The following is a 144179-nucleotide window of genomic DNA, read 5'->3' on the forward strand; positions in this document are numbered from 1 at the left end:
TCTTCTTAATTATTTCTTAGAATTCATCTTGAAGACGTCTGGCCCTGGCCTTTTGTTTTTGGAGAGCTTTTTGATTACTGATTCAATTAGTTTGCTGGTTATTTTTCTATTCAAATTTTCTATTTCTTCCTGTTTCGGTTTTGGTAGTTTACATGTTTCTAGGAATGTATTTATTTCTTCCTGGTTGTCCGATTTGTTGACATATAGTTTTTCATAATCTCTGATAATTATTCGTATTTCTATGGTGTTGGTTGGTACTTATCTTCTGTTCATTTGTGATTTTTTTTGACTGGGTCTTTCTCTTCTCTTTGATAAGTCTGAGTAGATGTTTATCAATTTTATTATTTTTTTCAAAGAACCAACTTCTGGTTCCATTGATCTGTTCTATCATGGCTTTAGTTTTTATATCATTTATTTCTGCTCCAATCTTTATTACTTCCTTCCTTCTTCTGGCTTTAGGTTTTATTTATTGTTCTTTTTCAAGCTCCTTTAGGTACAAGGTTAGGTTGTGTATTTGAGATTTTTCTTGCTTCTTGAGGTAGACCTGTATTGCTATCTACTCCCCTCTTAGGACTGCTTTTGCTACATTCCAACATTTTGCATCATCGTGTTTTCATTTGTTTCCATGTATTTTTAAAATTTCTTCTTAGATTTCTTCATGGAATCATTCTTTTTTTAGTAGCATGTTGTTTCACCTCTATGTTTGTGGTCTTTCCATTCTTTTTCTTGTGGTTGACTTCTAGTTTCACAGTGTTATGGTCAGAAAATATGCATGGTATGATATCAATATTTTTATATTTGTTGAGACATGTTTAATGACCTAATATGTGATCTATTCTGGAGAATGTCCAATGTTCACTTGAAAAGAATGTGTATTCTGCTGTTTTAGGTCAAAATGTTCTGAATATATATCTGTTAATATTTATGTACTTTCGTGTTGGGTTCATAAATATTTACAATTGTTAGATCTTTTGTTGGATTGTCCCCTTTATTATGGTATAGTGCCAACTTTTTGTCTCTTGATACAGACTTTGTTTAAAATCCAGTTCGTCCACTATAAGTATCACTACTCTGGCTCCCTTTTGACATCTATTTGTGTGATAAATATTTCTCCATCTCGTCACATTCAATCTCCAGGTGTATTTCAGTCTAAAATGATTCTATTTTAGGCAGCATGTAGGTGAGTCTTGTTGTTTTTGTTTTTATCCATTCTGACATTTCTCTTTTTTTAAAAAATATTTTAATTATTTTTAAGACGGAGAGAGACAGAGCATGAGTGGGGATGGGGCAGAGAGAGAGGGAGACACAGAACCTGAAGCAGGCTCCAGGCTCCGAGCTGTCAGCACAGACCCCGACGCGGGGCTTGAACTCACAAACTGTGAGATCATGACCTGAGCTGAAATCGGACACTCAACCAACTGAGCCACCCAGGCACCCCTGACATTTATCTTTTGACTGGAGTGTTTAGTCCATTTACAGTCAAGTTAATTATTGATAGATAGATATTTAGTGCCATTTTATTGCTTGTCTTGTCATTGTTACTGGAGATTTTCTCTTACCCTCTCTTGTATTTGTCTCTTTTCATCTCCCTTTTCCACTTAGAGTCTCCTTTAATATTTCTTGCAGGGCTGTCTTATCTTTTGGCATCAAGTTTTTATTTAAATTCCAGTTAGTTAACATATAGTGTAATATTGGTTTTAGGAGTAGAATTTAGTGATTCATCATTTACATATAATACCCACTGCTCATCACAAGTGTCCTTTTTAATACCCATTACCTATTTGACAAATCCCGCACCCACCTCCCCTCTATCAACCCTCGGTTTGTTCTCTATAGTTGAGGCTCTTGTGGTTTGCATCCCTCTTTTTTTCCCCTTCCCCTATGTTCATCCGTTTTTTCCCCCCAAAGTTTATTTTTATTGGGGCGCCTGGGTGGCTTAGTCAGTTAAGCGCAACTTTGGCTTAGGTCATGATCTCACAGTTAGTGGGTTCAAGCCCCACAATGGGCTCTGTGCTGATAGCATGGAACCTGGAGCCTGCTTCATGTTCTGTGTCTCCTCACTCTCTGCCCCTCCCCCACTCATACTCTTTCTCTCTCAAAAATAAAACAAAACATTAAAAAATTTTAAAGTTTATTTTTATCTATTTTGAGAGAGAGATAGAGAGTGAGCAAGGGAAGGGCAGAGAGAGAGAGAGTCAGAGTACAGAGCCTGACTGGGGGCTCAAACTCACAAACTGTGAGCTCATGACCTGAGCTGAAATCAAGAGTCAGACACTTAACTGACTGAGCTACCCCAGACTCCCATTTGTTTTGTTTCTTAAAAACCACAAATGAGTGAATTCATATGGCATTTGTCTTTCTCAGACTGACTTATTTCACTTAGTATAATGCACTCTCTAGCTCCATCCATGTCATTGAAAATGGCAAGGTTTCATTCTTTTTGATGGCTGAGTAATATTCCAGTGTGTGTGTGTGTGTGTGTGTGTGTGTGTGTGTGTGTGTACATATCACATCTTCTTTATCCATCTATCAGTTGATGGCCATTTGGTTCTTGCAGGGCTGTTTTAGGGGTCACAAACACCTTTAATTTTTGTCTGCCTGGGAAACTCTTTATGTCTCCCTCTATTCTGAATGATACCCTTGTTGGATAGAGTATTCTTGGCTATAAATTTTTCCCATTCAGCACTTTGAACATATCATGTCATTCCCTTTTGACTTGCCAAGTTTCTGTTGAGAAGTCTCCAGCTAGCCTTATCAGTTTTTCTTTGTAAGTTAAGGACTTTTGCTACTTTAAAGATGTTTTCTTTCTTTTTTTTTTTTTTGTTAAAATTTTTTTAATGTTTTTAGTTTGGACACAGAGAGAGACAGAGCATGAACAGGGGAGGGTCAGAGAGAGGGCGACACAGAATCTGAAACAGGCTCCAGGCTCTGAGCTGTCAGCACAGAGCCCAACGCGGGGCTGGAACTCACAGAATGTGAGATCATGACCTCGGCCGAAGTCGGACGCTCAACCGACTGAGCCACCCAGGCGCCCCTAAAGATGTTTTCTTAAGATCATTATGTTTTGCAAATTTAATTACTATTTGTCTTGTTGTTGGCCTGCTTTTGTTGATTTTGATGGGGGTTCTCTGTGTCTTTTAGATCTGGATATCTATTTCCTTCTTCAGATTAGGGAAGTTTTCAGCTATTATTTCTTCAAATAAATTTTCTGCCCCCTTTCTCTCTCTTCTTCTGGCATTCCTATAACATGAATGTTATTACATTCGATGGAGTCACTGAGTTCCCTAAATCTATTCTTGTGTTGCATAAATCTTTCTCTCTTGTGTTCAACTTCATTAATTTCCATTCTTGTGTCTTGTCACTAATTTGTTCCCCTGCTTCTTTTAACTTGTTGTTCATTGCATCAAGCCTGCACTCTTCATCTCTGATTCATTCTTTTTTAATCCTTTTATCTCAGTGATAAGACCTCCCTGATGTTTTCTATTCTTTTCTCAATCCCAGTGAGTATCCTTATGATTGTTTAATTCTCCATCAGGCATGTTACTTATATCTGTTTCACTTAGATCTCTGACCATGGTCTTATCCTTTTATAAATTCCTCCATGTTGGTATTTTGTACAAGTCTCTGCCTTCTTCTCTGTGGTAGGAAAGCCAACTATGTTTCCTGATTCTGAAAGTAATGGCCTTATGAAGAGGAGGTTATATAGTACCCCAGGCCTGGCATTTCAGGGAGTGTCTCTTGTGTGTTTTGGGTGTGCTCTGCTCTTGTGCTTTGGATACTCAATCCTTTAGGCCGGTCATCTGCAGAAGTTCTCTTTCCTTGCAGAGGGCTGTGTTTGGTCCCTGGCCATATGTGGTGAGTTTTAACTAAGTGTTAAACTAAGAGTTAAACTAAATGGTCCTCTTTAAATGAGACCTGATACCACTTCCACTAGAACTGAGGCCAAGCAGAGCACTATGGCCAAGAGACGTGGTGTGGGCAGAGGTTTGTGCTGGTATTCTGGCGGAGAGGCCCAGTGTGCTGGGACTGAGGCATGATTGACTGAGAAAGGCAGTCACACCAGAGTGGAGGGTGGGGGTGGAGTTTGCTGTAGGCAAATTTGGCAGCCAGTGTCCATGCTGTGCTGCTTCCAACAGGTGGCTCTGTGTTTATGCTGAGGGGTTGGGGAGGGAAATGGAGCCAGCCAGCTTTTTTTTTTCCTCGAGAGGTGTCTCCATGGACACTACCTCTTAGATACATGCTCCAAGAAGAGCGAATAGTCTCCCCATTCTGTGCCCAAGTGTTTTTCTGATTGCTGTTTCCACACTGTTTGCTCCTGAGTTATTTGCCTGCATTCTCTCCAGAGCAGGTCTATCTTCAGGCTGTATTCCAGCTAAGCCCTCTCACCTTTAAAACTCCAGGCTTTAAGCTCCACTGGTTATAAGAACTCATGAAATTCAGCTCCTCTTGGTTTCTAAGTCAATGGCTTTGGGGAAATGCTCTCCTTGTGCCTTCCCCTGTGTGTTCCCCCCTGCCTCTCTCTCTCACTTTACTCTGTGACCATGTCCCCCTCCCTTCTGCAGCCCCAAGATCCATTTCTCCCTTGAACCAGGTCTCCACAATTCCTATCTTCTTTGATGTGGCTTCTTCTCTCCCTTTAATTGTGGAGTTTCTCTGTCCTCAGGTTGATTTCTGCGATATTGAGAATGATTTGATAGTTACCTATTTGTGTCCATGGATGGTGGCAAACCTAGGGTCTCTTTAATCCACCACCATCTTCCCCAAGTCTCTCTCATATGGTTTTATTTTTAACTTTTGTGAAGAAACTCTATACTCTTTTTTTACATTGGTACACCAAATTACATTTCCACCAACAGTGCACAAGGGTTCTCTTTTCTCTACATCCTTGCCAGCACTTGTTATTTCTTGTTTGTTGTTGTTGTTGTTGTTGTTGGTAATAGCCATTCTAACAGGTATGAGCTGATAGCTAATAGTAGTTTTGATCCTCGTTTTCACTGGACCTCAACCTCACACTGCAGGAACATGACCTTGAAGGGTTTGAGAGGGAAGGAAAAAAGGATAAAGAATTAGACGAGGGATGTACAGAGCAAGGAGAGGATTGAGGATCAGGAACTAATGATCCAGCACCCACAAGACCTGAACTTTAGTGGTTACTGAGAAAACAGGTAAGGGAGGCATGTTAGTATTGACTCTGAGCATATGGAAAGGTTAGGAGGCTAGTTAGTCCCCATGCTCTGTTTCTCTGGAAGCTTCTAGGATAGATGCCTCTCCAGCTTCTGGCATTTGTAGTGGTAAAATACCATGAAGAGTGTGTGCTCCCTTAATCTATTCCTGAGTAGAAGCAAAGCTGTGTATTGTCACACAACACAAATGTGAAAAACAGAGTATCTTTTTAAAAAATGTAACATAATTGTAATTCTCTGATATTTTCTTAAGGGGAGAAGTTTCTTCCATTCTTTGCCATGAAATTGACTTATATTAGGAAAGAATAATAATATGTGTATAGTACTAAGGATCCTTCTGTACTACATTTACATCCGTGGATGTCCTTGTTACCTTTCACAATCCTGCAGCCCTCACCATTTCGCCCTCTCCAGGCTTTCTCAGGACTCTATGGCTGCCTCGTTTTCCTGACAGACCTATCCATGGATCCAGGCAAGGACTTTCAAACCAGACCCACCTGTGTAATTCTAACCTGAGGCACCAGAACCAGATAATGCTGTGCCTGTGCAGAAGCCTGTCTGAGAAGCCACTAGGCCTGAAATAGACTTTCCTGTTCCCTCACAATGTCATTCAAGATTAGGCTTTCCAGAGGAAAGGCATTTGCATCTTACAGCACTGCCCAAGGGATCCATTCTAGACACTGACTTCTGCTCAGAAATGCAGGTGTTAACAGTTCTCTTTCATTTAGAAAATACTCAGCAAATGCCAATTATATGTCAACCAGGCACTATTTTGGGCAATGAGGACTTATATATTTCCATTAAATTAAAAAAAAAACATGACAAGGTTCCAGCCTACTTGAATAATACAGACAGACAGTAAACCACTTAAAAACAAACACTTAGTATAATGCCAAGGATTGATAAGGATATGATCTAAAACAAAGCCAGGTGACATGATTAATAGGGATGAGAATTTGTAATTTTAGCATTGTTGGTTTACAAGCTCCTCTGGAACTTCCCAGGTGTAATTGGAAACTGGCCCCCATGTGTGGTGGGCAGGGAGAGACTTGCCCAGCCTACTCAAGATTGGTAATTGACAGGCTTAATAAGCAAAGGAACTTACATATGAGGCTAGTTTAGGGTGACTGAAAAATGAAGAGATCTCAGCACCCACCCACCAAATCTTAAAAGTTTATGTAAAGGGCCTGACTGGGTTCAGTCACATTTACCTTCCAGATGGTCTCAATACCACATTATCTCAAGGTTATGTATGTCTTTGGGACAGCCTCTGGGAGCAGAGAAGGCAAGTGAAATGCATATTCCAAGGAGAGGGACTGAGGGTAAATAGTCTTCAGTTGCTGGGCTCCATCTCACATGTGAGCTGGCAGTCACATCTTCTCCATGACCTCCCCAATAATACATCCTTCATGACAAACTATTACAATCTCATATGCCCTGAGAAGTCAGCAACGTGTTTCATTAGCATGGAGGTGGCTCTTTTGGCAGCTGGGTGCATCAGAGGCAGATGACACAGCAATAGCACAGGCTCATGTAAGAGAAAACACAGATTAAGACAATGATTTCCCATATCAGTGAGAATTTATCCACCTAAATGCCCATGATATGAACCATTGATTTATTAAGTCGTCTAGACTGGGAGTCACATCACTCAGGTTGTTCACTTGTGTTCTTGTGTCAATTAATAAGATTATACATTAGTAGAGTCACCAGGTATGAAACAACAGCATTCTTTTTGGATAATGGCACAGATGCCTTCTTGCAAAGCAGTAATAATGCCCAAGACCATCTTATTTTGGAGGACCACTTTTAATAAAGACATTTCAGTGTTCAGTAAGAACAGGCTTTGTTGACTATTATTTAAAGTTTGCTGGACAAAGTTAGTAAGGCATTTATGTGTGCTATAATATACTCCAGGCCAATGGAGGGGAAAAAGACAGTGGCCAAATAACTATTACCAGTGGTAAACATAACATACCCACATAGCATTTAGGAGAGCAAAGTTGGCAGTTTTAGGAACTTAACGTGTTTGTACATACCATACACTTTGTCCAGTGGAGGCAGAGTTGTCAGGCATAAAGAGACAGACTGTCAGTAGGATATGCCAGACTAAAACTCTTTTTTCCTTCCCTCTTTCAATGGTACATGTTCCATTCCATGTATAGTGCATTTCACCAGATCCAGCTTGCAGCAGGACAATGCAATCCAACAAATATAAATATTTGTTAAATTAAAAAAAAAACTGTCCTAGATATAACAAAACCTTAAAAACTAGTGATGTTAGTTGGTTTTGCAACTGAATTTGACATGCCTTGACAAAAGGAGTTATTATATCTCATAATCACATAACTTGTTTTACTTTAAGACATCCATCACACTTGTCTACAGTATAAATGTTTATGGGTACTTGCCTTCTTTTTCTTTTTGTGTGAATGTGTGAAGTGACTAAAACACAAGTGACTATTTGGTGACACTGCCTTGATTAAAGTAGCAACAGTTTTATCCACCATTGCTTTTGAACCATCAGTGCAAATGTCAACACATTGGAAAAAACAAATCACCTTCATATTATTCATATTTATACTCATATTATGGGTTCCCTGTAAGAGGGTCAGTGATCCCCAGAGTCCCAGGGAACATGCTTTCAGAATATTTGCTCCAGATTTATGTGACATAAGTAAACCACTATTTAATACACAGTTAGTTTGGAGGCGCCTGTGTGGCTCAGTCAGTTAAGCGTTCGACTTTGCAGGTCATGATCTCATGGCTGTGAGTTCAAGCCTGTGCTGACAGCTCAGAGCCTGGAGCCTGCTTCATATTCTGGGTCTCCGTCTCTCTCTGCCCCTCCCCCGCTCATGCTGTCTCTCTCTGTCTCTCAAAAATAAACATAAAAAAAGACGCAGTTAGTTTGGTTTAAAACACAAGATAATTTGTATCTCTAGTTTTCAAACCATCTTGTGCAAGTTTGCCAAAAGGCAGCAATTAGAGATATTCTTTTTCTGAAAATACTTTTCTCTTTTTTATAGCTTTATTGAGATGTAACGGAAAAATAAAAATTGTATATATTTAAGGTGTACAATGTGATGTTTTGATATACATATACATTGTGAAATGATTATCCCAATAAAGCTAGTTAACATATCCCTTACCTCACATAGTTAACACTGTGTGTGTGTGTTTGCATGTGTGTGTGTATGTGGGGGATAAGAACAATTAAGATCTCTTTTAGCAAATTTCAAGTACACAATACAGTATTATTAACTATAATCACCATGCTATAGAGTAGATCTCCAGAACTTTATCCTTTGCATAACTAAAATTTGAGACTCTTGAATTTATAGTAACTTACTTCAAATTCTGAGACAGAATAGGCAGGGGAAGTTAAGAAACAATTCTTTTTTTTTTTAGTGGTTTAGATGTTTATTGTTGATTTCAGTTAAAGGCTAGAAATGACTGCAATACCCAACATTAAAGTTCTGCTAATACAGAACTTGCATATATAGACCAGAGTAAACAATACCATAACACAGAACACTATCTTTTTTAGAGGATACTATTTGCTATTAAGGAAAAAATGAAGTCAACATATACACGAAAGTGGAATAATTCTCAGGAATTATTATTCTCAAGTGAAGAAGCCATGATAGAGAGCCATTATTTGATACTGTTTACTTTTCTTTTTGCTATATTTGTATATAATATTTCCTTTTAAATCATGCCCCATATTCTCATATCTTTGTGCTCTACTCAAAAGTAGGATAGCATGTCCTTCTCAGACAGTTCTGCTTAGAAATCAGCACATGCTCTTTTGTACCTCCCCTCCCTTGTTCCACAGTGTTGCAAGCACAGTGAATATTTGGTTCATAACTGTGGACAGTAGGAAGAACACCAGCTTTGGAGTCAGTTCAGACCTGTGTCTGCTGCATTGCTGAAATCTTGGGCAAGTAAGTTACTCATTTTTCTGAATATGAATTTTCTCAACTGGCATATGGCAACAAAAATATGTCTATATCTATCTATTACGATGACTAAAGGAGCTAAAGCACATAAGCACTCAGCACAATGCTAGGTGCATAATAAGTGCTTCATAAGTGACAGTTTTTATTAATTTAGTACAATGTTTAAGGGACTTGTTTAGATTTTATAAGCTCTTCTTTTCCAACTCTCCTTGAGCTGTATCACCCCAGCCTTCCCTGGTAAGCTTCTCTGTAAAGTTAAGTAATTTTGCCTTTCCTGGTTCTTTTAAGCACTTTTTAAAGCAAAATTACCTATTTTACACTCAGTGCTTTAAAGAAGAATGCTCTCTGTCCTCTTGATTTCAAAAGAGAGTTTACCCTTTCTTTAGATTATTCTGCATGTTTATGGTTAAATGTATCACTGTGCATTTTAAGTTGAATATTACATATTATATAGGAGGCTGTCTAGCAAAACAGTTACAATTTAAAACAGATCAATAGTGTGGAATGAAAGCCAAAACCCGGGATAATGTCTCTATTAGACTCTCTTTTGATCTAAATTATATTGAAGGAATATAGTCTTATAAAGTAATTTTTAACAGATTTTTATTTCTTCATTTTCAGGTCTTTCAGCCTGGTATGGCAGAAAAACCATTGTGTATGTCCACACAAATACCCCATGATGAAGATACAGTTGAGTATATCTTTCAAATAGAACTTCCAATTTTGTACTTTAACAAGATTGGGTAATTTCAAAATATTGATTCAGTAAAATGATATAGACATAGGTCATAAAGATTCGTGTTTGTTATGCTTGCACATGAATTAAATTTTACATTGATTGGAGTTAAATACCAATATTGGTTTAAATAACTGTTCCCTGTTTCTTGAGTTTGCAGACCTTTTTGGTAGTATTCTTCTTTAACACCAAAGAATAACAAACTTCCCATTAGATGGGAAGAATAGCACTATTTTGATGCATGTGTTTGTGGAAATTTATGTGCTGATAATAAATAACTTTTAAGTGAAGTTATTTTAGGAAGTGGTTGGGTGGCTGTTTATTTCTTTGCTCAGTGGGAGATTGAAACAAATTATATTTTAAGATGAGCCTCTGTACTAGGGACAACTTACAATAATTCACATACAAATTTACACTAAAAAAGAGAGTAGTATGCCTGAATGAGTGAAAAGTGAGTTTTAGAATTCCTTTTGAGCAGAATGTCAAATATATATGTGAACATTGATCTATGTTAAATAGTGCTCATTTATGTCTTAGTACCTAATGGCTCTCTTCTTGGTATTTTCTCTTCCTCCAAACATGCATATCCAAACTACCATATTTTTTCTCTTTTCCTTCTCACTGTTACTCCTCTGAAGAGAATGGTTTATTCAATATTTGTTTTTCTATCTGTCACATGCTTAAAATCACACTTGATCCACCTTTCATCTTCACTGCTTTTTAAACTACTGTCAAAGTCATGTCTCAGAAACGAAACCACTGACTTATGTCCATGCCATAATATCTTTGGCCCCTCTTTTGCATTAAATCATGGTGAACATTCCTTTGTTTACATGATATTAAAATAATAAAATTTTAGAATTAGAAGGGATCCCAAAGGCCAATTAGTCACACTTTAAGCTAAGGTAGAAATGCTCCGTACACACCCTTTAGCAAGTAACCTTCCAACTTTTTTTAACCATTTTACAATTGGCAACTTAGTTTGTTCCCTCATCATGCTCAAACAATAAGAAAGAGAAAACACTCCTCTCAACCTAGTTTTTCACCAGCAGTAACTAATCTTTGGACAAGTTTTCATATCAGCACACAGATCAACCTTATTCTTTTTAATAGCTCTGTACTTTTGCTATTATAAATGTACTTTTTTTCAATAGCCAGCCCCTCTATGTAGTGGTAAGGTAACTTCTGGGCTTTTTTTTTTTTTCTGTTTCTCTTTCTTCCTCCTCCTTATTTTTTCTTCTTTTTCTTCTTCACAATTCTGTATAATGCTGCATTGAGTATCCTCCTACATACTTTTTCATGTATATGTTTCATGTATTTTGTTAGAAATGAAATTATTGGATCAGAAAGTATATGCAATTTAAAATTTGATAGTAATTAGCAAATCACTCTATAAAGATATTATGTCAATTTATGCTACAACCATCAATATGTGAGGATGTCTATCTTTTTTTTTTTTTTTTTAATCTCTCTCCTGTATTGGAATTCAAGGCTTAAGTAGACTCATTTAATTGTTTTTTTATTGAAGTGTAATTAACATATTGTTTTATATTAGTTTCAGACATACAATATAATTAAACAATTCAATACATTACTCAGCGCTCATAATAATTAATGAACTCTTAGTCCCTTTTTATCTATTTCATTCATTCTCCCACCTTCCTGTTTTCTGGTAACCACCAGTTTCTTCTTTGTATTTAAGAGTCTGTTTTTTTGTGTGTCTTTTTTTCTTTATGTTTTTTGTTTGTTAAATTCCAAATATAAGTGAAATCATATGATATATATGTCTTTCTCTAAGTGACTCATGTCAGTTAGCGTTATACACTTTAGGTCCATCCATGTTGTTGCAAATGGCAGGTTCTTATTCTTTTTTATGGCCAAGTAATATTCTATTGTGTATATATGCCACATCTTTTTTTACACCAAGTTTTTATTTAAATTCCAGTTAGTTGACATACAGTGTAATATCAGTTTCAGGTGTAAAATTTAGTGATTCAACACTTACATACAACACTCAGTGCTCATCACAGTAAGTGTCTTCCTTAATCCCCATCACTTATTTACCACATCACCCTTCCCACCTCCCCTCTGGTAACCATCAATTTGTTCTCTATAGTTAAGAGTCTGTTTTTCTATTTGCCTCTCTTTCCCCCACTATGTTCATTTGTTTTGTTTCTTAAATTCCACATATGAGTGAAATCATATGGTGTTTGTCTTTGACTGACTTATTTCACCTAGCACAATACTCTTTTGCTCCATTCATGTTATTGCAAATGGAAAGATTTCATTGTTGCTATTGCTGAGTAATATTCCATTATATATATATATGTATGTATATATGTATATACATGTATGTATATATGTATGTATATATATATATATATGTATATATATATACATACATATATATGGCCAATTCTTCTGTATACATTCGTAGTCAATGGGCATTAGGACTCTTTCCATAATTTGGTGATTGTTGATAATTCTGCTATAAACATCAGGGTGCATGTATCCTTTTGAATTAGTATTTTTGTATCCTTTGAGTAAAGACCCAAGAGTGCAATTGCTGGATAATTGAGTAGTTCTATTTTTAAACCTCCATACCATTTTCCAAAATGTCTGCACAAATTTGCATTTCTGTCAAGAGTGCAAGAGGGTTCCTCTTTCTCTGCATTCTTTACCAACATCTGTTGTTTCCTGAGTAGTTAATTTTAGCCATTATGACAGGTGTGAGGTGGTATCTCATTGTGGTTTTGATTTGTATTTCCCTGATGTTGAGCAATGTTGAGCATCTTTTCATGTGTCTGTTAGCCATCTGGATGTCTTCTTTGGAAAAATGTCTATTCATGTCTTCTACCCATTTCTTAACTGGATTATTTGTTTTTTATATGTTGAGTCCCAATAATTTATTCTTGATTTTGTTTCTCTTGCCTCAGGAGACATATCTAGAAAGAAGTTGCTATAGCTAATGTCAAAGAGGTTATTGCGTATGTTATTCTCTATCTCACATTTAGGTCTTTCCTATCTCACATTTAAGTCTTTAATCCATTTTGAATTTATTTTTGTATATAGTGTAAAGAAGTGGTCCAGTTCCTTTCTTTTGCATGTTGCTGAACAGTTTTCCTAACACCATTTGTTGAAGAGACAGTCTTCTTTCCATTGGATATTCTTTCCTACTTTGTTGAATATTAATTCACCACATAGTTGTGGGCTTATTTCTGGGTTTTCTATTCTGTTCCATTTATCTATGTATATATTTTTGTGCCAGTATCATAGTATTTTGGTGACTACAGCTTTGTAATATAACTTGAAGTCCAGAATTGTGATGGCTCCAGCTTTGCTTTTCTGTTTCAAGGTTGCTTTGGTTATTTTTAGTCCTTGTTCATTCCATACAGGTTTTAGGATAGTTTTTTTCTGGTTCAATGAAAAAATGCTATTGTTATTTTGATAAGGATTGCAATAAGTGTGTAGATTGCTTTGGGTAGTATGGACATTTAAACAATATTTGTTCTTTTGATTCAGGTCATAGAATGTCTTTCTATTTCTTTGTGTCATCTTCAGTTTCCTTCATCAGTGTTTTATAACTTTGAGGGTACGGGTCTTTCACCTCTTGGGTTAGGTTTATTCCTAGATATCTTATTATTTTAGGTGAAATTGTAAATGAGACCAATTCCTTAATTTCTCTTTCTGCTGCTTCCTTATTGGTGTATAGAAATACAACATATTTCTGCATGTTGATTTTATATCCTGAGACTTTATTGAATTCATGTGTTCTAGACGCTTTTGGTCAAATTTTTTGGGTTTTCTATATGGAGTATTATGTCATCTGCATATAGTGAAAGTTTGCTTTCTTCCTTGCTGATTTGGATGTCTTTTATTTCTTTTTGTTGCCTGATTGCTGAGGCTAAGATTGCCGTACTATATTAAGTAGTAATAGTGAGAGACAACATGCCTGTCTTGTTCCTGACCATAGAGGAAAAGCTCTCAGTTTTTCCTCACTGAGGATTATATTAGCTGTGAGTCTTTTGTATATGGCCTTTATGATGTTGAGGTATGTTCCATCTATCCTTACTTTGCTGAGGGTTTTTATCAAGAATGGTTGCTGTATTTTGTCAAATGCTTTTTCTGCATCCATTGAGATTATATGGTTCTTACCCTTTCTTTTCTTAGTGTGATATATATAGTTGATTGATTTGTGAATATTGAACCACGCTTGTAGTAGCCAGGAATAAATCCCACTTGATCATGGTGAATGATTTTTTTTTAATGTACTGTTGGATTCGATTTGCTAGTATTTTATTGAGAATTTTTGCACCCATATTCATCAGTTATACTGTCCTGTAGTTCTTTTTTTAGTGGAGTCTTTATCTGGTTTTGGTACCAGGCTAATACTGGCTTCAGAGAATGAGTTTGGGGTTTTCCTGCCACTTCTATTTTTTGGAATAGTTTGAGAAGAATAGATATTAACTCTTCTTTAATTGTTTGGTAGAATTCACCTGTGATGTCATCTGGCCCTAGACTTTTGTTTGTTGGGAGATGTTTTATTACTGATATAATTTCTCTTATGGTTATTGGTCTGTCGAAGTTTTCCTTTTACCTGTTTCAGTTTTGGTAGCTTATATACTTCTAGGAATTTATCCATTTCTTCCAGTTTGTCCAATTTGTTGGCGTATAGTTTTTCATAATATTGTCCAATAATTGTATTTCTGTGGTGTTGGCTATTATTTCTCCTCTTTCATTTGTGATTTTATTTATCTGGGTCTTTTTTATTTTGTAAGTCTGGCTAGGGGTTTATCAATTTTATTAATTTTTTCAAAGAACCAGCTCCTGGTTTCATTGATCTGTTCTATTGTGGGTTTTTTGTTGTCTTTTAGTTTCTATGTCATTTATTTCTTCTCTAATTTTTGTTATTTCCCTTCTTCTGCTGGCTGCAGGCTTCATTTGTTGTTCTTTGTTGAGCTCCATTAAGTGTAAGACTAGATTGTTTATTTGAGATTTTTCTGGCTTGTTTAGGTGGGCCTGTATTACTATCTACTTCCCTATTAGGATCACTTTGCCACATCCAAAAGGTTTTAAACCGTTCTGTTTTCATTTTCATTTGTTTCCATGTATTTCCTTATTCTTTTATTTCCTGTGCGAACCATTCATGGTTTAGTTGAATGTTGTTTAACCTCCATGTGTTCAAGCTCTTTCCAGACTTTTTCTCATGGTTTTACTTCAAGTTTGATAGTGTTATGGTCAGAAAATATGCATGATATGATCTCAATATTTTTGTCCTTCTTGAGGCCTGATTTTTGACCTAGTATGTGATTTATTCAGGAGAATCTCCCATGTAGACTAAAAAGAATCTTTATTCTGTTATTTTAGATTAGCATGTTCTGAATATATCTGTGAAGTCCATCTGGTCCAGTGTGTCATTCAAAGCCATTGTTTCCTTGTTGATTTTCTGTTTGGATGCTCTCTCCATTGATATAAATGGGATGTTAAAATCCCCTAATATTATGGTATTATTATCAATGAGTACTTTTATATTTGTTGTTAGCTTTTAAAATATATTTTGGTGTTTCATGTTGGGTGCATAAGTATTTATAATTGTTAGACCTTGTTGGATTGTCCCCCTTATTATAGCATAGTGCCCTTTTTGGTCTCTTACTACTGACTTTTTTTTTTGAAGTCCATTTTTCGTGTATTAGTATGACAACTCCACCTTTCTTTTCATGTCCATTGCATGTCAATATTTCTCAATCCCCTCACGTTCAATCTGCAGGTGTCTTCAGGTCTAAAATGAGTCTCATAGGCAGCATATAAGTGGGTATTGTTTTTTAAAATCCATTCTGACACCCTATGGCTTTTGATTGGAGTGTTAAGTCCATTTATATTCAAAGTAATTACTGATAGATATATTCAGTGCCACATCATTACTTGTTTTGTCATTGTTTCTGGAGATTTTTCCTGATCTTTTCTTGTCTTTGCCACCTTTGGTCTCTTCTTTCTTTGCCACTTTTGGTCTTTCCACTCAAAGAATCCCCTTTAATATTTTTTTCAGGGTTGTTTAGTGGTCAGTAATTCCTTTGGTTTTTGTCTGTCTGGGAAACTCTATTTTTCCTTCTATTCTGAATGATAGCCATGCTGGAAAATATTCTTGACTGCAGTTTTTCCCCATTCAGCACTTTGAATATATCATGCCACTCCCATTTGGTTTGTCAAGTTTCTATTGAGAAATCTCCAGCTAGCCTTATGGGTTTTCCCTTGTAAGTTAAGGACTTCTTTAGTCTTGCTGCTTTAAAGATGTTTTCTTTCACTCTACTTTGCAAATGTAATTACAATATATCTTGCTGTTGGCTTGTTTTTGTTGATTTAAAATTTTTTTTAAATGTTTGTTTATTTTTGAAAGCCAGAAAGAGAGACAGAGTGTGAGTGGGGGAAGGGCAAAAGGAGATGGAGACACAGAATCTCAAGCAGGCTCCAGGCTCTGAGCTGTCAGTACAGATCTCAATGCAGGGCTTGAACTCACAAACTGTGAGATCATGACCTGAGCTGAAGTTGGATGCTTAACTGACTGAGCCACTCAGAGGCCCCACTTTTGTTGATTTTGATGGGAGTTCTCTGTGCCTCCTGGATCTGGATGTCTGTTTCCTTCCTCAAATTAGGGAAGTTTTCAACTACTATTTCTTCAAATAAATGTTTTGCCCCCTTTTCTCTGTCTTCTTCTTGTGGGACTCTTGTCATACAAATGTTATTACCTTTGATGCAGTCATTGAGTTCCTTAAGTCTATCTCATGTTGCATAATTCTTTCTTATTTTGTTTAGCTTCTTTAATTTCTCTTACTTTGTCTTCTATCACTAATTCATTCCTCTGCTTCTTCCACTCTGCTATTCATTGCATCAAGCCTGTTTCCAATCTCATTTATTGCACTATTCATCTCTGATTGATTCTTTTTGAACTCTTTTATATCTGTGGTAATGGTCTCACTGATCTCTTCTTTTCTTTAAAAATTTTTTTTTAATGTTTATTTATTTTTGATAGAGAGAGAGACAGAGCATGAGCGGGGAATGGGCAGAGAGAGAGGGAGACAGAATCTGAAGTAGGCTCCAGGCTGCGCTGTCAGCACAGAGCCCAACGTGGGGCTTGAGCCCACAGACCGCGAGATCATGTCCTGAGCTAAAGTCGGATGCTCAACCGACTGAGCCACCCAGGCGCTCCTCTCTTCTTTTCTTTTAAAATATTCATTTTATTTTTATTTTTTTGAGGTTTTTTTTTTTGAAATAGACAGACAGAGAGAGAGAGAGGGAGAAAGAGAGAGAGAGAATCCTAAGCAGGCTCCATACTGTCAGCACAGAGCCTGATGCAGAGCTTGAACTCATGAACCATGAGATCATGACCTGAGCCAAAATCAAGAGTCAGACAATTAGTTGAGTGAGCCACCAAGGTGCTCTTCTTCTATTCTTTTTTTAAACCCAGAGAATATACTTATTATTTTTGCTTTAAATTCTCCATCAGACATGTTACTTATATCTGCCTTTCTCAGATCTCTGGTTGTGACCTTATCTTGTTGTTTCATTTGGGATGAATTCCTCTGTCATGGCATTTTGTCTAAGTCTCTGCCTTCTTCTGTATGTTACAAGCCTGTATGTTTCCTGCTCCCTAGAGTAATAGCTTATGAAGAAGAGGTCATAAATGTCCAGGGCCTGTCACTTTAGGAAGTGTCTCTGGTGTGTGCTGCATGCACTGCTATTTGCTCTATTCTTCATACCATGCGTCTGCAGGCTCTCCTTGCCTGCAGTGGGCAATGTTGGGTCCCTGGCCAGAATGTGGAGTTTTAACTAGGTATGGCCTTATCTGTTTGTTGAATGAGACCTGATACTACTGAAGCCCTGCAGATCTTCCTGGTCAGGAGACATGGTGTGGCCAGGTGTTTATGCTGGTCTTTCCTCTGGGAAAGGGGCCTGCTGTGCTGGTACTGAGGTAAGCTTGACTGAGAAGGGCAGTTGTGCCAGAGTGTAGGGGTGTGGGATTTGGTGCAGGCAGGTTAGGCAGCCAGTCTTGGTACTGCCTGCTTACTGCAGGTGTGTCTATGTTTATATGAGGGTTGAAGGAGAGAACTGACATAAGCTGTCTCCTTTGTTCCTGTAGAGGTGACTCCTTGAATGCTGCCTCTCAGGGAAGCACTCCAAGAAAAGCAAATAATCTCCTCTCCATGTTTGACCCAGGCATTTTTGAGATGTCTATGTCCAGACTCTCTGCTTCTGGATTATTGCTTACCTTTTATCCGGGAGCAGCACAGTGCCCTCTGGGATCTCTCCCAGCCAAGCCTGCTGACTTCTAAAACCCCAGGCTAGGGGTGCCTGGGTGGCTCAGTCGGTTAAGCAGCCGACTGGCTCAGGTCATGATTTCGCGGTCCATGAGTTCGAGCCCCACATCGGGGTCTGTGCTGACAGCTCAGAGCCTGGAGCCTGTTTCAGATTCTGTGTCTTCTTCTCTCTGACCCTCCCCCATTCATGCTCTGTCTCTCTCTGTCTCAAAAATAAATAAACGTTAAAAAAATTAAAAAAAAAAAAACTCCAGGCTTTAGGGACACGGTGTGGGCAAAGGCTTGTGGTAGTCTTCTTGGGGAGGAGCCAACTTCACTGGGACTGAGACAAGTTTGACTGAGAAGGGCAGTTGCACCAGAGCACAGAGGGTGAAACTTGGTATAAGCAAGTTAGGCAGCCAGTGTCAGTGCTGTGCTATTTCCAGCAGGTGGCTCTGTGTATATGCTGAGGGACTGCAGAGGGAAATAGCACCAGTGGCTCCTTTGTCCCCAGAGAGTCAACTCTGAATGCTGACTCTCAGAGATGCACTCCATGAGCAGCAAATAATCTCCCCCACTGTGTGCCCCAGGCATTCTTCATAGTACTGATCCCATGCCTTCTGCTTCCCCATTCCCCTCACCATCTCCTCCCCCCACCCCCCAGTTGTTTGCCTGCCTTATCTCTAGGAATAAATCAGTGCCTTCAGGGCTCAATCCTAGCAAAACCTGTGGACCTTTAAAACTCATCTTTAAATCCTGCTGGTTGTAAGAACTCACAAAAAATCAACCCCTCTTGTTTTTCCTGCCAATGGCTTTAGGGGAAATGTTCTCCTTGTGTGTTCTTTCCCTTGTGTGCTCACTCTCTCTTGCTTTTTCCTGTGAACACAGCTGCTTCCTCTCTGCAGCACCCATTTCTCCACTAAACCATGTCTCCACACTTTCTACATTCTTTGATGTGGCTTCTTTCTCTCCCTTTAGTTATGGAGCCTGTTCTGCCAGTCTTCAGGTTGATTTCTGGATTATTTAGAATGATTTGATAGCTATCTAATTGTGTTCAAGGGATGAGACAAGCCTAGGGTCCTCCTACTTTGCTGCCATCTTCTCCATTATTTTGTCTTCTGTGTCACTAATTCATTCCTCTGCTTCTTCCACCCTACTGTTCATTGCATCAGGACTGTTTCTAACGTCGTTCATTGTATTCTTTATCTCTGACTGATTCATTTTAAGTCTTTTATATCTGTGGTAAGGGTGTCTGATGTCTTCCATTCTTTTCTCAAGCCCTGATAGTATTCTTATGATGGTTGCTTTAAATTTTCCATCAGACATGTTACTTATATCTGTTTCACTGGCCATGGCCTTATCTTGTTCTTTCATTTGTGATCAATCACTCCATCTTTGCATTTTGTTTATGTCTCTGCCTTCTCTCTGTTAGAAAAGCCAGCTATGTCTCTATTCTGAAATAATGGCCTTATGAAGAAGAGATCATGTAACATCCCCAGCCTGTCATTTCAGTAAGTGTCTGGATGTGTGCTGCATGCACTCTGCTATTGTGTTTTGGCTACTCTATCCTTCAGGCCAGTCATCTGCAGAGGTTCTCCTTGTCTGCTGTGGGCATTGTTTGGTCCCTGGCCTAAATGTTGTGAGTTTTAATTAGGTGTGTTCTGGTCTGCTTATGAAATGAGACCTGACACTACTTCCACCAGAACTAAGTGCCCATAAAATTCTCTGGTCAGGAGACATGATGTGGACAGGGGTTTGTGCTTGCCTTCTAAGGGAGGGGTCCACCCCATTGTGCTTGAGGCGAGCTTGAATGAGAAGGGCAGTCCGATCAGAGTGCAGGGAGTGGGCTTTGTGCAAGCAAGTTAGTGTGGGCACTGCACTGCTTCCGCAGGTGGCTCTTTGTTTATGCTGAGGGACAGGGGACTGAAATGGTGCCAGGTAGCTCTTATGTTCCCACAGAGGCATCTGTGAATGCCTCTTTGGTATGTGCTCAGAGAAGAGCAAATACTTTCCCCACTATGTGCCCAGGCATTCTTTGGAGTGCTGTTTTCATGGGATCTGCCCCTGGGTTGTTTGCCTGCCTTATATCCAAGAGCAGAAAAATGCCCTTGGGGCTCTCTCCCAGACAAGCCAGCTCACCTTTAAAACTCCAGGCTTTAAGCACCATTGGTTGCAAGAACTCATGAAATTCAGCCCCTCTAGTTTTCCAAACCAATGACTTTTGTAAAATATTCTCCTTGGGTGTTCCCCTCTGTGCTCCTCTCTTTCTCACCCTTCTCTGTGATGCTGGCTCCCTCCTTTCTGAAGCACCCATAATCTTTTTCTCCCCTATACCACTTCTCTGCACCTCATACCTTCTTTGATGTGGCCTCTTCTCTCCCTTCATTGTGGAGTTTGTTCTGTCTGTCTTCAGATTGATTTCTGGAGTATTTAGGATGATTTTATAGTTATCTATTTGTGTTCAAGAGACAAGATGAGGCTAGGGTCCTCCTACTCTGCTGCCATCTTCCTCTCCCTCCTACAGATTTACTATTTTTAAAATTGAAAGCAAAAACTATGTGTCTGGACAAGACTTACTTGCTCACAAATTTACTTAATTCAAATCTTGTCTGAGTTATGATAATCAAATGATAATTCTAATTTCTTAAACCTATTATTAAAATTATTTTTTCAAATGATATTACTAATTTTAATTAATTGTTTTATTTTTGTGTTTTTAAGCAAAGAGGAGATAGTGTCCGTTGCTTAACAACGCTTGGTCATTTTGGTTTTGAATGTTTGCCTCATCAGTTGGTAAACCAATCTATTCAACAAGGATTTTCTTTTAATATTCTCTGTGTGGGTAAGTACCTGATTCCTCATCTGAATTAGTACTTAATTTTCTCAAATGCTTACTTCAACTTACCTAAGTAGTGTAACACTGGTGCTGCTAATTCAAGACCATGTCCTTCTATCTGTATTTGTTCCCATCATGTTAGTCACATTACTTAGATTTTTTATACAAATAAATTTTTATTTGTTTTTGAGAGAGAGAGAGAGACAGAGTGGGGGGGGGGGGGACAGAGAGAGATGGAGAGAGAATCTCAAGCAGGCTCCACACTGTCAGTACAGAGGGCAATGTGGGGCTAGAGTCCATGAATCATGAGATCATGACCTGAGCTGAAACCAAAAGTTGGACGCTTAACTGACTGAGCCACCCAGGCACCCCTAGACTTTTATTTTCTTTGGATGTTTCAGTGCTCTTCAAAATCTGATATGTTTTCGTGTATATTTTTTCTATATTATATTAATGACTGAGAGAGTCAAGAGAAACATGTATACCTCATTTTTATTCAAAAGATTTTTTAAATGCATTTTTTATATATATTTATTTATTTTTGAAAGAGAGAGAGTGCACACACATAAGCAGGGGAAGGGGCAGAGAGAGAAGGAGACAGAAGCTGAAGCAGCTACAGGCTCTGAGCTGTCAGCATAGATCCCAATGCGGGGTTTGAACCCATGGGCTGTGAGATCATGACCTGAACTGACGTTGGACGCTCAACCAACTGAGCCATTCAGGAGCCCCTAAACATGTATACTTTAAAGGACATTATAGTCATTGATGTATTTGGGTTAAGCGTTACTTCTTCTTAGCCATTTTATGCCCCTAGATAATGTATCTATGTTTATTACAGGGGAAACTGGAATTGGAAAATCAACACTCATCGACACATTATTCAATACTAATTTGAAAGACAAAAAATCCTCACATTTTTACTCAAATGTTGGACTTAAAATTCAGACATATGAACTTCAGGAAAGTAATGTTCAATTGAAATTAACTGTTGTGAAAACAGTGGGATACGGTGATCAAATAAACAAAGAAGCCAGGTTAGTGTTTTCTTATTTTAATTACAAAAGATTTTATTCTTTAAAGGAATTTACCTTCTTTACTGACATTTCCTCTGGCTATATCACTCCCATCTGCCTCCACCTTTATATAGCCTTCTCTGCTCTCCTTATGTCTCTTTTAAGGACATTTGTTGTTTGAACTAAGATGTATCCAGGAAATCCAGGATGATCTTGTTTATACAAACACTCTTTTTTTCCCAATAAGATTAAATTTACTGGTTTTATAGATTAGGATGCAGACATATCCATCTGATTCTCACCATTGAATCCTTCATATAAGGGTATATCCTTATATATCTATATCAATATCGATATAGATATCCTATATATAAGGTTGATTTCTATAAATTTTTCAAATAGATTTTCCCCATATATTTACTTGTTGGATATTCTCATTTTTAAAATCACTTACCCAAGTTATAAGTAAATTTATTTCTGTAAAAATTTAAACGATCCAGATGAAATGAAAACCCACTTAGCCAAATGTAAGTACTTAGAGCCTTTTCTTTTTCCAAAAATAGCCACTATTGTAAGTTTAGTAACTTACAATAACTCAGACCTTATGTTGAATTTTTATAATAATTAAAATACATTTGAAATAATACAGAACAAGTTTCCTTAAACTATATTATGTATAATATAAAAACGCATAAAACATTTATGAACAGGTTAATAGATAATTCTGAAACATCCTATGTAATCACCTTTCATTCAAATTGTGGTCTGATTCCCATGGGCCTTAGACATTTCCCTTTCTTATAAAATTTTTTTTAATGTTTATTTATTTTTGACAGAGAGAGATAGAGAGACAGCATGAGCGGGGGAGGAGAAGAGAGAGAGGGACACACAGAATCTGAAGCAGGCTCCAGGCTCTGAGCTGTCAGCACAGAGCCCAATGCAGGGCTCAAACTCACAGACCGTGAGATCATGACCTGAGCTGAAGTCGGACACTCAACCGACTGAGCCATCCAGGTGCCCCAAGACATTTCCCTTTCTTGATCACAACCCCTCACCAAACTCATAGAAGAGTATAAAATGTTTGCCAATGGTTGGGGAGAAGGAGGAATTAAGAGTTCTTGTTCAATGGACATAACGTTTTAATCATGCAAGATGAGATCTGCTGTACAACAGAAGGTTTAACAGTATATGTAATAGTACTTTATATTACATTCAAAAACTTGTTATGAGAGTAGATATCCATTAAGCGATCTTACTGCAATTAAAAAAAAGCTATAGGAATGCCACAGGAGTTTTACTTAGAGGGAAATTTAAAAAAATTTTTTAATGTTTTTTTTTGAGAGAGAGAGAGAGAGAGAGAGAGAGAGAGTGAGTGAGTGGGGGAAGGGCAGAGAGAGGAAGACACAGAAACTGAAGCAGGCTCCAGGCTCTGAGCTGTCAGCACAGAGCCCGATGTGGGGCTCGAACCCACGAACCATGAGATCATGGCCTGAGCCAAAGTCGGATGCTCAACCGACTGAGCCACCTAGGGAAATTAATAGCATAAGATACTTATGTTAGAAAAAATGACAATCTCAAGTATTATAAATTTCAATGTTAAGAAACTAGCCAAATAAGAACAAATTTACCCTAAAGCAAGAAAAAGAAAGGAAAAATCATACTACAGCAGAAATTGATGAAAACAGAAAAAATGTCAGAAAATCAGTAAATTGAAAACTTTTAACTAGACTGAGCAAGAAAAATAAATGAGAAGCCAAATATCACCAACATCAGGAACAAAAAAGAAGACATTATTACTGATTTCACAAATATTAGGGGAGAGAGGGAAGATGGCTGCGTAGGAGGACGCTGGGCTCACCGCGCGTCCTGCCGATCACTTAGATTCCACCTACACCTGCCTAAAGAACTCAGAAAACCGCCAGAGGATTAGCAGAACGGAGTCTCCGGAGCCAAGCGCCGACGAGAGGCCCACGGAGGAGGGTAGGAAGGGCGGCGAGGCGGTGCGCGCTCCACGGACTGGCGGGAGGGAGCCGGGGCGGAGGGGCCGCTCGCCGGCCAAGCGGAGCCCCGAGTCTGGCTGGCCAAAGCGGAGGGGCCGGACGGACTGTGTTCCGACAGCAAGCGCGACTTAGCGTCTGGGAGGTCAGAAGTTAACAGCTCTGCTCGGAAAGCGGGAAGCCTGGGGGACAAAGGGAGGGAGAGCTGCTGAGCCCCCGGACGACAGAGCTCAGTTTGGTGGGGAACAAAGGCGCTCGCCAGCGCCATCTCCCCCGCACATCCCCCAGCCAAAATCCCAAAGGGAACCGGTCCCTGCCAGGGAACTTGCTCGCTCCGCGCAAACACCCAACGCTGTGCTTCTGCGGAGCCACCCCTCCGGCAGCGGGTCTGACTCCCTCCCGCTGCCACAGGGCCCCTCCTGAAGTGGATCACCTAAGGAGAAGCGAGCTAAGCCTGCCCCTCCTGCCCCCGTGCACCTTGCCTACCCACCCCAGCTCATACGCCGGATCCCCAGCACCACAAGCCTGGCAGTGTGCAAGTAGCCCAGACGGGCCACGCCACCCCACGGTGAATCCCGCCCCTAGGAGAGGGGAAGAGAAGGCACACACCAGTCTGACTGGGGCCCCAGTGGTGGGCTGGGGGCAGACATCAGGTCTGACTGCGGCCCCGCCCACCAACTCCAGTTATACACCACAGCACAGGGGAAGTGCCCTGCAGGTCCGCACCACTCCAGGGACTATCCAAAATGACCAAACGGAAGAATGCCCCTCAGAAGAATCTCCAGGAAATAACAGCTAATGAACTGATCAAAAAGGATTTAAATAATATAACGGAAAGTGAATTTAGAATAATAGTCATAAAATTAATCGCTGGGCTTGAAAACAGTATACAGGACAGCAGAGAATCTCTTGCTACAGAGATCAAGGGACTAAGGAACAGTCACGAGGAGCTGAAAAGCGCTTTAAATGAAATGCAAAACAAATATTAAAAAGATAAGAATACAACAAACAATTCAATGCCCATAAAGTTAACAATTTAGAGGTTGGCCATGGGCTTTTCATATATAGCTTTTATTGTGTTGACATAAATTCTTTTCTACATAGTTTCAAGAGTTTTGCTATTTTTTAAATGATGAAAAGGTGTTAAATTACATCAAGTATCTGTTCTGCAACTATTGAAATAGTTATGTAATTTTTCTTTTTCAATCAATGTGGTGTTTATAAATCAACTTACTTATATTGAATAATCCTTGCATTCTGAGGATAAATCCCACCTACTCATTGTGTATGATCCTTTTAATTTGCTTTTGTATTCACGTTGCTAAGTATTTTGTTGAAGATTTTGCATCTGTGTTTATTAGGGATATTTATCTGTAATTTTTTTTTATATCAGGATAATTCTGGCCTTCAAAACAGTTGGAAATTTTCCCTTTAATCCTCTTGGAAGATTTTAAGTATTGGTGTCAATTCTTCTTTAAGTGTTTATTAGAATTCAATACTGAAGCCTGAGTTTTCTGTGTTGGTAAATTTTTGATTACTTATTTAACCTCCTTATTTGTACAAGAATACCTGATTTTACTAGAGTTACCTTATTGTGCTTGTCAGATATATTTCTTTTTATGTATTTTTTTTACAAATTGAAAGTTTATTGCAGCTCTGTGTAAAACAAGTCTATCAGCCTGGCTTTTCCAAGAGCATTTGATGACTTTGTGTCTCTGTGTCACATTTGGTAACTTTGCAATATTTAAAAATTTTTCATGATTATATATTGTTATGATCAGAGATCTCTGATGTTACTTTGTAATTGTTTTGGGGTGCTATGAGCTGTGTCCACAAAAGACAGGAAATTTAATTTGTAGATGTTGGGTTTTTAAGTTTTTATTTTAATTCTAGTTAGTTAACATACAGTATTATATTAGTTTGAGGTGTACAATATTATGATTCCACACTTCCAAACAACACCCAGTTTTTTTTCCCTTTGTTTGTTTTGTTTCTTAAATTCTACATATGAGTGAAATCATATGGTATTTGTCTTTCTCTGTCTTATTTCACTTAGCATTATACTCCCTAGCTCCCTCTATCTTATCGAAAATGGCAAGATTTCATTATTTTTATGCTGAATAATATTCCATATATAATATTCCATATATAATACATAATATTCCACATATCATATATAATATTCCATATATAATACATAATAAATATATAATATATTCCATACATTATATGGAATTACATATATATTTTTTATTCAGCATAAAAATATATGAGTGCGTATATGAATAATATATATAAAATATATATGCCTCTTCTTTATCCATCAGTCTATGGACATTTGGGCTACTTCCATATCTTGGCTATTGTAAACAATGCTGCTATAATTATAGGGGTACATATAGCTCCTTGAATTAGTGTTTTTGTATTCTTTGCTTAAATACCCAGTAGTGCAAATGCTGGATCTTAGGCTAGTTCTATTTTTAACTTTTTGACAAACAAAACTTCATATTGTTTTCCAGAGTGGCTGCCTCAGTTTGCATTTGCACCAACAGTGCATGAGTGTTCTTTTACTCTACATCTTTGCCAACACCTGTTGTTTCTTGTGTTGTTAATTTTAGCCTTTCTGACAGGTGTGAGGTGATACCGCATTGTAGTTTTGATTTGCATTTCCCTGATGGTAAGTGATGATGAACATCTTTTCATGTGTCTGTTGACCATCTGGATGTCTTCTTTGAAGAAATGTCTATGTCTTCTTCCCATTTTTAATTTTTAAAAAATGTTTATTTAGTTTTGAAAGAGAGAGACAGAGTGTGAGCAGGTGAGGGCCAGAGAGAGAGAGGGAGACACAGAATCCAAAGTAGGCTCCAGGCTCTGACCTGTCAGAACAGAGCCTGATGCAAGCCTCGAACCTACAAACTGTGAGATCATGACCTGAGCTGAAGTCAGACGCTTAACCTACTGAGCCACCCAGGTGCCCCACCCCTTCTGCCCATTTTAAAATTAGATTATTTGTTTTTTGGATGTTGCATTTTATAAGTTCTTTATACAGTTTGGATACTAACCCTTTATCACATATGTAATTTGCAACTATCTTCTCCCATTCCACAGGTTGCCTTTTAGTTTTGTTGTCTGTTTCCTTTGGTGGGCAGAAGCTTTTTATTCTCATGTAGTTGCAATGGTTTATTTTTTATTTTGTTTCCCTTGCCTCAGGGGGCTTACTGAAAAAAAGGTTGCTGCAGCTGATGTCAAAGAGGTTACTTCCTGTGTTCACGTCTATGATTTTTATTGTTTTAGGACTCGAATTTAAGTCTTTAATCCATTTTAAATTTGTTTTTATGTATGGTGTAAGAAAATGGTCCAGTTTCTTTCTCTTTCGTGTAGCTGAGCCATTTTCCCAATACCATTTGTTGAAGGGACTGTCCTTTTCCCATCAGATATTCTTTCCTGCTTTGTCAAAGATTAATTGACTATATAGATGTGGGTTTATTACTGGGTTTTCTATTCTGTTCTATTGATCTATATATCTATATTTGTACCAGTACCATATTGTTTTGATTACTACAGCTTTGTAATATAACTTGAAATGTGGAGTTGTGATGCCTCCAGCTTTTCTTTCTCTTTTTATGTTTATTTATTTATTTTGAGAGAGAGAGTGAGTGAGTGAGAGAGAGAGCACGTATACAGAAGTGGGTGAGGGGCAGAGAGAGAGGGAGAGAGAGACTCCCAAGTAGGCTCTGTGCTGTCAGCTCACAGCCTGATGCAGGGCTCAATCCCATGACCATGAGATCATGACCTGATCTGAACTCAAGAGTCAGATGCTTCACTGACTGAGCCACCCAAGTGGCCCTGCTTTTCTTTTTCAAGATTGCTTTGGGAATTTGGGGTCTTTTATGGTTCCATATAAAATTTAGAATTGTTTGTTTTAGTTCTGTGAAAAATGCTGTTGGTATTTTTTTAGGGATTTAGTTAAATGTGTAACTTGCTTTGGGTAGTATAGACATTTAGCAATATTTGTTCTTTTGATCCATGAGCATGACATATCTTTCCATTTCTTGGTGTCATCTTCAATTTCTTTCATCAGTGTAAATAGTTTTCAGAATACAGGTCTTTCACCTCTTTGTTTAGGTCTCTTACTAGCTATCTTATTGTGTTTGGTGCAATTGTACGTGGGATTGAGTCCTTAGTTTCTCTTTCTGTTCTGTAATGATAGCTTCATTGGGGCTATCTAGAAATGCAACAGATTTATGTATTGACTTTGTATTCTGCAACTTTACTAAATTCATTTATCAGTTTGTGCAGTTTTTTAATGGAGTCTTATGAGTTTTCTATATACCATCATGTTATCTTCCAATACTGAAAGTTTTACTTCTTCCTAATTTGTATGCCTTTTATTTCTTTTTGTTGTCTAATTGCTATGGTTAAGACTTCTAGTACTATGTTGAAAAAAGTTTGGGGATGGACATCTTTGTATTTTTCCTGTCCTTAGAGGATAACCTCTCCATTTTTAAATATCGCCTTTGATATTCACTGTGGGTTTTCCATATAAGGCCTTTACTATGTTGAGGTAAGCTTCCTCCAAACCTGCTTTGTTGAGGGTTTTTATCATGAATGGATGTTGTACTTTGTCAGATGGTTTTTCTTTGTCTATTGAAGTGATCATATGGTTCTTATCCTTTGTCCTATTTATGTGATGTATCACATTCTTTGATTTGTGAATATTGGATCACCCTTGCAACCCAGGTATAAATCCCACTTGATCATGGTGAATGATTTTTTAATGTATTGTTGAATTCTTTCTGCTAATATTTTGTTGAGAATTTTTGTAGCCTTATTCATCAGGGATATTTCCCTGTAGTTATTTTTTTTTTTAAAGGAAAACAACTTTTTTATTGAAGCATAGTTGAAACACAATGTTACATTAGTGTCAGGTGCACAACATAGTGATTTGACAAGTTTATACATTATGCTAGAGAAAAACAACTTTTGGGGTAAAAGAGAATCCCCATAAGACTAATAGATTTTTCAGCACAAAATTTGCAGGTCAGAGGAAAGTGGAATGACATATTCAAAATACTGAAAAAAACTCCTAACCAAGAATATATTCTGAATTGAAGGAGAGAGAAACAGTTTTCCAGGCAAGAAAAGCTGGAGTTTATCAGCACTAAACCAGCCTTACAGGAAGTATTAATGGGATTTTTTTTAAGTTGAAAAGAAAGGGTGTTAACTAACAACAAGAAAACACGTGAAAGAATAAATCTCACTAGAAAGGTGAATATATAGTAAATGTAGATTATTCACTTTTTAACATTTATTTTATTGTTTAAATTAATTAATTAATTTTTAAATTTATATCCAAGTTAGTTAGCATATAGTAAAATAATAATTTCAGAAGTAGATTCCTTAATGCTCCTTACCCATTTAGCCTATCCCCCCCTCACACAACCCCTCCAGAAACCCCCTATTTTGGCCCCTTCCTGTTTTTATATTATTTTTGCTTCACTTCCCTTATGTTCATCTGTTTTGTGTCTCAAATTACTTATATGAGGGAAGTCATATGATATTTGTCTTTCTCTGACTAATTTCACTTAGCATAATATCCTCTAATTCCATCCATGTAGTTGCAAATGGCAAGGTTTCATTCTTTTTGATTGCCAAGTAATACTCCATTGTCTGTGTGTGTGTGTGTGTGTGTGTGTGTGTGTGTGTGTATGTGTGTGTGTATCTATCTATCTATCTATCTATCTATCTATCTATCTATCTATCTTCTTTATCCATTCATCCGTCCATGGACATTTGGGCTCTTTCCATACTTTGGCTATTGTCGATGGTGCTGCTATAAACATTGGGGTGCATGTGCCCCTTCGAAACATCACATCTGTATCCCTTGGATAAATACCTAGTAGTGCAGTTGCTCGGTCATAGAGTAGTTCTATTTTTAACTATTTGAGGAACCTCCATACTGTTTTCCTGAGTGGCTGCACCAGCTTGCATTCCCACCAGCAATGCAAAAGAGATCCTCTTTCTCTGCATCCTCGCCAACATCTGTTGTTGCCTGAGTTGTTAATGTTAGCCATTCTGACAGGTGTGAGGTGGTATCTCATTGTGGTTTTGATTTGTATTTCTCTGATAATGAGTGATGTTGAGCATCTTTTCATGTGTTAGCTGGTCATCTGGATGTCTTCTTTGGAGAAGTGTCTATTTATGTCTTTTACCCATTTCTTCTCTGGATTATTTGAATTTTTTGAGTGCTGAGTTTGTAAGTTCTTTATAGATTTTTGGATACTAACCCTTTACCTGATATGTCATTTGATAATATCTTCTCCCGTTCTGTTGGTTGCGTTTTAGGTTTGCTGATGGTTTCCTTTGCTGTGCAAAAGCTTTTTATTTTGATGAGGTCCCAGTAGTTCAGTTTTCCTTTTCTTTCCCTAGCCTCTGGAGACATGCTGAGTAAGAAGTTGCTGTGACCAAGGTTAAAGAGGTTTTTGCCTGCTTTTCCCTCGAGGATTTTGATGGCTTTCTCTCTTACGTTTAGGTCTTTCATCCATTTTGAATTTATTTTTATGTAGGATGTAAGAAAGTGGTCCAGATTTATTTTTCTGTATGTTGCTGTCCAGTTTACCCAGCACCACTTGCTGAAGAGACTGTCTTTATCCCAATGGATATTCTATCCTGCTTTGTCAAAGATTAGTTGGCCATACGTTTGTGGGTCCATTTCTGGGTTCTGTATTCTGTTCCATTGATCTGAGTGTCTGTTCTTGTATCAGTACCATACTGTCTTGACGATTACAGCTTTGTAATACATCTTCAAGTCCTGGAGTGTGATGCCTCCAGCTTCGGTTTTATTTTTCAAGATTGCTTTGGCTATCCAGGGTCTATTCTGGTTCCATACAAATTTTAGGATTGTTTGCTCTAACTCTGTGAAGAATGCTGGTGTTATTTTGATAGATATTGCATTGACTATGTAGATTGCTTTGGGTAGTATCAACATTTTAACAACGTTTATTCTCCCTATCCAGGAGCATGGAATCTTTTTCCATTTTTTTGTGTCTTCTTCAATTTCTTTCATAAGCTTTCTATAGTTTTCAGTGCATAGATTTTTCATCTCTTTGGTTAGGTTTATTCCTAGGTATTTTATGGTTTTGATGCAATTGTTAATGGGATAGATTCCTTGATTTCTCTGTTGCTTCATTGTTGGTGTATAGGAATGCAACCGATTTCTGTGCATTGATTTTATATCCTGCAATTTTGCTGAATTCGTGGATCAGTTCAAGCAGTTTTTGGTGGAATCTTTTGGGTTTTCCATATAGAGTAGCATGTCATCTGTTAAGAGTGAAAATTTGGCTTCCTCCTGGCTGATCTGGATGCCTTTAATTCCTTTGTGTTGTCTGATTGCTGAGACTAAGACTTCCAATATTATGTTGAATAACAGTGGTAAGAGTGGACATCCCTGTCTTGTTCCTGACCCTTAGGGGAAAGCTGTCAGTTTTTCCCCATTAGGATGATATTAGCCATGGATCTTTCATACATGGCTTTTATGATCTTGAGGTATGATACTTCTATCCCTATTTTCTTGAGGGTTTTTTTATCAAGAAAGAATGCTATATTTTGTCAAATGCTTTATCTGGATATATTGAAAGGATCATGTGCTTCTTGTCCTTTTTTTTAAAATTGATGTGATGTATCATATTTATTGTTTTGTGGATATTGAACCAGCCCTGCATCCCATGTATAAACCCCACTTGGTCGTGGTGAATAATTCTTTTAATGTATTGTTGGATCCGGTTGGCTAGTATCTTGTTGAGGATTTTTGCATCCATGTTCATCAGGGAAATTGGTCTGTAGTTGTCCTTTTTAATGGGGGCTCTGTCTGGTTTTGGAATGAATGTAATTCTGGCTTCATAGAATGAGTTTGGAAGATTTCCTTTCATTTCTATTTTTTTGGAACAGCTTCAAAAGAATAGGTGTTAATTCTTCTTTAAATGTTTGGTAGAATTCCCCTGGAAAGCCATTCTGTCCTGCACTCTTCTTTGTTGGGAGATTTTTGAATATTATTTTGATTTCTTTGCTGGTTATGGGTCTGTTCAAATTTTCTCTTTCTTCTTGTTTTAGTTTTGGTAGGAATTTGTCCATTTCTTCCAGATTGCCCATTTTATTGGTGTATAATTGCTGATAATATTATCTTATTATTGTTTGTATTTCTGCAGAGTTGGTTGTGATCTCTTTCATTCTTGATTTTATTTATTTGGGTCTTTTCCTTCTCATTTTTTTGGGGTTGAACTGGCTAGGGGGTTATCAGTTGTGTTAATTCTTTCAAAGAACCAGCTCCTGGTTTTATTTATCTGTTCTATTGTTGTTGTTTTTTTTTAGTTTGTTTCTTTGGTTTTGATAGCATTGATTTATGTTCTAATCTTTTTTTTCTTGTCTTCTGCTGGTTTTAGGTTTTATTTGCTGTTCTTTTTCCAGCTCTTCTGGTGTAAGGTTAGGTTATGTATCTGAGACCTTTCTTCCTTCTTTAGGAAGGCCTGGATTGCTATATACTTCCCTCTTATGACAGCCATTGCTACATCCCAGAGGTTTGAGGCTGTGGTGTTATCATTTTCATTGGCTTCCATGTACTTTTTAATTCCCTCTTTGACTTCTTGGTTAGCCCATTCATTCTTTAGTAGGATGTTCTTTAGTCTCCAAGTATTTGCTATCTTCCCAAATTTTTTCCTGTGGGTGATTTCAAGTTTCATAGCATTGTGGTCTGAAAATATGCACGGTATGATCTTGATCTCTTTGTACTTGTTGAGGGCTGCTTTGTCTCCCAGTATGTGACCTATTCTGGAGAATGTTCCATGTGCACTGGAGAATAATTTGTATTTCACTGCTGTAGGATGAAATGTTCTGTATATATCTGTTAAGTCCATCTGGTTCAGTGTGTCATTCAAAGCCAAACAATGTCATTCATTGTTTCCTTGTTGATTTTCTGTTTAGATGATCTGTCCATTGCTGTAAGTGTGGTGTGAAGTCCCCTACGATTATGGTATTATTATCAATGAGTTTCTTTATGTTTGTGAATAATTGATTTATATATTTGGATGCTTTCACATTTGGAGCATAAATGTTTACAATTGATAGGTCTTCTTGGTGGATAGACCCATTAATTATGATATAATGCCCTTCTTCATCTCATGTTACAATCTTTTTTTTAAACGTTTATTTATTTTTGAGACAGAGAGAGACAGAGCATGAATGGGGGAGGGGAAGAGAGAGAAGGAGACACAGAATCTGAAACAGGCTCCAGGCTCTGAGCCATCAGCCCAGAGCCCGACGTGGGGCTCGAACTCACAGACCGCGAGATCGTGACCTGAGCTGAAGGCAGACACTTAACCGACTGAGCCACCCAGGCGCCCCTCATGTTACAGTCTTTGTTTTAAAATCTAGATTGCCTGATATAAGTATGGCCACTCCAGATTTCTTTTGTTGACCATTAGCATGATAGATGGTTCTCCATCCCCTTATTTTCAATCTGAAGCTGTTTTTAGGTCTAACATGGGTATCTTGTAAACAGCATATAGATGGATATTGTTTTCTTATCCATTCTGTTACCCTATGTCTTTTGATTGGAGCATTGAGTCCATTGACATTTAGAGTGAGTACTGAAAGATATGAATTTATACCATTATTTTGCCTGTAGAGTTGATGTTCCTGGTGGTATTCTCTGGTCATTTCTAGTATTTGCTGCTTTTGGTAATTTTTTTTTCATTTTTTTCTCCCCTCTGAGAGTCCCCCTTAAAATTTCTGGCCAGGCTGGTTTAATGGTCACAAACTCTAATTTTTGTTTGTCTGGGAAAATTTTTATCTCTCCTTCTATTTTGAATGACAGCCTTGCTGGATAAAGAATTCTTGGCTGCATGTTTTTCTGATTTAGCACATCGAATATATACTGCCACTCCTTTCTGGCCTGCCAAGTTTCTGTGGATAGGTCTGCTGCAAACCTGATATGTCTTCCCTTGTAGGTTAAGGACTTTTTTTCCCTTGCTGCTTTCATGATTCTCTCCTTGCCTGAGTATTTTGTGAATTTGACTATGACATGCCTTGTTGATGGTCAGTTTTTGTTGAATCTAATGGGAGTTCTCTGTGCTTCCTGGATTTTCATGTGTATGTCTTTCCCCAAGTTAAAAAGTTTTCTGCTATGATTTGCTCATGTAAACCTTCTACCCCTATTTCTCTCTCTTCATCTTCTGGAGCCCTTATGAGTCTGATGTTACTCATTTTTAATGAGTCACTGAGATCTCTAATTCTTATTTCGTTCTCATTTGCATTAGTCTCCCTCTTTTTTTCTGTTTCAGTATTCTCCATAAGTTTGTCCTCTGTATTGCTGATTCGTTCCTTTGTTTCATCCATCCTTGCCACTGTGGTGTCCATTCGAGATTACAGCTCAGTTATAGCAGTATAATTTTATTTTCATCCTGACTAGATTTTACTTCTTTTTTTTTCCACAGAAAGGGATTCTAGTCTGTTTTAAACCCCAGATAGTATTTTTATTATCGTGATTCTAAACTCTGTTTCAGACATCTTGCTTGCATGTGTGTTGATGAAGTCCCTGGCTGTCGTTTATTCCTGTTCTTTCTTTTGGGGTAAATTTCTTCCTTTCATCATTTTGAAGGAAAAAAGGAATTAATAAATTAAAAAAATTAAAATTAAAATTAAAAAATTAAAAACAACACAAAGAAATCAAATAAAGGATGATAGATCCTACGTATGTTTTGGTCTTGTTGAAAAATACTTGATAGATCAGAGAAAAAAGGGGAAAAAAAAAGAAAAGAAAAAAGAGGACAAAAAAGGAAATAGGTTGAAATTTTGAAAAAATGGATACAATAAAATAAATAAAGTGAAATGATGGAAGTAAAATAGAATTTAAAAAATTTACAAAAAGGTAAAAAATATAGTAGGAAAAAATTAAAAGTCTTTTTAAAAATATGGAAAATAAAAATAGTGTCTCTTTCTATATACAAGAATAAGAAAGAAAAGAAAAAGAAAAAGAAATTGAATAGATGAACCAGTGAACAGAATCAAGTACAATTGAAATTACATCCAGTTTCCCCTAGAGGACAAACTATGAAGCACTTTATAGTCTGTAAACTAAGCAGGTGGAGAGACTTCTGTTCCTCAAGAGGGCAGTTGGCCCAGTTGTGCAGGGCTTAATGTAATGGCTCCGTTCTCCACTAGATGGCGTTGCTTAGCTTACTGGGGTGGATTGTTGTGGCACTTGTGGGTGTGTATGTGAATATGCCAGAGGGTGAAAATGGAGTCACCCAGCTACCCAGTGTCTCTTACCAGAACTCTGTGCTCTCCCCAACCTGCAATCAAGCACGTCTCCTTTGTCTCTGGCTTCCATCCACCACCTGCTTCTACACTGTCTGTGACAAAGCCATCAGGCTGCCAGGTGGCACCTCCATCCTGAGTTTTATCTCAATGGGTCTGTTTCCCAACCCCTCACTTCTGAGGGACTGCAGCTTTGACTCACTCTGACCCTCTGGGGGAGGGTCTTGCTGAGCAATGGCCAGGTGCTGGTCTGTCCCCAGGAATGTTCATGAGCCTGTGCCACTGCCTCTGCCCAGCAACTGTGGCCAGGTGCCAGCCCGCCCCAGAATAAGTTCATGTGATCATGTAGCAACAGTGTTTCAAGGATTATGGCAAATCACAACACACATCTGGCACCAGACTTCACCCTTAATGTCCTTGCTCCAACACCGGCAAATGTGGCCATTCTTTGGGTCCACTGGGACCTTTTTCTTTGTGGAAGCTGCACTGCTGCAAATGTCCTCCCAGCAGGGAACTGCCTCTCCCTGTGTGGCCCAAGGACCCCTTGGACCTCTCTTTCTGCTCCTGGGGATTTGTCTTTCCCCCCAGAGCACCACCAGGTATCGACCTGCAGAGTTTCAGACTCTGTGCTCCCCCTGTTTATAGAGTCTTAATGGAATTTAAACCCTCTATTTTCTCCTTTCTCCCTTTTTTTTTCAGTCCCTTGTGGCTGTTTCCACTCTCCCTTTTTCTCTCCAGCTACTTTCCAGGTGTGCTTTGCCCATACTCTCCTCCTGCCCCCATTTTCATCTCTCCACAAGCAAAAACAGCTCCCTGCTCTCTGCAGCTTTTCTCTACCCCAGTTCACCTCTCTGCGCCACATACCTGCTGAGTTCTATGGTTCAGGTTGTGCATATTGTTGTGTTAATCCTCAAATCAGTTTTCTAGGTGTGCAAGAAGGTTTAGTGTTGATCTGGCTGCATTTAAGAGATGAGAGACAAAAAAAAAACCTTCCATGCTCTTCTGCTGTCTTGGCCCCTCCCTTGTAGTTTTCTTCTTTAGTGGAGTCTTTATTTGATTTTGGTATCAGGCTAATGTTGGCCTCAGAGAATGAGTTTGGAGGTTTTCCTTTCTGTTATATTTTTGGAATAGTTCGAGAATAATAGGTACTAACTCTTTAAATGTTTGGTAGAATTCTCCTGGGAACCCATTTGGCCCTGAAGTTTAGTTTGCTGGGAGTTTTCTGATTACTATTGCAATTTCTTTGCTGGTTATATGTCTGTTCAAATTTTCTATTCTTTCCTGTTTCAGTGGTGGTAGATTATATGTTTCTAGTAATTTATACATTTCTTCCAGGTTGTCCAATTTGTTGGCATATAATGTTTCATAGTATTCTCTGATTATTGTATTTATGTGGTGTTGGTTGTTATTTCTTCCTTTTCATTTGTGATTTTATTTGGGTCCTTTCTCTTTTCTTTATGATAGGTCTGGCTAGGGGTTTATCAATTTTATTAAATTTTTCAATGAACCAGCTCCTGGTTTCATTGATCTGTTTAAAATTTTTTAAGTTTGTATATCATTTATTTTTGTTCTAATCTTTAGTATTTCCCTACTTCTGGCTTTAGGATTCATTTGTTGTCCTTTGGCTAGCTCCTTTAGGTGTAAGGTTTGGTTGTTTATTTGAGATTTTTCTTGCTTCTTAAGGTAGCCTTATATTGCCATATACTTTCCTCTTAGGACTGCTTTTGCTGCATCCCAAAATTTTGGACCATGGTGTTTTCATTTTCATTTGTTCCCATGTATTTCCTTCTTTACTCTTTGATTTCCTGTTTCATCCATTCATTATTTAGTAGCATGTTGTTTATCCTCCATGTATTTGGGCTCTTTCCAGATTTTTTTTGTTGGGTTGACTTCACATTTTATAGTGTTGTGGTCAGAAAAGATGCAATGTATGATTTCAATGTTTTTGTATTTGTTGAGGCCCGATTTCTGACCTAATATGTGACCTATTCTGGAGAATGTTCCATGTTCACTTGACAAGAATGTGTATCCTGCTATTTTAAAATGGCATGTTCTGAATATATCTGTGAAGTCCATCTGGTCCAGTGTGTCATTCAAAGCCATTGTTTCCTTATTGATTTTCTGTTTACATGATCTGTCCATTGGTAAGTGGAGTGTTTAAGTCTGCTATGATTTTGGTATTATTATTGATTAGTTCCTTTATGTTTATTACACATATATATTTGAGTGTTACCATGTCAGGTGCATAAATATTTATAATTGTTATATCTCCTTGTTGGATTATACCTTTTATGATTATATAGTGCCCTTTCTTGTGTCTTGTTACAGTATGTTTTAAAATCTAGTGTGTCCAATGTAAGTATTACTACTCTGACTTTCTTTTGACATCCATCTGCATGATAAATATTTCTTTCTCCCCTCATTTTCAGTCTGCAGGTGACTTTAGGTATAAAATGAATCTCTTGTAGGCAGCATATAGATGAGTCTTTTTTTTTTTTTTAAATACACTCTCACACTCTATGTCTCTTGATTGGAGCATTTAATCCATTTGCTTTCAAAGTAATTATTGATAGATAAGTATTTAGTGCCATTTTATTACTTGTCATTGTGTCTGGAGATTTTTTTCTGACCCTTTCTTGTCTTTTCCACCTTTTATGATCCATTCTTGGCTGCGGATTTTACCCATTCAGCACTTTGAATGTATCATGCCACTCCCTTCTGGCTTGTAAAGTTTCTGCTGGAAAATTTCCTGCTAGTCTTATGGACTTTTTCTTGTTAGTTACTGTTTTCTTTTGTCTTGCTTCTTTAAATTTGTTCTTTATCATTGTATTTTGCCAATTTAATTACAATAGGTTTTGCTTCTGGTCTGGTTTTGTTGATTTTCATGACAGTTCTCTGTGCCTCTTTGATCTGGAGAGGTGTATTTTTTTCCCCACATTAGGGGAGCTTTCAACTATTATTTCTTCAAATAAATTTTCTGCCTCCCTTTGTCTCTTCTGCTTTTGGAATTCCTATACTGTGGATGTTATTATGTTTGGTGGAGTCACTGAGTTTCCTGAGTCTATTCTCCTTTTGCATAATTCTTTTTCTCTCTTTTGTTCAGCTTGGTTACTTTCCATTACTCTATCTTCTAGGTCACTAATTTGTTCCTCTGCTTCTTTCATCCTGCTGTTCATTCCATTAAGCATGTTTCTTATTTAGTTTATTGTGTCCTTTATTTCTTCTCTTTGTTCCTTATATCTTTGTTAAGAGTTTTACTCATGTATTGCACTCTTTTCTCAATTCCAGTGAATCCTCGTGATCATTACTTTAAATTCTCTATCAGTCATGTTCTTTTTATCTGTCCCACTTTGATTTTGCTGTTGCCTTGTCCTATTCTTTCAGTTGGGTAAATTTATTTGTCTCCTGATTTTGTCTGCCTCTCTGTGTCTGTTTGTGTGTGTTAAGAATGTCAGTTATGTCTTCTGCTCTTGAAAGTAGTGACTTTATGAAGAAGAGGTCCCGGAGTGGTTTGCTGTGCAGTGTCTCCTATGCACCAGAACCTGGTACTTCGGGAGAATTATCCTTTGTGTGTTGCTTACATCCTGCTTTTGTGTGTGAACAACTCTTCCTTTCAGTTCAGTCATCTTCACTGACTCTCTGCCTATTGTGGACTGTATTTATTCTCTGTGGCATTAGTGGGACCGAGACAGGGCAGCTCTTAAGGGTTCTGCCTGCTGGGGAACTTGGGGGTGGGGCGGCAGTTTTAGCAAATTTGCCTGGTGCCACTAGTCCTATGCTGGATCCCTCAAAGTGCTGGGGCATTGGGGGGCTGGGCATTAGGGTGGGAAGTTGTGTGAGACTGGGCACAGCATATGGTGATATTTGGACATGGCTTGGTCAGGTGTGCCGTGGTGGATGTGCACCCAGTAGCTGGGCAGGGCTTGTATGCAGCTTGACAAAATTTTCCCTGGGCCCAGGGCTGAGGCTAGCAGGCTTGGAGTGTGAGTGTCCTCAGGAGAACTTGTGGGCATGGCACATTGCTAGCAAGTTATTTAGCTAGTGTCTGTGCAGCCTGGCCTCCTGCAGATGGCCCTATGTTTATGTTGGGGGCTGGGGAAGGCAAGTGGCACCTGCCATCTCCTTTGTCTTTGGTGAAGTCCCCTAACATGCTCTGAATAAATATAAACAGCTGTGTCTCCTGTTTGCCCCTGGTGTATAAATTGCCATTTTTTATGTTGCTTCTATGCACAGGCTGCTGTCTCTTTACAGGCAATGACACAGCTATCACTAGCCCTCTGGGCTCGCCCAGTGCTGAGCCAGCCAGCAGTTAAAGGTCCAGGTTCCAAGTTCCACTGGTTACACAAACTCAAGAATTCAACCCCTCTGGTTTTTAAAGCCGAACTTTATGGGGATTTGTCTTCCCTGTGTGAACTCCCTGGTGCAAGGGCCTACTTATCTACCCTTCTGCATATGCAGCTCCCTTCCTCCTGTGGGAAGTCTCCCTCCATCATTCTGGCCTGCCTAACCTTTCAGATGCAGCCTCTTCTCTGTATTTAGTTGTGGAGTTTGTTCTGCCAATCTTTGGATCACTCTCTGGTTTATTGACTTGGATGTAGATGATATCTATTTGTAAACATGGGATGTAGTGAGCTCAGGGTCCTCCTACTATGTCATCTTCCCAAGCTCCCCCATATTAGCTATTTATTAAGTGGTGAAAAGACAGACTATAGATGTTATTAATCTTTTATACTAATATGTTGAAATAACCTTTTTTTCCCCAGCTACCAACCTATAGTTGAATATGTAGATGCTCAATTTGAGGCCTATCTTCAAGAAGAATTGAAAATTAAACGTTCCTTCATTGACTACCATGATTCCCGTATACATGTGTGCCTTTACTTCATTTCACCTACAGGACATTCTTTGAAGTCCATTGATCTATTAACTATGAAGAACATTGACAATAAGGTGTGTTAGGTAAATCTATTAACCTGTCAGGATTTGATAATTATTTTATGATAATATATAATTTGAAGGTATTTGCATACAAGAATTTATTATTATTATTATTATTATTTTCAACGTTTTTTATTTATTTTTGGGACAGAGAGAGACAGAGCATGAACGGGGGAGGGGCAGAGAGAGAGGGAGACACAGAATCGGAAACAGGCTCCAGGCTCCGAGCCATCAGCCCAGAGCCTGACGCGGGGCTCGAACTCACGGACCGCGAGATCGTGACCTGGCTGAAGTCGGACACTTAACCGACTGCGCCACCCAGGCGCCCCAAGAATTTATTATTTTTTAATATGTTTAATATATTTAAAATATGTTTAAAATGTTAAAAGGGATAGCATTACAACATGCCACAAACTTAGTAGTTTAAACAACAGAAGTTAATTTTCTCACAGTAATGGAAAGTAGAAGTCCATGATGAAGATGCTGCCAACATTGTTTTCTTCTGCAATCTTTTTTATTGAGTGGTAGACCATCACCTTCCCACTGTATCTTCACATGATCTGTACTCTGTGCACGTATCTGATGTCTTTTTGTTGTATGTCTATGTTTCCTCTTCTTTTAAGGATACCAGTTACATTGTATTAGCCCCTATTCTAATGGCTTTATTTTAACTTAATCACCTCTTTCAAGATTCTCCAAATACAGTCTTGTTCTGAGATATTGGGTGTTAGGAACTCAACATATGCATTAAGGGAGGAATGATACATTCAGCCCATAATAGCATTTGATAAATTTCAACCTTAGTTTGCTTTACAGATAAATTTAATTAAGTATCTGTTAGGAAAATAAGATACAGGTTAAAAAATATTTTTAAAAAACTTACAGGTTTTTTTTTGTGATTAAAGATCATACAGATTGTGGTAATTTGCCTGTATTTGTAAATTTGAATTTATTCTATTGTACTATAAAACAATCCCATTAACATTTACTTGACACCATTGATTGTGTAAAACATGAAGTTTTTATGATCCTGGCTAGTGATCCTATCAGAGGGATTCAGAATGCAATATGTTCATGTATATTTTTTCCAATAGAAGGTAAATATACATATGAAAGAAACTTCTATTTAATGAGATTCTTTTCTGTACTTTATGAAGTTGAAGAGAGAATAACTTTTAAAATTTGGTTTCTTTTTATCAAAGAAGGCCTGACTTTTGCTTCAAACTAGAAAGAAATTTTGTACCTAATCATATATGTCACCAAGTTGTTGGAAGAAGTTAGATTTTTACTTAAAATCAAGAGCTGACCTAATTTCTTTATTATTAGTGTATTCAATAGCCTGAGGCACAAAGTTTTATTTTTAATCTTATGGGTAGCTGTTATCATCAAAGAATTTCCAGATACAGAAAATTGCTATTTTTTTCTGCAAGGACATTACATAAAGGGGTGGATAACCATGCCTATGTGTCTGTTGTCTTCTAGGTTGCTCAGTTCCCTTCTGCAATAAGTGACTTTCATTCCTCAAATCTGAACACCTAACAAATTAACATGGAAAATTTCCACTTGTTATGTGTTAAGGATTTACTATCATTAGAGGATAGCTTTCTCAGCAGTATAATCCAAGATATTTATGTTAGACTTGAATCTATCTTAGTAGCTGTCTGCTTTTTACTGTGGAAACTATTATTTAAGTTTTGAAAGCTAGATAAAAATTTGAACATCAGTGTTATATTGAAGCCCTAGATTTGTACAAGGATTTTTTAAAATGTATTTTGAAGAATCTAAAACAAAAGCAAAATACATAGAACTGATTCTTATGCATTCACACTATATCACAAGCCTTGACATTATGTAGCTATGATTTAATAAAATATCTTAGTTTAACAGTAATAAAACATATTTTAGAATTTTGCATATTTTTACTTTCTGCAAAGTTTAATTATTAAGATATAAATGCATGGAGACAGGAGGGATCATGTTGTAGAACTATGAAGAAAAGTTTATGAGTAAAATTTCAACCTCAAATATGCAATATGGAAATAGTGCCTTTTTACAAAATATGAATGAAGAGTTTTGTGAGCAAGATATTACACAAATGTATACATACATTCAGCCTTTAGAGTATGGTAACAATAAAAGTCTATTATTTTTACATGGTCTTTGGAAAACAGAAGCAAATATATCTGCAAAGACATGTAGGTAGATCAAGGATCTGTGAAAATGGGACATTGATTAAGATGAATTTATGAAGAAGGTGATGCAAATGAATGACAGGTAGATGGACAAAATAAATCTCATATATAGTGTGATGAAAGGTCTCTTCTGTCTTTTAGCACTCAATTTAATAAGAAATCAAATTGATAATGAGTTAAATAGACTATTTCATTATACCACTTACGTTTTACTAACTCCAAATGTGTTGAAAGTATAAGAAAGTTTGAGAAAAAAAGTTTGAAACTTTTAAACCTGAATTCTGAGAAAAGATTCATCTTCAAAAGTACTGATGATTTTGGGAAGCAATTTTGTGATGAAGGTATGGTAGCCACTGATTATCTAGTTGTAAAAATTTATTGTCAGAGTGAGGTTTTGACTGTAAAAATTCCAAGATTAACAACAAATCCTCAATGGTGAGATTTTATTTGCTTCTTTATTTACAGGTGAACATTATACCATTGATTGCCAAAGCAGATACAATTTCTAAAAACGACTTACAGAAATTCAAGTGTAAAATAGTGAGTGAATTGGTTAGTAATGGCATCCAGATATATCAGTTCCCAACAGATGATGAAACTACTGCTCAGGTGAATTCCTCAATGAATGTAAGCTTCTAACTATTGAATATCATTTCTATTTTGTGTGGGAATAAAAATATAATTTATAAGTAACAATATTAGTAATAAATTGTCACTCATATCTGACAGAGAGACTTTAAATAAGGCATTTCCCCCCAAAATTTATTGTGGGAAACCTTGCCTTGTCTTCCCTTCCCCTCCCGTCTTCCCTTCCCCTCTCCTCCCTCTTTCCTTCCTTTCCCTTCTTTTCCCTTCCCTTCCCTTCCCTTCCCTTCCCTTCCCTTCCCTTCCCTTCTTCTCTTCTCCCACCTGTCAGACCTCGCCACCAATGCTAAGCAACTACTAATCAACTCTCTATGTAGATTTTTTTGTTATGGAATTAGCATATGAATAAATTTAATAATATTTGGTCTCTTCGTGTACATATTGGTTATTAGTATATCTTCCCATGAGAAATGTTTGCTTATATCCTTTTTACAAGGATTGGAAAATGGAAAAAACATCCATTTTTTAATTGAGGTTTTGTCTTTTTTATCATTGAATTGTAAGTTTTTTTAATATATTCTGGATACAAGTTCCTTATGAGAAATATGGCTTGCAAGTACTTTCTTCCAAGCTGTTGGTCATTTCCTCATTTTCTTTTTGCTATCATTTGAAACACAAAAGGTTTAATTTTGATGAAGTCCAATTTATCTATTTGTGTTATTGTTACTTGTATCTTTGGTGTCATATCTAAGAATATTTTGCAAAATCCAAGGTAATAAGTATTTACCTTCTTCTAAGAGTTTAAAAATTATGGTAAAATACACATAGCATGAAAATTACCATCTTAAATATTCTACACTGTACAGTGGAGTTGTATTATACATTCACATTTTTGTGCTCCCATCACCATTATCTATTTACAGAACCCGTTTCATCTTGTAAAACTGAAGCCCTGTATCTAAGAAACAGTAACTCCACATTACCCTTCCCTTTAGCCCCTGGAAACCACCATTGTACTTTCTATCTATAAATTTGACTACTCAAGTTACTTCCTGAAAGCACAATTATACAATATGTGTCCTTTAATGGATGTACAAATAACTCTTTGAATTACTTTGAATATATTCCAAGAAGTGGAATTGTTAGATTTTATGGTAATTATATGTTTAATTTTTTTTGAAGAACTGTCATACTGTTTTCATAGTGTCTGCACTATTTTTCATTATCAACTATAGTGTGTAAGTTTCTCTACATCCTAACCAATGCTTGTTATTTTCTATTTTTTTAAATAGCTAATCTTAATGGATATGAAGTGGCATCTCATTGTAGTTTTGATTTGAATTTTCCTAATGATTATGTATGTTAAGCATCTTTTATTGTGCTTTTGGTATTTGTATACTTTCAGTGGAGAAATATGTACATTTCCATTCTATTTAGTTGTCTAATTTGTTGGTGTTCAGTTGTTCATAATATTCATTTATAATTATTTTTATTTCTGAAATGTTGGTAGTAATGTGTCTCTTTCATTTCTGATTCTAATAATTTGAATCTCCTTTTTTACCTTGGTTGATAGAGCTAAAGTTTGGTCAATTTTGTTGTTTTTTTCCCCAAAGAACCCACTTTAAATTTCTTTGATTTTCCTATATTTTATTATTCCTTATGTCATTAATTCCCAATGTAACCAGTATTATTTTCTTCCTTCTGTCTGCTTTAGGTTTAGCTCTTTCTTCTTTTGTAAGTGTCTTAAAATGAATGGTTAATTTGTGGATTTGACATCTATCTTCTTTCTTTATAGGGATTTATGGCTATAAATTTCCATCTAGTCATTGCTTTGGCTACCTCACACAATTTTTTTAGTATTTTTATTGTATTTTATTATTATTTTTATTAAGTTTTTATTTTAATTTCAGCATATTTAACATATAATGTTATATTAGCTTCAGGTGTACAATATAGTGATTCAACAACTCCGTTCATCACCCAGGGCTCATCAGGACAAGTGTACTCCTTCATCCCCATCGCCTATTTAACCCATCCACTACCCAACTCTCCTCTGGTAACCATCAGTTTGTTCTCTATAATTAAGAGTCTCCTTCTTGGTTTCTTCCTCCCTCCCTCTTTTTTCCTTTTGCTCGTTTGTTTTGTTTCTTAAATTTCACATTAATGAAATCATATGGTATTTGTCTTTCTCTGATTTATTTCACTTCTCATTATACTCTCTAGCTCCATCCATGTTATTGCAAATGGCAAGATTTCATTCTTTTTTATGCCTGAAAATATTCCATTGTATATATGTATATATGTGTATATGTATATCTCTATCATTTACCTATCATCTATCTATTGTCTACATATCTATCACTTGCTCTTTATTCATCAATCGATGGACACTTGGGCTTCTTTCAAATCTTGACTATTGTAAACAATGCTGCTATAAACATTGGGGTGCATATATCTCTTTGAATTAGTATTTTAGTATTCCTTGAGTAAATACCTTGTAGTATGATTACTGATAAGTGTGATTAACTTTTTGAGGAACCTCTATACCATTTTCCACTGTGGTTGAATCACTGCATTCTCACCAAACAGTGCACAAGTATTCCTTTTTTTCCACATTCTTGCCAACACTTGTTTCTGACAGGTGTGAGATAATATACCATTGTAGTTTCGATTTGCACTTCCCTGATGAATGATGTTGAGCATCTTTTCATGTGTCTGTTGACTATCTGGGTGTTCTCTTTGGAGAAATGACTGTTCATATATTCTGTCCATTTTTAATTAGATTATTTGTTTTCTTGGGTGTTGAGTTTTATAAGTCCTTTATATAATTTGGATACTAACCCTTTAGCAGATATGTCATTTGCAAATATCTTCTCCAATTCTGTAGCTTGGCTTTTAGTTTTATTGTTTTCTTTCCTGTACAGAAGCTTTTTATTTTTTAATTTTTATTTTATTAAAAACTTGTTTTTAATGTTTATTTTTGAGAGAGAGAGAGAGAGAGAGAGAGAGAGAGAAAACGAGCAGGGGAAGGGCAGATAGAGGGAGACACATAATCTGAAGCAGTCTCCAGGGTTGAGTTGTCAGGGTAGAACCCCACGCAGGGCTCAAACTCACAGACTGCAAGATCATGACCTGAGCCAAAGTCAATAGCTTAATCGACTAAGCCATCCAGGTGCCCCTGCAGAAATTTTTTATTGTGATGTAGTCCTACTAGATTATTTTTGCTTTTATTTCCCTTGCTTCAGAGGACATATCTAGACAAATGTTGCTATGGCCCATGTCAGAGAAATTATTGTCTATGCTGCCTTGTTTTATGGTTTCAGGTCTCACGTTTAAATCTTTAGTCCATTTTGGGGCACCTGGGTGGCTCAGTTGGTTAAATGGCTGACTTCAGCTCAGGTCATAATCTCATGGTCCGTAATTTCGAGCCCTATGTTGGGCTCTGTGTTGACAGCTCGGAGCCTGGAGCCAGCTTTGGATTCTGTGTCTCCCTCTTTCTCTGCTCCTCTGCTGCTTGTGCTCCGTCAGTCTCTGTCTCTCAAAAAAATGTTTAAAACATTTTTTTAAATCTTTAGTCCATTTTGAATTTATTTTTATGCATGGTGTAAGAAAGTGGACCAGTATCATTCTTTTGCATATAGCTGTTCACTTTTCCAAACACCAGTTGCTAAAGAGACTATCGTTTCTTTTTGTGTGTGTGTGCTATTTATTTATATTAAATTTTTATTTTAAATTTACATCCAAAGTAGTTAGCATATAGTGCAACAATGATTTCAGGAGTAGATTCCTTAGTGCCCCTCCGTTTAGCCCATACCCCCTCCAGTAACCCTCTGTTTGTTTTCCATATTTAAGAGTCTCTTATGTTTTGTCCCCCTCCCTGTTTTTATACTGTTTTTGTTTCCCTTCCCTTATGTTCATCTGTTCTGTGTCTTAAAGTCCTCATATGAGTGAAGTCATAGATATTTTGCTAATTTTGCTTGGTATAATACCCTCCAGTTCCATCCATGTAGTTTCAAATGGCAAGATTTCATTCTTTTTGATTGCCAAGTAATACTCCATTGTGTGTGTGTGTGTGTGTGTGTGTGTGTGTGTGTGTGTATACATATATATATCACATCTTCTTTATCCATTCATCTATCGATGGACATTTAGGCTCTTTGCATACTTTCGCTATTGTTGATAGTGCTGCTATAAACATGGGGGTGCACGTGTTCCTTTGAAACAGCACACCTGTATCCCTTAGATAAATACCTAGTAGTGCAATTGCTGGGTCGTAGGGTAATTCTTTTTTCAGTTTTTTGAGGAACCTCCATACTGTTTTCCAGAGTGGCTGCACCAGCTTGCATTCCCACCAACAATGCAAAAGAGATCCTCTTTCTCTGCATCCTTGCCAAATCTGTTGTTGCCTGAGTTGTTAATGTCAGCCATTCTGACAGGTTCCCTGATGATGAGTGACGTGGAGCATTTTCTTATGTGTTGGTTGGCCATCTGGATGTCTTCTTTGGAGAATTGACTATTCATGTCTTTTGCCCATTTCTTCAGTGGACCATTTGTTTTTTGGGTGTTAAATTTGAGAAGTTCTTTATAGATTTGGGATACTAACCCTTTAGCTGATACATTGTTTGCAAATATCTTCTCCCATTCTGTCAGTTGCCTTTTAGTTTTGCAGATTGTTTCCTTTGCTGTGCAGAAGCTTTTTATTTTCATGAGGTCCCAGTAGTTCATTTTTGCTTTTGTTTCCCTTGCCTCCGGAGATGTATTGACTAAGAAGTTGCTATTGCCAAGGTCAAAGAGGTTTTTGCCTGCTTTCTCCTCAAGGATTTTGATGGCTTCCAGTCTTACATTGAGGTCTTTCATCCATTTTGAGTTTATTTTTGTGTGTAGTGTGAGAAGGTGGTCCAGGTTCATTATTCTGTATGCCGCTGTCCAGTTTTCCCAGCACCACTTGCTGAAGAGACTGTCTTTATTCCATTGGATATTCCTTCCTGCTTTGTTAAAGATTAGTTGGCCATACGTTTGTGGGTCCATTTCTGGGTTCTCTATTCCATCCCATTGGTCTGAGTGTCTGTTCTCGTGCCAGTACCATACTGTCTTGATGATTACAGCTTTGTAATACAGCTTGAAGTCCAGGATTGTGATGCCTCCTGCTTTGGTTTTCTTTTTCAAGATTGCTTTGGCTATTCAGGGTCTTTTCTGGTTCCATACAAATTTTAGGATTGTTTGTTCTAGCTCTGTGAAGAATGCTGGTGTTGTTTTGATAGGGATTACATTGAATATGTAGATTGCTTTGGGTAGTATTGACATTTTAACAATACTTGTTCTTCCTATCCAGGAGCATGGAATCTTTTTCCATTTTTTTGTGTCTTCTTCAACTTCTTTCATAAGGTTTCTATAGCTAAATGGTAAGGGGCATTAAGGAATCTACTGAAATCATTGTTGCAGTATATGCTAACTTGAATGTAAATTAAAAAAATAAATTAAAAAATAAAAGTAAACTAAAAACAAAACAAAACAAAACAAAGAATACACTAATACAAAAAAAATTCTATTTTTTTCTACTTCAATTTTTTGTAGGTTCTATTTTCTAGGAATTTATCCATTTCTTCTAGTTTGTCCATTTTTTTTGCCAATTCACTTTCATAACATTCTTTTACAATTTTATTTCTGTGGTGTTGGTTGTTATTTCTCCTCTCTCATTTGTAATTTTATTTGGGTTCTCTTTGTTTCTCTTTCTCTCTCTCTCTCTGTCTTTCTCTCATGAATCTGGCTACAGGTTTATCAATTTTGTTGACTTTTTCAAAGAACCGTCTCCTAGTTTCATTGATATGTTCTTTTTCTTTTTCCTTTTTTAAAAGTTTTTATATCATTTATTTCTGATCTAATCTTTATTATTTATTTTCTTATGCTGTTTTTTTTTCTTTTTCTGGCCCCTGTAGGTGTAAAGTTAAGTTGTTTATTTCAGATTTTTCTTGCTTCTTGAGGTGGGTCTTATATTAGTATTCACTTCTCTCTTAAAACTGCTTTACTCACATCCCAAAGATTTGGGGTCATTGTGTTCTTATTTTCATTTTTCTTCATATATTCTTTAATTTTGTCTTTGATTTCCTGTTTGACTCATTTATTTTATAGTGGCATATTATTTAACCTCCATGTATTTGTGGTTTTTCTAGATTTTTCTTGTGGTTGACTTCTAGTTTCACAGAGTTGTGGTCAAAAAAGATGTACAATAGGACTTGGCTCTTTTTGATATGTTGAGGTTTTTGCTTTGGCTTAATATGTGATCTCTTCTGGAGAATATGTGTACACTTGAAAAGACTGTGTATTCTGTTTTAAGATGGAATGTTCTGAATATACTGTTAAATATGTCTGTTTCAGTGTGTGATTGTTTCCTTGTCGGTTTTCTGTTTAGATAGTTTATTCATTAATGTTAAGTGTTAAAGGCAACTGGAATAATTGTATAATTATCAATTAGTTTCTTTTTATTTTTTATTAACTGTTTTATACATTTATGTGTTTTCTTGTTGGGTGCATAAATATTTCCAATTCTGATATCTTCTTGTTTGTCTCTTGTTACTGTCTTTGTTTTAAAGTCTATTTTGTCTGATACAAATATGCTACTGTGGCTTTCTTTCAACATTCATTTGCATGATAGATGTTTCTTTATCTCCTCACTTTCAATCTGCTGGTGTCTTTAGGTCTAAAATGAGTATGCTCTTGTAGGTCTACAAGTGTGCTCTTGTAGGCAGCATATAGATGGATCTTGTTTTTTAATCCATTTTGATACCCTCTGTCTTTTGATTGGAGCCTTTAGTCCATTTACATTCAGAGCGATTATTGGAAGATATAAATTTAGTGCCATTGTGTTACCCATAGAGTTGGTATTTCTGATGATGTTCTCTGGTCCTTTATAGTCTTTGTTACATTGGTCTTATTTTTTCTCTTCTTTAAGATTCCCCCTTAAAATTTCTTGCAGGTCTGGTTTAGTGGTTACATCCATTAGCATGATAGATCGTTCTCCATTCCCTTACTTCCAAGTTGCAGGAGTCTTTAGGTCTAAAATGAGTCTCTTGTAGGCAGCATATAGGTGGGTCTTATTTTTTTATTCATTCTGATACCTATTTCTTTTAATTGGAGCATTTAATCATTTTCATTTAGAGTGATTATCAAAAGACATGAATCTAGTGCCATTGTGTTGCATGTAGAATTGGTGTTTTGGGGTAATATTCTCTGGTCCTTTCTAGTCTGTTGCTTTTGGTCTCTTTTGCTTTGTTTTGTGTTTTTCTCCACTCGAAGAGTCACCCTTAAAATTTCTTATAGGGCTTACTTAGTGGTCATGAAGTCCTTTAGTTTTTGTTTATCTGGGAAACTCTTTATCTTTCTTATTTTGAATGACAGTTTTGCTGGATAAATAATTCTTGGCTGCATATTTTTTCCATTCATCACGTTGAATATATTCTACCACTCCCTTTTGGCCTGCCAGGTTTCTGTGGACAGATCCTTTAATATGTTGTTGAATTCCATTTCCTAGTATTTTGTTCAAATTTTTTTTGCATCAACGTTCATCAGGGATTTTGGTATATATATATATATATATATATATATATATATATATATATCACACATCACATCTTTTTTACCCATGCATTTATGGATAAAAACTTAGATTGTTTCCATGCCTTGGCTATGGTAAATAATCCTGCAAAAAGCCATAAAGGTGCACATACCTTTTCAAATTAGTGTTTTCATTTATTTGGGATAAATACCAATAGTGGAGTTAGTAGATCCTATGGTATTTTTATTTTTAATTTTGGGGTGAACCTCTACACTGTTTTCCATAGTGGCTGTACCAATTTACCTTCCCACACATGGTTCATCAGATTTCCTTTTCTCCATATCCTCATCAACACTTCTCATTTCTTTTTTTTTATTCTAATGATTTTGACGAGCATAAAATATCTCATTGAGGTTTTGATATGCATTTCTCTGATGATTAGTAATTTTGGGCACCTTTTTATGTATCACTTTGCCATTTTTCTTGGGTTTGTGTTTAATATTGCTATTTCTGTAACATCAATTGTAATGTCTCTCCTTTTATTTCAGATTCTATTTGAGTATTCTTTTTTCTTTATTAATTTAGCTAAAGAGACTGATCATTTTTGTTAATATTTTCAAAAAAGAACCGTGATTTTTTTCTATTGTGATTCTATTCTTTATATCATATACCCTGCTCTAATGTTTATTGTTGCCTTCATTGTACTATGTTTGGGTTTTGTTTGTCTTCTTTCTAGTTCATTGAACTGTAAAATGAGATTGTAGATTTGAGGTGTTTCTTTGTTTTAAATATGTTTATAGCTCTAAAGTCTTCTGTTAACAGTACTTTGGCTGTATCCCATAAATTTGTGTTTTCTTTTGGTTGTCTGAAGGCAGTTCTAATTTCTTTTGTAATTTCTTTTTACACTCATCCATTGATTGTTTGAATGTGTTACTTAATTTGTACATAATCATGGGTTTTCTATTTTTTCTGCTATTGCTTTCTCTTTGTATTTACTTTGTTCAGCTTTTTTCTTGGTGTTTGGACAGAAATGATAACCTACAAGCTCTTTACATGCCACAAAGGAAACCAGAGTTTGGCTCTACTTTTCTTGAGTGCCCTTAGGCTTTTCTTTCTCTATGGTTGCTGTAAATTAAATCAGCTCATTTAGGAAGAGATTAGATGTCCTTTTCTTTATGTCTCCCTCCAAGAAAAATTTCTGAAAAAGGGATGTGAAATTGGATGTGGGGACATTGGCTATTTATTTCCTTAGTGTGAGCATACTGTCAGTGGGGAGTTCTCAGTGGGGAGGGGCAGCAGCCTGAGGTCCTTTTGCTTGCCTCGTTAGTCATTGAGCTATCTCCTTATACCCAAGGTGAGGGTGATGAAGCCCTCAATTTTGTCCAAAACTCGTCTAACCAAAATAGAGATTTTATTACACAAATACAGCTTGAATAGTAGAAGGGAGGCTTATTTTGCAAATGCAACTCCCAGAGGCTTAGTCTCAGAAACAGGTAGGTGGGGACTGAATCAGAAATGCTATACTGTATTTCTATCATTTTGGTATTATGACAATATTGAATGACAAAGTTTTATTTGTGTAAATTCTTCATGATAATAAATATCTAATGTATCAAGCCATATTTTGAAAATTAAACATTGTAGTTAGACTGAAACTTCAATTCTGCCTTCTCTACTTAAAAGCTGTAGGACCCTATGTACAAAAATGAGTCAAGGAATCCACAATATAAAAGGGTGTAATGTATGACATCAAAAATATATAACATGTGGGGAGGGGGAATAGAAATTTAGTGCTTTTAAGATGAGTTCAAACTTAACTTGGTCATCAACCTAAAATAAACTACTATATACTGGGGCAACTGGGTGGCTCAGTAGGTTGAGTGTCCAACTTTGGCTCAGGTCATTATCTCACCATTTGTGGGTTCAAACCCCATGTCAGGCTCTGGGCTGACAGCTCAGAGCCTGGAACCTACTTCGGATTCTGTGTCTCCCTCTGTCTCTGCCCCTCCCCTGCTCATTCTTTGTCTCTATCTCTCAAAAAACATTTAAAAATTTTGAAAATTGTAGTACACTCTAAGTCTAATGTTATCTGTTGTCTAGCAAGAGAGTGGGATGGATTAAAAGTGAGAGATGGCTAATATCCAGGAAAAGACAAGAGCCCCAAATAAGCGTCATTGACCCATATTTATTAAGATCAGAAGGCTTACAAGTGTGATGGGTGTGCACAAAGAGACAATGAATTGGTGAACATTAACTCATGGGCATGAGGGCAAATGGGGTTTTGAAGATATACAGTGTTTGGGGTTTGGGTCAATATAAAACAAAATCCTGGCGCCAGGCAGATGGGCAAATAGTTGTTAAGGGCAGACAGGAGGTGCTGCCATGTCTGTTTATCTTAGCTAGCCTAGGGGATAAGACAGATAGAACAAATAACCTCAGGATTAACAAGGCAACTATTCTTTTGTTAATCAACTCCGCTCTGGGCAGCTTTACCCACAGTGCAGTGGTCTATAGCCCTATTTACCTGTTTACCTAACTTGGTCCTTCCCTCCTGTGAAAGCAGCTTTCTTCTATAGTACTAAATTGGGGGGCACTTTTGCCCTGAATGCCTAACATTGCTTACCTCATATACTTTTGTATTGGGGAACTTTGCCCCCCTCTATTCTGGGGACTGTGCCCATCCCTCTTTATTCTGGGGGCTCTGGCCACTCCCTATTTTATTCTGGGGCCTTTGCCTCACCCTACTTCATTCTGGGGTCTTATCTTGTTCACGCAAGTTTGGGTGAGAACACCCTATGGCTTTGTAATTCTTTATGCCTTGTTAACCCATTGGTGTAAGCCAAGGGAATTTCTAATCTTATTCCCCACAACAAACAAACAAAAAACAAACTTCTATATACTTAAGATGTTATATGTATAAACATTTGTTTATGTATATACATATATACATATGTATAAACATTGTTTGTATAACATTAGTTAAACGAAAATCACAGGGAAGATGGTGCCGTAGGAGGATGCTGGGCTCACTGCATCCTACTGATTGCTTAGATTCCACCCACATCTGCCTAATTTACCCAGAAAACCACCAGAAGACTAGCAGAACAGATTCTCCAGAGCCAAGAGTAGACAAGAGGCCCACAAAGAGGGTAGGAAAGGCAGAGAGGCGGTGCACGCTACACGGAATGGCGGGAGGGAGCCAGGGCAGTGGAGGGGCAGTCAGCACACCTGGCAAGGCAGAGCCCCCGAGTCTGGCTTGCAAAAGCGGAGGGGCCAGACGGAGTGTGTTCTGGCAGCCAGCAGGACTTAACATCTGCAATGTTATAAGTCAACAGCTCTGCTCCGAGAGTGGGAGGGCTAAAGGACAATGGGAGGGAGAGTTGTTGAGCCCCAGAGGACAGCTCAGCTTGGTGGGGAACAAAGGTACTCACCAGTGCCATCTCTGCCCATCCCCCAGCCAAAATCCCAAAGAGAACCAGTTCCCGTCATGAACTTGCTTGCACCGCACAAACACCCAATGCTGTGCTTCTGTGGATCCATCCCTCCAATGGGTCTGCCTCCCTCCTCGTGCCACAGGGCCCCTCCCAAAGCATACCACCAAAGACAAAGCGAGCTGAGCCTGCTCCTCTGGCTCCTGTGCACCTTGTGGATCCACCCCCGCTAATATGCCAGATCCCATCGAAGCAGCACCACAAACCCGGCAGTGTGCAAGTAGCCCAGACAGAGGCCACACCACCACAGTGAGTCCTGCCCCTGGGAGAGGGGAATATGAAGTACACACCAGTCTGACTGTGGCCCCAGCAGTGGGCTGGGGCAGACATCAGGTCTGACAGTGGCCCCGCCCACCAACACAAGTTACTCCAGACAGCACAAGGGAAGAACCCTTCAGTTCCCCGCCACTCCAGGGACTATCCAAAATGATGAAGCAGAAGAATTCTCCTCAAAAGGAACTCCAGGAAGTAGCGACAGCTAACGAACTGATCAAAAACGATTTAAGCAATATACCAGAAAACGAATTTAAAATAATAGTCATAAAATTAATCACTGGGCTTGAAAACAGTATAGAGGACAGCAGAGAATCTATTACTACAGAGATCAAGGGACTAAGAAACAGTCAGGAGGATCTAAAAAATGCTATAAATGAGCTGCAAGATAAAATGGAGGTGACTGCAGCTCGGATTGAAGAGGCAGAGGAGAGAATAGGTGATTTAGAAGATAAAATTATGCAAAAAGAAGAAGCTGAGAAAAAGAGAGATAAAAAAATCCAGGAGGATGAGGGGAGACTTAGAGAACTAAGTGACATAATTAAATGGAATAATATACACATAATTGGGATTTCAGAGGAGGAAGAGAGAGGGAAAGGTGCTGAAGGTGTACTTGAAGAAATTATAGCTGAGAATTTCCCTGAACTAGGGAAGGAAACAGGCATTGAAATCCAAGAGGCACAGAGAACTCCCTTCAGATGTAACTTGAATCGATCTTCTGTGAGACATATCATAGTGAAACTGGCAAAATACAAGGATAAAGAGAGAATTCTGAAAGCAGCTAGGGATAAACGTGCTCTAACATATAAAGGGAGACCACTAAGACTTGTGACGGATCTCTCTACTGAAACTTGGCAGGCCAGAAAGGAATGGCAGGAAATCTTCAATGTGATGAACAGAAAAAAAAATGCAGCCAAGTATCCTTTATCCAGCAAGTCTGTCATTTAGAATAGAAGGAGAGATAAAGGTCTTCCCAAACAAACAAAACCTGAAGGAATTCATTACCACTACACCAGCCCTACAAGAGATCCTAAGGGGGGTCCTGTGAGACAAAGTACCAGAGACATTGCTACCAGCATGAAACCTACAGACATCACAGTGACTCTAAACCCATATCTTTCTATAACAACACTGAATTTAAATGGACTAAATGCACCAACCAAAAGACATAGGGTATCAAAATGGATAAAAAAAAACAAGACACATCTATTTTCTATCTACAAGAGACTCATTTTAGACCTGAGAACACCTTCAGATTGAAGGTGAGGGGTTGGAGAAGTATTTATCATGCTTCTGGAAGTCAAAAGAAAGCTGGAGTAGCCATACCTATATCACACAAACTAGACTTTCAATTAAAGGCTGTAACAAGAGATGAAGAAGGGCATTATATAATAATTACAGGGTCTATCCATCAGGAAGTACTAACAGTTATAAATGTCTATGTGCCAAATAAGGGAGCCCCAAATATATACAACAATTAATCACAAACATAAGCAACCTTATTGATAAGAATGTGGTAATTGCAGGGGACTTTAATACTCCACTTACAACATTGGATAGATCATCTAGACACAGGATCAATAAAGAAACAAAGGCCCTGAATGATACACTGGATCAGATCGACTTGACAGGTATATTTAGAACTCTGCATCCCAGAGCAACAGAATATACTTTCTTCTCGAGTGCACATGGAACCATCTCCAAGATAGATGACATACTGGGTCACAAAACAGCCCTTCATAAGTATAAGAGAATTGAGGTCATACCATGCATAATTTCAGACCACAATGTGATGAAGCTTGAAATCAACCACAAGAAAAATCTGGAAAACTTCCAAAAGCATGGAGGTTAAAGAAAACCCTAATAAGGAATGAATGGGCTAACTAGAAAATTAGAAAATAAAATTAAAAATATATGGAAACAAATGTAAATGAAAATACAACAATACAAACACTTTGGGATGCAGTGAAGGCAGTTCTGAGAGGAAAATGCATTGCAATCCAGGCCTATCTCAAGAAACAAGAAAAATCCCCAATACAAAATCTAACAGCACACCTAAAGGAACTAGAAACAGAACAGCAAAGACGCCCCAAACCCAGCAGAAGAAGAGAAATAATAAAGATCAGAGCAGAAATAAACAATATAGAATCTAAAAAAACTGTAGAGCAGATCAATGAAACCAAGAATTGGTTTTTTGAAAAAATAAACAGAATTGATAAACCTCTAGCCAGGCTTCTCAAAAAGAAAAGGGAGATGACCCAAATAGATAAAATCATGAGTGAAAATGGAATTATTACAACCAATCCCTCAGAAATACAAGCAATTATCAGGGACTACTATGAAAAATTACATGCCAACGAACTGGACAACCTGGAAGAAATGCACAAATTCCTAAGCACCCACCCACTTCCAAAACTCAAACAGGAAGAAATAGAAAGCTTGATCAGACCTCATAACCAGCAAAGAAATTGAATCAGTTATCAAAAATCTCCCAACAACTAAGAGTCCAGGACCGGATGGTTTCCCAGAGGAATTCTACCAGACATTTAAGGCACAGATAATACCTTTCTCAAGCTATTCCAAAAAATAGAAAGGGAAGGAAAACTTCCAGACTCATTCTATGAAGCCAGTATTACTTTATTTCCTAAACCAGACAGAGACCCAGTAAAAAAGAGAATTACAGGCCAATATCCCTGATGAATATGTATGCAAAATTTTTCAAGAAGATACTAGCAAGTCAAATTCAACAGCATATAAAAAGAATTATTCACCATGATCAAGTGGGATTCATTCCTGGGATGCAGGGATGGTTCAACATTCACAAATCAATCAATGTGATACATCACATTAATAAAAGAAAAGATAAAAACCATATGAACCTGTCAATCAATGCAGAAAAAGCATTTGACAAAATTCAGCATCCTTTCTTAATAAAAACCCTCGAGAAAGTCGCAATAGAAGGAACATACTTAAACATCATAAAAGCCATTTATGAAAAGCCCACAGCTAATATCATACTCAATGGGGAAAAACTGAGAGCTTTCTCCCTGAGATCAGGAACATGACAGGGATGTCCACTCTCACCGCTGTTGTTTAACATAGTGTTGGAAGCGCTAGCATCAGCAATCAGACAACAAAAGGAAATCAGAGGCATCAAAATTGGCAAAGATGAAGTCAAGCTTTCACTTTTTGCAGATGACATGATATTATACATGGAAAGCCTGATAGACTCCACCAAAAGTCTGCTAGAACTGATACATGAATTCAGCAAAGTCGCAGGATACAAAATCAATGTACAAAAATCAGTTGCATTCTTAGACACTAATGAAGCAACAGAAAGACAAATAAAGAAACTGCTCCCATTCACAATTGCACCAAGAAGCATAAAATACCTAGGGATAAACCTAACCAAAGATGTCAAATATCTGTATGCTGAAAACTATAGAAAGCTTATGAAGGAAATTGAAGAAGATATAAAGAAATGGAAAAACATTCCATGCTCATGGATTGGAAGAATAAATATTGTCAAAATGTCAATACTACCCAAAGCAATCTACACATTCAATGCAATCCCAATCGAAATGGCACAAGCATTCTTCTTTTTTTTTTAAGTTAATTTTTTAACGTTTTATTTATTTTTAAGACAGGGAGAGACAGAGCATGAACAAGGGAGGGTCAGAGAGAGGGAGACACAGAATGTGAAACAGGCTCCAGGCTCTGAGCTGTCAGCACAGAGCCCGACGCGGGGCTCGAACTCACGGACCGCGAGATCATGACCTGAGCCGAAGTCGGCCGCTTAACCGACTGAGCCACCCAGGCGCCCCACAAGCATTCTTCTTAAAGCTAGAACAAGCAATCCTAAAATTTGTATGGAACCACAAAAGACCCCGAATAGCCAAAGTAATTTTGAAGAAGAAGACCAAAGCGGGAAGCATCACAATCCCAGACTTTAGTCTCTACTACAAAGCTGTAATCATCAAGACAGCATGGTATGGGCACAAAAACAGACACATAGACCAATGGAATCGAATAGAAACTCCAGAATTGGACCCACAAATGTATAGGCAAGTATTCTTTGACAAAGCAGAAAAGAATATCCAATAGAAAAAAAGTCTAACAAATGGTGCTGGGAGAACTGGAAAGTGACATGCAGAAGAATGAAACAAGACCACTTTCTTACACCATTCACAAAAATAAACTCAAAATGGATAAAGGACCTGAATTTGAGAGAGGAAACCATCAAAACCCTAGAGGAGAAAGCAGGGGAAAACCTCTCTGACCTCAGCTGCAGGAATTTCTTACTTGACACATCCCCAAAGGCAAGGAATTAAAAGCAAAAATGAACTATTGGGACCTCATGAAGATAAAAAGCTTCTGCACTGCCAAGGAAACAATCAACAAAACTGAAAGGCAACCAACGGAATGGGAAAAGATATTTGTAAATGACATATTGGACAAAGGGCTAGTATCCAAAATCTATAAACAGTTCACCAAACTCCACACCTGAAAAACAAATAATCCCATGAAGAAATGGGTATAACACATGAATAGACACTTCTCGAAAGAAGACATCCAGATGGTCAACAGGCACATGAAAAGATGTTCAATGTTGCTCCTCATCAGGGAAATACAAATCAAAACCACACTCAGATATCCCTGACCCCAGTCAGGGTGGCTAAAATGAACAAATCAGGGGACTAGATGCTGGCGAGGATGTGGAGAAAAGGGAACTCTCTTGCACTGTTAGTGGGAATGCAAACTCGTGCAACCGCTCTGGAAAACAGTGTAGAGGTTCCTCAAAAAATTAAAATAGACTTACCCTATGACCTAGCAGTAGCACTGCTAGGAATTTACCAAAGGGATACAGGAGTGCTGATGCATAGAGGCACTTGTACCCCAATGTTTATAGCAGCACTCTCAACAATAGCTAAATTATGGAAAGAGGCTAAATGTCTATCAACTGATGAATGGATAAAGAAATTGTGGTTTATATACACAATGGAATACTACGTGGCAATGAGAAAGAATGAAATATGGCCTTTTGTAGCAACGTGGAAGGAACTGGAGAGTGTTATGCTAAGTGAAATAAGTCATACAGAGAAGGACAGATTCCATATGTTTTCACTCTTATGTGGATCCTGAGAAACTTAACAGAAGACCATGGGGGAGGGGAAGGAAAAAAAATGGTGAAAGAGGGAGGGAGCCAAAACACAAGAGACTCCTAAAAACTGAGAACAAACTGAGGGTTTATGGGGGGAGGGAGGGGTGGGTGGTTGATGGGTATTGAGGAGGTCACCTGTTGGGATGAGCACTGGGTGTTGCATGGAAACCAATTTGACAATAAATTTCATATTAAAAATAAATAAAAATCACAAACCTATATTAGATACAAAACAAAAAAAATAAGAAAGAAAGTCAAGAATAATACTAAAGGAAACCAAAAAACCACAAGGGAAGAGGGCAAGAGAAGAGGGAAAGAATAGAGAAGAACCATAAAAATGACTGTAAAACAAGTAACAACTGGCAATAAACACATTTTTCAATATTACTTTAATGATAAATGGATTAAAATAAATGGATTCAAAGACATAGAATGACTGAATGGTCAAAAAGGCAAGACCCATCTATATATTGATTACAAAAGACTCACTTCAGACCTAAAGACACACACAGTTTAACAGAGGAGGTATGGAAAAGAATTAAAGGTGACTAGGCCAACATGGTGGAGAAGCAGGGGGATCCATACTTCCCTCATCTCTCAAACAAAGAGGCGCTGAAGTCAAAGGACTTTGAATCCTAGAGTCTGGGAGGAAAAGAGACTGAATCTACCAGGAAGAAAATGGGAAAACTGGAGAAAAGATAGGCAGGTGATTGCACACTGGGGGAAATAAGAAAGGCCACATGGGCACGGACGGGAGGGATTCCCTTCTGCAGAGACAAAGGGAAGAGAAAGAGTGGCTAGGGAAGTGTAGGACCATATCTGGACAGGAGAAAGACCTCAGACTGGGCTGAGAGGGACCCTATCTCTAACTGGGGGGCTTTCTTCAGACTGGTGCTGGATCCCTGTTCACACACCTGGGGAGGAGGGGAGCCAGGCGTGGGTTAGGTGGTAGGTCAGGGGCACAATCCACAGGTGGAGAAAGCGGTCCCCTCCCTGGAGGGCTGTACAATAGTACAAAGCCTGCTTGCACCCACCACCTCCGGGCTCAGTGGCTGGGCCGAGGGTGTAGATCACTGTAGGAGAAAGTGGCCCCTCCCTGGAGTGCTGTGGAAAAAGACAAAGCCTGCCTGCATCTGCCTGCATCCGCCACCCCTGGGGCTTGGTGGTGAGGTCAGCAGTGCAGTTCACAGTAGGAGAAGGCGGTCTTCTCTGAAGTGCAGTGATACAGACAAAGCCAGCTGGGACCACATATCAGGCCGCACTGAGAGGGGCTTCCCCAGTGCAGGAGTGCATGGAGTGGGACTTTGAATCCTAGCCAAACGCAGGGTCAGGGGAGTTGGAGGAGAGAGAAGGACCACTACATACGTGCCCATGGCACAGTAAGGATGACTCAAATGGAGTCCACAGGGTCCAGGTCTGTTGAGACTGGGGTATCACCATTCCCCTCCCCCACCACCACCACTAATGTGGGGCCTCAGGAATCAGTCCCAGGGCTCATAGGGGAGGTGGGTCCAGGCTACACCAAACCATGCCCCTTCGCACTGGGTAACTGTGTAAACTGACAGACCCTGTGCACAGTTCTCCCAAACCAGTGATGCAGCACTGTCTAGATTAATTCTACATCAATTATGGATATATGAATATATACTCCCCCCCAAACCCCATTTCTCCTCCTTATCTCTTCCCTCCTCTAGGCTGGTTACTCTGGTTAGCAGTCTGTCTAAACAGACATATTTAATCCATTCTCTTGATACATGTTTTACACCTCCTTCTTTATATTCCTTTCTCTCTTTCTGGAATAATCAAGCCATATAGTCTCTGTCTGGTTTACCTTATCTTCATTTCTTTTTGCCCACCTCCTTCCTTATTTTCCTTTCTCTCTCTCTGGATTAAGCCTTTCTCTCTGCCTAGTCAATGTTTATTTTTTCTTGGTTACCGCTCCTGTAATTTCTCTCTTTGTATGTGCTCTTCCATCAGCACCGCCTCCACCCTGCTCTTTACTTGTAGGTGTTTTTGGGATTTTTGTTTTAAGTTTTTTGTTTTTATTGGTATGGGTGTTTGTGTGTTTTGTCTCCTGTTTGTCTGTTTTCCTTTACAGGGTTACACCAAGGAACAAATCAAAGCACATCTGGTGGAGGGTCCAAAATATCACTATGAGTAGGGTAATAAAATAACCAAAGTCACAACAGAGAGCAAGTAACAATCTCAAAAAAAACACTTCCTGAGGTGCCAGGCCCTGGAGTGTATGACCCCCCCCCCCTTTAATGTATCAGTGCTCGCAGGTGCAGAGAACACAACAAGCTTTTAAAACACATAAGGGACAGAAAACTAGCCAAAATGATGAAATGGAAGAATTCTCCTGGAAAGAAATTCCAGGAAGTAGCAGCAGCTAACAAATTGATCAAAACCGACTTAAGCAATATAACTGAATAAGAATTTAGAATAATAGTTATAAAATTAATTGCTGAGCTTGAAAAAAGCATAGAGGACAGCAGAGAATCTATTGCTACAGAGATCAAGGGACTAAAAAATAATCATGATGAATTAAAAATTGCTATAAATGAGGTACAAAATAAATGGAGGTGGCCACAGCGTGGATTGAAGAGGCAGAGGGGAGAATGGGTGAATTAGAAGATAAAATTATGGAAAAAGAGGAAGCTGAGAAAAAGAGAGATAAAAAAATCCAGGAGTACGAGGTGAGAATTAGAGAACTAAATGATGTGATGAAATGGAAAAATACCTGTATGGTAGGAATTTCAGAAGAAAATGAGAGAAAGGTGCTGAAGGTGTACTTGAACAGATCATAGCTGAGAACTTCTCTGATCTGGGGAAGGAAACAGGCATTGAAATCAAAGAGGCGCAGAGAACTCCCTTCAGACGTAACTTGAATTGATCCTCTGCACGACATATCATAGTGAAACTGGCAAAATACAAGGATAAAGAGAAAATTGTAACATGTAACAAACTTTTAAAACACATAAAGGAGAGAAAACCAGTCAAAATGACAATTCTCCTCAAAAGAAATTCCAGGAAGAAATGACAGCTAAAGGATTGATAAACGTTATAACTGGACAAGAATGTAGAATAATCATCATAAGATTAATCACTGGGCTTGAAAAAAAACATACAAGACAACAGAGAAGCTATTGTTGCAGAGATCAAGGAACTAAAAAATAGCCATGATGAATCTAAAAATGCCATAAATGAGGTGCAAAATAAACTAGAGGTGATGACAGTGAAGATTGAAGAGGCAGAGGGGAGAATAAGTGAAATAGAAGATAAATAATGGGAAATTATTAGGCTGAGAAAAAGAGAGTTTTAAAAATTCTGGACCACAAGGGGAGAATTAGACAACTAAGTGACTCAAAGAAGAGGAATAATACCCATATTATAGGAGTTCCAGAAGAAGAAACAGAGAAAGGGGTGGAAAGTGTACTTGAACAACCATAGTGGAGAACTTCCCCAATCTGGGGAAGAAGATAGACATTGAAATCCAGGAGGCACAGGGAACTCCCTTCAGACGTAACTTGAATTGATCTTGTGCACGACGTATCATGGTGAAACTGGAGAAATACAAAGATAAAGAGAGAATTCTGAAAGCAGCCAGGGACAAAAGAGTCTTGACATACAAACATAGACATATAAGGGTAGTAGGAGACCTATATACTGAAACTTGGCAGGCCAGAAAGGAATGGCAGGAATTCTTCAATGTGATGAACAGCAAAAATATCCAGTCAAGAATCCTTTATCCAGCAAGCCTGCCATTCAGAACAGAAGCAGAGATAAAGGTTTTCCCAGACAAACAAAGACTGAAAGGAATTCATCACCACTAACCAGCCCTAGAAGAGATCCTAAGGGGACACTGTAAGTGGAAAGTTGCAAAGACCACAAAGGACCAGAAACATCACTACAAGCATGAAACCTACAGATAACACAATGACTCTGAATCCATATCTTTCGTTAATAACACTTAATGCAAATGGACTACATGCCACAATCAAAAGACATAGGGTATCAAAATGGATTTAAAAAAAAAAAGACCCATCTGTTTGCTGTCTACAAGAGACCCATTTGAGACCTGAGACCTTTCAGATTGAAAGTGAGGGGATGAAGAACCATGTATCATGCTCCTGGAAGTCAAAAGAAAGCTGGAGTAGCCATACTTATATCAGACAAACTACACTTTCAATTAAAGGCTGTAACAAGAGATAAATATAAATGTCTATGTACTGAATTCAGAAGCCCCCAAATATATAAAACAACTAATCACAAACATAAGCAACCTTGTTGATAAGAATGTGGTAATCGTAGGGGACTTTAATACCCCACTTACAACAATGGACAGATCATCTAGACAGAGTATCAGTAAAGAAACAATGGCCCTGAATGATACATTGGACCAGATGGACTTGACAGATATATTCAGAACTTTTCATGCAAATGCAGAATACACATTCTTCTCGAGTGCACATGGAACATTCTCCAAGATAGATCACATACTGGGTCACAAAACAGCCGTCAATAAATATAAAAGTGAGATCATACCATGCACACTTTCAGATCACAATGCTATGAAACATGAAATAAACCACAGGAAAAAGACTGGAAAACCTCCAAAAGCATGGAGGTTAAAGAACATCTTGCTAAAGAATGAATGGGCCAACCAGGCAATTAGAGAAGAAATTAAAAAATACGTGGAAACAAATGAAAATGAAAATACAACAATCCAAACGCTTTGGGATGCAACAAAGGCAGTCTTGAGGGGAAAATACATTGACATCCAGGCCTATCTCAAGAAACAAGAAATATCCCCAATACAAAATCTAACAGCACACCTAAAGGAACTAGAAGCAGAAGAGAAAAGACACCCCAAACCCAGAAGAATAAGAAGAGAAATAATAAAGATCAGAGCAGAAATAAACATTATAGAATCCAAAAAAAAAAAAAAAATAGTAGAACAGATCAATGAAACGAAGAACTGGCATTTTGAAAAAGTAAACAACATTGATAAACCCCTAGCCAGACTTCTCAAAAGAGGAGAGAGGGGACCCAAATAGATAAAATCATAACTGAAAATGGATTTATTACAACCAATCCCTCAGAAATATAAGCAATAATTAAGGAATACTATGAAAAATTATATGCCAACAAAATGGACAACCTGGAAGAAATGGACAAATTCCTAGATACCCACACACTACCAAACTGAAACAGGAAGAAATAGAAAATTTGAACAGACCTATAACTAGTGAAGAAATTGAATCCGTTATCAAAAATATCCCCCAAAAATATGAGTCCTGGACCAGATGGCTTCCCTGGGGAATTCTAGCAGACAGTTAAAGCAGAGTTAATGCCTATCCTTCTCAAGCTGTTCCAAAAAAAATAGAAACAGAAGGAAAAATTCCAGACTCATTCTATGAAGCCAGCATTACTTTGATTCCTAAACCAGACAGAGACTGAGCAAAAAAAGAGAAGTACAGGCCAATATCCCTGATGAACATGGATGCAAAAATTCTCAACAAGATACCATCATATCAAATTCAACAGCATATTAAAAGAATTATTCACCATGATCAAGTGGGATTCATTCCTGGGCTGCAGGGTGGTTCAATATTCACAACACAATCAATGTGATACATCACATTATTAAAAGAAAAGATAAGAGTCATATGATCCTGTCAATCGATGCAGAAAAAGCATTTGACAAAATACAGCATCGTTTCTTAATAAAAACCCTCGAGAAAGTCAGGGTAGAAGGAACATACTTAAACATCATAAAAGCCATTTGTCAAAAGCCCATAGCTAATGTCATCCTCAGTGAGGAAAAACTGAGAGCTTTCCCCCTGAGATCAGGAACACGACAGGGATGTCCACTCTCACCGCTGTCATGTAATATAGTGTTGGAAGTCCTAGCACCGGCAATCAGACAACAAAAGGAATAAAACTCCTCAAAATTGGCAAAGAAAACTCAAACTTTCACTTTTCGCAGACGACATGATACTATACATGGGAAACCTGACAGACTCCATCAAAAGTCTGCTAGAGCGGATAGATCAATTCACCACCATTCCAGGGTCCAAAATCAGCGTACAGAAATCGGCTGCATTTTTATACATCAATAATGTAACAACAGAAAGAGAAATAAAGAATATGATCCCCTTCACCTTTGCACCAAGAATCATAAAATACCTAGGAATAAACCTAACCAAAGACATAAAAGATCTGTATGCTAAAAACTATAGAAAGCTTATGAAGGAAATGTAAGAAGATACAAAGAAATGGGAAAACATTCCATGCTCATGGATTGGAAGAGTAAATATCGTTAAAATCTCAATACTACCCAAAGCAATCTACACATTCAATGCAATCCCAATCAAAATTGCACCAGCATTCTTCCCAAAGCTAGAACAAACAATCCTAAAATTTGTATGGAACCAAAAAAGACCCCAAATAGCCAAAGTAATATTGGAGAAGAAGACCAAAGCGGGAGGCATCACAATCCCAGACTTTAGCCTCTACCACAAAGCTGTAATCATCAAGACAGCATGGTATTGGCACAAAAACAGACTCCTAGACCAATAGAATCGAATAGAGACCCCAGAATTGGACCACAAATGTATGGCCAACTAATCTTTGACAAAGATTAGTGCAGCCACTCTGGAAAACAGTGTAGAGGTTCCTCAGAAAATTAAAATAGATCTACCTTATGACCCATCAATAGCACTGCTAGAAACTTACCCAAGGGATACAGGAGTGCTGATGCATAGGGGCACTAGTACCCCAATGTTTATAGCAGCACTTTTAACAATAGCCAAATTATGGAAAGAGCCTAAATGTCCATCAACTGACGAATGGATAAAGAAGATGTGATTTATATATACAATGGAATACTACTTGGCAATGAGAAAGAATGAAATCTGGCCATTTGCAGCAACGTGTACGGAACTATAAGTTATGCTAAGTGAAATAAGTCAAGCAGAGAGAGACAGATACCATATGATTTCACCATGTTTCCTGAGAAACTTGACAGGGAACTAGGGGGGTGGTGAAGGGGGGGAAGTTACAGAGAGAGAGGGACACCAATCATAAGAGGTTCTAAATACTGAGAACTCAGGGTTGATGGGGGATGGGGGAAGAAGGAAATTTTGTGATGGGCATTGAGGAGGGCACTGTTGGGATGAGCACTGAGTGTGGTATGGAAATCAACTTGACAATAAATTATATTTAATTAAAAAAGAATTAAAAATTAAAATAAAAATTTAAAAATAAATAAAAGTGGAAGTATGAAAAACATTTACCATGTAAGTGGAAGCAAAAATAATATGGGAATTTAAGAAACAAAATAGAAAAACAGTATGAAGTTCACTTAGAAAGTTGAAAATAGAAGTACCGTAAGATCTAGCAATCACACTACTGGTATGAACGCCCCAAGTGCAGAAACACTAATTCAAATGGATACATACACCTCTATTTTTATTTTAGCATGATTTACAATAGCCAAATTGTGGAAGCAGCCCAAGTATCCATCAATAGATGAATGGATAAAGAAATATGGTACATATATAAAATTAAATATTATTCAGCCATAGAAAGAATGAAATGTTGCTATTTGTAATGACATGGATGAAGCTGGAGAGTATAGTGCTAAGGGAAATAAGTCAGAGAGACAAATGCCATAAAATTTCACTCATATGCAGAATTTAAGAAACAAGACAAATGAGCAAAGGAAAAGATAGGAGCCACGAAACAGACTCTTAACTATTGATGACAAACCGATGGTTACCAGAGGGGAATGGGTATGGGGAATGACCACTAAGTGCTGTATGGAGGTGTTGAATCATTATATTGTACACCTGAAACTAATATTACACTGTATGTTAACTAATGGGATTTAAATAAAAACTTTTAAAAAAGGTAAAACTATTTTAAAAAATCAATAAAATCCTGTAGAATTCTATAGAATTTCTATATTCCCTGAGGTTTTTAATGTATCTGCACTATGGGATCATTGATACGACTATTGAGGCTTTTTGTGAGGTATAAATGCCATAGTCTTTGTGAAGTGCCTGATACACAGGGTCAATCTATAACAAATAATTGATAAATAAAAATTATGTTTCTTCCATTTCTCTTTTGGTATTTTTCATACACCATTTATTGTAAGATTTCACACTCTAAACAGACTTCTGAATTGAAAAGCTGAGTCTGTAAAATTTATATTTATTCTTCTCTGTTAAATTTTCTTCAGATTTTGTCCTAAATATTTAGGCCTTTCCTATCTAATTGTACCTCTAGGAATTCATAGGGAATACATTTTCATCAAAATCAATTAATAAATTAAATATTATTAGGTATTAAGTATTTATATTGATGCTTACTAATTTTTATGTTAGACATTTCTTGTATATCAACCTTTCTATTCAATCTATATAACTTCTGACAGATCATGAATTTATCTTGAATATTTCTGCTGTCTTTACAGCCTGTTGAAAACCTCATTATTACCTGTGATTATTCTTCTCACTTTGCTTATTATCTTCCCAAATCTCCGTTTGGTTGCACATTAATTTTCAGACTCTCTCTGATTCTCACCTCCCAGAAAGACCCTTTAATTATGTTTAGAATTTATTGATGCATGTATGGTAGTATTTATTAATATACCCTAATTGTATATCCATTTATTATTACAGTTTTTTATCAATATTTTCCATTTAACTTGTATATTGGAGTTAAAAGTGGTTTACACATAGGGCACCTAGGTGACTCAGTTGGTTAAGTGTCCAACTTAGGCTCAGGTCATGATCTTGCAATTAATGAGTTGGAGCCCCACCTTGGGCTTTCTGCTGTCAGCAAAGAGTTGACTTCAGATCCTCTATCTCCCTCTCTCTGCCCCTACCCTGTTCTCTCTCTTAAAAATAAATAAACATTTTAAAAAGTGGTTTACATATTATTTCCTCAACATTTTTTGTTTTGGGGTAAAGACAATGTGAAAAAAATTGTGTCTCGTAAAAATATTTTTTATTTGTATTCCCCACAGCAGAATGCCTTGCTTTAGCCTCTACTCAGTAGTTTTCATTTGTGTGCATGACCTGACAATAATGTTTGCAGAAATTAATTTGCACAAATTTATTGCAAGTCATAAAATCTGAGGCAGGGTAGATAAACTTGTTTGAATAAACATAATATTCTTTCTTTTGATTTCCACAACGGAAATAGGTAACAGAGTAGGCCTTATTGGTATAAGGGAACATAATGAAAGTTGTTCTTACTTTCTAGGGACAATTACCTTTTGCTGTAGTAGGGAGTATGGATGAAGTGAAAGTTGGAAAAAGAATGGTCAGAGGCCGTCAGTACCCTTGGGGAGTTTTACAAGGTAAATGTGATAAAAGTGAGCAGGCTTGCTCTGGAAAGACTGTGTGTGTGTGTATTCTCATAGTCCTAAAATATTTCAACTTGAGTCAGTAGTGGTAATTGCTGCTAAATAGTAAATTGAGAGTTACTAATTAGGAGCACAGATTCTTTTACATTTAACTGAATTCTCACTTTATAATTCATTCTCACAGAAGTTTACCAGGTGGTGCTTTAGAAAAAAATTCTTAGAGGTTTGGTAGAACCTCCTCATTTACCCCAACCTGACATATACATAGTATCTCTCTCTGCATAAACTACTACATTCAGAATGTTGGAAAGTGCTTTGAAGGAAAGAACTTTGAACAATATTAAAGTATAAATACCAGTCTTTAAAACCCGTTACATGAATTAATGACTACTTAATTTATAAAGCATTAAGTGACCACCAGAGAAAAAGGATGGTAAGCTATTTAAAAAAAAAAGAAATGTAATTTACCTTTGGAAAATTCATACCTATATACTTATATTAGCTATCTAACATCATGATGAATTGAAATATTCTAATAGGCGGTCATTTATTCTCTGGTTTATATGATTGTAATACAGATTATTGGGGATTGGATTATCTCCAATTATACTAGTTTCAAAAATGTTTTATTAATTGATATATTAAAAATTAAACTTATGAAACACACTTAAAAACAATATATATTTTTTTAACGTTTTTTTTTTATTTATTTTTGAGACAGAGAGAGAGCATGAACGGGGGAGGGGGAGAGAGAGAGGGAGACACAGAATCGGAAGCAGGCTCCAGGGTCTGAGCCATCAGCCCAGAGCCCGACGCGGGGCTCGAACTCACGGACCGCGAGATCGTGACCTGAGCCAAAGTCGGCTGCTTAACCGACCGAGCCACCCAGGCGCCCCTAAAAACAATATATTTTAATGTATATTAAATTTGGCTACAATATCATGCACAATAAAGTATATATTGTGCCCAGTAGTCTGGATATGACAAACACAGGAAAGGGCCATATAAACTAATTGGTTGATTTTGGATATTGACTAATTTGGTCTCATAAATATGGGGTATAAATAGAAATAGAGAACTGAAACATGCATAACTTTTAATGTTTTCATGTCAGCAGGATTTACATTAACTAAAATAAAGTGTTTCATTAGTGAAATATTCTGTGTTAGCACTCAGTGAAATACCTTGGGGGACAGTTTGTAAAATACTAACAATATTAATGAAAAACTGTGCCGTACACTAATATAACATATTATTTCACTGTTTCTTATTTATTCTTTGACTAATAAACTTAAAGCAACTTTCCTGGTCCAAAAATAAACTCTGCCTATAATAGATATGTCCCATATAATCATCGTTACAAAGAATTTTAGCTATTTAACAGAACGATCTCTTAGCTGTTATTTTAAATGTTTTTCATGCACCTATCCACTCTAGAATACTGATTGGGTTGCAAGAATTAATGAGTGTTGTTACTTCCTTATTTTTCTACCTAGTGGAAAATGAAAATCACTGTGACTTTGTCAAGCTCCGGGATATGCTTCTTTGTATAAATATGGAAGACCTGAAAGAACAAACTCACACTCAGCACTATGAACGTTATAGGTGCTGCAAACTGGAGAAAATGGGCTTTACTGATGTGGGCCCAGACAACAAGCCACTTAGGTGAGTAGAGAAGAGCATATCAGAACAAGCTAATGGGTGATTTAGAAATCCCCTACAACGATGATATGCAGTCATTTGGGAATGAGAATAACTACTTTTCACATTCTGGGTCATACTGAATTTTTTTAATGTCTTATTTTTTTTTATTTTAAAATATAATTTATTGTCAAATTGGTTTACATACAGTATGTAAAGTGTGCTCTTGGTTTTTAGGGTCAATTCCTGTGGCCTATAGCTTACATCCAACACCCAGTGCTCATCCCAACAAGTGCCTTCCTCAATGCCCATCACCCATTTTCCCCTCTTGCCCACCCTCAGTTTCTTCTCTGTATTTAAGAGTCTCTTATGGTTTGCCTCCCTTCATCTCTGTTTATAACTATTTTTCCTCTTCCTTTCCCCACAGTCTTCTGTTAAGTTTCTCAGGATTCACATACAAGTGAAATCATATGGTATCTGTCTCTCTCTGCTTGACTTATTTCACTTAGCATAACTTATAGTTCCGTACACGTTGCTGCAAATGGCCAGATTTCATTCTTTCTCATTGCCAAGTAGTATTCCATTGTATATATAAATCACATCTTCTTTATCCATTCGTCAGTTGATGGACATTTAGGCTCTTTCCATAATTTGGCTATTGTTAAAAGTGCTGCTATAAACATTGGGGTACTAGTGCCCCTATGCATCAGCACTCCTGTATCCCTTGGGTAAGTTTCTAGCAGTGCTATTGATGGGTCATAAGGTAGATCTATTTTAATTTTCTGAGGAACCTCTACACTGTTTTCCAGAGTGGCTGCACTAATCTTTGTCAAAGATTAGTTGGCCATACATTTGTGGTCCAATTCTGGGGTCTCTATTCGATTCTATTGGTCTAGGAGTCTGTTTTTGTGCCAATACCATGCTGTCTTGATGATTACAGCTTTGTGGTAGAGGCTAAAGTCTGGGATTGTGATGCCTCCCGCTTTGGTCTTCTTCTCCAATATTACTTTGGCTATTTGGGGTCTTTTTTGGTTCCATACAAATTTTAGGATTGTTTGTTCTAGCTTTGGGAAGAATGCTGGTGCAATTTTGATTGGGATTGCATTGAATGTGTAGATTGCTTTGGGTAGTATTGAGATTTTAACGATATTTACTCTTCCAATCCATGAGCATGGAATGTTTTCCCATTTCTTTGTATCTTCTTACATTTCCTTCATAAGCTTTCTATAGTTTTTAGCATACAGATCTTTTATGTCTTTGGTTAGGTTTATTCCTAGGTATTTTATGATTCTTGGTGCAAAGGTGAAGGGGATCATATTCTTTATTTCTCTTTCTGTTGTTACATTATTGATGTATAAAAATGCAGCCGATTTCTGTACGCTGATTTTGGACCCTGGAATGGTGGTGAATTGATCTATCCGCTCTAGCAGACTTTTGATGGAGTCTGTCAGGTTTCCCATGTATAGTATCATGTCGTCTGCGAAAAGTGAAAGTTTGAGTTTTCTTTGCCAATTTTGAGGAGTTTTATTCCTTTTGTTGTCTGATTGCCGGTGCTAGGACTTCCAACACTATATTACATGACAGCGGTGAGAGTGGACATCCCTGTCGTGTTCCTGATCTCAGGGGGAAAGCTCTCAGTTTTTCCTCACTGAGGATGACATTAGCTATGGGCTTTTGACAAATGGCTTTTATGATGTTTAAGTATGTTCCTTCTACCCTGACTTTCTCGAGGGTTTTTATTAAGAAACGATGCTGTATTTTGTCAAATGCTTTTTCTGCATCGATTGACAGGATCATATGACTCTTATCTTTTCTTTTAATAATGTGATGTATCACATTGATTGTGTTGTGAATATTGAACCACCCTGCAGCCCAGGAATGAATCCCACTTGATCATGGTGAATAATTCTTTTAATATGCTGTTGAATTTGATATGATGGTATCTTGTTGAGAATTTTTGCATCCATGTTCATCAGGGATATTGGCCTGTACTTCTCTTTTTTTGCTCAGTCTCTGTCTGGTTTAGGAATCAAAGTAATGCTGGCTTCATAGAATGAGTCTGGAATTTTTCCTTCTGTTTCTATTTTTTTTGGAACAGCTTGAGAAGGATAGGCATTAACTCTGCTTTAACTGTCTGCTAGAATTCCCCAGGGAAGCCATCTGGTCCAGGACTCATATTTTTGGGGGATATTTTTGATAACGGATTCAATTTCTTCACTAGTTATAGGTCTGTTCAAATTTTCTATTTCTTCCTGTTTCAGTTTGGTAGTGTGTGGGTATCTAGGAATTTGTCCATTTCTTCCAGGTTGTCCATTTTGTTGGCATATAATTTTTCATAGTATTCCTTAATTATTGCTTATATTTCTGAGGGATTGGTTGTAATAAATCCATTTTCAGTTATGATTTTATCTATTTGGGTCCCCTCTCTCCTCTTTTGAGAAGTCTGGCTAGGGGTTTATCAATGTTGTTTACTTTTTCAAAATGCCAGTTCTTCGTTTCATTGATCTGTTCTACTATTTTTTTTTTTTTTTTTGGATTCTATAATGTTTATTTCTGCTCTGATCTTTATTATTTCTCTTCTTATTCTTCTGGGTTTGGGGTGTCTTTTCTCTTCTGCTTCTAGTTCCTTTAGGTGTGCTGTTAGATTTTGTATTGGGGATATTTCTTGTTTCTTGAGATAGGCCTGGATGTCAATGTATTTTCCCCTCAAGACTGCCTTTGTTGCATCCCAAAGCGTTTGGATTGTTGTATTTTCATTTTCATTTGTTTCCACGTATTTTTTAATTTCTTCTCTAATTGCCTGGTTGGCCCATTCATTCTTTAGCAAGATGTTCTTTAACCTCCATGCTTTTGGAGGTTTTCCAGTCTTTTTCCTGTGGTTTATTTCATGTTTCATAGCATTGTGATCTGAAAGTGTGCATGGTATGATCTCACTTTTATATTTATTGACGGCTGTTTTGTGACCCAGTATGTGATCTATCTTGGAGAATGTTCCATGTGCACTCGAGAAGAATGTGTATTCTGCATTTGCATGAAAAGTTCTGAATATATCTGTCAAGTCCATCTGGTCCAATGTATCATTCAGGGCCATTGTTTTTTTACTGATACTCTGTCTAGATGATCTGTCCATTGTTGTAAGTGGGGTATTAAAGTCCCCTACGATTACCACATTCTTATCAACAAGGTTGCTTATGTTTGTGATTAGTTGTTTTATATATTTGGGGGCTTCTGAATTCAGTACATAGACATTTATATTTATCTCTTGTTACAGCCTTTAATTGAAAGTGTAGTTTGTCTGATATAAGTATGGCTACTCCAGCTTTCTTTTGACTTCCAGGAGCATGATACATGGTTCTTCATCCCCTCACTTTCAATCTGAAAGGTCTCAGGTCTCAAATGGGTCTCTTGTAGACAGCAAACAGATGGGTCTTTTTTTTTTTTAAATCCATTTTGATACCCTATGTCTTTTGATTGTGGCATGTAGTCCATTTGCATTAAGTGTTATTAACGAAAGATATGGATTCAGAGTCATTGTGTTATCTGTAGGTTTCATGCTTGTAGTGATGTTTCTGGTCCTTTGTGGTCTTTGCAACTTTCCACTTACAGTGTCCCCTTAGGATCTCTTCTAGGGCTGGTTAGTGGTGATGAATTCCTTTCAGTCTTTGTTTGTCTGGGAAAACCTTTATCTCTGCTTCTGTTCTGAATGGCAGGCTTGCTGGATAAAGGATTCTTGACTGGATATTTTTGCTGTTCATCACATTGAAGAATTCCTGCCATTCCTTTCTGGCCTGCCAAGTTTCAGTATATAGGTCTCCTACTACCCTTATATGTCTATGTTTGTATGTCAAGACTCTTTTGTCCCTGGCTGCTTTCAGAATTCTCTCTTTATCTTTGTATTTCTCCAGTTTCACCATGATACGTCGTGCACAAGATCAATTCAAGTTACGTCTGAAGGGAGTTCCCTGTGCCTCCTGGATTTCAATGTCTATCTTCTTCCCCAGATTGGGGAAGTTCTCCACTATGGTTGTTCAAGTACACTTTCCACCCCTTTCTCTGTTTCTTCTTCTGGAACTCCTATAATATGGGTATTATTCCTCTTCTTTGAGTCACTTAGTTGTCTAATTCTCCCCTTGTGGTCCAGAATTTTTAAAACTCTCTTTTTCTCAGCCTAATAATTTCCCATTATTTATCTTCTATTTCACTTATTCTCCCCTCTGCCTCTTCAATCTTCACTGTCATCACCTCTAGTTTATTTTGCACCTCATTTATGGCATTTTTAGATTCATCATGGCTATTTTTTAGTTCCTTGATCTCTGCAACAATAGCTTCTCTGTTGTCTTGTATGTTTTTTTTCAAGCCCAGTGATTAATCTTATGATGATTATTCTACATTCTTGTCCAGTTATAACGTTTATCAATCCTTTAGCTGTCATTTCTTCCTGGAATTTCTTTTGAGGAGAATTGTCATTTTGACTGGTTTTCTCTCCTTTATGTGTTTTAAAAGTTTGTTACATGCCCTGCACCTGCAAGAAGTACTATATTAAAGAGGTGTCATACACTGCCCAGAGTCTGTCCCTTCCATAGGTGTCTTTTGGAGTGTGTTACTTGCTCTCAGTTGTTGTGACTTTGGTTTACTTTATCTCTCTACTTCTCATAGTGATGCTTCAACCCTTCACCAGGTTTACTTTGATTTGTTGATGGAAGTAACCCTGGAAAGGAAAACAGACAAACAAAACACACACAAACAAAAAAAAACCCAGAAAAACCCACAGAAACACCAGCTACAAGTAAACAATATGGTGGAGATAGTGCTTATGGAATAGGCCTTATCCCATACTAAGAGAGAAATGACAGGGTTGGGGAGAAAGAAAGGAAAATTGACCAGAGAAACTGTATGGATTAATCCAGAGAGAGAGAAAGGAAAATAAAGAAGGAGGTGTATAACATGTATAAAGCCAATAGATTAAATATGTCTGCTTAAACAAACCAACAATCAGAATAACCAGACTCGAGAAGGGGAGAGATAAGAAGGAGAAAAGGAAGGAAGACTATGTCTATATAATAAGAATTGTCTGAAAATTAAATCAGGCAATGCAACAGCGCTGGTCTGGAGGAGGGGCTGTCTGGTTCATCAGTGTCAATCCTGCTCTCGTAGATACACAGTTACCAGGCACAGAGGGGCATGGTTTGGTGTAGGCGGGTCCTGCTTCCACTCTGGGCTCACTGTTCATTCCCTGAAGCCCCACATTATTGGTGATGGGGAGAAAAATGACACCCTAGTCTCTCCTCCATGGACAGTGTGTCCCAAACCACTCTGTTCAGGCTGTCTTCACTGTGCCATGGGCTCAAACAAGGTGGTTTGTCCTGCTCCACTGATTTCTGTGCCTCCCTGCATCTTGGCTGGGACCTAAACCCCGATGTCTAAAGGTTCCCACTCTATACACCCTAAGTTTTGGGAAGTGCCTCTTTGCACTGCCAGATATATGGTCTCTGGCTGGCAGGTGCAGGCAGTCTTTTTCCTCTGAATGGTTATATACCTTTTTCCCACACCACTCCAGGGAGGGAATTGCTTTTTCCCTCTGTAGACTGCACCTCTGAACTAGTTACTGAGCTTGGGACTGGCTCTCCTCTTCCCCAGGTGTGCAAACAGGGCAGCTCGTCCAATCCGGAGAAAGCCCCACAGTTAAGAGATTGGATCTTTCTCAGTCCTGGTCTGTGGTTTTTCTCCTGTCCAGATACAGTCCTATGCTTTCCCACCCTCTCTTTCTCTTCCCTTTGTCTCTCCACAGAAGGTGATCCTTCCCCTCCATTCCTCTGCTGCCCGTTTTATCTCTCCCAGTTTGTAATCACACACCAATGGCCTGCCAGTTTTTCCCAGTGGGTCCCTGGAGGCATCTCTGTTACTTGGTCGCCCAGACTCTTGGAGTTCAAAGTCCTTTGCCTCAACACTGCTGTGTTTGAGAGTTGAGGGAACTTCAGATCCCCCTACTTCTCTGCCATGTTGTATCCAAATGGATAATCTCAAATTTTGTTTTTTAATCATCTTCAGACTTGGAGAGAGTTGTTAGGAACAACATAATTAAAGGGCTCATTTATATGCTCAAAAAAGAGTATCCAATGTATCCAATATGTATATATGCTGAAATGTGTATCCAAAAGAAAAACATTATATTGTTTTTATTTTTGTATTTTATATGAAATAGATGTACATGAAGAAGGTTTCCAAATATTGGCAAGGCCTTTATTGATAAAAGCTGGCAAAGAATATTAAGAAGGATGACAAAGGACATTGAATGTTGGATGAAAGAGAGAGGAAAAGCCACAGTGGAATGTTGTAGAATTCAAGTGAAAATAGTTTGAGAGTAGGTGTATTTAGTGATATTTAAGTAGAATAGTTTTTGTGCTGCAAATGATGAGTGTGGTATGATCCAGGTATGCTGATTTTTTCAGGTATTTTGAAGACAAACAAAATTGAACTGGTTATTTTAACTGAATTATATTTTGAAAGATGTCTGACTTAATATTTAATTTTTATTTTGGGAGAAGAGATAGACTTCCTAAGAAAGATGTGAAAACCATGGGGCGCCTGGGTAGCTTGGTCGGTTAAGTGTCTGACCGGCTCAGGTCATGATCTCAGATCCATGAGTTCGAGCCCTGCATCAGGCTCTGTGCTGACAGCTTGGAGCCTGGAGCCTGTTTCAGATTCTGTGTCTCCCTCTCTCTCTGCCCCTCCCCTGTTCATGCTCTGTCTCTCTCTGTCTCAAAAATAAATAAACGTTAAAAAAAATTAAAAAAAAAAAGAAATGTGAAAACAAGATTTTTCTCACTCATAAAATAATTTTTAAAAATTAACTATAGTGATACACATTACATTAGTTTAAGGTGTACACATAATGACTTGACAACTTTTACATTCTGCTACACTCACTACAAGTGTAGTTACCATCTGTCACCACACAACACCATTATGATACCATGGACTTTATTTCCTATGGTGTACCTTTCACCCACTTGCCTTACTTATTTCATAACCAGGAGCCTCTACCCCCTCACTCCCTTTCACCCATTTTTCCCATCTCCCATTCCCCTAGCCTTTGGTAAGCACCAGTTTGTTCGTATTTATTTGTCTGTTCCTCCTTTTATTGTTTGCTTATTTGTTCATCTGCTTTGTTTTTTACATTCCACATATAAGTGAAATCATTTTTCTTTCTATGACATTTCACTGAGCTTAGTACCCTCTTGGTCCATCCCTGTTGTCACAAATAGCAAGATCTTATTCTTTTTTAAGGCTGAGTAATATTTACACACACACACAGCATACACACAGACATACCCCACATCTTATTTATCCATTCATCTATTGATGGAAACTTATGTTGCCTCCATGTCTTGGCTATGGTAAATAATGCTGAAGCACACTTAAGGATTCAAATATATATATTTGAATATATATGGATCCAAATATATATTATTTAGATCCAAATAATCAAATATATATCCAAATATATATTTGATTTCATATATATACATATATTATATATATAATATAAATAATATATAATATATATAACATATATATTATATATAATATTATATATTATATACAATAAATAATATATATTTATATTATATATAATATATTATATATATTTATATAATATATATATTTGAATTAACGTTTTCATTTTGGGGGGTAAATAACCAGTAGTGGAATTACTGGAACCTATGGTATTTCTATTTTTAACTTTTTAAATTTTTTTTTTCAACGTTTTTTATTTATTTTTGGGACAGAGAGAGACAGAGCATGAACGGGGGAGGGGCAGAGAGAGAGGGAGACAAAGAATCGGAAACAGGCTCCAGGCTCCGAGCCATCAGCCCAGAGCCTGACGCGGGGCTCAAACTCACGGACCGCGAGATCGTGACCTGGCTGAAGTCGGACGCTTAACCGACTGCGCCACCCAGGCGCCCCTCTATTTTTAACTTTTTAAGGAACCTCCATATTTTTTTCCACAGCACTTGTACCAATTTACATTCCAACCAACAGTGCATGAGGATTCCCTTTTTGCCACATCATACCAACATCTGACAGGTGTAAGATTATGTCTCATTGTGTTTTGATTTGCATTTCCTTGATGATAGTAATGTTGAGCATTTTTTCATGTGTCTGTTGGCCATCTGTATATTTTCATTGGAAAAATGTCTATTCACATCCTCTGCCCATTTTTTATCAGTTTATTTTTTTCTTTTTGGTGTTGAGTTGTGGAAGTTCTTTATATATTTTTGTTACTAACCTCATATCAGATATATTATTTGCAAATATTTTATCCCATTCAGTAGGTTTCCTTTTAATTTGGTTGATGGTTTCCTCCACTGTACAAAAGTCTTTTATTTTGGTGTAGTCAAAATAGTTTATATTTGCCTTTGTTCCCTTTCCCTGAGGAGACATAGCTAGAAAAATGTTGGCAGAAAAATGTTGACCAATGTCCAAGAGATTATTGCTTATGTTTTCTTCTAGGAGTTTTATGGTTTCAGATTTCGCTTTAGGTAATTAATTAATTTCGAGTTTCTTTCTGTGTATGGTATATGAACGTAGTCCATTTTCATTCTTTTGCACCTAGCTGTTCAGTTTTTCAGTGCTAATTATTGAAGAGACTTTTACCCATTGTGTATTCTTTCCTCCTTTGTCATAGATTAATTGACCATATAAACTTGGGTTTGTTTTGGGGATCTTAATTATGTTCCATTTATTTGTCTATTTTTGTGCCAGTACCATACTGTTTTGATAATTATAGCTATGATGATGATAATGATGATGAGGAGGATGATGATGCTTCATTTTAAATAAGAATTTTATAGAGGTCTCCTGAAATTTTATTATCAAAAGATGTGAAGAGTTGTGATATAATGAAAAGTGTTGATAAGAAATCACTGATATAAGTGTTTCAAAATTCTAGTACTCTTTAGGTATGCTGTCCATATATTCAATATTGCACTCCACTTTTTTACATCTCATGATATAAATTTTTTTACATTATATTTTACAGTATATAGTTTATGTACTGTACAGTATATATTTTTACAAGTTTACTTATATACCATTTTAATATGACAATAATAAAATATTTTTTATAGTTTTCAAGAGATCTATGAAGATAAAAGACAAAAGTTCTATGATCAATGTCAGAGGGAAGAAGAAGAATTGAAACAAAAGTTTATGCAGCGAGTAAAGGATAAAGAAACAACATTTAAAGAATCTGAAAAAGAGGCAAGTACACTGGTATAATCCAATTTGTGTTCATTTTAATGTGTATTATTAATTTGGAGTTTTAATATCAAAGGTTTAGTTGATGATTTTGGAGGATACTTGCTACTTTTGAAGTAACTGTTTACAGTATAGGTTTTGAATACAACCTTTAAAAATTATAGTCAACAATTTTATTTTTTAGAACATATAGACAATTTGTATTTTTAGAAAAAATGAAAATAATTTTGTAAAACCTATTTACCTTTATTTTATTTTATAATATGAATTTTCATGAATAAATTTTAATTTATAAAAAATTCAAGCTATTGATATGTGTGAAGAGTTATTACTTTCTAATGCTACTACTGCATTATAAAAAAATTTTCACTTTTATAAATAAGCAGGTAAATGTTGAATAACACACATCTTAATTAATTAGAAAACATCTAGTTGGTGAATTATTTGGATTTTTTTTCATTTCATTCCTTTATGTTTCCAAGAAATTGAAAAAAAAAGACAACTTATATAGTTTTGGTTATTTGCACCAATACCTTTTTAACAAAAAATATATTTGGAATCATAAATACCTTTCAGATGATTGTGGTTTTAACTTAATATGTTAGTTTTGAGCAGAAATAGGTACATTGAACATGAACTTCTTTCTCAATAGAAACAATGTAGTGATTAGGTGTTCTGTAACAGATGTCTCAATCATGGACAGTTGAATTATAGGTAATAAAAATTCTTTTAGCTTCAGTATAAAGGTAAAGTTTTGGAATTGTTCAAGGGTATCTTATGGAATCCAAGAACAGGAAGCATAACTGGATCTCATGATAACTTAAACCCAAAGTAGGAGGTTATCAGAAACCAAATCAGCCATTTACATTCTCTATTTCTTCCCTACTTTATTCACCTTAGTTATGGCACTTAACTGTGTACATCTGTTTCATTTTTGTCCTCTGCACATCAGTTATTCTCCCATTCTTCAGTTATATTTCCCTCAAGAAAAACCAAACATAACTTAAAATTGGTTGTGCAGAGTGATGAAATTCTTAACAAACAGAGATTAATTTTTGTAGAAAAAAAATTAAATTTCTGGTAGAAATAAAATGACCGAGATAGTAAAAGCAACCACGAAGAGTAAAATGAAAGGAAATGGGCCCACCAGACTTCCTCAAAAAAGGAACAGCTTAATTATTGAAAACATGATAAGTAGACAGAAGTTATGATTAACTGAAAAGGAAAGTGGAGACTCACAGAGGTAAAGCAAACTTTTTAAGCCCATGTAGCAGATAAATTAGAATTCAAACTTACAACTTTATAATTTTCAAATACTTAAAATTGATAAGTTTGTACATTTCCCACATTACTAGAGATTTCATCATCTTTCTTCTCATCTTCTTAAATCTGTTATTTTAATTTCAGTTAGCATACAGTGTTATTTTTTTAAATTTTTTTTAACGTTTACTTATTTTTGAGAGAAAGAGACAGAACATGACGGGGAGAGGGACGGAGAGAGAGGGAGACACAGAATCTGAAGTAGGCTCCAGGCTCTGAGCTGTCAGCACAGAGCCTGATGTGGGCCTCGAACTCACAAACCATGAGATCATGACCTGAGCTGAAATCGGACGCTCAACTGACTGAGCCACCCAGGCGCCCCAGCATACAGTGTTATATTAGTTTCAGGTGTACAATATAGTGATTCAACACTTCCATATGCTACCCTGGGCTCATCACAAGTGCACTCCCAATCCCCAATCACCTCTTTAACCAATCCCCCCACACCCTCCTGTCTCTATCAGTTTGCTCTCTATAATTAAGACTCTGTTTCTTGAACTTTCTCTCTGCTCACTTGTTTTGTTTAACAAATTCCACATGTGAGTGAAATCATATGGTATTTGGCTTTCTCTGACTGACTTACTTTGCTTAGTTGTAGTCTCTAGCTACATCCATGTCATTGCAAATGGCAAGATTTCATTCTTTTTCATGGCAGAATAATATTCCATTGCAATATATATACCCCATCTTTATTTATTCATCAATGAATGGGCACATGGACTGCATCCATATATTAGCTATAGTAAATAATGCTGCTGTATGTATCCTTTTGAATTAGTGTTCTTGTATTCTTCAGGTAAAAATCAGTAGTGCAATTGCTGGATCACAGGGTAGTTCTATTTTTAACTTTTTGAGGAACCTCCATACTTTTCTCCAGAATGGCTGAACCTTTGCACAGTGCATGAAGATTTCTATTTCTCCACATCCTAACACCTGTTGTTTCTTGTGTTGTTGATTTTAGCCATTCTGACAGGTGTGAGGTGATGTCTCATTGTAGTTTCTACTTGCACTTCCCTGATGGTAAGTGATGATGAACATCTTGTCACCTGTCTGTTGGCCATCTGCATGCCTTCTTTGGAGAATTGTCTGTTCATGTCTTCTGCCCATTTTTTAACTGGATTGTTTGTTTTTTGGGGGGATGTTGACTTTTATAATTCCTTTATATAATTTGGATACTAACCCTTTAGCAGATTTGTCATTTGCAAATATCTTCTCTCATTCCTTAAGTTGCCTTAGAATTTTGTTGTTTGTTTCCTTCACTGTGTAGGAGCCTTTTATCTTGATGAAGTCCCGAGAGTTTATTCTTGCTTTTGTTTCCAATACTTCAGGAGACATATCTAGAAAAAAGTTGTTATGGCTGATGTCAAAGAGGTTAATGCTTATGTTCTTTTCTTGGATTTTTATGGTTTTTGGTCTCACATTTAGGTCCTTGATCCATTTTGAACTGTTTTATGTGTATGGTGTAAGAAAGTGGTTCCGTTTCATTCATTTGCATGTTGCTGTCCTGTTTTCCCAACACCATTTGTTGAAAAGACTATCTTTTTCCACTGGATATTCTTTCCTGCATATGGTTGTGGGTTTATTTCTAGGTTTTCTATTCTTTTCTCTTGATATATGTATCTATTTTGTGCCAGTAACAAAGCATTTTGATCACTGCAGATATATAATATAAGTCTGGAATTGTGGTATCTCCAGCTTTGCTTTTCTTTTTCAAGATTGCTTTGGCTGTTTGGTGTCTTTTGTGGTTCCATACAAATTTTAGGATTGTTAGTTCTATCTATGAAAAAGCTGTTGGTATTTTAATAGGGATTGCATTACATGTGTAGATTGCTTTGGGTAGTGTAAACATTTTAACAACATTTGTTCTTCCAATCCATTTCTTGATGTTATCTTCAATTTCTTTCATCAGCATTAGTTTTCAGAATACAATTGTTTTACTTCTTTGTTTAGGTTTACTCCTAGGTATCTTATTATTTTGGGTGCAATTATAAATGGGATTGTTTTCTTTAATTTCTTTCTGCTGTTTTATTGTTTGTGTATAAGTGCAATAGATTTGTGTATGTTGATTTTGTATCCTGCAACTTTACTAAATTCATTTATTCGTTTATTCATTTTAGCAGGTTTTTTTCGTGGAGTCTTTTGGGTTTTCTAGAGTTTCATGCAGTCTGCATTCAATGAAAATTTGACTTCTTCCTTGCTGATATGAATTCTTTTTTATTTCTTTTTGTTGTCTGATTGCTGTAGCTAGGACTTCCAGTACTATGTTGAATACAAGGGGAGAGAGTACATCCTTGTCTTGTTCCTGACCTTAGGGGAAAAACTCAGTTTTTCCCCTTTAAGGATAATGTTAGCTGTACATTTTTCTTATATGGCCATTATTATGTTGAAGTCTATACCCTCTATCCCTATTTTTTGAGGGTTTTCATCAAGAACGAATGTGTACATTGTCAAATTCTTTTTCTACATCGATTGGGAGGATCATATGGTTATCTTTTCTTTTATTAATGTAATGTGTCACATTGATTGACTTACAAATATTGAGCCACCATTACTCCAGGTAAAATCCCACTTGGTCATGATGAATTATTCTTTAATGTATTGTTGGATTGGATTTAACAATATTTTTTTGAGAAATTTTGCAACCATCAGAGATACTGGCCTGTAGATCTCTTTTTTAGTGGAGTCTTTGGTTTTGGAATCAGGGTAATCACTGGCCTCATAGAATGAGTTTGGAAGTTTTCTTTCCATTTCTACTCTTTTGGACTAATTTGAGAAGAATAGGTATTAACTCTTTTTAAAATGTTTGCTAGAATTCTCCTGTGAAGCCATTTGGCCCTGGACTTTTGTTTGCTGGGAGTTTTCTGATTACTGATACAATTTCTTTGCTGGTTATCAATGTGTTCAAGTTTCCTATTTCTTGCTCTTTCAGCTTTGGCGGTTAATATGTTAAGCAATTTATCCATTTCTTCCAAATTATCCTATTTGTTGGCATATAATTTTTCATAACATTCTTTTGTAATTGTTTGTGTTTCTGTGGTGTTGGTTGTTATTTCTCCTGTCTCATTTGTGATTTTATTTATATGAGTCCTTTCCTCTCTCTTTTCTTTTTGATAATTCTGGCTAGGGGGTTATCAATTTTATTATTATTTTTTTCAGAGAACCAGTTCCCAGTTTCATTGCTGTGACCTGTTTTGTTTTGTTTTTAGTTTCTATATCATTTATTTTTGTTATAATCTTGATTATTTCCTTCCTTCTGCTGGTTTGGGAGTTTGCTGTTGTGTTTCTAGTTTCTTTAGTGTAAGGTTAGGTTGCTTAGATTTTTCTTTCTCTTGAGGTAGGCCTATATTGCTATAAACAGGCCTCTGGAACTGCTTTTGCTGCATTCCAGATGTTTTGGACTCTTGTTTTTTCATACGTTTTCATGTACTTTGAAAGAGTTTGGTGTTTTCTTAAAAAACTAGTCATGCCCTTTTCAATACAATTCAACAATTGTACTCCTTGGTATTTACCTAGAGGAAATGAAACTTATGTCCACACAAAAACCTATACACAGATGTTTAAAGAGATGTATTCATTATTGCCAAAACTTGGAACAACTGAGATGTCTTTCAGTAGGTGAATGGTATAAAGTGGGGTGTTAAAGTCCCCTACCATTCTTGTATTATCAATGAGTACCTTTATGTTTGTTTCAATTTTTAATATATTTGGGGGCTATCATGTTGGGTGTATAAATATTTACAACTGTTAGATATTATATTTGAAATGTCCTCTGTATTTTGATATTGTGCCTTCTTTCATCTCTTGTTATAGTCTTTGTTTTAAGTCTATTTTGTCTGATACAAGTATTGCTACTCTGGCTTTCTTTGACATCCATTTGCATGAAAGATGTTTCTCCATCCCCTTGCTTTCAATCTGTATGTGTCTTTAAGTTGAAAATGGGTCTTTTGAAGACAGCACATAGATGGGTCTTGGTTTTTTTTTTTTTTATCCATCTGTCACCCTATATCTTTTGATTGGAATACTTAGTTCACTTACATTCAAAGTAGCTATTGATAGATGTGTAGTCAGTGTCATTTCATTACTTGTTTTGTCACTGTTTCTGAAGATTTTTTCTGATCCTTTCTTCTTTGTCACTTTTGGTCCCTCCTTTCCATTCAAAGAGTTCCATTTAATATTTGTTGCAGGGCTGGTTTAGTGGTCACGAGCTCCTTTGGTTTTGTTTGCTGGGAAACTCCTTATCTCTTTCTCTATTCTAAATGAAACCTTTTCTGGATAGAGTATCCTTAGCCACAGATTTTTCCCATTCATCACTTTCAATATATCATGCCACTTCTTTTTGGCTTGCCAAGTTTATATTGAGAAATATCCAGCTAGCCTTATGGGTCTTCCCTTGTAAAGACTTCTGCTTGTAAGATGTTTTTTCTGTCTCTATTTTTCACAAATTTTATTACAATATGTCTTGGTATTGAGTTGCTTTTGTTGATTTTGATGGGAATTCTGTGTGCCTCTTGGATCTAGATATTTGTTTCCTTCCCCAGATTAGGGTAATTTTCAGCTATTATTTCCTCACATAAATTTTCTAGCCTCACCCCCATTGTTTCTATTCTTCTATAAGAAGAGAAACTATACAATGCTGATGAAAGAGATTCATATCTTTCATAAAATGAATGTTATTACATTTGATGGATTCATTGAGTTCCCTGATTCTATTCTTGTGTTGCATAATTCTTTCTTTTCTTCAGCTTCTTTATTTTCCATTATTCTCCCTTCTAGGACACTATATTATTCCACTGCTTCTTTCAGTCTGCTCGTCATTGCATCAAGCTTGTTTCCCATCGTGTTTATTTCAATCTTCATCTCTGATTGGTTCTTTTTAACTCTCTTATCTCTGTGGTAAGGGTCTCATTGATGTCTTCTATTCCTTTCTGAATAGAGTATCCTTATGATTGTTCCTTTAAAGTTTCCATCAGGCATGTTACCTATATCTGTTTTACTTAGCTCTCTGATTTGGTTCTATCTTGTTCTTTCATTTGGGATAAATTACTCTGTTTTGGCATGTTATCTAAATCTCTCCTTTCTTCTCTGTGTTAGAAAAGCCAGTTATGTCTCTTCCTCCTGAAAAAAATGGCCTAATAAAGAAGAGGTCGGGTAGTGCTCAGGCCTGGTACTTCCTGAAGTATCTGCAGTGTGTACTGTGTGCACTCTGTTGTTTTCTGGCTGCTCTATCCTTCAGGCTACTCACCTGCAGAGGCTCTCCTTGCCTGCAGTGGGTAATGTTTGGTCTCAGGCCTGAATGTGGTGAGTTTTAACTAGATATGCTCTGGTCTGCTTGTGAAATGAGACCTGACATCAGTTCCACTAGAAGTGAGGCCCTGCAGTACTCCTTGGTCAGGAGATGAGGTCTGGGCAGACGTTTGTGCTGGTGTTCTGAGAGAGGGGCTTGCCACACTGGGACTGAGGCAAGCTTGACTGAGAAGGCAGTCCTGCTAGAATGCATGGGGCTTGGTATATGGAAGTTAGGCAGCCAGTGTCAGTGCTGCACTGCTTCCAGCAGGTGGCTCTGTGTTTTCGCTGAAGGATGGGGAAGGGAAGTTGTGCCAGTCAGCTCCTTTGTTCCTGGAGAGATGTGTTAGTGAATGCTGTCTCTCAGAGAAGCTCTAAGAAGGACAAATAATCTTTCCAATTATGTGCCCCAGGTGTTCCTCAGATCACTGTTTCCATGCCATCTGCCCCTGTGTTCTCTGTCTGTCTTCTCTCCAGGAGCAGGGCAGTGCTTTCAGGGCTCTATCTGAGCCAAACTTCCTGATCTTGAAAACTCCAGGATCTAAGCCTCACAAGTTGTAAGAACTCACATAGTTCAACCCATTTTATTTTCCAAGCCAATGGCTTTGAGGAAGCATTCTCCTTGTGCATTCCTCCATGTGCTCCCCTCGCTCTCTCTCTTTTCCATGATCAACAGCTACCACCCCTTCACAGCACCTGATATCCATTTCTCCTCTAAATCACATCTCCACACTTACTATCTTCTTTGATGTGACCTCTTTTCTCCCTTTAATTGTGGAGTTTGTTCTGTCAGTCTTCAGGTTTATTTTTGGCACATTTAGGATGATTGGATAGTTAATTAGTTGTGTTTGTGGGAGAAGGTGAGCCTCAGTTCCTCCTACTCCACTGCCATCTTCCTTCCAAGTCTCACCTTCCCCTCTTTAAGTGAGTTTTCTCACTGATTTTTCCCATCATTTATGGATATCACACTCTCACATCCCCAGTCTTTTCAACTGTGTGTCAGTATTCATTTCCTTCTCAGGCATGAAAATGTAATTCTATCTGACTTCAGCAGAAGGAATGTAATCTTTACTTATGGGAGCCTGTGTGGCTCAGTCGATTAAGCATCTGACTTCAGCTCAGGTCATGATGTCATGGCTCATGGGTTCAAGCCCCATGTCAGCTGTGCTGACAGTTCGGAGCCTGGAACCTCCTTCAGATTCTGTGTCTCCGTCTCTCCCTGCCCCTCCCCTACTCTATCTCTCAAAAATAAATAAACATTAACAAAAATTTTAAAAAATCCACCATGGATTTGGGACACCTGGGTAGCCCAGTCGGTTAAGCATCAGACTCTTGATTTCGGCTCAGGTCACGATCTCACAGTTCATGAGATCAAGCTCCACATTGGGTTCCATGCTCACAGCATGGAGCCTGCTTGAGATTCTCTTTCTCCCTCTCTGTCCCTCCCCCACTCACTCTCTCTCTGTCTCTCAGAAAGAAAGAAAGAGGAAGAAAGGAAAAAAGAAAGACCATGGATCTCAAACTTTGCTGCACACTAAAATTACCTGGGGATTTTCTAAAAGGACTGATGCTCAGGTTTCATTTCCAGATAGTGTGATGCAATTGATCTGTGGGTAGCTTGTGCATTAGGAGATTTACAAACTTACTGAATGATTCTAATGGGCATTTAGGGTAATACCAATACCATGCTTGTGTTCTTCACAGCCATATAAGGCAGCTAATTAATATTGTGGCAATTTAAGCCCCTAGCCTGTTTTTCAAAAAGTTAAATGGAAAATTAGTTGGTCCTTTATATTTTTTTTGGATTAGCAAAAATTCAAAAAAATCATACCATCTCTGATGCATACAAGCAAACATGTTGAATAATGTCTTACTAAAGACCCAGGCCTGTCTCTAATGGAAACTAAGGTGGTATTATCTCTTTCTTATGATTAATTTGGCTTAAATACCACAGATTAAAGATCTCAGTAGTAAATAACAAGTAACTGAATGAGGTTTTTTTCTTCCTATAATTGTACTAATTTTACTTAACAAGGAAATTATCAGACTTTCTTTTGAAATGACTTTATCAAAGTATAGACAAAAAATTTATAATCCATTTCATAATTTAATGTATGTATCTTTACAGGACATGGATCTATCAATTTTTACTCAGAGAGATTAGTGGAAAAGTATAGAGTAAAAAATTATACATTAGTAAAAATTTTTAAATTGAGTATTTTTCATAATTTTGCATCTTATTACATTTGGCTCAATGGGGACACATTTAAAATTAAAATTAAGAAAGAAATTTCATATCTGATTTTCTACTTTAAACATGAAATTTAGAGACCGTTACTAAGATCATGCTCTACTCTGATGATTAGGTTATATTTAATAACCAGTAGAAAACACCATCAAGTCCCTGGGAATGTGCTACCATAGTGTGCATTGAGTCACAGCTGTGCATTTGTTTTACAGTTACAGGAAAAGTTTGAGCATCTTAAACGAGTCCAACAAGAGGAGACAATGAAATTTGAGGAGAAGAGAAGACAATTGGAAGAAGAAATAATGGATTTTTATAAATTGAAGGCTGTTTCTGGAACATTACAGACTCTGGTGTGCACCAATATAAAGAAGGAGAAAGATCGTAAGAAATAGCCCTCTCTTACCATTCTGTGTATTATAGAGCCCTATCGCTCTCAAGTCTATCTTTCTGCGAGATTATCTTTATAGCACTTAACTCTTCCCCAATTAGAATGTGAACTTCCCAAGAGCAGGTACCCTGGCCATCATATTAGATTTTGTGTCTTCAGTGTTTTTAACAAAAACTAACACAGTTTCCACTCAATAAATATTTGTTAAAATGAAAAAAAAAAATCAAAGAAATACATAGCATAGTGTAAGTAGTGTTGATTAGCTGTTTTTGTTTGTTTGTTTTTTTAATACCATAGCTCTGGCTATGGCTGCAGTGCACAACTATAACTATAACTATATAACTATAACTATAAAACTATAACAACTATAACTATATATAGGGGATTTGTTCATGAGCTATTGCCGGAGTCAAGCTCCAGCAGGTCGAGGGGTTCCTGAAGGCTGAACAACGTTGGCAAAAAAATGAAAAAAAAAAATCAAAAATAAAAATGGACACAGACAACAGCAGTGTGTTGAACTGGCTGCTTTATTGTGGCAAATGTGGCATTATATTTGTTAGCAATTTCCTTGTAGTGTGCATCATCTATGTTTTCTAGCATTACCTAATTCTAAAATGTTCCTATGTGTAGTCACCTTTTAAGGAATAGCATGGTTATTTTCTCATAATATTCCCTCCTGCCCTTTGCTTATTGATTAATTTCTTACATTATTTTCATTATGTATCTACGTTTATCTATAATCTATAAAGCATTTGCTTTGCTGTTTTCATGAAAGGTCATCTATCTCTCAACACCTCAAGTGTAACAGATACAGGAACATGACCTCTTAGTTGTTTCACTGAACAATTTGTGGTTTGAGGAACAAAAGTGTTCGCCTTGGTCTGAGGTGCCAGGAGGGGGCCAAAAGGGCCTTAGGAATCCAGGCCTTATACATTCTCAGAGAGACAATGCACCTAGGAAATAATGAACCATTCTGTACTTTAACCGACTAGGTTCAATCATCATCTGGAATGCCTCCTGGGGGCCAAGTGGACCTAGGGGTTGGAGTAACTTGTGCCCATAGATACACTCCTTTGTTGCCAGAGTGGGGCTTTCAAATCCATTTGTACTCCCACCTTTATGTAATTTGGCCTTAATAAAGTACCTGGGGAATTTTCTGTTGGGGAATTGCCCTTGACAGGCCCCTGGGAAAAGAACCTTTGGGAAAGAAATAAGGTTCCTCAAGGAAATTGTGCAGCTCTACATTTAGCCCTTGCCACTCCCTATAAAGATTCTTCTACCTAAAGGAAGGATAGCCTCATACATTTCCCAGCCAAGGAGGGACAAATGGATTTAAAACCCCCACTCCGGCAACAAAGGAGTGTGTCTATGGGCACAAGTTACTCCAACCCCTAGGCCCACTTGGCCCCCAGGAGGCATTTTAGAATTAAGAGGCATTTAGATTAGGATGGGGACGGTCCCGATCCATCCACCGCCTGGGCCCTTCCATCAGGCTGGTTGGATAGCTTGGCTTCCGGCAAGCCATATGTATAAAAATCTCATCTTATGCTCACTTCCTTTACTAAATTCTACTGATAATAATTTCTTGATAGTTATTACAATAAAAGACTGAGTTTTGTTAGAACTTCTATGCTTTGAAGTCAGACCTTGTAAAACTATTAGAATAAAAGTTTTAGAAGTTGGGTCGAGCCAGAGAACAATGGAGCACCATAAGTAATATTTGGATGATGATTTATAGATTTTATGTATATATTAAAACTAAAGTTACCAAGCTTTTAGAAAATAAGTTGGATTTTTTTGCTAATTCAAAATTTTCTTTCTGACTGAATATTCTAATATTTGTGTAGCTAGCCTTCACCATGACTCACTCTGTTAAAATGTACTTTTGAGGGGTGCCTGGGTTGCTAAGTTGGTTAATTGACTCTTGATTTTGGCTCAGGTCATGTTCTCAGGGTCTTGAGGTTGAGCTCTATGTGGTCTTAAAGTTGTCTCTCTTCCTCTGCCCTTCCTTTGCTCATGGGCTCTCTCTCTCTTTTTCTCAAAAATAAAAATGCTACCTTTGAGGGCATTTATATATTTATTTCAACAACATCTGGCATAGTGCATGATATTTTTTTCATGTTCTTAAAAGAATATTTGTTTCTGTTGTAATTTTATTATTGCATAATTTCAAAGACAGAACTTTTTTCTTTTTAAAAGGATATCAGGGTATTATAATTTAGCTTCAGAATATAATAATCTCTGGTTATATTTACTTATTGAAAAGTTTATTTAAAAATATGGGGAGGGGCGCCTGGGTGGCGCAGTCGGTTGAGCGTCCGACTTCAGCCAGGTCACGATCTCGCGGTCCGTGAGTTCGAGCCCCGCGTCAGGCTCTGGGCTGATGGCTCGGAGCCTGGAGCCTGTTTCTGATTCTGTGTCTCCCTCTCTCTCTGCCCCTCCCCCATTCATGCTCTGTCTCTCTTTGTCCCAAAAAAAAAAAAAAGTTGAAAAAAAAAATAAAAATATGGGGAAAGGGAGGTACATCCACAGGATTTTAATTTTACTTTTATTTTATTATTATTTTTTTAGAAACAGAGAAAAAGAGAGTGCATAAGTGGGGAGAGGGAAAGAGGGAGAGAGAAAATCTTAAGCAGGCTCCACATTCAGCGCTGAGCCCAATGTAGGGCTTGATCCCATGACCCTGGTATCATGACCCAAGCCAAAATCAAGAGCTGGATGCTCATACAACTGAGCCACCCAGGCATCCCACATCCATAGGATTTTTAAATATGATATTAAATCATCTTACAGATTTTATAATTTGAGGGAGGAAAGAAATCTTCTATATGAACTTTCGATGGAAACTCTACTAGGACTAGGGTCTTTTTTTTTTTTGCTCACTTTTGCATTTTGCTCACTTTTGCTTTGCCTGACTACACAGTGGCTGGCACCTGTTTATTTGATAAATGAATACGTTAACAATACTTTAGCTGTATTATAGGTATGGATAGTTTAATCTAGATCATTAATCTTCAGAAGATAGACAATGTAACTTATTAGTGCTTTTCAAATGTTGGGTTATACTGCTAAGGGACTTTCATCTTCTTACTCTTTCAACACAATCTAATGTTATTAAAACTGGAGTCAGCAAAGTTGAGACATGTATAAAAAATAATAACATTAACTTTGTAAAAACTATCACTCTATTGCACATTAGAATGGACTTTCTGGTAATAATGTGACAGTCCATAGTTTCTTTTAGAGATTATAAAGGTTTACCTTACATAAACTGTGTATTTAAACAATTTCTTTTCTAATGGTATAGAACAAGTTATAATTTAGTAATATAAGGCATACATTTGCTCTTTGTATAACAGTTTTGTAAAATAGTGTGTTTCACATATATCCTTTAATTTTATGATTAAAATTACTTTTCTTTTTCAGATCCATTTTTATGTAAAACAGAAGTTCCAAATTTATGTAGCACAGTTTTCATAAGTCAGAGTTATTAAAGACTTATAAGCATAATTTGGCTTTCCTTGTTTTTTTTTTTTATTTGCTACACTATTTTGATGTTAATGCAAATTGCCTTTTTAAAAATTTCAGTTTCCATTTGATCACTACTAGTAATATACAGTGCAATAATTTTAATGCAATGATTCTGTATTTTGTCACTTTTATAAAACTTGTTAAATTTATTAATAAGTTGAAGTACATTTTTTTGTAGATTTATTTGGATTTACTAGGTATGTGACCATATCATCTCTGATTCAAAAGAGTTTACTTCTATTTCCTTGCCTTACTGAGTTGACTAGGACTTTTACTACAATGTTCAGTAAAAGTGTTGACCTCTTTAATATTAGGAAATAGACACCAAATTCTATCATTTTTTCATCTTTGTTGAGATATAGTTAACATAGAACATTGTGTAAATTTAAGGTGTACAATGTGTTGATTTGATACATTTATATATCGCAAAATAATTACCAACATAGGATTAGCTAAGAAATTTCCTGTCATCATGGAGAGAGGAGCAAGAGAGAAAGAGTGAAAACAAGAGTGAAAACAAATGCAGGGGATTGCACAAAGAAACTTCCCCCAAACCACTGACCGGGAAAAGGAGAGGGTTTAAATACTACAAGTTTTTTATAAACAGTAGAGTGCAGAGTCTGAAGTTTCTGCAGTCAGCACCATCAGGAGGGTCGCACCCAGTGGGCTCAGCAGTGCTGAGTGGGGAAGGAGGGCAGAGACCCAGTGGTCTGAGGGTTGCATGGGGAGGAAAAAGTTCCCCTGCTTGGAGTGCATTTGGCAGAGGTGATTTGGCCTTTCTGTGCACAAAAGATCCTGTGGATGCCATTGAGCTGCCCCGTTCAATAACATAACAAAGATGCTGGCTGAGGACAGCAGCAGTGGCACCAGTTTTGTGCTGCTATGTACCATAAACTCCGAACTGGAGGATGGTTGTGTGGCCATAGTTTTGGACAAGACTGCACTGGCCACAGTGCAGCAAGACCCTCCCCAGAGGATCAGCATGGGTCCTCACCACGTGTCTCTGATGTTTGGAGTTTAGAATCACAGCCACGCCTGAGATAAAATACAGGAGTGCTTGCTGCCTGGAAGGCAGACAGCTCAGACACAGACAGGGTGAGGGTGGGGATCTGATGGAAGCTGGGGACACAGGAAAGATGATTGCTCATCTGTGAGGGCTTCCTGAGGAGTGGCAGGTAAGAGCTCCCTGCTCCAGAGACAAGAGAGCTAGGCTAAGCCATTCACTACCCCCACCCCCAACAACACTGATCCAGTTCAGTGAGCAAAACAGTGCCACCAAGTGGAAGCCAGAGCTACTTTCACCAAACACCACTGGAAGCACCCTGCAAGTGTATCTCCTCTAAGGCAAGTCCACCTGAGAATCAGAGCAGCAGGCCCCTCCCCCAGATGACTAGGACAAATTCCCTCCTATGCACCAACTCTACTGATTCTAGAGTGCTGCAAATCTTCAGTTCTAGGGGAAACAAGGTATAGTTTTCCTTGGGGATTTTTTTTTTTGGATACAGAGGAAGAAATTTATTTTCATTTTAAATTTTTATTATTTATTTTTTACTTTATTTTACATTTTATTATTTTTACTTATTAAAATTTTTTTAATGTTTATTTTTGAGAGAGACAGAGTGTGAGTGGGAGAGGGGCAGAGAAACACACACAGAATCTGAAGCAAGCTCCCGGATTCGTGTCAGACAGAGCCCTGCATGGGGCTCAAACCCATGAACTGCAAGATCATGACCTGAACCGAAGTCGGACACTTAACTGACTGAGCCACCCAGGCACCCCAATTTTTACTTATTTTTTGAATCAAGATTCTCTCTTTATTGTTCATATATTTATTTTTAACTGAAATTTTAGTAAATATACAGTGTAATATTGGTTTCGGGAGAATTCAGGGATTCATCACTTACATATACAGCACCCTCTAGCCCATCTTCCATCCACCTCCTTCCATCAACCCTCAGTTTGCTTTCTATTATTAAAAGATAGAGTGATTTGTTTCCTTCTCTTGTGGTTTCCCTTGTCTCCTCTTCCCATCTCCCTGCTTCCCATATGTTCATCCGTTTTGTTTCTTAAATTCCACATATGAGTGAAGTCATGTGGCATTTCTTTCTCTGACTTATTGAGCTTAGTATAGCACATTCTAGCTCCATCCATGTTGTTGCAAAGGGCAAGATTTCATTTATTTTTTTATGGCTGGTTAGTATTCCAGTGTATAATATGCCACATCTTAATCCATTCATCAGAATAGATATTTGGACTCTTTCCCTAGTTTGGCTATTATTGATAATGCTGCTATAAACATTGGGGTGCATGCCCCCCTTAGAATCTGTATTTTAAAATTTTTAATGTTTATTTATTTTGAGAGAGAGAGAGAGCATGAGTGCAAGCAGGGGAAGGGCAGAGAGAGAGGGAGACACAGAATCTGAAGCAGGGTCCAGGCTCTGAGCTGTTAGCACATAGCCCAAAGAGGGGCTTGGACTCATGAACTGTGAGATCATGACCTGAGCTGAAGTTGGATGCTTAACTGACTGAGCCACCAAGGCACCCCTAGAATCTGTATTTTTGTATGCTTTGGGTAAATACCTAATAGTGCAATTTCTGGATCATAGGATAATTCTATTTTTAGTTTTTTGAGAAACCTCCATACTGTTATCCAGAGTGGCTACACCAGTTTCATTCCCACCAACAGTGCAAGAGGGTTCCCCTTTCTCTGCATCCTCACCAACAATGTTGTTTCTTGTGTTGTTAATGTTAGCCATTCTGACAAGTGTGAGGTGGTATCTCGTGGTTTTGATTTGTATTTCCCTGATGATGAGTGATGATGAGCATCTTTTCATGTGTCTGTTAGTCATCTGGATTTTTTTTTTTTGAAAAGTGTCTATTCATGTGGTCTACCCATTTTTTAACTGGGATTTTAGTTTTTTGGGTCTTAAATTTGATGATAAGTTCTTTATGGATTTGCAAACTAACCCTTTATCAGATATGTCATTTGCAAATATCTTCTCCCATTCCGTAGGCTGCCTTTTAGTTTTGTTGATTGTTTCCTTCACTGTGCAGAAGCTTTTTATCTTAAGTCCTAATTGTTCATGTTTGCTTTTGCTTCCCTTGTCTTCAGTGACATGTCTAGTAAGGAGTTGTTCTGGCTGCGGTGAAAGAGGTTCCTGCCTGTTTTCTGCTCTAGGAATTTGATGGTTCCTTGTCTCACATTAGGTAGTTCATCCAGTTTGAATATTTTTGTGTGTGTATGTTGTAAGAAAGTGGTCCAATTTCATTCTTTTGCATGTAACTGTCATTTTTCCCAACAGCATTTGTTAAAGAGACTGTTTTTTTCCCACACTGTATCTTTTTTCCTGCTTTGTCAGGGATGAGTTGAGCATTTAGTTGTGGGTCCATTTCTGGGTTTTCTATTCTGTTCCATGGATTTATATGTCTGTTTTTGTACCAGTACCATATTGTCTTGACTACAGCTTTGTAATATAGTTTGATATCAAGAATCAGGATGCCTGTAGTTTTGTTTCTCTCTTGCAGGATTGCTTTGGCTATTTGGAGTATTTTTTGTTTCCATACAGATTTTAGGATTGTTTGTTCTAGAGCAAAAAATGCTGGTGGTATTTTGATAGGTATTGCATTAAATGTGTAGATTACTTTGGGTGATATAGACATTTTAACAGTGTTTGTTCTTCCAATCCATAAACATGAAATGTTTTTCCATTTCTTTGTGTCCATCTATATTTCTTTCATAATTCTTCTAGAGTTATCAGTACAGATCTTTTACCTCTTTAGTTAGGTTTATTTCTAGTTATCTTATTCATGGTACAATTGTGTAAGGAGTCTATTCCTTAATTTCTTTTTCTGTCACTTCATTATTTGTGTATAGAAATGCAACAGATTTCTGCACGTTGATTTTTTTACACTGCGACTTTGCTGAATTTATCTATTAGCTCACGCAATTTTGCGGGGTAGGCTTTCAGGTTTTTCACATAGATTATCCTGTCCTCTGCAAATAGTGAAAGTTTCACTTCTTCCTTTCCAATTTGGATGCCTTTTATTTCTTTTTGTTTTCTGAATGCTGAGGCCAAGACTTCCAGTACTATGTTAAATAGTAATGGTGAAAGTTGATAACCTTGCCTTGTTCCTGATTGTAGGGGAAAGGCTCTCAGTTTTTCTCCCCATTGAGGATGATATTAGCTGTGGGTCTTTTGTATATGGCCTTTGTGATAAGATGTTCCATCTATCCCTACTTTGTTGAGGTTTTTTTTTTTTTTTAACCAAGAATGGATACTGTAATTTGCCAAATGCATTTGTTTTTGCATCTATTGAGAGACTCATATGGTTCTTATCATTTCTTTTATTGATGTGGTGTATCACGTTGATTGATTTGTGAATATTGAGCCATCCCTACAGCCCAGGAATAAGTTCCACTTGATTATCGTGAATAATTCATTTAATGTACTGTTGGATTCTATTTTCTAGTATCTTTTGGGAATTTTTGCATCCAGGGTCATCAGGGAATTGGCTTTTAATTCTTTTTTTAGTGAGGTCTTTGTCTGGTTTTGGAATCAAGGTAATTCTGGCCTCATAGAATGAGCTTGGAAGTTTTATTTCCATTTGTATCTTTTAGAACATTTTGAGAAATAGGTATTAACTCTTCCTTAAATGTCTGGTATAAGTCCCCTGGGAAGCCATCTGGACCAGGAATTTTGTTTGCTGGAAGATTTTTGTATGGTGATTCAATTTCTTTATGGGTCTGTTCAAATTTTCATTTTCTTCCTGTTTCAATTTTGGTATTTTGTGAGTGTCTAGGAATTTGTACATTTCTTTCAGATTGCCTACTATGTTGGCATATACTTTTTCATGGTATTCTCTTATAGTTTCTGTATTTCTGTGGTGTTGGTTGTGATGTTGCCTCTTTCATTTGTGATTTTATCTATTTGTGTCCTTTCTCTTTTCTTTTTGAGAAGTCTTGTTAGGGTATTGTCAATTTTGTTTATTCTTTCAATGAACCAGCTCTTGGTTTTATTGATATGCCTTAATGTATTTTATGGTTTCTAGATCATTTATTTCTGTTCTAATCTTTAATATTCCTTTTCTTCTGCTGACTTTGTGCTTTATTTGCTGTTCCTTTTCTAGATCCTTTAAGTATAGGTTAAATTGTGTATTGGGGACCTTTCTTGCTTCTTGAGATAGGCCTGAATCATAATATACTTTCCTCTTGGGACTGTCTTGCATCCCAAAAGGTTCCGGACTGTAGTGTTTCCATTTTAATTGACTTACATGTATTTTTTATTTATTCCTTAATTTCCTGATTGAGCCATTCATTTTTAGTAGGATGGTTTTTAACCTCCATGTATTTGAGGCTTTCCAATTTTTTGTGTGTGGCGATTTCAAGCTTCATACCATTGTGATTTGAAAATATGCATGGTATGATCTCAAATTTTTTCTACCTATTGAGAGCTGATTTGTGACCAAGTGTGCAGTCTATTCTGGAAAATGTTCCATGTGCACTCCAGAAGAATGTGTATTCTGTTACTTTAGGATGAAAAGTTCTGAATATATCTGTTAAGTCCATCCAGTCCAGTGTGTCACTCAAAGCCATTGTTTCCTTGTTGATTTTCTGCTTAGATGATCTGTTAATTGTAAGTGGGGTGTTAAAGTCCTCTACTATTATTGCATTGATTATCAATGAGTTTTCTCATGTTTGTTATTAATTGATTTATATATTTGGGTGTTCCAATTGGAGACATAATTGTTTACAATTGTTAGATCTTGGTGGATAGACTCCTTAATTATAATATAATGCCCTTCTTTTTTGCTTGTTATAGTCTTTGTTTTAAAATCTAGCTTGTATGATGTGTTTGCTCCATCTTTCTTTTGACATTCATTAGCCTGATAGATGGTTCTCCATCCCCTCACTTTCAATTTGCAGGTGTCTTTGGGTCTAAGGTGAGTCTCTTGTAGGCAACATATAGATGGGTCTTGTTTTGTAATCCATTCTGATACTCTATCCTCTGAATGGAGCCTTTAGTCCATTTACATTCAGAGCAATTATTGAAAGATATGAATATAGTGCCATTGTAGAGCTGGTGTTTCTGGTAATGTTCTCTGGTTCTTTGTAGTCATTGTTATGTTGGGTTTTATTTTTCTCCAACCAAAGAGTCCCACTTAAAATTTGTTGCAAAGATGCTTTAGTGGTCATAAACTTGTTTGGTTTTGTTTTTCTGGGAAACTTTATCTCTCCTATTCTGAATGAAAGCCTTGCTAGATAAAGAACCCTTGGCTGCATATTTTTTCCCCTACTGAACATGTTGAATATTTCCTGTCACTCCCTTCTGGCCTGCCAAGTTTCAGTGGACAGGTCTGCTACTAACTTTATATGTCTACCCTTGTAGGTTAAGAGCCTTTTGTCCCCAGCTGCTTCCAGAATTCTCGTCTTTGTATTTTGAAAGTTTCACTGTGATATATCATGGTGTTAACTTGTTTTTGTTGATTTGGGGGGGGGGGGGTTCTCTGTCCTGGACTTGAATGCCTGTTTCCTTCCCCAGATTAGGGAAGTTCTCAGCTATAATTTGTTCCAATAAACTTTCTATCTCCTTTTCTTACTTCTATCCCCTTTCTATCCCCTTTCTTACTTTCTGTTCTAATCTTTAATATTCCTTTTCTTCTGCTGACTTTGTGCTTTATTTGCTGTTCCTTTTCTAGATCCTTTAAGTATAGGTTAAATTGTGTATTGGGGACCTTTCTTGCTTCTTGAGATAGGCCTGAATCATAATATACTTTCCTCTTGGGACTGTCTTTCTTGCATCCCAAAAGGTTCCGGACTGTAGTGTAGTTTCTTCTCAGACTCCTGTGATATGGATAGTGTTTTGCTGGATTGAATCACTGAGTTACCTAAGTCCCCTATGATGATCCAATAGTTTCCTTTCCCTTTTCTTTTCAGCTTCCTTGTTTTCCATTATTTTATCTTATCATTTATTCTCTTCTCTGATTTTTAAATCCTTCTTGTGACTGTTGCTAGTCAATTTTACATCTCAGTTATAGCGTTCTTTATCGCAGCCTGACTAGTTTTTAGGTCTTTGATCTCAGTAGCAAGGGTTTCTCTGGTGTCTTCTATGCTTTTTATTCAAGTTCATCTCATAGTCTTATGACTATGTTGTTTTAAGTTCTTGTTCACATATTTTGCCTATGTCTGTTTTGAGCAAGTCCCTGGCTGTAATTTCCTTTTTTAAAATTTCAATTCAGGTTAATTAACATATAGTGTAGTATTGGTTTCAGTAGAATTTATTAATTCATATAACATATACTTACATATAACACCCAGTGGTCATCCCAACAGTTGCCTTACTTAATCTGGCTGTGATTTATTCTTGACCATTCTTTTGGGGAGAAATTATCTGTCTTGTGATTTTGGCTAGGTTTCTGTCTTCTGTATGTTTGGAATGTTTATTTTATTTATATTGAGAGAGAGAAAGAGTGAGAAAAGAAAGGGGCAGAGGAAGAGAGAGACAATGTGAAGGAGGCTCCATACCCAGTGGGGAGGCTAATGTGAGGCTCGATTGCATGACTGCAAGATCATAACTTGGGGAAAAAATCAAGAGTCAGAGGCTTAACTGAGCCACACAGGGGCCTCTTTTACATGTTTTAAAAGTTTCTTAGGTTTCCTACACCAAAGAGCAGTACTATATTAAAAAACTTCATACATTGTCCAGGCCTGACACTTTAGGAAGTTTTCCTGAATGCTGTATGCAGTGTGTGATCCGCTATTGTGTTTTGGCTGCTCCTTCTCACTGGTCAGTCCACTGCAGAGTTCCTCCTTGCTTGTAGTTGGGAGTGTTTGGACTTTAACTAGGTGTTCTTTGATTTATTTGAATAAAAGGGGAAAAAGTAGGAAAAAAAAACCTGATCCAAAAATAAAGAGAAAAGGAAAATGAATGAATAAAAAACCAAACAGACAATCAAAAAACTATAAGCCTGATTCCAAAGAAAAGAACAGAAAGAAGCAAAAAAAAAAAAAAAAAAAAAAAAGAAAAAAAGAAAAAGCAACAAGGGAGAAAAGGAAATAAAAAAAAAACAAAAAAACTATGAACCTGATTAAAAAATAAAACAAAGAGGAAGAGGAAGAAGAAGAAGAAAGGAAGAAAGGAAAGGAAGAAAGAAAGAAAAGGAAGGAAGAAAGAAAGGAAGGAAGGAAGGAAAAAGAAAGAAGAAAGAAAGAAAGAAAGAAAGAACGCCTCGTTCTATTTCCACCAAAACATCAAGTGATGCCTTGAAGCACTCTATTTTCAGTACACTTGGTGAATAGGGTGCACTACCTGTGATGGTCTGGGGAAGAGGCTCAGAGTCAATCTTGTCCCAGTAAATAAGCAGTTACCAGGCACGGGGGGGGGCAGGTTTGGAGTATGTGGGTCCTGCCTCTACTGGGGGCCACTGTGTTGCCCTCTGAAGTCCTACCATATTGGTGTTGGGGAACAATGGTGCCACCCTTATCTTTCATTCCCAGATAAGGGGTCTCACACCCTCCATTGTTCTGGAAGCCCTCACAAAGTAGGGAGGGCAGTCAGCTGACTCTGTGTCACAGCTCTCGTGCTTTTTTCTTCAGCGTGTGGCTGGGATTTAAAACTCAAGATCTTAAGGACCCAGAACTAAATGGACTGCCCTCCTCCTCTTGAGTAGAGCCTCTCCATGCTGTGTCTGATGTACTTTGTATCAGAAAAACAGTTCTACACCTGTGCAGTGTGAAGAATTTAAAGTGTACCACCACTAAAAGCAACAATAAGCCCTCTATGAGTGCCTCTATCACCTGCCAAAGAAAAGCCCTTTTCTGGCACCTACAGGGTCTTTTGTCCTTGGAGAGGAAATATACCCTCTGCCCAAAGTATTTCAGGAAGGGGAGTGCTTTCCCATTGTGCTCCAGAGATCACTACACATTTGCACTCTAGGGCCAACTCCTTCCTTCTACACAGGAGTGCATGCCACAGTTCCACTCTGGAGAAAGTCATGCACTTCCAAAACTTCAGTGTTTGAACTCCACATGCTGCTTGCAAAAAATCCCTGCTGTACTCAGTACCTCTAGCTCCACAGCCTGAGGTCCAGAGAGGTTTTCCTCTTGTGCAAACCCGATACCACATTCTTTCAATGCCTGCTTATCACTCTCCTTTTGCCTTTCCACAGAAAGGGTTCCCTTCCTTCCGTGGCATTGCTCTTTTTCTCTCCAATTCACTTCCATGAACCTTGAACTTTCCACAATGTCTCCCTCCAACAATGGAGATCCTTCTGCCAGTCTGCAGATCAATTTCCTGGGTGTTCCAAGTGAACTGACTGCAATACAACTGTGAGAAATGAGGATGGAGAGCCCAGCATCACCCTTCTTCCTGCCATCTAACTCCTCTCTTGAACCAAACTTTTCTAAACAAGCAAAACAAAACACACCTAGGATATAGCTCTCTTTATTATTTCATTTTATTTTTTACCCCTTAATTGACAAGACAGAAGAATTCACCCATAAAGAACAGAAAGAAGTGATGTCAGGTATTTAATCAATACCGATATAAGTAATACGTCACAATTGAATTTAAAACCAGAATTACATGGATACTAACTGGATTTGAAAAAAGCATACAAGACACTAAAGAATCCCTTACTGCAGAGACAAGAGAACTAAAAACTACACAGGCCAAACTTAAAAACGTTATAACTGAGATGCAAACCTGAATGGATGCCATGTCTTTCAACAATAGCTAAATTACAGAAAGAGCCTAAATATCCATCAACTGATGAATGGATAAGAAATTGTGGTTTATATACACCATGGAATACTACTTGGCAATGAGAAATAATGAAATATGGCCTTTTGTAGCAATGTGGATGGAACTGGAGCATGTCATGCTAAGTGAAATAAGTCATATAGAGAAAGATACCATATGTTTTCACTCCTATGTGGATCCTGAGAAACTTCACAGAAGATCATGGGGGAGGGGAAGGAAAAAAAAAGAGGAGGGAGCCATACCATAGGAGACTCTTAAAAACTGAGAATAGGAAGATGGCAGTGTAGGAGGATGCTGGGCTCACCGCGTCCTCCTGATCACTTAGATTCCACTGACATCTGCCTAAATAACCCACGAAACTGCCAGAAGACTAGCACAATGGACTCTCCGGAGCCAAGCATAGACAAGAGGCCCACGGAAGAGGGTAGGAAGGGCAGAGAGGCAGTGCGTGCTACATGGATTGGCGGGAGGGAGCTGGGGCGGTGGAAGGACAGCCTGCCTGGCAAGGCAGAGCCACCGAGTCTGACTTGCAAAACCGGAAGGGCTAGATGGAGTGAGTTCTGACAGCCAGCGGGACTTAACATCTGGAATGTTAAAAGTCAACGGCTCTGCTCGGAGAGTGGGAGGGCAAGAGGACACCGGGAGAGAGAGTTGTTGAGCCCTGGAAGACAGAGCTCAGCTTGGTGGGGAAGAAAAGTGCTGGCCAGCGCCATCTCCCTCTCCCATCCCCCAGCCGAAATCCCAAAGGGAACCAGTTCCCGACATCGAACTTGCTTGCACCGTGCAAACACCCAATGCTGTACTTCTGTGGTTCCATTCCTCTGACGGGTCTGCCTCCCTCCTGATGCTGCAGGACCCCTCCCGCAGGGAACCACCGATGGCAAAGTGAGCTAAGCCTGTCCCTCCCGCCTCTGTGCACCTGGCGGATCCACCCCAGCTAATATGCCAGATCCCATCAAAGAAGCACCACAAGCTGGCAGTGTGCAAGTAACCCAGACAGGGGCCACACTACACTACAGTGAGTCCTGCCCCTGGGAGAGGGGAAGATAAGGTACACAACAGTCTGTGGCCCCAGGGGTGGGCTGGGGACACACATCGGGTCTGACTGTGGCCCTGCCCACCAACACAAGTTACTCCAGACAGCACGGGGGAAGTGCCCTGCGGTTTGGTGCCACTGCAGGGACTATCCAAAATGATGAAATGGAAGAATTCTCCTCAAAAGAAACTCCAGGAAGTAGTGACAACAAACGAATTGATCAAAAATGATTTAAGCAATATAACGGACCATGAATTTAGAATAATAGTCATCAAATTAATCGCTGGGCTTGAAAAAAGTATAGAGGACAGCAGAGAATCTATTGCTACAGAGATCAAGGGACCAAGAAACAGTCAGGAGGAGCTAAAAAATGATATAAATGAGGTGCAAAATAAAATAGAGGTGACAGCAGCTCGGATTGAAGAGGCAGAAGAGAGAATAGGTGAATTCGAAGATAAAATTAGCAAAAAGAAGAAGCTGAGAAAAAGAGAGATTAAAAAAAATCCAGGAGTATGAGGGGAGAATTAGAGAACTAAGTGATGCAATCAAGCACAACAATATCCGTATAATAGGGATTCCAGAAGAGGAAGAGAAAGAGAAAAGGGCTGAAGATGTACTAGAACAAATTATAGTTGAGAACTTCCTCGATCTGGGGAAGGAAACAGGCATTGAAATCCAAGAGGCACAGAGAACTCCTTTCAGAAGTAATTTGAATCGATCTTCTGTGTGACATATCACAGTGAAACTGACAAAATATAAGAATAAAGAGAAATTTCTGAAAGCAGCTAGGGATAAACATGCTCTAACATAAAGGGAGACCGATAAAACTCGTGATTTATCTACTGAAACTTGGCAGGCCAGAAAGGAATGGTAGGAAATCTTCAATGTGATGAACAGGAAAAATATACAGCCGAAAATCCTTTATCCAGCAAGTCTGTCATTTAGACTAGAAGGAGAGATAAAGGTCTTCCCAAACAAAAACTGAAGGAATTCATCACCACTAAACCAGCCCTACAAGAGATCCTAAGGGGGATTCTGTGAGTGAAATTTTGCAAGGACCACAAAGGCCCAGAGACATCACTACAAGCATGAAACCTACAGACATCATAGTGACTCTAAACCCATATCTTTCAATAACACTGAATGTAAATGGACTAAATTCACCAAACAAAAGACATAGGGTATCAGAATGGATAAAAAAAAAAAAAACCAATACCCATCAAGTTGCTGTCTACAAGAGACTTATTTTAGACATGAGGACACCATGAGATTGAAAGTGAGGGGATGGAGAACTATCATGCTACTGGAAGTCTAAAGAAAGCTGGAGTAGCCATACTTAGACAAACTAGACTTCCAATAAAGTCTGTAACAAGAGATGAAGAAAGGCTTTATATAATAATTATCCATCAGGAAGAGCTAACAATTACAAATGTCTATGTGCCGAATATGGGAGCCCCCAAATATATAAAACAATCACAAACATAAGCAACCTTATTGATAAGAATCTGGTAATTGCAGGGGACTTTAATACTCTACTTACAATATTGGATCAATCATCTAGACACAGGATCAATAAACAAGGGCCCTGAATGATATATTGGATCAGATGGACTTGACAGATATATTTAGAACTCTGCATCCCAAAGCAACACAATATACTTTCTTCTCGAGTGCACATGGAACATTCTCCAAGATAGATCACATACTAGGTCACAAAACAGCCCTTCATAAGTATATGAGAATTGAGATCATACCATACATAATTTCAAACCACAATGCTATGAAGCTTGAAATCAACCACAGGAAAAAGTCTGGAAAACCTCCAAAAGCATGCAGGTTAAAGAACACCATAATAAAGAATGAATGGGTCAAACCGGCAATTAGAGAAGAAATTTAAAAATACATGGAAACAAATGAAAATGAAAATACAACAATCCAAATGCTTTGGGATGTAGCAAAGGCAGTCCTGAGAGGAAAATACATTGCAATCCAGGCCTATCTCAAGAAACAAGAAAACTCCCAAATACAAGATCTAACAGCACACCTAAAGGAACTAGAAGCAGAACAGCAAAGACACCCCAAACCCAGCAGAAGACGAATAATAAAGATCAAAGCAGAAATATACGATATAGAATCTAAAAAAACTGTAGAGCAGATCAATGAAACCAAGAATTGGTTTTTTGATAAAATAAACAAAATTGATAAACCTCTAGCCAGGCTTCTCAAAAACAAAAGGGTGATGACCCAAATAGATATAATCATGAATGAAAATGGAATTATTACAACCAATCCCTCAGAAATACAAGCATCAGGGAATACTATGAAAAATTACATGCCAACAAACTGGACAATCTGGAAGCAATGGACAAATTCCTAAACACCCACACACTTCCAAAACTCACATGAAGAAATATCTTGAACCTACCCATAACCAGTGAAGAAATTGAATCAGTTATCAAACATCTCCCAACAAATAAGAGTCCAGGACCAGATGGCTTCGCAGGGGAGAAAACCGCCAGAGGATTAGCAGAAGGGAGTCTCCGGAGTCAAGCGCAGACCAGAGGCCCACGGAAGAGGGTAGGAAGGGCGGCGAGGCGGTGCGCGCTCCACGGACTGGCGGGAGGGAGCCGGGGTGGAGGGGCGGCTCGCCGGCCAAGCAGAGCCCCGAGTCTGGCTGGCAAAAGCGGAGGGGCCGGACGGACTGTGTTCCGACAGCAAGCGCGACTTAGCGTCTGGGAGGTCATAAGTTAACAGCTCTGCGCAGAAAGCAGGAAGGCTGGAGGACAAAGGGAGGGAGAGCTGCTGAGCCCCCGGACGGCAGAGCTCAGCTTGGCGGGGAACAAAGGCGCCAGCGCCATCTCCCCCGCCCATCCCCCAGCCAAAATCCCAAAGGGAACCAGTTCCTGCCAGGGAACTTGCTCGCTCCGCGCAAACACCCAACTCTGTGCTTCTGCGGAGCCAAACCTCCGGCAGCGGATCTGACTCCCTCCTGCTGCCACAGGGCCCCTCCTGAAGTGGATCACCTAAGGAGAAGCGAGCTAAGCCTGCCCCTCCAGCCCCCGTGCACCTTGCCTACCCACCCCAGCTCATACGCCAGATCCCCAGCAACACAAGCCTGGCAGTGTGCAAGTAGCCCAGACGGGACACGCCACCCCACAGTGAATCCCGCCCCTAGGAGAGGGGAAGAGAAGGCACACACCAGTCTGACTGTGGCCCCAGCAGTGGGCTAGGGGCAGACATCGGGTCGGACTGCGGCCCCGCCCACTAACTCCAGTTATACACCACAGCACAGGGGAAGTGCACTGCAGGTCCTCACCACGCCAGGGACTCTCCAAAATGACCAAACGGAAGAATTCCCCTCAGAAGAATCTCCAGGAAATAACAACAGCTAATGAACTGATCAAAAAGGATTTAAATAATATAACAGATGGCTTCGCAGGGGAATTCTACCAGACATTTATTTTTTATTTTATTATTTTTATTTTTTTTAAACGTTTATTTTTGAGACAGAGACAGAGCATGAATGGGGGAGGGTCAGAGAGAGGGAGACACAGAATCTGAAACAGGCTCCGGGCTCTGAGCTGTCAGCACAGGGGCCCGATGCAGGGCTCGAACCCACGGACCGCGAGATTGTGACCTGAGCCAAAGTCGGCGCTCAACCGACTGAGCCACCCAGGCGCCCCACTACCAGACATTTAAAGCGGAGATAATACCTATCCTTCTCAAGCTGTTCCAAAAAATATAAAGGGAAGGAAAACTTCTAGACTCATTCTATGAAGCCAGCATTACTTTGATTCCCAAACCAGACAGAGACCCAGCAAAAAAAGAGAACTACAGGCCAATGTCCCTGATGAATATGGATGCAAAAATTCTCAATAAGATACTAGCAAATCAAAATCAACAGCATATAAAAAGAATTATTCACCATGATCAAGTGGGATTCATTCTTGGGCTGCAGGATCGGTTCAACATTCACAAATCAATCAATGTTATACATCACATTAATAAAAGAAAAGAACCATATGGTCCTGTCTATCGATGCAGAAAAAGCATTTGACAAAATTCCGTATTTTTTCTTAATAAAAACCCTGGAGAAAGGATAGAAGGCACATACTTAAACATCATAAAAGCCATTTGTGAAAAGCCCACAGCTAATATCATCCTCAATGGGGAAAAACTGAGAGCTTTCCCCCTGAAATCAGCAACGTGACAGGGATGTCCATTCTCACCACTGTTGTTTAACAAAGTGTTGGAAGTTCTAGCATCAGCAGACAACAAAAGGAAATCAAAGGCATCAAAATTGGCAATGATGTTGTTAAGCTTTCACTTTTTGCAGATGACATGATATTATACATGGAAAACCTGATAGACTCCACCAAAAGTCTGCTAGAACTGATACATGGGTTCAGCAAGTTGCAGGATAAAAAATCAACGTACAGATATCAGTTGCATTCTTATACACTAATATTGAACAGCAAAAAGACAAAGAAACTGATTCCATTCACAATTGCACCAAGAAAGATAAAATACCTGGGAATAAACCTAACCAAAGATGTAAAAGATCTGTATGCTGAAAACTATAGAAAGCTTAAAAAGGAAATTGAAGAAGACATAAAGAAATGGAAAAACATTCCGTGCTCATGGATTGCAAGAATAAATATTGTTAAAATGTCAATACTACCCAAAGCTATCTACACATTCAATGCAATCCCAATCAAAATTGCACCAGCATTCTTCTCGAAACTAGACCAGGCAATCCTAAAATTTGTATGGAACCACAAAAGACCCCGAATAGCCACAGTAATTTTGAAGAAGACCAAAGCAGGAGGCATCACAATCCCACACTTTAACCTCTACTACAAAGCTGTAATCATCAAGACAGCATGGTATGGGCACAAAAACAGACACATAGACCAAAGGAATCGAATAGAGACTCCAGAATTGGACCCACAAATGTATGGGCAAGTATTCTTTGACAAAGCAGGAAAGAATATCCAATGGAAAAAAGAGTCTCTTTAACAAATGGTGCTGGGAGAGATGGACAGCAACATGCAGAAGAATGAAACTAGGTCACTTTTTTACACCATTCACAAAAATAAACTCAAAATGGATAAAGGACCTGAATGTGAGACAGGAAACCATCAAAACCCTAGAGGAGAAAGCACGAAAACACCTCTCTGACCTCAACAGCAGCAATTTCTTCTTGACACATCTCCAAAGGCATGGGGATTAAAAGCAAAAATGAACTATTTGGACTTCATGAAGATAAAAAGCTTCTGCACTGCAAAGAAAATAATCAACAAAACTAAAAGGCAACCAACGGAATGGGAAAAGATATTTGCAAATGACCTATTGGACAAAGGGCTAGTATCTAAAATCTATAAAGAGCTCACCAAAGTCCACGCCCAAGAAAACAAATAATCCAGTGAAGAATTGGGCAAAAAACATGAATAGACACTTTTCTAAAGAAGACATCCAGATGGCAGTGCAGAAGCTTATCTTCATGAGGTCCCAATAGTTCATTTTTGCTTTTAATTCCCCTGCCTTTGGAGATGTGTCAAGAAATGGCTGCAGCTGAGGTCAGAGAGGTTTTCCCCTGCTTTCTCCTCTAGGGTTTTGATGGTTTCCTGTCTCACATTCAGGTCTTTTATCCATTTTGAGTTTATTTTTGTGAATGGTGTAAGAAAGTGGTCTAGTTTCATTCTTCTCATGTCACTTTCCAGTTCTCCCAGCACCATTTGTTAAAGAGACTCTTTTCCATTGGATATTCTTTCCTGCTTTGTCAAAGAATACTTGCCCATACATTTGTGGGTCCAATTCTGGAGTCTCTATTCGATTCCTTTGGTCTATGTGTCTGTTTTTGTGCCCATACCATGCTGTCTTGATGATTACAGCTTTGTAGTAGAGGTTAAAGTGTGGGATTGTGATGCCTCCTGCTTTGGTCTTCTTCAAAATTACTGTGGCTATTCGGGGTCTTTTGTGGTTCCATACAAATTTTAGGATTGCCTGGTCTAGTTTCGAGAAGAATGCTGGTGCAATTTTGATTGGGATTGCATTGAATGTGTAGATAGCTTTGGGTAGTATTGACACTTTAACAATATTTATTCTTGCAATCCATGAGCACGGAATATTTTTCCATTTCTTTGTATTGTCTTCAATTTCCTTCATAAGCTTTCTATAGTTTTCAGCATACAGATCTTTTACATCTTTGGTTAGGTTTACTCCTAGGTATTTTATGAGTCTTGGTGCAATTGTGAATGGTATCAGTTTCTTTTTCTGTTTGCTTCGTTATTGGTGTATAAGAATGCAACTGATTTCTGTAAATTGATTTTTTATCCTGCAACTTTGCTGAACCCATGTATCAGTTCTAGCAGACTTTTGTGGAGTCTGTCAGGTTTTCCATGTGGAGTATCATGTCATCTGTAAAGGGTGAAAGTTTTACTTCATCTTTGCCAATTTTGATGCCTTTGATTTCCTTTTGTTGTCTGCTGATGCTAGGACTTCCAATATTATAACAGTGGTGAGAGTGGACATTCCTATCGTGTTGCTGATTTCAGGAGGAAAGCTCTCAGTTTTTCCCCATTGAGGATATTAGCTATGGGCTTTTCATAAAAGCTGTGGATGTCTATGATATTTAGGTATGTTTTTTCATCCAACTTTCTTGAGGATTTTCATCAAGAAAGGATGTTGTATTTTGTCAAATGCTTTTTCTGCATCTATTGGCAGGACCATATGGTTCTTACCTTTTATTTTATTAAAGCGATGTATGACATTGATTGATTTACGAATATTGAATCAGCCCTGCAGCCCAAGAATGAATCCCACTTGATCATGGTGAATAATCTTTTTTTACGTGCTGTTGAATTCAATTTGCTAGTATCTTGAGAATTTTTGCATCCATATTCATCAGAGATAGTGGCCTGAAGTTCTCTTTTTTTGCTGGGTCTCTGCCTAGTTTGGGAATCAAAGTAATGCTGGATTCATAGAATGAGTCAGGAAGTTTTGCTTCTCTTTCTATGTTCAGGAACAGCGTGAGAAAGATAGGTATTAATTTTGCTTTAAATATCTGGTAGAATTCCCCAGTGAAGCCATCTTGTCTAAGACTCTTATTTGTTGGGAGATTTTTGATGACTGATTCAATTTCTTCACTATTTATGGGTCTGTTCAAATTTTCTATTTCTTCATGTTTGAGTTTTGGTAGTGTGTGGGTATTTAGAAATTTGTCCATTTCTTACAGTTTATCCATTTTGTTGGCATATAATTTTTCATAGTATTCCCTAATAATTCTTTTATATTTATGGAGGGCTATTTTGTGACCTAGTATGTGATCTATCTTGGAGAATGTTCCATGTGCACTTGAAAAGAAAGTATATTCTGCTGTTTCAATCTGAAAGTGTCCTCAGGTCCGAAATGAACCTCTTGTAGAGAGCCAATGATAGGTCTTATTTTTTATGCAATCTGATACACTCTTTCAATTGGACCATTTAGCCCATTTACACTAGATTTTATTACTCAAAGATATCAGTTTAGAATCATTGTGTTATCTGTAGGTCTCATGTTTGTAGTGATTTCTCTGTTACTTTGTGGTCTTTGCAACATTTCACTCACACAATACCCCTTAGGATATTTGTAGGGATGATTTAGTGGTGATGAATTCCTTCAGTTTTTGTTTGGGAACACCTTTATCTCTCCTATTCTGAATGACAAGCTTGTTGTATAAAGGATTCTTGGCTGCATATTTTCCTATTCACCACATTGAAGATTTCCTACCGTTCCTTTCTGGCCTGCCAAGTTTCAGTAGATAGGTATGCTACTATTCTTATGTTTCTATCTTTGTATGTTAAGATTTGTTTACCCCTAGCTACTTTCAGAATTCTCTCTTTATCCTTTTACTGTGCCAGTTTCACTATGATATATCATGCAGAAGATCGCTTCAAGTTGTGTCTGAAGGGAGTTCTCTGTGCCTCTTGGATTTCAATGTCTGTTTCCTTCCCAAGATTGGGGAAATTCTCAGCTATGATTTTTTCAAGTACACCTTCAACCCCTACTCTTTTCTTCTGGAATTCCTGTGACACTGATATTGTTCCATTTGATTGCATCACTTAGTTCTCTGATTCTTCCCTCTTGTTCCTGGATTTTTAAAAATCTTTTTATCAGCTTCCTCTTTTTCCATAATTTTATCTTCTAATTCACCTTTTCTCCCTTCTGCCTCTTCAATCCGCACTGTGGCCACCTCCATTTTATTTTTCATTTATACCATTTTTTAATTTCTCATGACTATTTTTTACTTCTTTGATCTCTGCGCTAATAGATTGTCTTCTAAACCTTTTTCAAGCCCAGTGATTAGTCTTATGACTATTATTCTAAATTCTTGTTCAGTTATATTGCTTATATCTGTTTTGATCAATTCTTTAGCTGTCACTTTGTCCTGGAATTTCTTTTGAGTAGAATTCTGTTTCATCATTTTGGCTAGTTTTCTGTCCCTTATGAGTTTTAAAAGTTTTTAATAAAAGGGAAGTCATACACTGTCTAGAGCGTGGCCTTTCAGGAGGTAGATTTTGGAGAACTTTACTTCTTCTCTATCGTGACTTTGGCTATTTTATTTCTCTACTCATAGTGATGTTTTGGACCCTTCATGAGGTGTCCTGTGATTTGTTCCTTGCAGTAGCCCTGAAAAGGAAAACAAACAGGCAAAAAAACAGGCAAAGAGGAAACATGCAAAAATATATACAAATAACACAAAAAAATGAATTAAAAAACACACACATACACAAACAACCAAACAAAAAAAAAAAGAGTACAAAAACAAAATAACAGAAATACCAGCTACAAATAAAGAGCAGGGTGGAGGCAGTGCTGATGGAAGAGCACACACAAAGTAAGAAATGGTGGGCGGGGCAAAGAGAAAATAAACATTGACTGGCAGAGAGACTAAATGGCTTAACCCAGAGAGAAAGGAAAATAAAAAAGGAGGCAGGGGAAAAGAAACGAAGATTAAGTTACCCAGAGAAGCTCTGTCTTGATTATTCCAGAGAGAGAAGGAAAGTACAGAAGGAGATGTAGAACATATATCAATGGAATGGATTAAATATGTCTGCTTAAACAAACCAACAGATTAACCAGACTAGAGGAGGGAAGAGATAGAAAAGGAGAATATATCTAAATAAAAACAATTGTCCTGCAATTAATACAAGTTATGCAGCATCACTGTTCTGGATGATGGAGCTGTCTGGTTGCACAGCATTTATCTGGCTCCAGCAGATACGCATTTACCTGACACAGAGGGGCGTGGTTTGGTGTAGGTTGGTTCCACCTCCACTATGGGCCCCAGGATTGATCCCCGAGGCCCCGCCTTGGTGGTGGTAGTAGGGAAACTGGCGATCCCACCGTTTCTTCTCCATGACCCGATGGACTCCTTTTGATTCATCCTCACTGTGCCATGGGTGCAGACATGTTGGTCCTCACTCCACCAACTCCCCTGGCCTAACGCTTGTCTAGGATTCAAAGTCCCCCTCTGTGTGCTCTGGCATGGAAGCCCCTTTCTGTGCGGCTTGATATGTGATCTTGGTTGGTTTTGTATGTGCTGCCACACTTCAGGGAGGACCGCCTTTTCCTTCTGTGGACTGTGCCACTGAACTCACCATGGAGCCCGGGGGTGGCGGATGCAAGCAGGCTTTGTCTTTTCTCACAGCATTTCAGGGAGGGGCTGCTTTCTCCTACTGTGGACTGTTTCCTCGACTTAGCCACTGAGCCCGTGGATGGCAGACACAGACAGGCTTTGTCCTATCGTGCAGCCCTCCAGGCAGGGGACCACTTCCTCCTACTGTGGACTGTGCCACTCTTCCACCAGCAAACCCAGGGATGGCTCCCCTCCTCCCCAGGTGCATGAACAGGAAGATGGCCCCAGTTCAAAGAAAGCCCTGCAGGTAGAGATAGCATCTGAGTCCCAGACTGAGGTTTTTTCTCTTGTCCAGATACTGTCCTCCACTTCTCAGCCACTCTTTCTGTTCCCTTTGTGTCTCCACAGAAGGCGATTCCTCCCCTCCATGCCTTCATGGCTGTTTTTATTTTCCCCCAGTTTGCTATCACTCACCTATGGTTTCTCAAGTTGTCTCGTTTTCTTCCCAGTAGATACAGTCTCTTTTCCTCCCAGACTCTTGGGGTTCAAAGTCCTTTGGCTTCAGCACTTCTTTGAGAGACGCAGAAAGTATGGATCCCCCTACTTCTCCACAATGTTGACCCACCCGCTCTGTATGCCACTTTCCTTATAGCTTCCTGCATGAGATTTCAAACACTTCTAACTCATTCAAACAAGATTTTAGTTGAAAGATTGTTTTTGCACAGTATTGTGTCACTGAGTTGAGTTTAAGCACTTTTATTAGAAACTCAAAGCAAGTGGCATATACTCAACTATGTGAAAGAACACTGGGGAGAAACTATTTTAAAACTGACATCATGTTTCCTTAAGTTAGAAGTGTTTGAAAATCTATGTGGGAAACAAGAAAAGTTCCCTACACTTAACTCTGTGAAACAATACTGGAGAAACCAACGATCTTTCAACTAATTCTTTTAAAAGTAGTTAAGTGTTTGAAACCCTTCGCAGGGAAGTATAAGGAAAGTGCCCCTATACCCAAGTCTGTGGAACAACACTGTGGAGAAATAATCTTCCCGCTAATTTTATATTTTTGTAGGTAAGAAGTTTTTGAAATCCTATGCAGTAAAGCATAGGGAAAGTGCCATACATTCAACTCTGTGCTATAACACAGTAAAAACCGCGGTTCAACTAACACAATTTTTCACTAAAATAAAAGTGTGTGGAAATTCTGCGAGGAAAAACGAGGAAAGTATCATGTGCTCAACTCTGTAAAATAATGTTGAAAAACCATCTTTCCACTAAATTTTTGATTCACTGATTTTGAATTGTTTAAGACCTATGTGGGGGTCTGTAAGGAAAGCGCCATACACTCAACTCTGTAAAAAAGAACACTGGAGAAATCATCTTCCAACTAACTTCTTGATTCACTAAAGTTGAAGTGTTTGAAAACCTATGCAGAGAACTATGAGGAAAGTGACATATACTCAACTCCATGAAAAAATACTTCAGAGAAATCCCATCTTTCACTAACATCTTCTTTCACTAAGAAGTGTTTGAAAACCTATGCAGGGCCTATGCAGAAAGTGCCATGTACTCAACTCTGTCAAACAACACTTTGGCAAACCATCTTTCAACAAACACACCAAACTAACGTCTTTCACATATACCACAAAATAACCAACATGTAGCCAACACTCACTAAGATCCATGCACCAAGCACACACCAACATATAGCATTTATACCCCACAAAGAGCACACATAATCCTTACACACTGCCTATATAACACATAAGCCCCCAACATATACCACATTTACAAAACAAACCACAACACACATAAAGTACCACACAGTCACACTTCGTACATAGAACTCTCATGTGCTCTTTCTCATACTGCTTATAAATCACATAAAGACACACACCACATATATACCACACCAACAGTTTACATGGAAAGTACACAACACACATGCATCATATACACAAAACATAAATCACACAGACCAAATGCCACATGTACATCACACCACATACACAGCACACATATTCCATGCACACGTTTTCCACATACCATGCACAGACATACACATACACTAGAGAAATACTGCTTATAAACCATATACATACACCCCTTAGATAAATACACCACACACCAAACACAACTCCAACACATTCCACGTATATCAAAATTCTGAACCACACACACACACACACATTACAAATACAAAATCCACATATACACAACACAGGTGACATGTGTGACACATGTCACACCCACAACACATACACATATAGCCATCAAACACACCCAACCTTCACCACACAAGAGCTACACAGAAATCATACAAATACCACACATATATTATAGACATCCCACAGACCACAAATGCAGCACACATATATTCCATATACACATACAACACACACACCACCAAACTGATCTTTCACATACTCACCAGATACAAACTACATACACACCACATACAACACATATATCACATGCATCACACTCACATCACACACAGACCCACACACACCAAACTTACATAAACAAGCATAAATATGACACACAGTACAAACATCGCACATTTACTATACACACTCACAAACACAATTCAAACACTAATCACACACCACACATATCACACACACGCATACACCAACCACACATATATCAACAAAAATACAACACAAACACTACACACATATTGCACACACCACGCCTAAAACACACCTCATGCACACAACACACATCTAAAACAGACTGACACTACAGATACACTATAGATATAGGGAACACATACACCAAATATACACCTCAGATGCACAATATGGAAATCACAATTTCATTGCACACACAATACACTCTATATGCATCACAATTAGAAAACATATTCACAAACACACCATGTGCACAGAACAAATACATAAAATATACACCACAAACACCACACAGAGAATAGTGTCACCAAACAACATGACACATTGACACACACACACACCACACATGCGCCACACATATATCACCTACATCACACACACCACACACCCAATTCAAATGTACCACACCAATGAATACAACACAGATTAAATGCATATGCTCCCCACACACCACACATTTATCACAGACACACCACACATCCAACACACGTTTATCAAGTATACAATACATATACACATATAACATACACAGTGCCCCAATCCTCAAAATGCCAACACTCACCAGAAACATGCACACACACACACACACACAGAACTCATATACTGCACATACACTGGGTGAATACACACACCACATACGTAATGCATACACACCAAACAACACTAACCACATATCTTAAAACACATACATGATATAAACCACACACAGACCGCACATACTACATACACTCCCAGACATCCCACAAACACCACTCACACACTACACAAATATCACACACACATCACACCTAGAATAATCACCAACCGCACTTTTTCCAAACACAGGCACAGAACACGCACACACCTCTACATCACCCACACCATACCTATACCACAACACCACACATTGACCTCACACACGCTACACAAAGAACACATATAAATTTGACTTACACCACCATATACCATAGATACACACCCACACCCACACATATACCCTCCAAAACATGCCAAATAAATGCCACAAACAGCAATATATACATCACGTTTTTACTGCACACACACCACCTGTCACATTCACCACATGTACAGCACACAGAATTCAAATACACACAGCACACACAACAGACACAAAACCTATATATCACACACAGCCTAACTTACACCACACAAATACCATTCCCATACACACATATACTGCACTCACACACATATACCAGACATTCACAACTCATACACTGTGCACACCACAGAAACACAACACATAAACCTTATGCACACACCACACACAAAACACCCATGCTACCCATACACCATGCACACACCACACATATGACACACCAACCAAGCATACACAGAAATGCTACATGTACAACACACACATAGCCTGCATACATTGCACAGATACCACAAAAACCTCCACATGTACAACACTCACACCCCACACATATGCCATATCCCTCATACAAGACACATATGCTCTCATGCCACACAAATATATGACACACACACTACCCATATGCCACAAATATACCATAAGGACACCACACAAATATACATGACATACACAGAATAGACTCACAACACCTACACCACAGACACCACACACACTGCCAATTCCACACAGAGACACATAAACCAATCATTTTCATTATATACACTACACATGCACCCAGATGCTGCCCATCTAGAACAAGCATACTTCACGTGACACACACCATACATATGGTAAACATATATACCACATACATGACACGTATACCACAAAATAACCACAAAAGTCCCCCCACACACAGACCACACATACAACCTCTACAGCAAAAGAACACATCACACAACTTATGTTTCCACATGTACATAAACACAGAAACACCACTCACAGAACACAGATACCACACACAGAAACAAAGCACCTAAGCCAACATCAAACGCACAACACACATACCATTCATTATGCACACACACATACAGAGAATACATATGACACTGATGAATACATATGACACACACACCAAAAAACACACATAAAACACAGACATACACCACATGTACACCATAGGTATACCTCCCACACACTCCATGTATACCACACCCATGCTAAATAGGCATAGCCACCCCAATTTTACACCACACCATACACTCATATGTACCATATATAGAAGACATATATTTCACTAACATACCTTATATACACAATTCCACAGCATATACATCACAAAGACAGTATAATATCACCACACCTTAAACATGTGTGTTTAAAATTTTTTAACGTTTATTTATTTTTGAGGCAGAGAGAGAGCATGAACGGGGGAGAGTCACAGAGAGAGGGAGACACAGAATCTGAAACAGGCTCCAGGCTCTGAGCTCTCAGCACAGAACCTGACGCGGGGCTCGAACCCACGGACCGTGAGATCATGACTTGAGCCGAAGTCGGACGCTTAACCGACCGAGCCACCCAGGCGCCCAAACATGTGTGTTTAAACACACATACCCTACATATGTCAATCACTGTACCACAAATACATACAAATAACACCTATACACACTACACAGACCACACTTTGTGTATACTGCACATGTAAACCACATTCACAACTCATATATACCACACGCAGACAATTCACATGTAAACCACACTGTAACCAATATTAAGATCTATACACACTGCACACACCACAGATGTTACACACACAAATACACACAAAGCACGAACCATACACCTATACTGCAGACACACTGCACATATTCAACACACATACTCAAATGCACCACACAAATACCACTCACAGGGACACATACTTCACACTCACACCTACCCACCACACAACACCTTATTCAACAAAAACACACTCAAATACACCACTGAAATATCACTCAGAGGAACACATACTTCACACACACACCACACCACACCTTCACCACACATACACAGCAAATATACCTCATGCTTGCTCAGCACACACAAACCACACACAACATATTCCATACACACATACCAAACTCCACTTATTTTCCATATATACCACACATACAGAAAACACATGCACCAACACTCAAAACATACACAACTCTCACACAAAAGATACACTATTCTTTCAAAGAAATACACACACCACATATACTCCACAGAACCAACACATAAACAACAACACAAAGAGGTACATCATTTTCACCACACACCCTACACATACATGATCCACACCTACAACACTCATATTTCACAGACGCTGCACACAAGACACTCAACATAAATAGCAACACACATATTCCCAATGTTACAATACACATATTCCACATATACCACAAAAGCACACATACCACACATACACCAAACATTATCACACATAGAGCAATGTATATACACAGCATGCATATACCACACACACTACACATAAAGTATTACTGCACATATAACATGCCTGTACAAAATAAAACACACATGACGCATATTCAAACATATTTGCCACACACGACATATATACCACACACAAACATACATGTCGTACGAAAACCATCCACACAGCACACAATCGCAAACTACACAGACACCACGTTCACACCACAGATTCACCACACACATGATTAACACATACCAAAAAATCCTTACTGATACAAATAGACCTAATCTACATTAATGCTGCACACATGCCACACACACTACGCACATACACCACAAAGAAAATCCTTTTACGCCCAGGCCAAACACACACTACACATACACAAACACATACATTACACACACACCACAAATATAGCACTCACACAGCGTACGCCTACCAACACACACCACACATGTGGTTACTTCTACCACAGACACACCACACATGCAAACATGCACACATACATCACAAAGAACAACCACACATACACCACACATGTGACACAAAAACCAATTATATCAAACAGTTCAAATACACCACAACATAATAACAAAAAAAAAACACAAAATATACATGTCATGCAAACACCACAAATATTGCACACGCATCTCACATACACCACACCTAAGACATGGTTTCTCCAGACGAGCGTGTGACAGCCTAACGCCTAGGGCTGGTGCACCTACTGCCACGCTTCTGACTTACTGGCGTCGGCTGAGGCCCGTTGAGGTGGGCTACCGCACGGCCTTGCTTCTGGGAGGTGAACATGGGGCGCATCCCTGGGGAGGCCCTGCAAGCATTTCCAACCCTTGTAACCTAGCGGAAGGAGAAGCTGGTCGACATCTGGATCCCCCCCCGCCCGTTGGCTGGACAGAGCGGAGCGTACGGGGCTTGCCTCGTGGGCCCCGCAGGGCTTCTCAGCAAACACTTGCTGCTTGGGGAAACGGGGTGTCAGCTGAAAGAGGCCCTGAGCCCGTTTGCTTCCTGGAATTGAGTAGAGGGGACAGGCCGTGTCGGCCCCGCAGTGCTCTCCAGCAAGCCCTTCCTCCTTGGTGGAAGGAACCAGGTTGTTGGTTGAAAGCTGGGCTTCCGCAACTGGAGTTTCTCTCGCAGAGTTTAGTCAAGGGTCCTTTCGAGGCGGGCACGGCAGACTATTTCCAAGGCTTCTTCGTGAAGGTAGAAGGGAAAGAGGGTGGTCCCACCCTGAGGCTTCACAGAGTGGAGCCCAAGGCATTGCCCTGAAGAGTTGCCTGCGGGGGTTTTCAGAGCCTTGCCAACTTGGCGAAAACAGGGTTTGGTGAGCTGAAAGAAGGCTGCCCCACCGTGTTGTGTCACAGGGTTCCCTCTGTGGCTATTTCCAGCCTGGCTCCGCACAGGTTTGCTCACACGTTTCGCTTTGGGAAATGAGAAGGTAGTCACAGCAGGGCTCCACCCCTGTTTTGTTTCACCACAGGAGTGTGTGGCACTCTCCGCCTAGGCCGCGGGTAGTTTTCCAGACCCTTGTCACTTGGTGAAACCCCCTATGTGTGGAAAGGCTATCGCCGCACCTTGCTTCCACACAGCTCCATGGTGGACACCTCGCGTTCAGCCCCCGTCTCGGTTGTTCTAAGGCTTCTAACTGTGTGAAATGAGATATTTGTTCCAAGAGGGGTCTTATCGCCCCACTCCGACACCGTCCCACAAACACACGCCCACAGTGTTCTTTCCTGCAAATCAGCATAGGGAGCTTTCCTTGTCGCCCAGCGTAAGTTTTCCAACACTTCTAAGTTAGCGAAACCAGATGTTAGTTGCTAGACGGTGTCCCCATTTGATGCTTCCGAGAGGCGCGTAGACGGCACTTGCTTAACAGCTCCGTGCCCCGCGCACCGTTGCCGACACTGCGATCATGAGCGAAGCCGGATGGGTTCTCAGAGAAGGATTTCCCATAGTGTCTGTTGCGGTCATGAGCGAAGCCGGATGGGTTCTCAGAGAAGGATTCCCCATAGTGTCTGTCGACTGAGAGTTCTGCATCCAGCTCTGTCTTTGTATTGCTCCACTAGGTGTTCAACCCCTTTGTGTGAAACGAAGTGTCCGTCCGTGGGGAGGTGGAGTCACCATAACGTGGTTTCTCCAGACAAGCGTATGACAGCCTAACGCCTAGGGCCACTGCACCTATTCCCACACTTCTGACTTACTGGAGTCAACTGAGGCCCGTTGAGGTCAGTTACCGCACAGCCTTGCTTCTGGGAGATGAACATGGGGCGCTTCACTGTGAGTTCCCGCAAACATTTCCAACCTTTGTAATTTAGGGGAAGGAGAAGTCGTTCGACATCTGGATTACCCCACCTTTTGGCTGCACAGAGTTGAGCATACGGGGCTTGCCTCCTTGGCCCTGCAGGACTTCTCAGCAAACACTTCCTCCTTAGGGAAACAGGGTGTCAGTTGAAAGAGGCCCTCCGGACAAGTTTGCATCCCGCATTTGAGTAGAGTGGACAGGCCGTGTGGGCCCCGCAGTGCTCTCCAGCAAGCACTTCCTCATTAGTGGAACAACGTTGTTGATTGAAAGCTGTGTTTCCCCAACTGGAATTTCTCTCGCAGAGTTTAGTTACTGGGACTTTCCAGGCAGCCACGGCAGACGTTTTCCAAGGCTTCCTCCTTCGTGAAGGTAGAGGGAAAGATGGTGGTACCACACTGAGGTTTCATAGAGTGGAATCCATGGAATTGCCCTGCTAGTTGCCCGCTGGGGTTTTCAAAGCTTGCTAACCTAGTGAAACCAGGGGTTAGCTGAAAGAAGCCTTCCCCACCGTGCTGTTTCACTGGGTTCACTATGTGGCTCTTTCCAGCATGGCTCCGCACAGGTTTTCAAACAAGTCTAGCTTTGGGAAACAAGCGGGTAGTCACAGCAAGGATTCACCCCAATATTTTGTCACCACATGAGTGTATGGCACTCTCCGCATAGGCCGCGTTTAGTATTCCAGACACTTGTCACTTGGTGAAACCCATGAGTTGAAAGATCGTATTGCTGCACTGTGGTTTCACACAGCTCCATGGTTGACTCCTCACGTTCAGCCCCCACTTATGTTTCAAACACTTGTAGCTTTGTGAAATGAGATGTTTGTTACAAGAGGGGTCTTATCGCCCCCCTCTGCCACCTCCCCACAACACACTCACACAGTGTTCTTTCCTGAAAATCAGCACAGGGAACGTTCCTTGTCAGCCAGCATAAGTTTTCGAACACTTGTAAATTAGTGAAACCAGATGTTAGTTGCAAGATGGTGTCACAACCTTCATGCTTCAGAGAGGAGCGTAGACGGCACTTGCCTCACAGCTCCGCACCCTGTGGGCCTTTGCAAACACTACTGACATGAGTGAAGCATGATGGGATCTCAGAGAAGGCTTCCCTATAGTGTCTTTTGACCGAGTTCAGCATACGGCACTCTTTGTATTGCTCCACCTAGGTTTTCAAACACTGTTGACTGTGAAACAAAGTTTCAGTGGATAGGTGGAGTCACCATAGTGTGGTTCTCAAGATGAGTGTATGACAGTCTAAGCATTTTGCCGGCACACCTACTCCCACACTTCTGACTTACTGGTACCAACTGACGCCAGTTGAAGTTGGTTTGCAGACAGCCTTGCTTCTGGGAGATGAACATGGGGCGCATTACTGTGAGGCCCTGCAAGGATTTCAAACCCGTGTAACTTAGGGGAAGGAGAAATTAGTTGACATATGGATTCCCCGTCTGTTTGCTTCACAGAGTTGAGTGTATGGGCTTGCCTCGTAGGCCCCGCTGGGCTTCTAAACAAACACTTCCTAAAGAAAAATAATAAAAAATAAACAAACTCTTCCTGCTTAGTGAAAAGGGCGTGTCATTTGAAAGAGGCCCTCCCCACATGTTTTCTTCACGGAATTGAGTACAAGGGGCGGGCTGTGTTGGCCCCGCAGGACTTTTCAACAGACACAGCCTCCTTAGTGAAAGATGTTAGTTGAAAGAAGCTTTCCCCTCAAGGTCTGCTTCCCAGAGGTGAGTAGACTGGACTTGCCTTGTAGGCCCCACTGTGCTCTTCAACAAGCACTTCCTCTTCAGTGAAACAACATGTTCGTTGAAGGATGGTTTCCCCACAGTGTAGTTTCTTTCCCAGAGTTCAGTAACTAGCACTTTCCTAGCGGGCATGGCATAGGCTTTCCAAGGCTTCCTCCTTCATGAAGGTAGAGGGAAACATGTTGGTACCATACTGAAGTTTCACAGAGTGGATTCCATGGCACTTCCCTGTTAGTTGTCCGGGTGGGTTTTTAATCTCTGCCAACCCAGTGAAACCATGGGTTAGCTGAAAGAGGGATTCCCCACCATGCTGCTTCACAGAATTCAGTATGTGTCTCTTTCCATGTAGCCTCTGCACAGGTTTTCAAACACGTCTAGCTTTGGGAAAGAGGGTAGTCACAGGAAGGATTCACCCCAGTGTTGTTTCACAACATGTGTGTGGCACTCTCTGCATAGGCCACGGGTAATTATCCTGACACTTGTCACTTGTTGAAACCCCATGTGAGTTGAAAGATGGCATTACCACATTTTCCCACACAGTTCCATGGATGCCACTTTCCATGCATGCCCTGCATAGGTTTTCAAACACTTCTAACTTCATGACAAGAGTTTTTTTGCTCCAGAAGGGGTCTTATCTCCCCATACCAGCCCCCCCCCCCACACACTCATACAGTGTTATTTCCTCAAAATCAGCCTAGGGAACTTTCCTTTTTAGGCCCAGCACAAGTTTTCCAACACTTGTAAATTAGTGAACCAGATGTTAGTTGCAAGATGGTGTCACCACCTTGATTCTTCAGAGAGGAATGGAGAGAGCACTTTCTTTACGGCTCCCCACTCTGCAGTCCTTTGCAAACACTTCTTACATGAGTGAAGTAAGATGCTGTCTCAGAAAAGGATTCCCCATAGTTTCGTTTGACCGAGTTCAGTATATGGCACTTTCCCTGTGTTGCCAACCTAGGTTTTCAAACCCTTCTGACGGTGTGAAACGAGTTGTCAGTGGAAAGGTGGTTTCACCACAGTGTCGTTTCTCAAGAAGAGTGTATGCCACTCTCTCCCTTAGTCCCCACATAGCTATTCACACATTTCTGACTACGTGGTACTTACTGATGGTCTGTTGAAGGACGGTTTCCGCACAACGTTGCTTTTCGGAAATGAACATGGGGCGCTTTACTGTGAGGCCCTGCAATGATTTCAAAAAAGCTTAAGGGGATGAGATTTTAGTTGAAAACGGGATTCCCCACCTCTTTGCTTTACCTTGTTGAGCGTCAAGGGTTGGCATTGTAGGCCTCGCAGGTCTTCTCAGTAAACACTTCTTCCTTAGGGAAATGGGGTGTCAGTTGAAAGAGGCTCTACCTATGGGTTTCCTTCCCAAAGTTGAGTCGAGAAGACTTGCCGTTTTGGCCCCAAAGTGCTCTTCAATAAGACTTCCTCCTTAGTGAAAGAACATGTTCATTGAAGGATGGTTTCCCACAGTGTAGTTTCTTTCACAGAGTTCAGTAACAGGCACTGTCCAAGTGGGCTTGGCATAGGTTTTCCAACGCTTCCCCCTTCGTGAAGTTGTAGGGAAAGATGGTGGTACCACACTGAGGTTTCACAGAGTCCCTGGCACTTCCCTGCTAGTTGCCCGCATTGCTTTTCAAACCCTGCCAACATAATGAAACCGCAGTTTAGCTGAGTGATTCCCCACCGTGCTGTTTCACAGAGTTCAGTATGTGGCTGAAAAGCTAGGCTCCGCATAGGTTTTCAAACACTTCTAGCTTTGGGAAACAAGATCGTACCAGAAACACACATACCATACATTTGCCAATCACTGCCACACACATAACTCATATACTTACACTGCAAAGTCCACACCTCACATATTCTCCACATATATACCACACTTTAAACTCACATATGACACACAATGAGTTCACTTACACCACACTATAAACAACCTAATGCCAACACTCACTGTGATCTCCCTCTACACAGCTCTCACTCCTTAGATATACCCCCACATACCCACACTCACACTACAGAGAAACAAAGCACAATCCTTACACATACAGTACGCACACACTACACATATTCAACACCCTCCCACTCAGATACACTACAAAAATACCACTCACAGGGACTCCTACATCACACTCACACACACCACACCACACCTTCATCACAATACATAACACATATACCTCATATGTACTCAGCACACACACACCACACACAACTCATATTTCATAAATGCATACCAGTTTCCAGTTATTTTTCATACATACAACATACAGAAAAACGCACCATATACGCATATCACACACCATTCGCTCCCCACACATACACAATAGTTACACATTAATACATGCACACTATTTATATTCCACACAACCATGCTATAGGAACCACACACACCACATATACATCATAATTTCACCCCACACACAACACATAATTCACATACAACACTCATGTTTCACAAATACCACACTCAAGAACCCAACATATATACTAGAATACATATTCACCACAATGTCACAGCACACACATTATAAATATACCCAAAGGCACACACCATACATACACCAATCATTCTGACACGTATAACAATGCATACACACAGCACACATATGCCACAGACACTACACATTCATTATTACCTCACCTATAATATGTTGGTACATGCACACTACACACACAACCTTTCGTCACACAGAACTTACACACATGAACAGTATACACGTTGCACAATAAGGCTCACCTTCCCCAATTACAAATACACCACATTCACACCGTAGATACACCACACACACAAATATCACACATATCACATATACACCAAAAAAATCTTTACATATACAATACAAGATATTCCACACACATGCCACACACATACCACACTCACCTCATATACACATCACGGAAACACACTTTATTCCCATGTCAAACACAGACGACACATACACAACACATGGATTACTTATGCTCCACCAATATACCACATACACAGTTTATGAACCCCAACACACACCACACACATTACATAAATCACAAACACCACACATGCCAATATGCACACAAACATCACAACCACACATGCGCCATACATGTGACACACAAACCAAATATACCACAAAGATTTCATATACACCACACAACATACACACCACAATACACCATACACAAAATACACATATGTCACACAAACCGCACACATATTGCACACATATCTCACATACGTCACACATATGACATGCTTATATTACTCACACCACTCCCTCAACACAAAAAACACATAACTACACATTCGCCACACACATGCCACACACACCACTGCGTACACATCACTCAAACACGTCAAGCAAGCATTTTATATATAACACACCCAAAACACATACAGCAAACAACCACAAACAGACCAAAGACACACCACATGTCAACCAAAAACACCCAACATAAAACTCACACATATCATACATGCACCCCACACACTAAATATGCACCACAAACACACCACACAATACCAGACACATCACACAAACACTACAGGAATAACAAACAGCTTTACAACACACATACACAATGGACAAACCACACACAGACGTATTCCCCCACACATGCAACAAATATACTCTACGCACACCTAATATATTCACCACAATTTCACCTCACTCACAAATGCATACCACAACACTGCACATAAATCACACCTACTTCACACTGACACAAGACATATGTGTCTCACACAAATACCAGACACACACAACTGCAACATACATGCCATACACATCAATGCCCACACATGAAAATATCTACAGTTGTAGTACAAATTCCACAGAAACACCAAAATCATACCACACATAGAAACTAGACACACACATCACAAACACACTATACATACACAATACACACAACACATGTTAACCACACATGACAAACCATCTATCAAAAACATACCACTTATGAGCCATAACATGTACACACATATACCACAAATACAAATCATACATATATCACACATGACAAAGAAACCAAACATGCTACAAACAGCAAACATAGATGACACACCACACATGGAATTTATATAACCTATACGTCATATTTTACCATACAAAAACTATACCAACAACACACATATAATACATGCCAATATATGCCAGACATATACCATAGTGACTCCACAAACACATCACATTTAAACCAAACCACACGCTAAATATATACCACAAACAAAACATATACAACACAATTTCACCACACACACACAATGCGCACACATTGCACATATACACCGTATCTAGTCACATATAATACAACACATCTACCTCACACCTGCAGACCACAGACACCACATATAAGCCACACACACAGACCACACACACCAAAAACAATGTATACAGCACACACATTCCACACATATAATACCTATAGTCCACGTATCAAAACGCCAAACCTACCACACCCACATTCCATTTACACATCACATACATCAAACTTGATGCACATGCCACACTCACACAAATCAAACATACCATACACACACACAGCACATACACTTCATACAAACACCACACATAAGAAAAATATTAAGCCCAAATTTACTGCAAGGACAATCAGATACATGACACATACACCACACCCACTACACCCACAACATGTGTGCCACTTGAACACTACACATGGAGAACAAACACAACAGGGATATAAAATAATCACAACTCATATATCATAAATACAGTACACATGAACACAAGTAAAGCACCTGTATAGCACTGACACTACATACACTCCACACACATCACACAAATAATACCAAAACCACACACACAGACAACAGTTATACCAAAAATATCATACATACAAAACACACAAAAACACTAATCTCATTAACTCTCTGAACAAATACCACACCCAACATATGTATAAACCCAACACACATACACCAAACAAGATATATCACACAGACACAACAACATACATCAAATAATAAGCACACATAGAGAACACTCACTCTGCATGTACAACACACACAGGAACCTTACCACCCAAATACCACACACCACTCATTTCGTACATATACTTCAGCACTCAACACACATCACATATACACCACGCCTTTATTTCACACATACACATTCCACACACACACAACACAAAAAGTACTTTAACACTATGAACACACCACACAGTCTGCCTTCACACAACACACACCACATATAAAAAATTAGACACATTGCTTACATGCCAAAAACACCACACATTTACTACAGACACAGCACCTATTATACCTTCAACAAATGTCCAACACACATATGTGACACACACACTAACACGCACCTCAATCACAACACAGTTACACCACACACTGATACCACAAACCACACATTCGCCACACAGGAAAAACATCCAATATTCACACACACATGCACAACACAATAAACATGTATTTATATAGATCCACATACACACACTCCACATGCTACACATAAATATGTACAGAAACACACCATGAACCTGTCAACATTCCACAAACTCAATCCACAGATATACTGCACTCTCAACACACATAAAACACACAAAACACAACACACATAACACACACACACCGTACATACCACAGAGAACCCATACAGCACATATACATCCCATGTATAGCACACATAAGTGCTCCTACCAAACACATTCACAACAGACACACACAGCACATACTTTCAGACACCAAGCATACACCACACTCTTCAAACATCTCCTGCAAATACACAAAAATGCATTTCAGAAAGCACACATGATACACACAACTACATGTACCATATTTTGATGAGAAAAATAAACCACACACATCTACCACATGTAAATCAACACACAACACATACAGCACTGCCACTCCAATCATCTAACACATGCACACCCATATATTATTCACAGACCACACCTGTAAAACACACCAAAAAAGGAACATACACAACACAGGAACTATACAGCCTCCACACAAAAAATAACAATACACACAACACACACTCGTCAAATACACCACACACACATCAGAAACACATCATGTATGAAATACACACTGCAGAGACTGTATTTACTCATTACACACACACAACACAAACCAGAAACAGAAACACTACAAAACACAAATCAAATACCTACATGGGGAAAACCTCCATTAACATGCATATGTCACAATGAATGTACGTAAACACTAAACACAACATACATATGCCACATATACAGCACACATAAAACATACAAACAATAGATATATACTGCACACTCCACATGCAGACTGCACATTTAACACACATGCAAAATACACATACACCACACGCACAATACATGTAAACTACACAAACACAAAGACTGCCACAAATCATAACCCCACACAGTCACCACAAACTACACATCTTCCACACTCATACACCACACAAACATCACTCATACATCTCACATATACAATACTCCCACTGATGCTACATGCCCCAAATACAAAATAGCTACACTATTCATGTGCAACACATGTATCACACATGTGCACTCCACACACCCATAGAACTATAACAAGGTACACACATTTATGTCACACACACAACCTGAAATCACACAAGTGACACTGCACATACAGCACACACCTACTCCATGAACACTGCACACAAGCCACACAAGAAAACACACCCACATGCAACACATGCAACACACACTGAATATATACCACATGCACAACACACATAGAACACACATATACCATGCACACACAAGGCAAGCATGCACTGCACACACACACCACAACAGACTTTTACCACACACACCACACATACATTATGCATACAAGACAGATGTTACAGAAACACATGACACACACACGAGATGTGCAATACTCACAACACACACACCACATGCACCACCATTTCAACACATACATATGACACATTGAACACACACCTCACATGCATCCACACTTACCATACAACCACACAATTACATATACCACATACACATAGCACACATAAACCACACACGTGACATACAAACCACACACGCCTCACCCAGCACACATTTTCCACACAAACTTACATCTGCATTTGCCACATACAAACTACAGATACCACTAATGAACCACATGGACCATAAACATACACTATGCATATGTTACCCACATGTACAACACACAGCACACAAAATATGGATCCACCTCACACTCACCATACACACCATACTCGCAAATAGACAACACATAGAAGAAACAAAAAATATCACACACCCGCTGTACCTATGTGTATGCCAAACACAAAACATAGGCCAGCTATTAACCAAACATATACTACATACACACACAAGCACACACACAAAGCATGAACACACCTTATACACACCAAAAAGACCCCACATGCCATATACACCACACACCACACACTTATACCACACACACACCACATTCATATACCATTTGCCAAACACTGCACATACATGACAGGCAAACCACCTGTGTATCTCACAAGTGGCACATATACCACACTCATTCCACACACACATCCCACACACCTAACACATGCATCGTGCCTATAGTACAAATACACACACTACACCCCCCATACACCCCACACAACCCATAAAGCACATGGAAATATTGCAGTTACCACACATTCAACCCCCACATAGTAATATCACACATACACAAGCACTACCACACATATAACACACACAACACACATACTACACACCCACACACCACACAAACACCACAGCCATCACAAAAATATCAAGCAAACACACACTCCACATATATACCACACACAAATAACATACACCACACACAACCACACATGCGTCTCTCACACTCTCACCACATATACAGCACACACACCAAAGACACATAACACACATACAACACAGACACACACACCACACTACAAACATACCAGGAACAGACACAAAAGAGATACTCTACAGATGCCTTATGTATGTATAACACACAAACATTGCAACTACAACCAAAGGAATACAACAAACACACAGCACACCTATAAAAAATACACACCAAACATACCACACACAGTTACACATAATACATTCAACATACGAACTCCACACACATTTCATACACAATGCACATATACTACAACTCATACCACTCATACACCCACACATCATAGACATAACACACTTATACTATACACCCAGTGCAACCCGAATTCACTACACACATACCACACTTATACCACACAAAGACACACCAAATACACAACAAACACACCACAACACACTTCACAATGCATACACACACCACTTCCAGTCCATCACTCCACCCATATCTTACATACGGCTACATTTTTCACACATCACAAATGAAACACAAAAACACCACAAAAAGATCGCACATAAACCACACACTGCACACAAACTACACATACAACACATATATACACAACACGGACCACACTCATATACTGCACATAAAAGACACATACACAGAAGGTCATGTTACTTATATTAAACACACAAATTATATTCACAACAAAGACACAAAACACAAAAAGGACACACACACCGTACATACACCACACACACACCATAAATATGCCACATGCACACCACACATTATAGACACTCCATATATCACACACACACACCCCACATGCACTGTCCAAACCACACATATGTCACAAAGAAACACATATACACCACACACACACCAGACATACACCTCACATACATCACATAAATACCACACATACACACTCATACATACATGCCACACCACCTCCTATATTTAACATACATTACATATACACTACACATATATTACACAACTCTCAGTCATACACACCACATATGCAGCACAAACACAGGCATACCATACCTATCTCAGAAACACACCAACCTGTACCACACGCTTACTCCACAATATACCACACTCACCAATCATAACATACACACCAGTAACTTAGCCCACATAGCATATATACAACACATACCACATAGACCACATACTACCAATATGCCAAACATTCATGAGATGTATAAAATACAACACTACTTCTACACACCAAATTCACACCACACATATTTTATACACACTTCACACCAGCAAATATGCATAACAACACCACAAAACCACACACACTACATACATTACACAGAAACAGACACACCACAGTATACCACACAAAAAATCAACACATACAGCACGCAAACACCACACACACACACACCATGCATGCCACACAAATAACACCTGAACACACTACACATGGAGAACAGAAAACACAAGAGATATACCATAATCACAACTCATATACCATATATACACCACACATGAACAAATGTAAAGCACCTATGTACCAATGACACACCACACACACTCCACACATGACATACAAATACCATAAACACACATACCATGCATATACCATATGCCCACACCACACTTTCACCAAACCGGAGATATCATACATACACACCACACATACACCAAACAAGAGATATCAGACAAAACACACATATGTCATACATATCCAGAACACTCATTCGTCATGTGCAGCAAACACAAAAAACTTAAAAAACACATACTACATACCACACTTCATACAAATACCTTGACACACCACACATCACATATATGCCACACCTGTACCACACCTACATATTCCACATACATACAACACAAAAAAATGCACACACCACACACACCACACAGGCTGCCTTCACACAATACACACTATGAGTATAAAAAACATACATGCTGCTTATGTACCACAACACCCCAAACACGTACCACACACATGGCACATATCGCATATTCACCACATGTTCAGCACACGTATGCCACACACACCTCAAATACAACACAGTTACACCACACAGATGCCACAAACACACTACACATTCACCACGCAATAACCACGTATTTACAATATACCCCCACACACACATATACCATGCAATAACCACATATTTACATAGACACACACATACACTCCACTTACCACACATGCACAATGCAGAAAGACACACCACCAATACACCACAAATGCACCAACACCATTCCACACACACACTCCAAAGATATACAAAACTTTCCAAATAACCCAGTGAAGAAATGGGCAGAAAACATGAATACACTCTTCTCTAAAGAAGACATCCGGATGGCCAAGAGGCACATGAAAAGATGCTCAATGTCGCTCCTCATCAGGGAAACACAAATCAAAACCACACTCAAATATCACCTCACGCCAGTCAGAGTGGCCAAAATGAACAAATCAGGAGACGGTAGATGCTGGAGAGGATGTGGAGAAACGGGAACCCTCTTGCACTGTTGGTGGGAATGCAAATTGGTGCAGCCACTCTGGAAAACAGTGTGGAGGTTCCTCACAAAATTAAAAATAGACCTACCCTATGCCCCAGCAATAGCACTGCTAGGAATTGACCCAAGGGATACAGGAGTACTGATGCATAGGGGCACTTGTACCCCAAATTTTATAGCAGCACTCTCAACAATAGCCAAATTATGGAAAGAGCCTAAATGTCCATCAACTGATGAATGGATAAAGAATTTGTAGTTTATATACACAATGGAGTACTACGTGGCAATGAGAAAGAATGAAATATGGCCCTTTGTAGCAACGTGGATGGAACTGGATAGTGTGATGCTAAGTGAAATAAGCCATACAGAGATAGAGAGATACCATGTTTTCACTCTTATGTGTATCCTGAGAAACTTAACAGAAACCCATGGGGGAGGTGAAGGAAAAAAAAAGGTTAGAGTGGGAGAGAGCCAAAGCATAAGAGACTCTTAAAAACAGAACAAACTGAGGGCTGATGAGGGGGTGGGAGGGAGGGGAGGGTGGGTGATGGGTATTGAGGAGGGCACCTTTTGCTATGAGCACTTGGTATTGTATGGAAGCCAGTTTGACAATACACTTCATATATTGAAAAATAAAAAAATAAAAAATTAAAAAACCCAAAGATATACAAAACTTTCAACACACACGCAACACATTCACTCACCACACATATACTGCACACCCACACCTGGTACCTACCACAGACACTCCATACAGCACATATCCATCTGATGTATACCACACATAAGTGCTCATTCCAAACACAGACACACACATACCACATTCACATAAGATTTGGGGCCAAAGACCAATGGGATATAATTCCGCATGTAAGCCAGAAATTGGCCATGAAATTTTCATGGCCAGAATGGAGCTGCAGGAAGGGATTATGACCTTCAAACTAACTTGTGCCCAATCTTCTGACTCCTGAACCCAAACCCTAAGCCTACCAAGTGCCCTTAACTCAGCACACCAGGGAGATCGCTGTAATGTCAGTGATTCTGCACTGATACCTCCTGGAAACCAACCCCAACACTCACTCAGGCTCTTCCTTGAAGAGGCCCACCTCTTAGGTAAAAGAAATGAAAATTTCTTGGTCCCAGGACTGGGACAGAATTCTTCAGCGAGGAACTCAGGAGTGGGCCATGACATTTCCAGGGTCAGAATGGAGCTTCAGAAGGGAAATGGGGCAAAACCTAAGCCTGCAACACACAATTGGCCTTCCCCTGCCCACAAACCCTACGGTGTCCAGCACCCTAAAAGGTGCCCACTACTCTGTCCTCCAGGGGGGGGTCACTGAAGTGTTGGCTCAGGCTCTGGTACCTACAAGGACCTAACCTTAACCCTAGGCCAGCCTTTTTCCTCAGGGGGCCCATATCTTAGGTCTGAGAACAGTACTCATGTGGGAGCTGTGACTGGAGCAGGATTAATCCACAAGGAAACCAGATAATCATCATGACATTTTCAAGACAGGATGGATTGGGACAAGAGAGTACTGAGGCCAAACCTAAGCCTGGCTCACACCACTGACTGGCCTTGTAACCCAAAGCCAAAGCCTAGCCCTATCAAAACCCTCACCTCAACCCTCTGTGAATATCACTGCACTGTTGGGGGCACCTCCAAAGAACTAACTCTACCCACAGCCAGGGCTCAGGCCATAACGGGACCCTGCTATTGATATCTGAGAAAAGAACAGATTTTGGGCCAATGACAAACGTGAAGTATATCAGCATGGGAGCCATAATTTTGCATACTAATTCCAAGGCTGTGAAAGAGCTGCAGTGGGGCATCACGAGACCCTACCTAACCCTGGCCCAGTCTTCTGGCTCCTGAATCCAAATGCTAGGCCTGACCCACACCTAACCATGCATCCTCAACTCAGTCATCCAGGGAGATCACTGTACTGTGGGTGGTTCTGCCCCTGGCATTTCCTGGTTGTCAACCCTAACCCAAGCCACAGCTCTCGTTGTAAGGAGTCCCATCTCCAAGAACTGAGACAAAGACAGACTAGGGGCCTATTCATGGCACCAAAATCTTTATCAAGGAGCCCAGGAGTGGACCATGTTCTTTCTAGGGCCTGAATGGAACCTCAGAAGGGGACCCAGGGCCCAAACCTAAGCCTGGTACACACAATTGGGTGCCCTCTGTACTCAAACTCTATGTCTGTCCCACACCCTAACATGCTCCCTTAACTCAGTCCTCCAGGGAGATCACTCTACTTGTGTCGGTTGAGCCCCTGAAACCTCCCAGAACCTAAGCCTAACCCTAGACAAAGCTTTTTCCCCATGTTGGTCCCATTCATAGGTCCGAGAACAGAATGGATTTGAAGCCCATAACCAGAGAAGGATTATTCAGCATGGAATATGGACAGTCTCCATGCCTTGTCCAAAGCAAGGATGGATTTGCACAAGGGGGATACTGAGGCCAAAGCTAAGTTTGGCCTACACCATAGGCTGGCCCTTCAATTCAAACACTAAGCCTGACCCACACCCAAACCCGCACCCTCAACTCATCCCTCTGTGAAGACCACTGTGCTATTGGGGGTTCAGGCTGTGTCACTTCCTGGGACCTAACCCTAAACCTAGCCAGGGCCCTGGATCTACAGGAGCCCACCATTGGCGCTGAGAAAAGAACAGATTTGGGGCCAAAGACTGTGTATATTTCCACCTGGAAGCCAGAAATTCGTCATGATATTTCTGTGGCAGGGATGGACTTCAACCTAAGCTTCACCCAAACAATCTTCTTACTCCTGAACCAAACCCTGGCTGAATCACAGCCTACCAAGTGCCCTCAACTCAATCCACCAGAGAGAACACTGCAATGCCAGTGACTCTGCCCCTGACACCTCCTGGGAACTAAACCCGACCCCAGCTCAGGCTCTTTCTTGAAGAAGGCACACCTCCTAGAGCAGAGAAACAAAAAATTCTGGAGCCCATGACCAGTGCATAATTCTGCAGTGAGGTAACCAGGAGTGAGCCATGACATTTCCTGGGTCAGAATGCAGCTGCACAAGGGGATTGGAGGCCAAAACCTAAGCTTGCAACACATAATTGGCCCTCCCCTGCCCACAAACCCTAAGAGTGTCCTGCACCCTAAAAGACACCCTCAATTCAGCCTTCCAGGGAGATCACTGAAATGGTGTCAGCTCAGGGCCTGGCACCTACAAGGACCTATCCCTAACCCTAGACCAGGCTTTTTCCTCAGGCGTCCCACATCCTAGGTCTGAGGACAGAATACATGTGGGGCCTGTGACTAGTACAGGATTAATCCGCAAGGAAACCAGATAATTGGCATGACATTTCCAAGGCAGGGATGGAGTTGCACAAGGGAGTACTGATGACAAACTTAAGCCTGGTCCATCATCCAAATGTCTGGCCCTGTAACCCAAAGCCTAATCCTGACTCACACCCTAACACATGCTCTAAACTCAGCCCTCTGTGGAGATCACTGCAACTGTGGGAGTTCAGTCCCTGGTACCTCCTGGGACTTAAACCTAACCCCAGCCAGTCCTCTGGCCCTGAGGCCAGACCATTGAGGTCTGAGAAAATAATGGATTTGGGGTAAAGGCCAAATTGCAGTGGATGCCCCATTATGTGCCCCAGGTTTAATTTTGGCCCCAGATACTTCTCTGGGGTTCCATTTTAGCCTTGGAAATATCATGGTCAACTCCTGGGTCCCTCGCTAAACATGTTGGTGCCCTGAACGGGATATCTAGTCTGTTCTTTTCTCAGAACTGCAAGGTGGTACCCCTTACAACCAGAACATTGGGTAATTTAGGGCTATCAACCAGGAAGAGTCACTGGCAGAACCTCCCACAGTGCGGTGATCTCCCTGGAGGGCTGAGTTGAGAGTTCATGGCTTGGAGTCAGGCTTAGGCATTGATTCAGGAGCCAGAAGACTCAGTGTGCCAGGGTTAAGTAAATTCTCCCTATCACCCCCTGAAGCTCCATCCTGGACATAGAAATGACATGGCATAATTCTGGCTTCCATGCTGTAATATTCCACATTGGTCTTTGGCACCATATCCGTTCTCTTCTCGACCTTAATGGTCTGTGTCCTTAGTGCCAGAGCCTTAGCTGGTGTTAGGGTTAGGTCCCAGGAAGTGCCAGTTGCTGAAACTTCCAGCAATGCAGTGATCTCCACATAGGGCTGAGTTGAGGGCATGTGTTAGCGCATGGGTCAGGCTTAAGTTTTGAGTTATAGGGCCAGCCAAAGGGGTGGGCCAGGCTTAGATTTGACCTCAGTACTCCCTTGTGCCACTCCATCTCTGCCTTGGAAATGGAAACTACCTGGGTTCCTTATGGTTTAATCCTGCTCTAGTCATTGGCCCCAAATGTGTTTTGTCCTAAGACTTAGGATGTGGGACCCCTGAGGAAAAATCATGGTCTAGGGTTAAGGACAGGTCCCTGGAGGTGCCAGGGCCTGAGCTGGCACCATTTCAGTGATCTTCCAGAACAGCTGAGTTGAAGGCACCTGTTTAGGGTACAGGACACCCTTAGAGTTTTGTTCACTGTATGGCTGACTGTGTGTTGCAGGTTTAGATTTTGGCCCCAAATCCCGTTCTGCAACTCCACTCTTACCCCAGAAATGTCATGGCCCCCTCCTGAGTTCATGGCTGAAGAACTCTGTGCCGGTCATGGATCCCAGAGTTGTTCTTTTCTCTGACCAAGGACTTGAGCCCTCTTCCAGAAAGAGCCTGAGCTAGGGGTAGGTTTAGCTCCCAGGAGGGGTCAGGTGCAGAGTCGCTGGCATTGCCGTGATTTCCCTAGGTGTTGCACAGACTCCCTTTGACTTTTGTTTCAGAACAATTTGGACATCCAGAGACCTAGAGCATGTGAAGGGACTCAGTGGAGAATTTTTGTGTGTAGGATGGGCCAGAGGCTTTGGAAGGGAGCTGGCCTCTTCTGGGGTAAGTGGAAATGAAATCAGACATCTGATTTTGAGATTTATTCCATTCCCGTTGGAAATGTAGAATATTAGTCCTCCTTGGGGCCATCCCCTTTTCATTGCTGTTTTTTATAGCTAGGTCTTTGTTCACACTTAGGAGCCATGGAGCTCTAACATACTCAGCCAGCACCCAGGAAGAGGCAGGGAATTCCCACTTTGGTCCTGTGCTCAGTGAGAGCTACCAGTGTCAAATATCCAAAGGGAAGATGACCTGTTAGTCCTTGAGCACTTGGTGCTTGGCCAGTTGTGCTGTGGAAGGTAAAGGAGAACCAGGTTACCCCATTCCCCTGGCTGATTGAGAAGCCCTGATTTTGATTACACACAGTTAACATATGGGCAGGATTCTCCAGGAGTTGACGAGTGCAAGAAGAACCCTTTCCAGGAAGACAATACCAAGTTCTGGTTCCAGACACCTGAGCAACAGCCAGGAGCCCCCAACTACAGCTCAACCACCACTGTTTCTATCCACTGATGGAAAAAGTGGGAAAGAGAGACAAAGCCAGTGATTTCAGACTCATGCTGCAGGAAGAATGTGGGCCTCTTCCCTACAGGGTCCCCAGGTGTAGCTCCATTTCCTGGGAGGAGGTCTGCCTTTCCTTAAGCTCACAGGTGTTTCTTATTCTTGAGACAGTCATACTGCTAGGAGATTGTGCTGGGTACTCCTTTCTCAACATTCTCCCATCTCTAGTGAAGAACTCCTACCTTCCATGGTTTCCCTATACACACTATTGTCTTCTGTGGGGGGAGAGGAGGGGAAAACTGTTCTGCATGGAGTCCATTCAGAGTCAGTGTCTTGGAATAATAGTCTCTACTTCCAAATTGGGAGTCTTGTGTTATAGGTTTTGCATCGGACCCTTCTCAATTTGTTTTCAGAACTTTGTGGACATACAAAGGCCTAGAGCACCTGAAGGCGCCCAATGGAGAATATTTGTATGTAGACTAGGTCAGAGGTTTAGGGAGGGAGCCAGCATCCTGCATGGGGTAAGAAGGAGTGAACATAGATATCACCTCCATGGATTTATCCCATCCCAAATAGAAATGCAAAACCTTGGCCCTCCAAACTCCTTCCACTACTGTTGTTTTCCTATGTCACCATTCACATTCCAAGATCACGGGGTTTTCATTTACACAGCCATGGATAAAGAATCGGATGTGACTTACCAATCAGTTCCTGAGCCACTGGGAGATCTCAGTGTGTGATAGTCCAAAGGTAAGCCACCCTCTTGGTACTTATCCAACTAGCATAGTCTTAATGAAGGGAAGCCAGTTTGTTTCCTCCCATCACTTATTGTGAATCCGACATCCTGAAGTTCAAAAGGTTTGTGTATGCATAGTATGCTCTAGGAACTTTTCTGCACACTGCCAGCCTCTTGAGTGAAGACCACACCAGGGCTGCATACCAAACACATGACCATCAGCCAGGAGCACATACCTGCCACTGCTACATCTCTACTTCCCATATCTGCCATTGTGATCCCAAGAAAGACATCCAAAGACAGGGATTTCCCTATTCATTTGAAGATATAATAGAGGCCTCATGATTACAGCGCTTCAGGCGTCCTCTGGAGAGAGGTCCCTTTACCAAAGCTCATACGTGTTTCCAATTCCTGAGACAATCAATGGCTAAAAGATTGTGCTAGTCACTTCATTCACAACAGTCTCCCATTCCCATCGCTAATGAGGAACTTTAGCCCGCTGTCATTTTGAATCCATTTGCTCCATTTTCAAAGGAATTTCTCCCTGGGGTTCATTCTGAATGAGTCTTTCAGAGTAATATCCTCAGCTTTCAACTGAAAATTCTGGTGAAGTCCTTGTGACTGTGGAATAGGTTTTGTAACCCCTTGTTTTGGTTTCAGAAGTATATGGACATCCAGAGACCTGGGTCATTGGAAAATGCCCAGAATAGTATGTTTCTATGTGTTCTTGGTCAGAGAGAGAGGCTTTGGAGAGAGGTGGCATCCTTTATGGGCAGAGAGGAAATGAAGTGAGACACCTCTTTTCCAGATTGATCCTATTCCCATTTGAAATGTAGAGCTTAGGTCTTCCTCCGAGCCATTTTCTTCCCATGGTGGTGTTCCTAAATTTTTGTTCACACTTAAGAGACATCGAACTGTTTCTCACTCAGCTGGCACCCTGAATAGGCCACACCCTCCAGCTCTGGTCCTGTGTGCAGTGAGAGTGATGATCACTGTCTGCCAAACCAAAGAATGGTGGACTTTAGCCCCTGAGTGTGCCTTCTCTGGTATAGAAGGTGAAGGGGAGCCAGCTTTCTTTACTCGCTGGGTTGAGTTGCTTTCATCCTGAGAGGCCAACTCTTTGCACATGGGCTATATGAAACAGGAGAGGATTGGCACAGGAAGAGCCCTTTCCAGGAATAGGGAAGGAAGTCCTTGCTCCAGTCTCCTGAGAAACAGCCAGGGGAACCCAATGGCTAGAGTTCAAACAACTGCTGCCTCTGACAATTGAAGGAAATCATGGCAATGACAGGCAAAACAAGAAAGTTTTGGCTTCTGAAGAAAGAACAGTTTTACTGCTGACAAGGCCTCTTGGTGCAACCCTGTACAGGGCTCTCTTTGCCTAAGCCCACAGGCATTTCTTATTCCTGATACAATCAGGTTGATAGGACACTGTGCTCGGTACTGCAGTGTCAATATTCTCCATTTGTTAGTTGTAACAAAAACACACACTCTAGGCCTCCACTTACACAACTTGCTGCTTTTTTGAGATGTGTTCTGCATGAAATCTGCTCAAAGCCACTGTCTGAGAGTCTTATCATCTTCTTTCATGTTGGTTTCAGAGCTGTGCGGCCATCCAGAAACCTAGGGTGTGTGAAGGTCCAAGGGTGAATGCTTTGGGTAGGCTAAGGCAGAGATTAGGGGATGATACCACATCCCCTGTGGGGCAAGAGAAAGGGAAGATAGATATTTCATTCTTAGATTTGAAACATGCCCATTTGAAATATAAAACTGACTCACCTCATAGTCATTCCTATCCCATCACTGCTTTTCTAACTTGGTGTCATTTCACACTCCAAGACCATAGGGATGTCACTTACACAACCAGGGTCCAAGGATTGGTGACGACATTCTAGTCAGTTCCTGAGTCAATGGAGGACTATTGGAGTCTGATATCCCAGAGGACTCCTGATCCTCCTGTCCCTGATTGCCCAGTGCTTAGCAGGCTACAGTCATTGTGGGGATGTTTAGCCACTTAACTCCCGTCCATAGCTGATGGAGGTAGCCTCACTCTGAAGAATAGTCTCTGCACGTGCAGTACACTCCAAGACCTTATCAGCACACGAATTGCCTTTTGAAGAAATAGTGCACCCAGGCCTGTCCCCACCACTTGGTCATCAGATGGAAACACATACTTCGTACCCCAGAATCACCCCTGCCCCCATCTACTGACCTGACAGGCAGAAGCATGCTGAAAACCAAAGGTGTCCCTTTCTTTCTGAAGGTAGAATGTCGGCCTCTTGCTCACAGGGACCCAAGAGACATCCTGTAGAGGACTCCATAGTCAAATCCCACAAAACTCTGAAGAACTCTGGCCTGCAAGTATCCATTTTCACATTGCTTTATTATCAATCTACATTTTCTTGGGGTGCATCAAATTGTCTTTCAGAGTAATATCTTCTGCTTGTAAATGTCCGGTCTTGTCCGCCCCTTGTGACTGTGAAATAGATTCAGCCAAAGTGCTGCTGGCATTTTGGTTTCACTACTATGTGGACATCCAGAGCCCTAAGGGATTGGAAGAAATCTAGTTGAGAACCGTTCGTGTGGAAGCTAACCCAGCGGTATTGGGAGGGAGGTGCCCACTTTCTGGGCTGAGGGGAAATGAAGTTACACATCTCCTCTTCACATTGATCACATTCTCATTGGATGGACAAGGCAAAATAACTTGATCCCCTGTGCATCCATTCCTCCCCTTCCTGCACCTATGACTGTCTTTCTTCACCTTTTGGAACCAAGAAGCTGGCACCCACTCAGCCAGCACCAAGGGATGGGTGAATTGTTCCCACTCTGTCCTGCCCTCAGTCATATCACCATCTAATATCCCAAAGGAGAATAGCCCTCCTATCCCTGAGCTTGGTGGTTGGTATCTCTGGAATAGGAGTGGGGTGGGGCAGTGTGGGGGTAGCTTGCCTCATTACCCTGTCTGTGGTGTCTTGATCCTGAATAACAGCCAGTTCCATAGGAGCAGTAGACTCACGAACTGGTCAGCAAAGAAAGAGTCCTTTAGAAGAATATGGCACCAATGCAGCACAGTCATTGTTCACCCTATTCCCTGATGGGAAAAGCAACAAAAACAGACAAAGATTCAGGGCTCTTCAGGTCCTTCTGAAAGAAGACAGGCCTGTTGCTGACAGGGCACCCACGTGGATATGTAGAAGGTTTTTTCCCCTAAGCCTTCAAGTGTTTCTTCTTTTTCACGCTGCCAGTTTGCTAGGAGCTTGTGTTGGGCACTGCCTTCTCCACATAGTTCCCTTCCAATCTCTGCAGAGCATTTGTTTTCTGTATACATCCTTACACTACTTTGCACATTTTTTAGAATAATGTTCTTCCCTGAATCCAGAGAGAGTCTCAGAGTCATCCTCTGCCCTTAACCTGGGAGTTGGGTCCAGCCCTTGTGACTGTGGGAGAGGTTTTGCAACAGAGCCTACTCTTAACTAATTAATTTGGTTTCAGAATTATGTGGATATCCACATAGTGAACTTGCCCAGCAGAGGAAGTTTGTGTGCAAGGTGGGCCAGGTCTTTGGGGAAGATAGCTGGCCTCCTCTCTAGGCTGAGGAGAAATGAAGTTATACAGATCCCTTCCAAGTTGATCCCAGTTTCCTTTGGAAATGTTGAACTTTAGCCATTCTTGCGCCCATTCTTTTTCACTTGCTGTATTGCTAAATAGGTCCCCCCCCACTCCCTTAAAAGCCATGGAGCTGTCATTCATTCAACTGGCACTTCAGGGTAAGCAGAGCGCTATCACTCTGCTCCTGTGATCACTTAGAGCCAGCACATTCTGCTCTACTATAGGAAAGATGGTCTTTCTTCCATGAGTGCTTGGATTGCTGGGGTATGGAAGACTAAGGGGAGCCAGCATAATTAGTTCACCTGGCTGATGGAGTTGCCTTAGGTCTGAATAGCAGAGAGTTTGCACATGTGAATTATGGATGAGGAGGTGGTTTACACATGAAAGAGCCCTTTCCAGGAATAGGGAAGGAAGTCCTTGTACCAGACTCCTGAACAAGAGCAGGAGAACCCAATAGCTACATCTCAATCAGTGCTGCCTCCATTAACTGACAGAGAAAGTGTGACAAAGCCATAATTTCTGGATTCTAAAGACAGAATGCAGTCTTCTTGCTAACAGGGCTTCCAAGTGTAACACTGTAGAGGGTCCCCTTTGCCAAAGACCACACGCATTTCTCATTCCAGATATAACAAGGTTGATAGGAGACTGTTCTGGGTAATTCATCCTCCACATTCTCCAAATCGGATGTGTGATGAATAATTGGCAGTGCCTGTCTCCATTTCTACCCTTTAGCCCATTTTTTGAAAAATGGTTCTGCATGGAATCTATCCAGAGACAGTGTCTTAGAGTACTAACATCTTTTTCAGCTTGGGAGTCTGGTGGTGTCCTTATGATGTTGTTCTAGGTATTGCATTGGATGCTTCTCAATTTGGTTTCAGAATTATGTGGCCATCCCCAAACCTAGATTGTGTAAAGATGACCAGGGAGAAGGCTTGTGGATGGGCTAAGCCAGAGGGTAGGAGCGGATCCCAACTCCTGTGTGGGATAAGAGGAAAAGAAGATAGCTCTGCTATTTTGATTTGACCCTTGCCCATTGGAATGCAGAACTTTGACTCACTTGTAGTCATTCTTATCCCGTTGTTGCTTTTCTGACTTGGTGTCAGTTCACAC

At 39.2% G+C, this 144179-nt stretch overlaps 1 protein-coding gene across 1 annotated transcript; it reads left to right on the top strand.

Annotated features, from left to right (window-relative positions):
• Positions 1-9025: 9025 nt before the first annotated feature.
• Positions 9026-89705, top strand: SEPTIN14 (septin 14). The gene is made up of 10 exons (XM_007079104.2): positions 9026-9127; positions 9764-9832; positions 20891-21011; positions 21844-22039; positions 40089-40275; positions 42921-43082; positions 68794-68890; positions 70393-70561; positions 79669-79801; positions 88862-89705. The coding sequence occupies exons 2-10, from the start codon at positions 9779-9781 to the stop codon at positions 89039-89041; spliced, it is 1299 nt and encodes a 432-aa protein (XP_007079166.1). The 5' UTR covers positions 9026-9127; positions 9764-9778; the 3' UTR covers positions 89042-89705.
• Positions 89706-144179: the final 54474 nt, after the last annotated feature.

The sequence above is a fragment of the Panthera tigris genome, chromosome E3, assembly GCF_018350195.1.
Source record: "Panthera tigris isolate Pti1 chromosome E3, P.tigris_Pti1_mat1.1, whole genome shotgun sequence".
Taxonomy (NCBI): Eukaryota; Metazoa; Chordata; class Mammalia; order Carnivora; family Felidae; genus Panthera; species Panthera tigris.

Bases quoted from the DNA above. Each gene is read 5' to 3' on its own strand.
- SEPTIN14 (XM_007079104.2), top strand. From the start codon at position 9,779: ATGGCAGAAAAACCATTGTGTATGTCCACACAAATACCCCATGATGAA. The intron at 22,040-40,088 runs GTTAGTGTTTTC...TTTTTTCCCCAG, and splicing joins CAAATAAACAAAGAAGCCAG to CTACCAACCTATAGTTGAAT. The intron at 40,276-42,920 runs GTGTGTTAGGTA...CTTTATTTACAG, and splicing joins TGAAGAACATTGACAATAAG to GTGAACATTATACCATTGAT.